Here is a 125,415-nt window from a genome sequence, read left to right as displayed (position 1 = left end):
ACCCTCCCTCTCTCAAACAGACCTGTAACACAGATTTCTTGTTGTAACTGCTGCCTCAAAAACAATCTTTAACTTGTGTTTATGACCCTCCCTCTCTCAAACAGACCTGTAACACAGATTTCTTGTTGTAACTGCTGCCTCAAAAACAATCTTTAACTTGTGTTTATGACCCTCCCTCTCTCAAACAGACCTGTAAAACAGATTTCTTGTTGTAACTGATGCCTCAAAAACAATCTTTAACTTGTGTTTATGACCCTCCCTCTCTCAAACAGACCTGTAACACAGATTTCTTGTTGTAACTGCTGCCTCAAAAACAATCTTTAACTTGTGTTTATGACCCTCCCTCTCTCAAACAGACCTGTAACACAGATTTCTTGTTGTAACTGATGCCTCAAAAACAATCTTTAACTTGTGTTGTCCTCTCTCTCAAACTGATGCCCCTCAAAAACAATTTATGACCCTCCCTCTCTCAAACAGACCTGTAACACAGATTTCTTGTTGTAACTGCTGCCTCAAAAACAATCTTTAACTTGTGTTTATGACCCTCCCTCTCTCAAACAGACCTGTAACACAGATTTCTTGTTGTAACTGCTGCCTCAAAAACAATCTTTAACTTGTGTTTATAACCCTCCCTCTCTCAAACAGACCTGTAACACAGATTTCTTGTTGTAACTGCTGCCTCAAAAACAATCTTTAACTTGTGTTTATGACCCTCCCTCTCTCAAACAGACCTGTAACACAGATTTCTTGTTGTAACTGCTGCCTCAAAAACAATCTTTAACTTGTGTTTATGACCCTCCCTCTCTCAAACAGACCTGTAACACAGATTTCTTGTTGTAATTGCTGCCTCAAAAACAATCTTTAACTTGTGTTTATGACCCTCCCTCTCTCAAACAGACCTATAACACAGATTTTTGTTGTTGTAACTGCTGCCTCAAAAACAACTTCGAACTAATGGGGGGGGGGGGGGGGGGGGGGGGCGGGGGTCTTTAAATGCAAGTGATGATACCAGGTGTTCCTGAAAGGTGAGCTTACCCCTGCGTCACCGGTGGAACCCGCCATGAGCACAATCAAGTTCCATTGTTTTCATTAAAATGTTGAGACATCATTTTAGCCAGTGATGAGTCATATTGTCAAATGGCCTTATATTGTCTACCAGTAAGTGCAAACTAACTATCGGAAAGCTATGCATTCATCATATTGATGTACTTACCTTGTCTGACACCCAATATTGGCGATCTCTATGTTTGTGCTGGAGTGTCGTTAAATATCCATTCAATCATTCAGTTTATCATACAGCTTCGTATGAAGGCCAACATCCATCTGAATCAGGTCCGTAGGAACGATATCCGAAGTGAGTGTGTGTGGGGAGGGGGGGGGGCAATCTCTGTTGGGATGAAACCAGCAAAATTGTTATCTTTTTTTATATAAGGTAGGAACCCCTTCCCCAAAACAAAAACAACAACAACAACAAACAAACAACCAAAAAAACGTACATTTTCGACATCAAGTGTGGGGTGGGATGGGGGCTGTGAATCTCTGTGTATAGATCAAGCTATGAAACATATGTTTAACTTTCTGTAGTTTCTTTTGTTTCTAACTCTATGTAAGGAAAGAAAGAAAGAAAGAAGTGTTTTATTTAACGACGCACTCAACACATTTTATTTACGGTTATATGGCGTCAGACATATGGTTAAGGACCACACAGATTTTGAGAGGAAACCCGCTGTCGCCACTACATGGGCTACTCTTCCGATTGGCAGCAAGGGATCTTTTATTTGCGCTTCCCACAGGCAGGATAGCACAAACCATGGCCTTTGTTGAACCAGTTATGGATCACTGGTCGGTGCAAGTGGTTTACACCTGCACATTGAGCCTTGCGGAGCACTCACTCAGGGTTTGGAGTCGGTATCTGGATTAAAAATCCCATGCCTCGACTGGGATCCGAACCCAGTACCTACCAGCCTGTAGACCGATGGCCTGCCACGACGCCACCGAGGCCGGTTCTATGTAAGGAAAGTCAATGAAAGGTAATCTGTGATCTGGCTGTTATTGAATAATATTGCAAGGTCTAAAAACATATGTAGGTTAAGTCCGGTGTAGGTCTGCTGTTAACTACATTCATTTCACCCCTTCGGGTCCACATAAAATAATTGTGTACGGTATAATTATACACTTTTTACCTACATATTAATTTAAAAAAAAAAAAAAAATTAATCGCAAAAAAAAAAAAAAAAAAAAAAAAGAAAGAAAGAAAGAAACTTAGTAATACATCGACTAAAATTAGAGTGTCCTTTTTCTAGGTGGGTTCCCAGAAGAAAATAATTCTGTTACATTGTTTTCCTTCCTCAGGCCAAAAATTATCGGAACATTTTCGCCCTAATTCCTTTGTTTTGATTTAGCCAGATAGTCATTCTTACAACAACAAAAAAATAGTTTTCTGTTGTGTACCTCAAAGGACGAAATAGAACTCAGTTAAACCGATTTAATGGTAATTAATTTGATAAAAAGCTGCAAAAATGTTTAATAAAATCAAATTCAACATTAATTCATAAAAAAAGGAATAACTGTAAAGTAATAAAAATAGATATATTATTTAACTATGTAAAAATTAAAATAGCGTAGTTGTTAAGCGACATTAATAACCCAAATTATGCACTTTCGGTTCAAAGCGATTCCTTTTGTCCAAATATAGTGGAAAGCATGTAGATTACATTTTTTTAAAAGGATGCAAGATTTTGTAGAGATATTAATCGGATTCTGACCTGTCAAAGGTATGTCACGTGCTATAAACTGGGTTTTTTGGAATACCTGTTTAATTGACACTGATCTCACGATTTCTTCACATATATCCATTTAATATCATTTAAAAGCATTTATGTAGTTTATAACTGTCATAACTGTTTATAACTGCCAGACAGAAATTTAGGGGTATGGCGCTACAGAATTGAGTTTTCAGATGACACCCGCAGTCAGAAACGATTTCTGTTATACGCAGGAAGGAAATGTTTTATTTAACGACGCACTCAACATAGTTTATTTACGGTTATATGGCGTCGGACATATGGTTAAGGACCACACAGATATTGAGAGAAGAAACCCATTGCCGCCACTTCGTGGGCTACTCTTTTCGATTAGCAGCAAGGGATCTTTTATATGTACCATCCCACAGACAGGGTAGTACATACCACGGCCTTAGTTACGTGTACCATTTTTGAAGCACTGGCTGGAACGAGAAATAGCCCAATGGTCCAACCGACGGAAATCGATCCTAGATCGATCGCGCATCAGGCGAGCGCTGTACCACTGATCTACGTCCCGCCCTTGTTATACGAATTCCTTGGTCCACCATCACCTCTATCACAGTCGTTAAAATATTCGGGAAAATAGTGTCCAAGCATTACAAATAAAATTAAATGTTCTAATAAAATATATCCTGTTAGTAGTCTTTCTGCATTGAATCGACACCAACATTTGGTAATTCTGACATTGTCTTAAAGTGAAAACTCGCTACATTTTTCCGTTAATAGCAAGGCAGCTTTTATATTCACCACCCCACAGACAGGATAGCACATACCACGGTCTTTGATATACCAGTCGTGTTGCACTGTCTAGAACCTGAAATAGCCCAATGGGCCCACCGACAAGGATCGATCCTAAACCGACCACGCATCAAGCGAGAGCTTTACCACTGGGCTACGTCCCGATCGTGATCCCCGGACCCCCCCCCCCCCCCCTCCTTTTTGAAAACCGTGTTCTGTGTAAAAGGAGAGACTGTCATCACATTTCGACACTACACACACACACACACACACACACACACTTCAGAAATCCTGCATCCCCGCCTGAAACGTCAGTTCGAACCTGGACATTTGGAATAGGAATCTTCAGATGCAGCTGATATTTCTGATATATGGTACATAACAATAATGTGCTTACCTTTTGGAAAAAATTACAGCAGTAAATCCAAAAACAAAACTGACATTTAATTAGTATCCCGGAGGTTCTAGAAAGATGTCCACAATATTTATGCTACTAAGTAAACGTCACGTGTACGTGTTTGTGACGTCATAATAAGGCGACCACCAAAAACGTATGGAACTGCGTATAGTGTTTCACAAGTCAAGGTTAGTATTTTATGTACAGTCTGTATATACGGGGAATTTGGTGTTTAGTATAATGGTTATTTCGACACCTGGTCGAAAGAAAAAAAATTGGAATCCGAAACCAAACTACTGACACATAGGCTAGTCTTACTTTGAAGTGCAGCAAGGGATTCAGGAACGTGTACAAGGATTTTAGTAGCACGGAGGGGGGTCTAGGTTGTGGCCAGCGAAGTTTAGGGGGTGGGAGGGCGGTTGAGTCATGCTCCCAGGGAGAAATTATATTGAAAAAAGGTATACTTGAGGGGGATGTATGAACATCTGACCAATCTCTAGTGGAGGGACTGGGGGCACAGTTTAGTGGGAGCATAAGCTCGATTTGTATCTGTATTTATATAGAATAGGAGGGTAAAACGTACATTGTCGTCCTACAGGCCTAAGCTTTCGACCTTTCGACCTTAAGTAGCGTCGGGGGGGGGGGGGGACGGGGATCATGCTCTCCCCCCCCCCCATCAAACCTATTTTCTTTTAAACTATTAAATTTTATAAAATTATACTGAGATCGAGGATGCAAAGCAAAGTATCTATGGGATTCAGGGGTATGCTCCTCTGTACACTTTTGAAAACTAGATATCCTGAAATGCAATTTCCTGCATTGTGAAAGTAAAATTCATCTCTTCTTTAAAGGGACATTCCTGAGTTGGCTGATGTTATCGACGAACAGAAATTTTTAGCGACTGTAATTACATATCAAATATATTTGTCTGCATAAAATATTAGTGACTGTATATTAAACGTGTTTCTGATCGTGCTAATATTTGTACTACGTTAAATTTCATTTTATTTCCTAAAATATTTTGTTTTCGAACGCACGAAATTATTTGAAGACAAAATCCAAATATTAAGATGACCAGAAACACATTAAATATACAGACACTGATATTCTAAACAAGGAAATATATTTGATATGTAAATTTAATTGTAAAAATGTTTTATTAGTCGGAAACATCTTACAATGCAGAAAAGTCAGGAATGCCCCTTTAAGATTTGTTCTACCAATAATATTTTTTATTCAGAATTATTTGCAACCCCCCCCCCCCCCCCACACACACACACACACACACACACACACACACTTCTCCGCCGTGCCTGGTTTAGACCAGTAGAGCTGGTTTCAGTAACATTGATCACGTTCTATACATTATATTTGTCATGACAGACCGTCATTATGCTTGATGTCATGCATTTTACATAAAAAACGTAACTTTACAAGCAGTCATGGCGAATTACTAATCGATGTCGAGCAACCAACTTTGGGCAGCAGTACACAAAAACCATCTCACCGGATCAACTTCAGATAAATCACTGAATACTGCCATGTCTGCTGCTGGCTAAGTATGTGTCAGAAAGTGTTGTCAGGCCCGTAGGGACCGGGGGAGTGGGGGTGGGGCTGTGCGTATCTTTGTTCTACTCATAGAGAATAATCATGAGTAGCCGTTAGATACCATTTATCTCACAACGAGTTGTTTTAAAAATATATCTAACGAGCGAAAGCGAGTTTGATACGTTTTTAAACAACGAGTTATGAGATAAATGGTATCTAACGGACACGAATGTATTATTCTGTTTCTTACATATCCTCAAAAATCACGTTTTAAGCCAATTTTAACATCTTTTTCGACTAAAACCGTTATTTACAGCCGTTGCACGTGTAGCTGGCTTACGCGCCACAGACACATGAATGTCAGGTTAACTGTACGCCACAGTCTAATCGATAGTTTTTCATTGGCTATATGTCATCACCTAGGAGCAGCCAGTTCGGCCCAGTTGTATGCCTTGAAATTGTTAACACACGTACATAAATATTAAAATCTGACTGTTTCCCTCAATACTAAAGGCTGTGCCCTCCACAATTATACACGCACGCACGCACGCACGCACGCACGCACACCAGACCGACCGACTTTCCGAAATTTTCCGGAAAATCTGGAATATTCATCACGTACTCGGAATTCAGGAACTGATGCTTTCTTTTTAAGAAACTAATTCTTATTACATTCTACATTCTTAGAATTAAATATTTTTATCACCCATTTCAACCTGAGCTCCGTTTTGTTTAGTTTTGTGCCATTACCAAGGCGTGTGTCCTTTGTTAACAGCCGACCAATCAAAATGTCAAGGGTATATAAAAAAATTCTTTCTTATTTTTTATACTCGAATATTTTATGTATTAATTTTAAATATATTTTAAATATAATAGACCTCTGTTCCTACGGGGCTGGCATCGGGGCAATGGCGATGCATGTAATTTTGCCACTGTGGATGAAAACATGAATATATAACAGAAGAACGCTACGGTCGTATAAAAACAAAAGAAACCGAACCCACAATTGTCTTCTTTCCACTGGCCTTCACATGTAACATTTGACTAAATAATGTTTGGCCACCACCAATCTATGACGTATCCATGACATTAATATGCCTACCGATGTTATTTTATTCAAGTAAGTTGAACAATGATGCGATTTTTTCTTTACACTGGCACCCCAAAAGTGTTACTCTAATAGTAATGTAAGCGTAATGCAGAACGGTAGCCAGTCTTAATGTCGGTAGTGGTTTCGTCCCCGAACTACTTCGCCTCAAATTAGTTCGACCCCACTACAAGCATATGATGTAATAGTGCAAATTTGGCAATGTACCTACATAAAAATAACATTGGTCCCAAGTTTGTTTGTCACTTTATTGTTAATCTGTAGGTGTGAGTCTTAAACTGTAATACAATATTTGCTAATAAAGTGGGTTTTTAAGAGGTTTTTGTGTGAACTTATTGATGATTTTTGGTGCGTGCGTGGGTGGTCAAAGGGTCTTTTTTATGAGGAAGTTCCAATTCACATATAAATAATTATATACTCATTTTGTATTGTCATTTTGCAAATATATGTCAAACATGACATTTTTCGCGCTGTTTAAAATTACTTTTATGAAAATGGCGTTTTCGCACGCTTTAAATTCTGTTTTGTAAAGGGCGTTCGCGCGCATAAAAATAAAAATATCCGAAAATTCCGGAAAAATATTTCCATTAGGTTGGTCGCCCTGCACACACACACACACACACACACACACACACACACACACACACACCATATAATTCTACGAGCGTGGTTGTTTCGGCTGGCCTGTAAATTTGCGTAATTTGAACTACATGACATCTGTCAGTGTGGCAGGTACTAGGGATGAGCATTGTGATAATTTTTGTATCGTGACGGGGGTGGGGGGTGGGGGTGGAGGGTGGATTCGGACGAACCAACACGCTAATACTAAAAACAATTTGTACAGTGTAGTATCAGGCTATTCAGGGGTCCACTAGATTCACATTCCACCCCACCCACCCCCATGTCCAGATCACGCTACGACCAAGCGTTATAATATCGCGATATGGGTTCCCTGTACCACGATATATCGTATATAATATATTTACAGTAGCGTCAACTTGTAAGAATTTTTTTAAAACCTACTTAATACAAGAAGACGTTTGTTATTTAAAACATGAAATATATGGATCACTTCAGTGTGTTTAAGCGTATTTAATAATATCTGATACAAGTTGAAGTGGGTTTTTTTATTGAAAACATGAAATATATATGGATCACTTTAATAATATCTGATACAAGTTGAAGTTTGTTATTTAAAACATGAAATATATTAATCACTTCAGTCTATTTAACCTTGTTTAATAATAGCTGACACAAGTTTGTTATTTAACACATCTCTATTTAATAATACCTGATACAAGTTGAGGTTTGTTATTTAAAACATGAGATATATGGATCACTTCAGTCTATTTAAACTTGTTTAATAATATCTGATGCAAGTTGAAGTTTGTTATTTAACACATCTATATTTAATAATAGCTGATACAAATTGAGGTTTGTTATTTAAAACATGAGATATATTGATCACTTCAGTCTATTTAAACTTGTTTAATAATAGCCGATACAAGTTGAGGTTTGTTATTTAAAACATGAAATATATTGATCACTTCAGTCTATTTAACCTTGTTTAATAATAGCCGATACAAGTTGAGGTTTGTTATTTAAAACATGAAATATATTGATCACTTCAGTCTATTTAACCTTGTTTAATAATAGCCGATACAAGTTGAGGTTTGTTATTTAAAACATGAGATATATTGATCACTTCAGTCTATTTAACCTTGTTTAATAATAGCTGATACAAGTTGAGGTTTGTTATTTAAAACATGAAATATATTAATCACTTCAGTGTATTTAACCTTATTTAATAATATCAGGCCCTTCCGTGTTTGTCTACATCTACAAACACGGATAAGAAAACCTGTCGAATCTATTAGATCGGAGTTTCCAACTGACAACGAAATTGAAATATGAAAATTACCGAGTATATGTAGGGTGTATTGTAATATTTATTGTTAGTCACCTACCGATCCAACAGGATGACACTATAGGTGTTATCTCCGCCCTTCTGTCTGTCTGTCTGTCCGTCCGTCTGTCCCACATATAGTTTTCGGGATGAGTTTAATGTTGTTGGGTTGTTTTGTTGTTGGGTTTTTTTACAATGCCTCAAGATATTGGACTGAAATTCTGTATATAGCTTTATCGTATATTGTTGCAGATCTATCAAGTTTGACTTTCATGACAATATATCAATTTTTCACAGAGTTATGGCGCTTGAATGTAGGAGATACGAAAATGTGTTGGGCCCTGTAAGGGACATATATTGCTTTAGCAGTACTCCCAGAATGCTTCTTTACCATTTGAATTATAATACATCTGTAAAAAAATAAAATAATAATAATACAACTGTATGTCGATAATACAACACCTCCCTATTACGTATTAAAGGGACATTCCTGAGTTTGCTGCATTGTAAGATGTTTCCGACTAATAAAATATTTCTACAATTAAACTTACATATTACATATATTTTCTTGTTTAGAATATCAGTGTCTGTATATTCAGTGTGTTTCTGGTCGTCTTAATATTTTTAAGAAGCCCAAACTGGATTTTGTCTTCAAATAATTCCGTACGTACGAAAATAATATATTTTAGGAAATAAAATGAAATTTAACCTAGTACAAATATTAGAACGATCAGAAACAGGTTTATTATGTGGCCACTAATATTTTATACAAAAAAAAAATATTTGATATATAATTACAGTCGTTAAAAAGTCTCTGTTAGTCGATAACATCTTTAAAATTGCAGCAAACTCAGGAATGTCCCTTTAATAATGTGTGGGGCTTCCCTAAAATTAGAATGACAATAATAATATGAGGAAACTAGCATGGTAAAAGATAATTACTGTTATATATCTAAACATTTTACTTTAAGGGTGTTGGATTGTAGAAGCACTAACATATATTGTGTTATGTTGATAGAAAATTGCATGTAACAGCTTTTGTAACATAATTATGTTGCTTTTGTCGTCTATTGTGTTTGATTTGTGGTATTCATCCAACCTACTCAAAAGAATTTAAGGGTCAGACGATATTTTCGACATTATTTTCTGAATGTCAATTATATTAGCTAGACCATAATGTCACGCATGGTATTGTTCCATTTTGACGAAAGTGAGTCTAAGCAACCCATAAATGAATTAAAATCCACTGTTATTGACACTGTCGACTAGTTATAATGGCGAAAACATGCTTACATTTGCACGTAAATTAGGGCGAAAGCGAAAGGTCTGCTAAGTGCCCATAACTTGCTTTTTCACAAAGCGCTTCATTTGCACGCTTTGCATGTGTATTCCATGTTCCCAATGCTGAATTTCCGTATAATTGGAGCTTGCGTTCGTGTACGGTGCACACTCCAAACTCGACAATGGTACGATGTTAACTGACTATCGAAGATCGAGGAAGGGCTATTGCTTGGCTTCGGGATGGTAATACGCAAAGAAATGTTGGTCTGAGACTTGGTGTCAGTCAGAGTGTCGTTGGCCGACTGTGGCAACGGTACCAAGCAACGAATTCTGTTCGAAATCGTCCACGTTCGGGAAGACCCCGAAGCACTACAAATAGAGAGGACCGCTACATCACCAATATGGCTCTACGTCAACGCACAACCACTGCACGCCGATTACGTGACAATCTGCGGACTGCGACTGGAACTCGAGTGTCTGATCAAACCATACGCAATCGTCTGAGAGCCAATAATCTACGCTGTCGTCGCCAGGCTGTTCAACCACCACTCCTACCACGTCACAGAACGGCCAGACGTCACTGGTGCACGCTTCATCTGCGGTGGCAACGTGTTCAGTGGGGTCGAGTGATGTTCACTGATGAGTCCAGGTTTAGTCTCCAGTTCAACGACGGTCGGGTTCGTGTCTACAGTCATCCTGAGGAGCGCTTCGCTGACGTTAACGTTAGACAACGTCACCGGTTCGGTGGTGGCAGCGTCATGGTGTGGGGCGGCATCTCTATCCACCACAGGACCCCCCTCTATGTGGTGGATGGCAATCTGAATGGAATCCACTATCTGAATGAGATTATCCGGCCGTTGGTTCTCCCAGGCCTTCAGCAGATTGGCGGCGGGGCAGTTCTGCAGGATGACAATGCCAGATCCCACCGCGCCAGGGTGGTAACGGACTTTCTCAGACAACAAGGTATCGCCAGGATGGATTGGCCAGCATATTCGCCTGACTTGGCCCCAATAGAGCACGCCTGGGACGAATTAGGCAGGAGAGTTCGGGATAACCATGCCCCTCCGGTCAACCTTCATGATCTGGGTCAACTTCTTATGGCAGAGTGGCAGGCCATTCCCCAAGAGTTGTTCAGACGTCTGATCAACAGCATGAGGCAACGATGTGTCGAGTGTATTCGCGCCAGGGGTGGATTCACACACTATTAAACGAATGTTCTAATGTGTAAAATCCATGTTTGACAACCTTCAACTTTGACAGCATGTCATGTGACTTTATTGTATACAGTGACGTTTATTTGTGGTTTTTTGTAAATATGGAACAATAAATTAAATTTTTGGTGTAGTTTACATCATCAATCTAATACACTCTGAAACTTTTTTGGTTATAAATTTTTGACCCTTAAATTCTTTTGAGTAGTATATAGTATTGATGTGGTATTTGGTTTTGTATATACAGTAGTAAAATAAGTTATTGTGTGTGGGCATGAGAAATAATTGTAATGGTATGAGAAACCGTGTGCTGATACTAACCAGGTGAATGAAGGATCTTGGCCTTGATAAAAACGTGTTCAGTATGCAAATGAATCATTCAGATTACGGTCATATTGTACTTTGTTTGAGCTAACAGTGTTTTGTTTACTTACCAGGTCCTAAACCACTGTATCCGGCCCTTAATGTAATTATACATGTATATTGAGCGAAGTAACGCTTGCAGGATCTATACAAGGTAAGCACTGATCTTTAGCCAGCATTTGTTTTATACATGTACAAGGTTGTTAGGTTGGAGGGGGGGGGGGGGGGGGGGGGGTGTTGTTGTTGGGGGGGGTATGCTTTTTATTTTTATTTTTGTTGTTGTTTGTTTGTTTTTTGGTGGGTTTTTTGCTGTCGTATGCACCCGCTATCACATTTTTGGGCGTTTGTTAACAACTAGTCTTAGTAACGCGTCTTTAAAGTGCCTTTCTTCAAGTCCAAGCTGCTTACTTGTATTAGTTTTACAGCTTCTCGGCATCAAACAAAATACCTCAATATGGAAAACATAGTAAATGCATATTTTATATAATGTTTGATACTGGCAAATAACGACCCGTACGTCCATATTACAACGATTAGGGACCTGTTCCTCACTGAGTATTTTGTATTTGTAGATGCCCTAAAGTTCCATTCTGGAATATTTTAAATTGCGTTTGTTGTTTTTTATTTGTTTGTTTTGTTGTAGTTCTTTTTAATTTGTTGAGTGCAGTACAGTGGAGATCCCCCATTCTCTCTTGACCTCTTGCCCACCCAAACCGCTAACACCAACAGAGATCCCCCATTCTCTCTTGACCTCTTGCCCACCCAAACCGATAACACCAACAGAGATCCGCCATTCTCTCTTGACCTCTTGCCCACCCAAACCGCTAACACCAACAGAGATCCCCCATTCTCTCTTGACCTCTTGCCCACCCAAACCGCTAACACCAACAGAGATGCCTCGTCCTATCTTGACTGCTTGCCCACCCAAACCGCTAACATCAACAGAATCGCGCGTTCGGCTACTGGAACATAAATAGTGCAAATCTGTAAAAATTAATACACGAAATGTTTTACTTTTTCAATAGTTTTAGCGTCAATCCAATTAAGTTTAAAACACGCTGTCCTGGTCACACGCTGCAGCAATTTGTCTGTACAGGGCCCCGTTGTAGTTAAGGCGATCTTAGTGCTAAGATGGCTTCGTAAAATTGGGCCTAGGACAGTTGTTAATTGTTAATTGTTAATTGTTAGTGATTCGTGAAGGGGAGTCGACGTACTGGTCGTACACCTCCGCATTGAGTAGTTAAAACTCCTCTTGATTGACAGATGGTACCGCAATGCGAACCCAGTACCTACCAGCTTAGCAACTACACCATCCAGACTGGCTATGCAGCTGCAATGTAATTTCATTGCAGATAAAATACCAGATCTCAATTATCTGTTCACTTTGAACATTAGGGTTAGGATTAGCTTTAGACTTGTAGCCAGTAATTTCATGTGAAGGCCTAGTGTTGGGGAGCTCGTTATTTTCGGGTGGAAAAACACTTGTCACGCCTTGGCAGAAGTGCAGACATTTTTGTTTATTTGTTTCAACTGGGTTTTAAAATGTTTTGGACTGCTGGTTCTTCTACTATTTTGAACCTACTTTCGTTTGGATTGTGTTTATTTGTAGTTTGCGGTTTTGGATAAATATTATTGTTTTGTTTAAGACTAAAGTGTTTATTCAATTTATGCAGAAATTAGACTTTATAATAAGCATTTTGAAATATCACACATTCTTACATACATTAACATGCGGCGGTACATATTACCAAGTCGATTCATTATACTATAAGAGTTACACACGAAATGGAGGTGCGTGCGAGTTTTGCCAAGTGGACGAGCATTCTCCTGAAATCCACAGATGGTTTACAGGTTTCTCTAAACAATGCCAAAAGTAACAACTGAACACTCTCGGAAGTGGTCAGACCAAGCCCAACAACTAAAGCTGATGGGGAAAGGGTAGGTGTGTGGCACTTATAGCCACCTAAGACATGCACCTGTCACGGTTGGAGAGACAAGGACTAGATGTGGTGGTGAACAGCGAAAGAAGTTGAAAGATTAGAGGAGCTGAAGAAATAAGATGGAATGCACAGGAGAGAATGGGAAGGTGTGTGTGGGGGGGGGGGGGGGATTCTGCTGAAATCGTAGTGTATCAGATCGCCCATAACTGTCTCTGACCACCGATATATGGATATGATGACACTGACGAGTATTCAGTGTCGCGTGTTTCGGAAATTAGCCGCAAACTAACGGCGATGTCGCGCAATATCTCAGTATAACTGTCCCGTGAACCGTTTCCCATTAACCGGCATACCCCGAGATCGTTTGAGAGAAAATGAACTTCCTCTGCGCGGCTACCTTGGTTAGTGTTGGCGCAGTAATATTGACATTTGCTATGCATCAACAGGGAGAAATGTTCATCAGAAGTGTTGAGGAAATTGGACGACATCTTCATCATGGCCTTAACGGCCGGTCTTTCCTACTCTCAAAATGAGAACCGTGATAGAAAATAAAAATACGGAATTAATTTCGGAGCGAACCGCGCGAACGCGGACGGAGTAAAAATGTTTAGCTCATTTATCATTTTTTCCAAAGTCTATCTCGTAAAAAGAAGAAGAAAAAAACGTCTTCTGCTTAACAATTACGTATTGACAAAGACGAAGTCTTTATAAGATAAATTGCGAGGAATGAAATCAGAAGCAAAAAAAAATAATCATTTATTTTCACAAAGTGGTAATACCATAAAATCACAATATTAATATGCGTAGCATTTCGGACCTAATATCTTTCACGTCTTCAAGATTAAAGTCACACCACTCAGTTTGAACAGTCGAGACATTGATATATTAAGACGCATGTTTAATCCGCTGGAACAAAATCTAAAAATATAGCAGTAATGCGTCCAGGATTTCGTGGAGTCCTATAATGATTTCAAACCTAGATTTGAATATAAAATAGCGAGCGTGTATGAACTCATCTAACATAATAATAATAATAATAATAATTATTATTATTATTATTATTATTATTATTATTATTATTAACTATGTAAGAATGATATTAAATAACGTGATTTTTAAAACATTCATAAAATTATGTTCATGAAAATATATTACATTGGTAAATACTGTGAAATGTGTCTTTAATATGTCAATATTTTGTTCAAATACTAGTCAAATTTAGCACCACCGTGACTACTATTACATAATTATGCACAGGAGAACGCAGTCAGTTTAAGAAATTCTATTGTTATTTTGTATTGTTAGAAATAAACAAGTCTAGGGATCTGGGGCCAGAATATAGCTCAATCGGTAAAGCGCTCGCCTCAGGTGTTTGGATTGAAGGATCGAATCCCGTCGGTGGACTGATTCTCTGATTGGGCTGTTACTCATCCTAATAATTGTAGAAAAGGCCGTGGTACGGGCTGTCACGTGCGTGTAACTGTACATAAAAGATCCTTTGCTGCTAATGGAAAAAAAATGTGCGTTTCCTCTGACTACGCGTGACAATGACTAAATGTTTGACATGAATGTGCTTTAGTGATGCCATTAAACAAAACAAACTTTGTATGAGGATCGAGTGACAATTAATGTTAACATACGACAATTCAACAAACACTAGGGATAGGTTCGCCAGCTATTTGTCGCTAACGTTTGCTAGGCTGGTTTTTACGCTACACAGTAATCCTAATCAGTCAAAATAATTTGCTGTTGTTTAGCGAAAAACGGCTGACTGAAAATACTATAGTCTAAAGACTGTCTATAGGAAAGGAAAACTACACGTTAAAGGGGTTGTTTGGGGTTGTTATTGTTTTTTGTTGTTGTTGTTGTTGTTGTTGTTTGGGTTTGTTGGGGGGTCGGGGATGTTTATCCACACTACTAATCATCGGCCATTGGATGTCAAACATGTGATTCATAGTCTTTAGAGAAAGAAAGAAGTGTTTTATTTAACGACGCACTCAACACATTTTATTTACGGTTATATGGCGTCAGACATATGGTTAAGGACCACACATACTTTGAGAGGAAACCCGCTGTCGCCACTACATGGGCTACTCTTCCGATTGGCAGCAAGGGATCTTTTATTTGCGCTTCCCACAGGCAGGATAGCACAAACCATGGCCTTTGTTGAACCAGTTATGGATCACTGGTCGGTGCAAGTGGTTTACACCTACCCACTGAGCCTTGCGGAGCACTCACTCAGGGTTTGGAGTCGGTATCTGGATTAAAAATCCCATGCCTCGACTGGGATCCGAACCCAGTACCTACCAGCCTGTAGACCGATGGCCTGCCACGACGCCACCGATGCCGGTATACCACACTACTAATCATCGGCCATTGGATGTCAAACATGTGATTCATAGTTACATGTTTCGATTAGCAGCAAGTGATCCTTTATATGTATTTTTCCCATAACCAGGACAGCATATATAACGACCTTTAATTTATCAGTCGTCGTAAGCTACTGGTGGGACCAGAAAACCCTAATGGGTCTGCCGAGGGGTTCTGATCTGATTTAGCTATCTGGGCTGTCTGTCCAGGACAGTGGGTTAATTGTTAGTGGTTAGTGCGAGACAAGAGGGTGTAGTGGTCTTACACCTACACACTGAGTCGTTAAAACTAGCTCTGGGTGGGAGCCGGTTACGCGCTGCGAACCCTGTACCTACCAGCCTTATGTCCGATGGCTTAACCACGACACCGAGGCCGGTTTTAGTTCTACAAACAGTTTGACTGCCCCTCGTACATGCATACGTACTAACATGCCCACAAAGATCAGCAAGAGCTACAATGTGTGTTATGTTTATTTTAGCCATCTTAAATAAAATGGATCGGATGTTTCTCTATTTAAAGCCCAACTGCAACTGCAGATCGTAATTGTGAAATGTTATTAGTCTCGGCTGAATACCGGTTAGGCTGTCTAGTCAAGCGAAACCAGATCTCACCATTAACTAATATCTCCCAATCCGTCAACCAGCGAACCGGTAGACAAAGAATTGTTTTTAATATAAACTAGTCATAAATCTGTATTGCATTAGTGCCGCCCTTCCGTGTCTGAAAATCTGTCAAACATGTCAGCGTGTTTCTTATCTAATGTATAGCAGTTGTTTACGTTGCAGGTAATAATATCGAACCCGCGCCCGTGCAGAACAGTTTCGCTGTCATAAACAACCGGTAACCGTCGATCATTAAAGATCAATGTCCATGCACCACGTCTAGCGCAGCATGGTTTGATACGCAGTGTGTGTCGGCGATCGCTGCTCATAAACAGGCCACCAGGCTCGTTGGTGTCGTGGTTAAGCCATCGGACATAAGGCTGGTAGGTACTGGGTTCGCAGCTGACATACCGACTCCCACCGAGAGCGAGTTTTAACGACTCAGTGGGAAAGTGTAAGACCACTGCACCCTATTCTCTCTCTCTCTCTCTCTCTCTCTCTCTCTCTCTCTCTCTCTCTCTCTCTCTCTCTCTCTCACTAACAAATAACAACTAAATTACTAACCCATTGTCTTACACAGACAGCCCAGATAGCTGAGATGTGTGCCCAGGACAGTGTGTTTGAACCTTAATTAGATATAAGCACAAAAATAAGTCGAAGTGATATAAACAGACCTGTCGCTAGTTGAACTGGATTTCCCGTACTGAGGGAGGGGGGGGGGGGGGGGTCCCCCCCATTCTGCCTACAACCCACTTTGCGCACACCCATTTTGCCTACAACCAAGGTTGCCTACTCTCAGTTTGCCTATATTATAAAAAGGTGACATCTTGAATTAAAAGTGGAACACTCCATATATGGTCCCTAAGTATAAAAATTAACATGACAAAATAATATGACTAACATATATTTTATTATTAAAAGTTCTATTAAATGACCTGACAAAAAGTTCACAGATCAAAGTCATAATTTTACAAGTGCAATTTTAGCAAGCTTAAGTGGCTGGCAGTGTCTAAAACCTCTAAAGGTGTTTTACGGCCTTGCTGAAGCTGACCCTTCACCCTCACAAGGCGTGTATGCACTATTTAAACACTAAGTGCGGAATGTAAATGGATGAATTCCCCAGGTAGATGAAAAAGAAGAGAAAACGTTGCAGTGTGTTGATATTGAGTGTTCTCGTTTCAGGCACCGCATCACGGCTGGTATATCAAAGGCCTGTCTGTGGGATGGTGCATATAAAATATCCCTTGCTACACATGGGAAACTGTAGCGTGTTTTTTTTATCTAAGTCTATATGTCATAATTGCCAAATGTTTGACATCCAATAGGCGATGATTAATAAATGAATGTGCTCTAGTAGTGTCATTAAACAAAACAAATGTTTAACTCTTTTTATATATATACTGAGTGCAGAATGTGTATATGAGTTGAAGTTGAATGGGGGTCGAAATATCCCTGCACAATGCAACCTTTTCTTTTTTATATGTATTTTCCGGGGAAGCTCGACCCGACTCCCATAAAAAATGTTCTCGCCACTGTCTAGTATAGTATAGTTTATTAGTTTTAAGCCTTCCGGCTCATAGGCATACATTTTATATACCAATTAATAACATTTGACAAGTGGTGCATAATTGGAGGATGGACAATTAAAGGGACATTCCCGAGTTTGCTGCATTGTAAGATGTTTCCGAAAAATAAAATATTTCTACGATTAAACTTACATATTAAATATATTTTCTTGTTTAGAATATCAGTGTCTGTATATTCAATGCGTTTCTGGTCGTCTTAATATTTATAAGAAGCCCAAACTGGATTTTAGGAAATAAAATGAAATTTAACCTAGTACAAATATTAGAACGATCAGAAACACGTTTAATATGCAGCCACTAATATTTTATGCATAAAAATATATTTGATATGTAATTACAATCGTTAAAAAGTCTCTGTTAGTCGATAGCATCTTAACAATTGCAGCAAACTCAGGAATGTCCATTTAAATATGTTGAGAACGTAAATATAATGCATTTTTAAGATATTTACCAATATTACATAATTCTTTTCTGTTTTGAACAGACAATAATTGCACAAGTTTAAACACAGATGGTTTGCGCCAGTAGTATTTCTTAATATATGTATATTGAACGTAGTTGCATGTGCAATGGACATTTCAAAATAAAGTGATATTCATCCTCTATATCATTCTGATTATACATCTGACATTTTCGTTGCGACCTTTCAATACCATAATATCTACCGTGTTCAATAAACAACTGGTGAGAACAAACACGGAATTTTGTAATAAGACCTAGACCCCCTCCCCTTACACAATTTCCTGCACACGCGCATGAATTAGGTTTCCCTATTAGGAAGGAAGGAACCACTCATGTTTTATTCAGGAGCGGATCCAAAGACGCCACTGTGTAGCAAATTAAATGCATCTTTTATGGAGCGGGACCTTTAAGCCCAGTGGTAAAACGCTCGCTTGATGCGCGGTCGGTCTAGGATCGATCCCCGTCTGTGAACCGATTGGGCTATTTCTCGTTCCATCACCACGACTGGTATATCAAAGGCCGTGATATATGGTAACTTGTCTGTGGGATGGTGTATATAAAAGATCCCTTGCTACTAATTGAAAAGCGTTCACTACAACAGCTTGCTCTGGATGTGCATGTTAAACACTCTGACCTGACCTAATTGAAAAATGCAGCGGGTTTTCTCTCTATAGGACATGTCAAAATTACCAAATGTTTGGCCTTCAGTAGCCGATTATTAATAATCAACGTGCTCTAGAGGTGGCGTTAAACAAAACAAACTTTAACTTTGTAATTTTTATATGCACCATCCCACAGACAGGATAGTACACACCACGGTCTTTGTTATACCAATTGAGGAGCATCGGTTGGAACAAATATGTAAGACGCTGGGCAGCATATATATTATAGCATATAAAAAGGGATGGAATAGCATATCTGTGTCTTCCCTGAGATTAATTCAAATTAAGAGAATACATACATTGTTTTAGCTCCGCTTAGCTTATAAAATGGCAATACTTTAAATGGCATCCTATAATATACGTTAGGGGAGCAATTAATCGCGTCCCTATTTATTTATTTCTTCATGTCGATGTTGGGGATTCCACACGCAGTGACATTATATACTTGTATGTCTGTTCTCAAACACCCACTCCACATTTACGCCTGGGTAGGGTGCTAAAATGCCTTAAACTACACAAACCACTATTAAGCATGACAGCCCAATCATATATATTAGATGTGTGGTGTTTTGTAATGTAATTAGTTTCAATCTAAACACACTATCGGCTTGTGTGTATTAATACTTATTATGGGCAATCAGCGATATCGAAATGAACTCTTGGTATTTGTCTGAATCGGTGTTAAATGTACGCGTTGACGTGGAAATGATCGTTTTAAAATGCGTTGGGTATTAAAACGATAATTTTGTCCGACAACGCGCTCAGTCAAGTAAAGGCATGTCTATTTAACGACACCCCAGCGTTTGGTTTAATCAGAGATTAGTGGACGTCTGTAATAACAGATACCGGCCTCGGTGGCGTCGTGGTAGGCCATCGGTCTACAGGCTGGTAGGTACTGGGTTCGGATCCCAGTCGAGGCATGGGAGTTTTAATCCAAATACCGACTCCAAACCCTGAGTGAGTGCTCCGCAAGGCTCAATGTGTAGGTGTAAACCACTTGCACCGACCAGTGATCCATAACTGGTTCAACAAAGGCCATAGTTTGTACTATCCTGCCTGTGGGAAGCGCAAATAAAAGATCCCTTGCTGCTAATCGGAAGAGTAGCCCATGTAGTGGCGACAGCGGGTTTCCTCTCAAAATCTGTGTGGTCCTTAACCATATGTCTGACGCCATATAACCGTAAATAAAATGTGTCGAGTGCGTCGTTAAATAAAACATTTCTTTCTTTGTGTAATAACAGTGTGATAAATGCTCAGTGGCCGTGCTTTAAACCGCACGGGATGGAGCGGGACGTACCCAGTGATAAAGCGCTCGCTTAATGCGCTGTCGGTCAGGGATCGATCCCCGTCGGTGGGCCCATTGGGCTATTTCTCCTTCCAGCCAGTGCATCACGATTGGTATATCAAACGCCGTGGTATGTGTTATCCTGTCTGTGGGATGGTGCATATAAAAGATACCTTTCTACTAATGGAAAAATGTAGCGGATTTCCTCTCCAAGACTCTATGTCAGGTGTTTAACATCAAATAGCCGATGATTAATAAATCAATGTGCTCTAGTGGTGTCGTTAAACATAACAAACTTCTTAAACCGCATGGAGGGTGTTGTTAAAAATTTTATTTTCCTCTCATATTAGGCGTCTAAATATAGTACGGCAAAAAAATATGCAAACTGTTTCCTATTACATATGCATAAATACAATATTTGTTTAGAGTTTCTTATTTCAGCCCGTTGGCGTTTTGTTTCTTGGGAGCTGTGTTTTTGGGGAGCTGTGTTTTTGGGGGGATGTGTTTTTTTGGGGGGTTGTGTTTTTGGGGAGCTGTGTTTTGGGGGAGCTGTGTTTTTGGGGGGATGTGTTTTTGGGGGGCTGTGTTTTTGGGGGGCTGTGTTTTTGGGGAGCTGTGTTTTTGGGGGGATATGTTTTTGGGGAGCTGTGTTTTTGGGGAGATGTGTTTTTGGGGAGCTGTGTTTTTGGGGGATGTGTTTTTGTTTGTTTGTTCTTGGGTGGGGGCGGGACGTAGCCCAGTGGTACAGCGCTCGCTCGGTGCGCGGTCGGTCTGGGATCGATCCTCGTCGGTGGGCCCTTTGGGCTATTTCTCGTTTCAGCCAGTGCACCATGACTGGTATATCAAAGCTCGTGGTATGTACTACCCTGTCTGTGGGATGGTGCATATAAAACATCCCTTGCTGCTAATCGAAAAGAATAGCCCATGAAGTGGCGACAACTGGTTTCCTCTCTCATTATCTGTGTGGTCCTTAACCATATGTTTCACGCCATATAACTGTGAATAAAATGTGTTGTGTGCGTCGTTAAATAAAACATTTCTTTCTTTCTGTTCTTGGGTTTTGTTTTTCTTGGAGAGTTGGGGGGGGGGGGGTACTTCTGTCCTTTTGCTATATGTGAACATAAACGTGTTGAGGTTGTGCTTATTGGGGGATGGTGTTTTGGGTTGTGTGTGTGTGGTGTGTGTGTGTGTGTGTGTGTGTGTGTGTGTGTGTGTGTGTGTGTGTGTGTTCATAGGCCAGTTCCAACAGAATTTGATTTATGACCAAAAATGAATCTACCCTACCCCGTGATCACTTCTGGAACAGCCCTAAAACGAAATACGTAGATCATAAATACTTTATTTCAGGTGTGACACTGTCCGTCACCGCCCAATTCCACACCCCTGTCCTTGTATTTTAACCAACTGGAACATATTATTTATATAAAAAAAGACATCCGTTAATCAGGGATTGGGTATTGATGAATTGTTTCTAAAATAAACCCACTCTAGCGTGTATGTCTCTTTTCTGAAAATCGATATTACAAATTGATCCTATTTAATGCACCAAAGAACACGTTCTGTGATTTAGTATTTTGGACGATCAGTTTGCTGAATGTGGAATGACATGGACACTAGTACGGGCGGGATATAGCTTAGTCGGTACCTCAAGCGCTTATCTGAGGTTCGATGGGTCGCAAGATCTATCGCCCAGTATGGACTCGTGGTTTTCCTCTTCCAACGACTGGTACACAGAAGGCCGTAGTGTGTACTGTCCTCTCTATGGGGAAAGTCCATAAGAAATATAGGAGATCCCTGATGCTGTATGTGTATGGAAGTAGTCTATTTGATGGCAGTGCGTGCCGAAACAACCGTATGTTAGACACCAAATAGCCGTAGTTTAAAATGTGCTGCAGTGTTGTTAAACAACCATCTCGCTTTTGTTCCTTCTACTTCGATCTGGAAGCTACCAAGGAATGGAAGTCACAAATACCATTGAGGAAAAAATGAATTACAATGTCCTACTTCTCATTTATTAGTGTTCGAAGATGTGTACAAGCACTTATAATTATAACAAAAAAATAATAATGTTACATCAAATACTAAAAGTTTGTTTTGTTTTAACAACACCACTGGAGCACATTGATTAATTAATCATCAGCTATTGGATGTTAAACTTTTGGTAATTCTGACACGTAGTCATCAGAGGTAATCGGCTACATTTTTTTTTCTAATGCACCAAGGGATCTTTTATATCAACTTTCCCACAGACAGGAAAGCAAATACCACGGCCTTTGACCAGTTGAGGTGCACTGGTTGGAACGAGAAAACATCAAATGCTAGTACATGTACATATCGTTAACAAACATCTAACTTAGTAGGTAACGCGCTCGGAAGAGGTGCCTTGGTTCGTAGGATCGAACCCCCTCGGTGGATCCGTTCTGTTTTACCCGTAACTACCAGTGCGCCGCGATTGGTATTTGAAAGACCATGGTATGGGTTGTCCTGTCTGTGGAAAAGTGCACGTAAGAAAGTACAGAACTGCACCAAATGACTTAGTAAGCTGTGAGAAACTTCATATCAAATTGTAAATCGAAAATGGTGCTATAACTTGTAGAATCGATCCCGTTAGTGGAATACTTTGGATTACTTCCCTTTAAATCAATGCTACGGGACGAATATATCAAAGATCTTTGTGTGTTGTGTTCAGTCTCTGAGGAAAGTGCATATGACATATCCCTTGCATCTAATTCGCATTAGTAGCCTATGTGGCGGTAAATTAAGGTGTCGCTAACTCATGAACCGTAGTTGGATATGCGTGCGAAAACAAATTATCGCCATCATTACTGCGCACGCAATCATTCTCTACAAGAAGAAATATCCAAATGAAATCATGAAAATACACTGCAGCTGGTAAGATATTCTTCGCTTTTTGTTTCAATATATAAGTCAAAGATATAATAATACCAGTACTAATTTATGAAAACAAAACTGTTCTAGAAGGCTCAATCACCACACCATAACACACTATGGTAATGTGTAGCATTTTCCTAGGGAATCGACATTGAAATGTTCAATCATCCTGATGTTGATATTATTATAAGCATTATGTGTAGCACAAAATTAAAAAAAAAAACCACCTCAAACTTTCGAGAAAGCATTAGTAGTATGCGCTTAACCCAACTAGATTAATAAAATAGAAGTATATGTACAGCAAAACATCCAGGGCCAAATTTACAAAAACTGGGTTTTTTACTTTCACACGTGTAACTACATGTGTTAACAATACGTAAAGGGGCTGTCGTTGTTTTATGTCATTTTAAGACGTTTTTGATTAATACAATTCTGTAACGACTAAAATTAGTAACTAAATACAAGTTTTTGTTCAGAATATCAATGTCTTTATATTCAATGTGTTTCTGGTCATCCTTATTTTCTTTCTTCTTCTATTTTCGTGCTTATATCCAATTAAGGTTTAAGCACGCTGTCCTGGGCACACATTTCAGCTATCTGGGGGCTATCTGTCCAGGACGGTGGTTAGTGGTTAGTGAGAGAGAGAGAGAGAGAGAGAGAGAGAGAGAGAGAGAGAGAGAGAGAGAGAGAGAGAGAGAGAGAGAGAGGGGTGTAATGGTCTTAAACCTGCCCAGTGAGTCGTTAAAACTGACTCTGGGTGGGAGCCGGTACCGGGCTGCGAACACAGTACCTACCAGCCTTCTGTCCGATGGCATAACCATGACACCACTGAGGCCGGTCTGGTCATTCTAATATTTTTAAGTAGCCCAAATTAGATTTTGATTGTCACTAATTCCGTACATGCGGAACAAATAATACATTAGGAAATAAACGAAGTTTGACCTAGTATAGACACTAACATTTAATTGCTATGTTATGTTAATATTTAATATATTATAATAGCAGTCGTTAAAAAGAGCAAACTCACGACAGTCCTTTTTAAACACCTGCGTTTAACAAAAACAGTCTTCCCGAGTTCGGCGTGGCGGAACGTTGCCCAGTAGCAAAGCGTTCGCCTTTTACGCGGACGGTCTAGTATCGATCCCCTTCGAAGGGTATTGAGTTATTTTTCCTCTCAGCTAATGCGCCACGACTGATATATCAAAGGCCGTGGTATGTGCTATCCTGTGTGTGGGATGGTGCATATAAAAGATCCATTGTTACTAAAGGAAAAAAAAAATTGCGGGTTTCCTCTCTAAGACTATAATTATAAGTCAGAATTACCAACTGTTTGACATACGTTTCCTTGAAATAAAGTACAGTTGCATACATTGTAATCCAGGCCCCGTTCCACGAAGCGATCTTAGGCCTAACATTACCTTAAGCGCATAGCTACCCTATGCATTTAAGTTCATCCTAGGGCTACGATCGCTTCGTGGAACGGGGCCCTGGGCGCTACCGCCCACTCAGCTCCAAACACTTCGTATATACATACATAATTTACTAGTATTAATGTAAGGTTCAGTGAAAAATGCGGATAATTAGTACCTAAATATTGGCAGTGCATGTAGCTTTGATGATTCATAAATTAGTAAATCAATCAACGCCAGAGGACAATCACCGTTCGTAATAAAAAGATGTGGTGTAAGTTCAGTCAACCGCTAACGTCCGCTAGACTGGTTTATGCGCTTCACGTTAAACCAAATGGCCACGTCGGGAACCAATCAAGTAGTTTACGAATGTTAGCGTTCAATGTTCCCTGGCTGAAATTGGGGCTGGTTCGCCTGGTGCAGCGAACTGGTCCTAGAAACGTTGAAAAAAAAAATCATAATCATCTCGATACAAAGGCACTGTAGAAATGACTGGTCTTTATGTTACGAGTTGCGTGCATTGTTATTGTAATACACTTCATCACAAGTGTTGTAGTCCAGTCAAACGTGAACTATTCGCTTACGGTCTGGCTTTCAGTTTGACGACCGTTGATACCGCTACCTGATAGCTGGGTGTGCCAATCAAAGCGATTTTACACCTGGGTTAATACATTTCAAACATAAAACAATATCCAGATGCGATTTATTTTGAAACAAAATATATTTGCTATTGAGTGGAATTGTATGATCATAGTTCTTTAGGGAATTATATTGTTTAATATGACTCAGAAAAAAATATTAATGTGTTTCTAATACCACAAAATGTGTCTTTCGTGTAAAATATTGATATTTTTTTATTGTCTGTATGTTCATAAAAACAAACGTTAATAAAATAAAAATAAAAAAATAAAAATAAAAATAAAAAATCCTGATTGATCCTAAATATCTTTATATCATTGAAAATTTAATCCATATTTGTGTCTACTACATACGAAATAATTGCTTTTAATATATTATTAATGTACACACAATCAACTTCAATAAAAAAATTATGATGATTATAATGACGTTCATTTTGGGTATTATCGAATACAGACATTAAATTGCTTTCCTATAAGAGAAAAAAAAAATATATTTATGTTTGGGATCCAACCCTGGGGTACGAACTCGGCATCTATCATGCTGAAACCTGGTTGATATCGATTGTACACGTGTCATCGAATCTCTGGGATTTTTCATTTCAATTATAATGTCGTGCTTGTATCCACTTCAAATTCAAGCACGACATCTTGGGCACACACCTAAGCTGAGGCAGCTGTGTTCAGGTCAAGCGCTATAGATTAGATTTTACTGATACTGTGAGAGAGAGGTCAGTGTAGTGGTCTTACCTCCCGAGCCGTTAAAACACGTTGTAGGTCGGAGCTGATAGTGGAACGAGAACCCAGCATAATAATATAAGCCTTGAAGCTGATGACCCTAACTTCAGATGTACGTACCTCTTCAGATCCGTTTGAAATGCATTTTGGGCTACTATAAAGTTAACATCAGGGCGAACAGAAACACACTGGATCTGCGAAAAATAATAAATTAAGAAAGAGGATGTATTAAATAATGCGCAAGTTAACGATAAACAAAAATCTATAATAATTACAAAACCAAAAAACATTAACACTGTTTAAGCAATGGAGTTAGACCAGGGCGAACCCAGGAAATAATTTAGGGAGAGGACCAAGAGCAAAATGACGCATGGGTCAACACTGCACAGGGACCTTCTATGTAACTTGTAATCAAATTGTTCGAAAGAAGGGGCACCTTTGTAGTGGAGGACAGGTCCTCCTTTTCCCCTCCTATGGACCCGCCCTTGTTAGTGGCTTTAACGCTGATGGCTTAACCACTATACCGCCAAGGTCGTTCACCCCTGAGAGACAGCTCGGGCATACATACACATCTATTAATGACGTGACAGTCGTTTACACGGAACCGACGATTGAGTACAGGAGATGTTTCTCTGAGTTACTCGCTTGGGAAGATTGCTTACCGTCCATGACAACGATAAACTGTCGCCTGTTGATTACACGTTTCCCAGACGGCTTGGTAATGGCGACAGCCCTCGGTGTCGTTCGTATAACCCGTAATTAAACGACGGAGAATCGTGTGTATCGCTCGGTAGATTGACGACCCAATCAAATGAAACACAGTCCGTCGTTATATTTCGGCCATAATCGTAACAGGCGGTGTTTAGATCCACGTTTAGGAGATCTTGTCAGTGTTGTGTTAATTTAATCTATCTGTGAGGAATAATAGAATCGTATGAGTTCTCTAGGAAGAATAGGTTTGGTCCCCACTAAATATCTGCTGTATAGTAGAAATCTAAATTACTGTTTTCTATCTGGTGGGTCTGCTAGATTGTTTCATTATTTTATTTCATTTCATTTATTGATTGATTGATTTATTTATTTATTTTTTTATTTTATTTTTTACACATCACAACGACCCTTAATCGGTGATTACAAATTAAACATGTAATATTTAAGTATGTACAGTAGTTTGTTCAGCTTTATTTTTAGCTACTTCCCTTCAGTTCTCATTTTCATATATTTTATTATATAATTATGTTGTTCGGCGTAGTAAAGTGTTGACTACCGAGTGTCGTTCGCATTTTCAATAGTTTAGTTGTATAATGTATTAAACAATGGTGACGGGACGTTTGTCTGTTATCAAAGAGGTTCACGGTGAACACTGAATGCGAAAACACAACAGTTTATTAAAATCTGTGGCTAGGTTTGGTTTTACCTTCAACAGCATCGATGGTTTTATAAAATGGTCAGCCGGTCCTGCAACCTTAAAAGTCCAAGAATATCTACAGGAACCACCTGTCGTCGACAGAACTCTCTGGCAAAGTCATAGGTTGTGCCCACGACAGGCGAGCTTGAACAGTTCTCTGATGGAAGCATGCTAAAACTTACCCACACCCACACATGCAGGAACCATGTTACATTGAAATTATCTCTTGTGTTCAAACAGGCACATTCTGAATACGGATTCCCATGTTTGGACATATTATCTATTAGCTGTTTTGTCATAATAACCATGAATGTTTAGTCAGTCCCTGAAGTGAAATGTATACAGGGCTAGCGTAAGCTACTCCTACTTAATACGGATTCAGTGCGTATATGTTATTTTTCCAGACAGACGGCCTCCAGGGAGATTCGCGTTTTTCTCTTTGTGTAGACTTATTTAAAAAAAAAAAAATTAAAAACTAATTATCATTACCATAATCGTCGCCATTATCGTCATCATCATCATCATTGTTGCTCTTCGGGTTTGATATTCTAGACGTGTCTTCAGGTGCTAGCAGAGGAGAGAAGGATAGTATAACTATGTGTCACGGGGATTCTATAATACCCGTAACTGAATGAAACACGATTGTCCAAATATCTCTCCTAACTGTATATCTATTAGATCTCTCTGTAACGGGCGGTTTAAAACCCTAGTGTGGCTCGTCTAGGTATGATCAGAGATAAGATCTTATATAAAGTATATATTATTATAGCACGTTTAGTTCACTAGAAAACACAACAAAACACAATACACTTTGGAATCTGTATTAACCTACGCTGACAAATGTACTGCCGCAGTAGTTAATTAATAACAACAATAATAACAACCCAGAACTGATCACTTAATTAGTTAATCTCTAGGTGTCTAGTTTACACAATATGCTAATCACTTCACAAACACACCCGCACGTGTGATAATTGAGAAACGCTAACACACACAAGTGTAATAATGGAGAATCGCTTCCAGGGGAACTTAATTAATAAAGGAATTACAGCTCTATTCCTAACTGGTTAATTTTTAATTAACCCTAACTACTCATTCAGTAACCTTGTAACACAGAATTAATACTGGTACCTATCACAATAAAGACAATAACCTACAGTTTACCTAGGTCCTCTAGGATGACTGGCTAAGCTTTATATATATATATATATATATATATATATATATATATATATATATATATATATATATATATATATCAGAACGGTGAGCCTACAGAATACTGCGTCAGATGACCGGCAGCACCGTCTAAATAATATTGGTATAATACAGTATTAAAATATTTAAAGTCACATCAATCATATCAAGGTTATACACAGAGCAGAAAATATATATTTACCAAAGTCCCGTCTGAACTAATATAGATCGTTCAGTGGACGACGTCCGTGATCCCCTGGAGCCTTCCTAGTTCTCCCAGATATCTCTAAACCCTAGCTATTTATTCAAAACTCTCAGAGACAGCGAATATCGCCTGGGGGTACAACGCGGTACCTCACCTATCATCTGATATTCCACCTTTCCCAGAGTCGGTATATTTTTCTCTGATCGTCAGACTGGCTGTCGCGAATCACGGTTGTAAAAACCGTACTCGCGGAGGTATTACGTAACTACTGGCCACCTGGGCTCCGCACCTGGGCTGGGTGTGTATTAGGCGACCGTCGCGCAAGGTATCACGTAACAAGGTGTCCACCTGGGCTTAAGTGCTTATTGGACTGCACACGGCCCTCTAATACAATTAATATCGCCACAGGCCAAAACAAAATTACGAGGATGTTCCGTCACACACCCCCACCTCAAAAAGGATATTTCCTCTACTCTAGGAATAGGGAAATATACTACATTAAAACAAAAGGGTGCGTTAACCGACGCATACGGGCATTTATAACACATGTAATAATAAGGTGACTACCAGTAATCACAATGAGTCTCTGAGTCCCTGGTATACAAATAAAATATATAAAAACAAAACAGAAATCAAGAATGTCAACACATTATCATAACGTTCAACTTCGGGACAGGGCATCAGCGATTACATTGGATGTGCCCTTGATATGTTCAATGGTAATTGGGTATTCTTGCAGAAGAACACTCCATCTCAAAACTCTCTGGTTGGAGGCTTTCATTAGGATGGTCCAGTCCGTCTTCGTCTTCTTGGAACAGCACAGCTCCAGCACCCACGTCACTGGCACCCACAGCTAGCCTGAACGGCATTCAGTAGTCTGGTGCTGCCATCACGGGAGACGAGTAGCGCATCTGCTTGAGACGGTTGAATGACTTCTCGCATTCACCTGACCACTGGAACTTCGTTTCTTTCTTTTTCAGTGTCGCACGTTTTCCAGGTTTTTTCGATAGGCATGCTGTCGAATCGGTGTAGCGTTCGGTTCCAAGCGCACATCTTGGCTTAAGGTGCTGGTAACCGTTGGCAGGTCCTGACAAATGGAAACATTGTCTTGTTTCAACGTAGTCAACTTTGCTCGCTGGGGGTTCAAGTCTGCTAGCATCTGGCTGTTGGTTAATTTGATCTTTGCAGTTTTGACGTCATCACGGGAAATTGAGTGACTCTCAATTTGGACCGGTAACACTGGAACTATCGGCAGTCTGTCAAAATAACCTTTTAGCAAATTGATGTAACAATACCTACTTTTCCTAACCCTATCAGGAGTGTTTATCACATACCCGGTCTCATTAACCCGTTTGTGCACAACATAGGGCCCGAAATACCTGTTCTGCAATGAACCCCGTTTAATGGGAAGGTACAGCAGCACCTTATCCCCTGGTTTAAATTCCCGACTCCTAGTCTTCCTATCAAACACTGATTTTATTTTGCTCTGAGCATGGCTCAGTTGCTTCCTAGCCTTCCTAGCTCTAACTCTCTTATTCATTAATACTCCCTTGTCCATATCATAACCTGACATCTGATCCTCCATCTCACCCTCTGTTAACAATGTAGTGCGAGCTGCCAACAATTTTGGATCAGCCCCCTGCTCTAGGATTAACTCTTGTCTATTACAAGGTAAGCCCCCTCTATCAAACACAACTGGTTCAATTCCCCTCTGCGGGAGATCAACAGGTTCCACCACATTTAATTCCTCAGTTGACTTATGTACCATTATACTGATAACCTCATCCACCTCAATTTCATGGCTCACACACGTATCAGACAAATCACAAATATCCTCTGCGTCTTGTGTTACCTTTCTGGCCATAGCCCTAGTCATTACATACGCAGGATATCTAATATCATCAACCTCACTCTCTCCTACTAGTAAAGGGATGTCTTTAATTAACAATTGGTCACATTTCGGCTGACAACACTGACTAGTCAAATCATTACCCAACAAAACTCCTATGTTTTCAACAGGCAAGTCCTTCACGACTGGTCCCGTCACAAACTTCGAACACAAGAAAACGTTATGTAACCGGACAACCATTTTTTCTCCAGTAACTGAGGTTAAAGCCAAACTACGTCCTGTATCTGAATTTTCAATACCAGCTAAACACTTTGACGTTATCAGCGACAGATTACACCCGGTATCTCGATAGATTGATATTGCCTTAGGACTCAATTCTTGTTTCACATCACAAACCATACCAGTGGATACATACGGGTTTACTTTCTCTGCCATAGGACTAACCATTAACTCTCTCGCTAACGGAGCTGACCTCACTAAACCGACCAATTGCGCATTATCGCGTTTCCTTTTAAAACAGTCCCCGACAAGATGGTTATCCTTTTTACAGTAACTGCAATGTGGACGAAAGGTTCGTGCATTGGCTGATAATGCAGGTTTATCCTTACTTTGCCCACCAGGTGCATTCCTTGCCTGACTAGCTGACCAACTAGGAGACTCTCCCCGATAGTTACTTTCCCGGGAAAAACGTGGCTGAAATTTCTTCTTATCACCCTGTTGTAAAGAGCTACCCTGTACTGCCTGAGCTTTGTGTATTAACACGTAATCATCTGCCACTATGCCTGCCTCCTCTATCTTTTTGACATCACGATCCTCTAAATGAATACGTAAGTTAACTGGTAATCCATTTTTAATGTCCTGTAAGATCAACAACTCCCGTAACTCGGTATATGACTCTACCTGATGAGAAATCACCCATTTATCAAACATCCCTGCCTTCTTAGCCACAAACTCACTATAAGACTGACCCTGCGTTTTTCTCAACTCGCTATACCGTAAACGATAATCCTCAGGTCGTAATTCATAAGCCCTCAACACTGCAGCCGTAACTAGGTCGTACTGACTTGCTCGCTCATCACTCATTGAATTATAAGCTACACTAGCCTTCCCCTTAAACTTAGACACGGCTAACAATGTCCACTTAGACTGCGGCCAATTTAGCTGCTTAGCGGCCCGTTCAAAAAGTTGAAAGAACATATCTACCTCCTGGTCATCAAATACAGGCACTGATCTATATACTTCCGACATGTTAAACCCATTTCCTGCCTCTCGTCTAACTTCTTCAGTATTCAACTTTAACTCATGTTCCACTTTTAATTTTTCTAACTGGAATTCTCTATCCCTCTCTTCTCTCTTTCTATCCCTCTCTTCTCTCTCTCTCTCTCTCTCTCTCTCTCTCTCTCTCTCTCTCTCTCTCTCTCTCTCTCTCTCTCTCTCTCTCTCTCTATCTTCCCTATCTCTATCACTATCTTCTCTATCTCTAGCTCTATCTTCTCTATCCCTATCTTCTCTCTCTCTCTCTCTCTCTCTCTCTCTCTCTCTCTCTCTCTCTCTCTCTCTCTCTCTCTCTCTCTCTCTCTCTCTCTCTCTAATGCACGTTCTTCTCTTTCGTACTCAAGCTTTTTAAAAGCTAATTGTTGTTCCACACTTAACTCATTTATCTCTATCTCTGGAACAATCTCACTGTCTTCCATAACAGGACTATCACCAAAAACTTCCTGGATAATAATTGTCCTTATATCTCCTAAGGTTTTAGCTGATGTTAAATCAATTTCTCGCTCACCCGCGATTTCAACTAACTCGGCCTTACGTGCTCGCTTAATCTCCACTACACTGAGCGTAGGCCTATCCAGCAAATTCTTATCCATGTTTAGATATGACGCACTTATTATTAATTAATTTTCTAGTGAACAACGTTGCTACTTCTAGTAATTTGTAAAAATAATTTATAAAGCCCCCATTTACAAACAATACTTTTTTAAATATGCGTGTCCCGTTTCAGATCCCGGACGAGCGCCCAATTTTCTACTCCTGTCACGGGGATTCTATAATACCCGTAACTGAATGAAACACGATTGTCCAAATATCTCTCCTAACTGTATATCTATTAGATCTCTCTGTAACGGGCAGTTTAAAACCCTAGTGTGGCTCGTCTAGGTATGATCAGAAATAAGATCTTATATAAAGTATATATTATTATAGCACGTTTAGTTCACTAGAAAACACAACAAAACACAATACACTTTGGAATCTGTATTAACCTACGCTGACAAATGTACTGCCGCAGTAGTTAATTAATAACAACAATAATAACAACCCAGAACTGATCACTTAATTAGTTAATCTCTAGGTGTCTAGTTTACACAATATGCTAATCACTTCACAACAACACCCGCACGTGTGATAATTGAGAAACGCTAACACACACACGTGTAATAATGGAGAATCGCTTCCAGGGGAACTTAATTAATAAAGGAATTACAGCTCTATTCCTAACTGGTTAATTTTCAATTAACCCTAACTACTCATTCAGTAACCATGTAACACAGAATTAATATTGGTACCTATCACAATAAAGACAATAACCTACAGTTTACCTAGGTCTTCTAGGATGACTGGCTAAGCTTTATATTACAAAATACTCGTATAATGTTAGAACAAAAAGTCTACGATTTACTTCGTCAGATGACCGAAGACACTGTCTAAAGAATATTGGTATAATACAGTATCAAAATATTTAAAGTCACATCAATCACATCAAGGTTATACAACAGAGCAGAAATAATATATTTACCAAAGTCCGGACGGACAACGTTCCCCCGGGATACCTTCCTATCGTTCTCCTCGATATCTCTAAACCCTAGCTATTTATTCAAAACTCTCAGAGACAGCGAATATCGTCTGGGGGTACAACGCGATACCTCACCTATCATCTGATATTCCACCTCTCCCAGAGTCGGTATATTTTTCTCTGATCGTCAGACTGGCTGTCGCCAATCACGGTTGTAAAAACCGTACTCGCGGAGGTATTACGTAACTACTGGCCACCTGGGCTCCGCACCTGGGCTGGGTGTGTATTAGGCGACCGTCGCGCAAGGTATCACGTAACAAGGTGTCCACCTGGGCTTAAGTGCTTATTGGACTGCACACGGCCCTTTAACACAATTAATATCGCCACAGGCGAAAACAAAATTACGAGCATGTTCCGTCACACTATGAGTGGTTAATAACGACAAATAACAACTGATGACCATAACGAAGCTATATTATAGTAGGACTTAGCCCAGTAGTAAAACACTTGCCTGATGCGCGGTCGGTCTAAGATCGATCCCCATTGGTGGGTCCATTTGGGATATTTCTCGTTCCAGCCAGTGCACCACGACTGGTATAGCGAAGACCGTTGTGTGTGCTATCCTGTCTATGGGATGGTGCATATAAAAGACGCTTTGCTACTAATGGAAAAATATAGAGGATTTTCTATCTGATTAAATTATCTAATGTTTGACATCCAGTATCCGATGATTAATAAATCAATGTGTTCTAATGGTGTCATTAAACAAAACAAACTTAAACTATATTATATAGTAATATAAGTATACGAACATAACTATATATCTCTTAATTACGGTAATATAAGTAGAAAACGAAACAAAATTAATCTACTACATTTCTTGTTTTTCAATCTGTACAAACAAACCTGTTTAAACTGCCACCTCCATGAAGTAGCCAAACCGCCTGTCTTAATGATTTTTAAAAATTACATTTTAACATTAATAAGGTCAGGTCACATGACTGTGCATTATCTTTCCTCGTACAAATCTGATTCTCTTAGCCGACCGTGTTTTAACACTGCACTAATACTGCAAAACAATTGCTGTAAATTTCCTGATACCAAAACTATTGCAATTTTGTTGCAACAAGATACGTGGCACTGTCTTACGGTACATTACTGTAACTGCATAGTATTCTGTGATTCAATTTTTTTTTTGGTAAGAAACATAAAGCTTTAACTGATATTTGAATTTTAAACCTTTAAACAGTGTACAGGGCCGTAGCTAGCCTATTCCTCTCTTCTTTTTTATTCTTTTTTTTTACTGATTATTGATATTGACGTTTTAAGTATGTAATCTCCCTGAAATAATGCAAAATGGTATTTCAGAGCTCCGGACCCCCAAGTGTCTTGCGACTTCCATGCTCGTTCGTTCCAAGAATTCATCTGCCCTCTTACCACAAAAACTCATAGCTACGGCCCTGATGTAGTGTTATTCACAGTACAGAAGAAAAAAAAACAGAAAAAAATGTATGGCGGAGTAATGGAGTGTTTCCAATTACAGCAGCAGAACATCCCAGCAAAAATTGCAGTAAGTAACTGTATTGTTGGCATACAAAGTGTTAAATAACAGTAAATTAGTGGCATCGCCGCTACCAGTAATTTACTGTAATTTTGACAGTGTACTTTTGGTGTCTGCTTAACACGGGTTAGACTGTAACCCCACATTACAATAATTAATACGTCATATTTTGGACGATCTGGAAACAAATTTGTGACGTTTTCTGCGACGAAGTGTGAAGTGACCATAAGATATATTCTCAATGACGAATTATCGAGGTTGGGTTAATGCATCGCTTCTATTAAAATATCTCGACGAAATGAATGGCAATGCAAAGATCATCCTCGCTTCCCTTAAACTACTTGAGCAGTGTAGGATCATCAGGCAAATGGAAGGTTGGTGCCTCCGCACGATCGAGCAAACAGGCAAGACCACAGATGTATCTCGAGTCACGAAAATCAATCTCTTGGCGGAAGAGTTCCATAATGAAAGGGACATCATTGAACCATTACGGTTCGCCAAGAAGCTTCTTTTTAAACTAGAAAATAGTAATGTCTCGGTGTCTTGTATAGGGTTCTTCCATAAAATGGAGGAGGTGAGATGGGGGGGATCGAATTTTTTTAATAGTTTTTCCTTTCGTAATACTAGCAGAAAATCGATGCTTAGAAAGAGGCCGTAAATTGCCTGCCGAATTATTTCGCGATCGTTTTTACTCTAAGTTGTTATTACTTTACTTTTTAGTTTAAAGCTGCTATTACCGCACGTGAGGAGTAAAACTCACTAATTCTGTTAGTTTTAAGGCACTGTATTTGGAATATATATAATATTTAAGCATATGGAGTAGATCGTGTGTATTTTCCACGCCCTTCCACGGCGAATAACTAATTAGATAAAAATAATCATAGAATGGCAATGTTTTTTGTTGAGGGCTTTTTGTTTGTTTGTGGGGTGTGTGTATGTTTGTGTTTTATGGATGTCTTTTTTTGTGGGGTTTTTGTGGGGTAGGGTAGTTTTTTTTCTCGGTTTCTTTTTTGTTGTTGTTGGTGGTGGTGGTGGTTTTTTGGGGGTGGGGTTTTAGTTTGGTCAACTAACCAGTAACCCACTATCCTGGAAAACAGTCCAGATAGCTAAGGTTTGTTACCAGGACTTCTATATTAATTATATAACCACGAAATAGTTTAAAGTGGCATGCACTGTGTCGCATAAATCTATACTGGATTAACAGTAGAGTTCATCAAGAAGTTTCATAAACATATTGGCTTGGTCTATAATGACTCAAGAGTCAGGTGTCACGTGATGCAAAGAAGCTGCACGAAAATTTGTAAACCTATTAGCTACGTCTATAATGACACAGGAGTCGGGTGTCACGTGACGCAAGGAAGCTGCGCCAAATTTCATAAACCTATTAGCTAGGTCTATAATGGCACAAGAGTCGGGTGTCACGTGACGCAAGGAAGCTGCACCAAATTTCATAAACCTATTAGCTACGTCTATAATGACACAAGAGTCCGGTATCACGTGACGCAAGGAAGCTGCACCAAATTTCATAAACCTATTAGCTACGTCTATAATGGCACAAGAGGCGGGTGTCACGTGACGCAAGGAAGCTGCACGAAATTTCATAAACCTATTAGCTAGGTCTATAATGGCACAAGAGTCGGGTGTCACGTGACGCAAGGAAGCTGCACGAAATTTCATAAACCTATTAGCTACGTCTATAATGGCAAAAGAGTCGGGTGTCACGTCGGCTGCATCTGGAGACGTCGGGGCCGGTGGCGTCGTCATCCTCTTCTGCGGGGTCGTGGGGGTTGGCGTCGCAGAAGGAACCGCACATGGCGGTTGGGCCGTCAGCCTCCCCCCCCCCCTCCGTGCCGCCCCTGGTTGGCCGTGACCCGGTGTACGCAACTCGGTACTCCACCAACATTCCATACTGGCTATGTCCCCCCCCAGGTGTGTGGGGGGGGGGGCTGCTAAAGCGAGAGCACATGACGAGACGTCTTGCTTCATCGTAAGCGCAAACTGGAATGAACGCGGCTGCATGAATGAATGAATGAATGAATGTTTAACGACACCCCAGTACGAAAAATACATCAGCTATTGGGTGTCAAACTATGGTAATGCAAACAAATACGGTGATGATCAACATCAATATAAAAAATAAAAACAGTGTAAAGAACTGCAAAAATACAAATATCACAGACAGATATTGACTTTTATTCAAAATTTCAATTTGTGCTGTATTGGCTATTCTCAAAGAGAATGTTTCACCCCTGAACCACGGTGAGGTTACAGCACGCCTGCGGCTGCATGGAGTTTCATAAACCTATTAGCTAGGTCTATAATGACTCAAGACGCAGGTGTTCAGTGACGTAAGGCGGCTGCAAGAAGATCCATAAACATATTAGCTAGGTCTATAATGACTCAAGACGCAGGTGTTCAGTGACACTAGAAGGTTGCAAGAAGTTTCATAACTCTGTTAGCTAGATCTATAATGACTCAAGAGTCGGGTGTTCATATTAGATATGTCTATAATGACTAAACACTCAGATGTTCAGTGTCACTAGGACGCTGAAACAAGTTTCATAAATCTATTAGCTAGGTCATACTAACACACGACTCAGGTGTCCAGTGACGGTAGGAGGTTGCAAAACGTTTCATAAACCTATTAGCTATGACTATAATGAATCAAGACGCAGGTGTTCAGTGACGTAAGGCGGCTGCAAGAAGATCCATAAACATATTAGCTAGGTCTATAATGACTCAAGACTCAGATGTTCAGTGACACTAGAAGGTTGCAAGAAGTTTCATAACTCTGTTAGCTAGATCTATAATGACTCAAGGCGCAGATGTTCAGTGGCGTAAGACGGCTGCAAGTAGGTTCATAAACATATTAGATATGTCTATAATGACTAAACACTCAGGTGTTCAGTGACACTAGGACGCTGAAACAAGTTTCATAAACCTATTAGCTAGGGCATACTAACACACGACTCAGGTGTCCAGTGACGGTAGGAGGTTGCAAAACATTTCATAAACCTATTAGCTAGGTCATACTAACACACGACTCAGGTGTCCAGTGACACTAGAAGGTTGCAAGAAGTTTAATGACTCAAGAGTCGGGTGTTCAGTGGCGTTAGGAGGCTGCACGAAAGAAGGAAGGAAATGTTTTATTTAACGACGCACTCAGCACATTTTATTTACGGTTATATAGCGTCAGACATATGGTTAAGGACCACACAGATTTTGAGAGGAAACCCGCTGTCGCCACTAAATGGGCTACTCTTTCCGATTAGCAGCAAGGGATCTTTTATGCGTGCTTCCCACAGGCAGGATAGCACAAACCATGGCCTTTGTTGAACCAGTTATGGATCACTGGTCGGTGCAAGTGGTTTACACCTACCCATTGAGCCTTGCGGAGCACTCACTCAGGGTTTGGAGTCGGTATCTGGATTAAAAATCCCATGACTCGAACCCAGTACCTACCAGCCTGTAGACCGATTACCTAACCAAGACGCCATCGAGGCCGGTGAGGCCTCACAAAGTTTTATAAACCTATTAGATGTGTCTTTAATGACTTGATACTTCACGTTCTTTATTTGGCTTAAGTTAAAAAAAAAAAAACGTATTAGCATAAATACATACATATATAATCACAATATATATACAAATATACAAAGACAGGTGGAGAGTGATTTAGGAATTAATGGTAAAATTAAGATAGTAAACTAGTAATAGTGGTGGGATGTACATATATATGTGCATTATAAACATTATCGTGGTATAGTAATATTGATGTATACCAGATGAAATATGATTAATATACTAGCTAATGAAACGGCAGGTTAGTGGATATCATATTTTAAGTAAGCTGCAGTAAATCGTCTCTAACTTTATTTGCCAAGACAAGACTTTATTTACTCTCTGGCCGTTGCACAACGGCGTAGGAGGAATATATACATAATATTTCTATAAACACGTGACAAGATAAAAGAGAAATACAAAAGTTAAATTACAATGATTGTGAATTAATTCCTATGAACATTTGCATACAACATAAAGCTGTGAATATTCATAAAAATACAAATATATAAACTGTTTAGCCGGTAGAACTAGTTAAAATTGTTATTGGTAAATTAATGTTCAATATATATGTAAAATGTACTTCTGGGGGTTGGGGATGTAAAATATCAAGGATGTTTAAATGCATTCAAAATTACTTTTATAAACTTTGCTAAATTCTTTAGTGTACTGATTCGTTTGTTTTGCATTAGTTCTTTGAATTTATAAGTACTTGGTCTAGTATAGTAATAAGGATGTAAAAATTTAGTCCTAGAATTACTAAAGTGGCAAATGAAAAGATAGTGAAACTCATCACCAATTTCACTTTCATTGCACAGGGTACAAATTCTATCTTCTAATGAAATATTATTCCAGCGTCCTGTTTCTACCGGTAAATAATGGTTTGATGTTCCGAATTTTAAGAGTGGTTTCCACAGTTTTTCTGGAAGTATATTAATGTATTTTTCTAAAATCAGTTGTTCCTTTTATAATTGGTAGGTTTTGCCTCTCGAAGATAATGATATGTTACTTCTCCATGTTTGTGAATATTGATCAGTTTGTCTTTGTTTAATTTGTTGCGAGAGACAATTAACTTATCTGAAAGTATGAGCTACCCAGACATTACCCATTCCCAAGTTTTCCAAAATGTTTTTAATAGTAATGACCCATTTATATTCTGTTCCGTTAAAATATAGTCATTTAGCATTACTTTATACAATAACGTCGAAAATTTTGACTGCTTTCCTGATAAAAGCCTTGCCCAGTAACATACCATTCTTCTATAAATTATTAATTCAATAGGAAGTCTCCCTAGCTCTCCAAAGAGCATAAAAAATGGTGTTGCTTTCTTAATAGGTAAAATATGTCTTTAAAAATGTATTTGTACGGAATTAAATATATCCATTTTCTCATGTCCCCAGACTTCACATCCGTATAACAAGATTGGAAGGACTATTGAATTAAACATTTTAAATTTACATTCGGTTGATAAATGATTATCTTTGGCTTTTGATAATACAAAATACATGGCCTTAGTAGCCTGCTGGCTGAGCTTAGTTTTAGTAATACGGAAGTTATTTAATTTAGTAAAGATAATTCCAAGATATTTATATTCTTTTACATTCTCTAGAACAGTGTTTCCGATCTTGAAAGTATGTTTATAATCTCTAGTGGTTCCCTTAAAAAGTAATATTTTCGTTTTGCTACAGTTTATTTTAAATTTCCATTTTAAAGAATATTGATAAAATATATTTAAAGGAGAGGACAATTAAGGCATTTGACCTGGTATGCATATTCAACGATATATAATGCACATTATTGCTTAATATCAACACGTATAATCGTATAGTTAATTAATAAAACGGTTAAATGTGACGACTATTATATATAACGGGCGCAGCCATTTTGTACCATCTCAGTGAGTACGCCCTCTGGCGAGCTGGTGGTTACGTAATACTTAACGCGTCACATCAGGAATGAGCCTTAGAACTAGAGAAACACAATCTTCCTGGTTTTTGCGGGATGATAAATAGTCATACATTGCAATATTCTGTAATAATACGCATCCCAGTAAGCCAACAGTAAGTATATCCAGCATTATATATATTATTTTTCAATACAAAATAAAATACCATTGTCAAAGTGGCTACACAACAAGTCGAAACAATTAACAATGTTTTGCCCATGCATTAACCTACGTACTGAAATGATACACGGAGTGTTTTCTTAGTTAATTGGTCTATGCTGTTAGTTGCTTCTACCTTTGATTCCTGATTGGCAGGTGTGTATTTGATTGGTAACCAGACGAGCCGATTAATTGACGCTGTCTAGACACAAAAATACATACCGGTATTGTGGAATATTACCTGTCACCCCTAAAATTGTAATGGACATGGTTTATTACTGTAAATAGTTCTGTAAAACTATTGATTAAGTAGATTTTTTCCATCTGAAAACAGAGAACTGACCAATTACGTAGTCCCAAAGAAAAGAAAATTATCACTTGGGTATCGTGGGTTGTCGTTTTTGCTCCAACGTAGCATATCAATAGGCGTAATAGTGTAAATTTTTCCTTTGGATTATTAAACAGAGAAAAAACACTATAACCCCATTTTTTTCCCGTTAATGCAACTTGAAATATATTTAGTTAAATAGTTTATTATATTATTACGTCATTTATGCTGTTTTACAAGTCAGGTTGATCAAAGAGAAGCGCCTTGTCGAAAATTACTGCTTTTGTTTACACTGTACATACAGGAGATGGTCAGGAGCTGACGTCACTTCGCCCCAAGCTATCCCACCGGACGTCACAAAAACGAAACAAAATGGCTGCCCCCAGTTAGCAAGAATAATCATGGTTTTTCATTAACTCTAAAATTACGCGTTTTTCATTTGCTAAAGTGTCAGTATGTGTTGGTGGTCCGGGTATGCATCTTTCCAACACATAAGGCTCTTGTTGGAGTTGACCCTACCTTTAAGGTGTGTTGTAAGTCATTTGCGGAGGTTGATAAAAGTGCGGTATCGTCTGCATATAACAAACAAAACATATGTAGTACAATATCTAATGGTGAATTTTTATTATCGGACATAGCGCCAACTCCTTGACATCCATGGTTAGTTAAGTAATCTTCTATATCGTTTAAATGCAGGGAAAATAAAATTGGGGATAAATTTTCACCTTGACGGATGCCGATATTGCATGGGAATAAAGCCGATTGTTTATTATTTATAAGAATAAGTGATTTTAGGCCTTGGTACATTTCGTAGATAATTCGAAAGAATTTACCGTTGATATTATTTTGCAGAAGTTTATGCCAAAGTAGCGTTCTGGGTACCATATCAAATGCCTTCTCAAAATCAACAAAAGCGCAATATAGCTTTTTCTTTCGTTTTTTAAGGATATCTATTAAGTGACGTAATGTAAAAATATAATCCGTAGTTGAATAGCCTTTCCGAAATGCGGTTTGGGCCTCACTAATTATATTGTTTTCTTCGATAAATTTATTTAAACGGTTATTTAGTAATGTTGTGAATAGTTTAGAGCAGCAGCAAAGTAATGTAATTGGTCGGTAATTTTCGGAATGTAGTCGAATTCCTTTATTTTTGAATATTGGTATAATAATACCAGTGTGCCATTCTTCAGGTAAAACTCCATTATCAAAGATTGTATTAAAAAGCTTAACGTAAACTGGCAGGAGCAAGGTGGCTGTTGATTTAGTGTATTCATTAATTATTTTCTCTACACCTGCCGCCTTGTTTAATTTTAATTGTGATATAGCTTGCATTATTTCATGTTCAGTAATTTTTTCGTTTATAATATCATTGTCGGTTACTACGTTTAGTACTTCGTCCATATTAAAATCAAATACATCACCGTTATTGGGCTCTCCTTTATTTAAATGGCTGAACTAATTTAAAAATTCATCTGTCGAAGGAATGTTAGAATTAGGCAGTTCCTTATTCTTAAGTATTTTGTAAAAATCTTTAGGATTGTCTGATCTTAGCTGTCGCATTTCATTTTCTTTTTTAAATTTGTACTGAGAAAAGGCTTTAAAAATCCATTTCTTGTAAGACTTACTGGCATTAATTAATTGCATTTTATTATCTATACTTTTATTTTTTGCATATAATGTTTTAGCTTCATGATACTTCCGTCGTAATTTTTTACACAATGTCCCAAACCAAGGTTGCGTGTTGCGCGCTGACCTTTTATTTATGTTATTGTGTGCACGCACGTGACCGAATGTCGAGCCGCAGTGTCTAAAAATAGATTTTTTAACATGTCGGCTGCGTTAGTCACACGTGTTTTCGAATTAATATTTTCGTCGTCAAGAACTAAGGATATTTGTTGGACTGTGTTCGTGCCAATGTTTTTTATAAATTCTTCACGTTTATTAGGAACCCACTTGCGAACGGTTTCTCTATTTAAATCATTATTATTATCAACAGGGTTAAATGGGTCATGGTTGTATTTACATGAATAGGTAAGTGTTACTGCACAAAACTAAATATTTTCCCAGGTTATTGATATTATTGTATTCAGTTGTTAATAGTTCAGTGAGCCTAAATACGCTTGGACGTCTGTGGTAACATTGTTTAATATACTTATTCCTCAAATCATTCATAGCTGGGCAAATAAGGATAAAATGATATTCGTCTTCTATATCATTAGAGTTACAAATAGTGCATTTTCTTTCGGCCCTGTCAATTTTCTTATACCTTCCAGTTTATATATATGTCTAAACACTCAGGTGTTCGGTGACAGTAGGAGGTTGGAAAACGTTTCAAAAACCAATTAGCTAGGTCTATAATGATACACTACTCAGGTGTCAGTAACCCACGTGTGGGTAATCACCCTGTGGACCTTTCGTCGTACGAGGTTAGTGTTCTTAAGTGGAAATGTCAACAATAATTACATCAGTTGATATATTCGTTTTCTGTTAACTAATATGTCTGGTATTAAAAACATCATTAAAGAAATTCTAATTTGTCTGTCTATCATTTCAAGATATATGCTTATTATTTAAAACAAAGTTGACGTTTTTCATTATTGCACAAGTTAATTGCACCTGTTCGCAGATGGTATCAAACATTTTTTTTTTAAATGAAATATTGTTGCATCTTTCAATTTCTTTGCTAATACGAATCTTTGGTATGGAGTCCGTACTAAAATTAATAGGTTTTATCGTTAAAACAATAGCCCCTTTGGGACAAAAAACATTTTTCATTGTAAGCTTCTTTGACGGCTTCTGAAGAGAAACGGTCGTCAGGAGAATACTTTCATAAATTCTGCTCTCCACTCACTCCGGTCCAGTTTTTTTCATTGCCATAACTTCATTGAGACTTTGTTTTATGTTGATTTGTCGACACTCCGTAATGGGCAAACGATTGATGATTGATGCATAAAGGTAATTTTATTTACAGAATGTTTCCCCGTGGGACAGGTTCTGTTTGTTCAGGCAATAGTGTGCTATCTCGGAACACAGCATTGATAAAATTCTCAACCTTTTAGGAGAATATTCTATCTCGCAAATTGAATAAAGAGGGACACATTTGTTAGAGACACGGTGGTGGAGATTTGATGAGCTCTGCCAGTGTTTAAAGAAGTGTGTTAATGCGAGACACTGTTCGTGTCTGTGGCCTTGATGATATATTGAGTTTCGTGACGGATTTAGCAATGTCTTCCTTTCTGCGAACATTTTGTTTTCCTTTCTTACAAAAATAAATAAATTAGTCTTCCTTTTTTCTTAGAACCTTGTGTCGCTTTGTCTCAACATACGGATATATGGGATTGCGTGGTGTCTCTGTGTATACATACACACACGCACACACACATGTGTGTGTGTGTGTGTCTGTGTGTGTGTGTGTGTGTGTGTGTGTGTGTGTATTAATGTATGTATTAAAGTATGTATTGATGTATGTATTGATGTCTCGTATATATTTTGTGCATGTCGGGATTGACTATTGCATACACAGATATTAACGCACTGGCGCAGGGGATAATTAAATAATTTCTGGCCTGACGAATTATCTCATGCCGCTGCTCGGATCCGAACCTGTGGCACCGAAGCATCCGCACCTTGGAGACTTGTCACGACACGTTCTCGTTCCCGCTTACGTTCATGAAACAGTGGGCATACCTGGCAAGTTATATATATGATTTATCTCTTTCAGCTCAATTGTATCAACAGGAAATAGATTTAGCTATACAGAACTAAGATTTGAACTAAGATTCATACTCAGAAATTGACGAGACTATTTTTCATTTATAATACACTATATGCTACTATTATTAGCACATGTATATTTAAGATTTATTATCACCTAGGGCCTGGTGTATCAAAGACCGCGGTGTGTGCTGTCCTGTCTGTTGGAAGGTACATATAAAAGATCCCCTTTCTGTTTATGGACAAGGTGACAAACACTACGATATGTACATGTGCTCTAATGGTGTCGTTAAACAAACCTAACTAAATTAAACAGTTCGATTTTTCTAAACAATTTTTTTTTTTAACCATATGTCATATTAATTTGAAAAAAAAATTTAGAATCAGACATTTTGCTGACGATAAACTGTTTAGGATTTTTTAAAGGCGCGGACCCTAGTTTCAGCCTGTGAAAATGGACACTAAGTTTAGTTAGTCTACAAACATTCAACATATCTGTACGAGGTTATAACATAGAGAAGCTAAACTCAATGATGTTTAAATTGGGAAATACCGTTTAATAGTAACTAGAGTCTTGTTTGGATAACCATTATTTCTCAGACGAACGTGCGTTATAAGAATTATGAAAAGAAAATGCTTTTCGGGTTATTATAAAAACCTGGATGAAAATGATGTACGAAAATGAATATTCTAAATAATAAAATGTAAGTACTTTAAATTATCAAAAACGGCTTTAGAACGGAAAAATCAGTCGTAGTGTTTAAAAACTAAGGAATGCCACTTTAATATATACTACACTACATGCTGTATTATTATTAACCCATAATTAAGATTTATTATCACCTAGCAGTTATGTACAACCTCTTTCCCAGTTAACCGTGCCGACTCCAGTGTGATTACTTTGAAGACGGAGTATCTGAGAGATGTAAACAGCTTACAAAGTTTACAAAATGAAGTCGATCTAGACCCAATTAGAGAGTACATAAAATCAATAACGCGACCAGTTATTATCGTCGTCCTGATTTACGAACCGGTTGAAATGTTCTCTGCGCCACAGTTGGACCGGTGGCGCCAATTACGACCATTTTACAGCGGTTTATGGACGTAGTGGCAGCAACAGTATACCCAGCCAGACTTGAAACAAAGTCTGGGTCTAGAAGGACTCGATAATGTTGTAATAAAAAGTATCTATTTTTCTCGTATGGCCAGTAATACTATGACAGTTCATCGCGAAGATATGTGTATTTGCACTACAAAGACTCGCTAGTTCTTATTGATGAAACTGAAAGTTCAACAGTGATTGTCATGTGGAAGTAAATCTGAGTTCAGAAAAAAAGACATTTTTAGGGACGTATGCCGAGTTTGTTTAAAGGGTTGGGCGTTAAAGGTGCATTTCTGGAATATGTGTACAGGTAGTATACCAGGGCTTGTAGAATTTTTATTAAATCCATTAGCCATGGGATCGGTGATTTAAAACAAATTAGTAGCCACCATTACAAATTCACTAGCCCTAATTTATTGTAAGTTAATACAATTTTACTAATAGTAATAATGAGATATGTCACCTAAAGAGGGATATAGAGCTTAAAAACACTAAGATTGGGAAGTCGGGGTGGAAGCTGGATATATATATATAAAGTAAATTTACAAAATAGACTTAAATGCAGCATTTGACCACTTTTTTTTAGCCGTCGGGCATGGCAATGGTAGTTATTTACTAGCCCAAAATTGAATATCACTAGCCATGGGAATGGGGCTACCATAATCTAGAACGCTGACTACTAAATAATATGAAAAACCTTGTTAATAGGGTGTTGTTTGTCGCCAAAGAGGAATGGACTGATCGAATGAATGAATGAATGAATGAATGAAATGACTGCATGGAAGAATGAAGGAAGGAGGGAATGTTTAACGGAAACCCATTACATCGGCTATTGGGTGATGGACAAAGAAAGTTTGGGTCGCTGCCGACACTACATCCCACCCCACCCTGAAGCCACCTCTGATATTTGATTATCAATTTGACGTTTATATTCACTGTCGATATTTATTTATTTATTAATTTATTTATCTATCTATTTATTTACTCAATTTTCATTCTCATCCACGTTTTAGTAACGAATATGATTTTGCCTACACATGCATGACATACGAAGTTACAGAAAGTTACCACTCGCGCTGTCCACCGCCGTAACAACCTGGGACCAATCCCCTTAATCAGGGGATTGGTTCCTTTTTGCCACAGCCTGCGGGGTGTATTTGAAAGTAGGGAGGGGGGGGGGGGGGGGGGCATTCTCAGTGCAACTGCACGGGTGATGGAAATTTGAGAGTACAAAGGGCTTAACCTTGCCTGTTACGGGAGATTCGTGAACATGCTCCTCCCCCCCCCCCCCCCCCCGAGAAAATTTGAATTTCAGGTGTTCAAATACGGCAGTTTCAGCCTTCTGAGCATAACAACAGGAAGTGGAGAGCATGCCCCACCCACACCCAATCCCAAAGGCCCGTGTGTGTTTCATACTGTTTTTTATATTGATATACCCAAGCCATTTGAACACCTTTGCCCGAAGTACTTAACGTTAGAGTCTTTTACGAGACACCCCAATAAAAGAAATCATCTGGTTCAACACTTTTGTTTTCCAGTAATAATCCCTCTGATTTTGTATAATGTTCCGGTTCGTAGATATAATTATCGAAATAATGAGAGACGAAAATATGAATCCGGTGAATTTTACGTTTGTGTATTCTGGGCATAAAATATTTATCGTGTCAGTTCAAGGTATCTGAACAAGCACTCGAACATCCTTCCATCAAACAGAACCATTCTTTCATGTAAAAGACTTACATCTATAATAAATAAATTACTGGTCGGGCGTTAAGTACCATCGGATTTTAATTGAGACGCATTTACAGTAAACTATATTTTTCCCCGGATGTTGAATATACACTTCTTTTTCTTCATCTTCTTCTTCTTCTTCTTTTTGTAACCGAGTTGGCTATAAGATATGACGAAACTTAGGTATTTTTCTTTTGGGTATACACTTAATTAAAGTTATTAAATTTGTATTTTCGACTACATGTAAAGTGTTAGACGGAAATAAATTTGGTAAATAGAAGGTTGAAATGGAATTTGTTGCTGCTTTAGAAGAGGTTGTCAGAAGAAAAACATTTATTAAAATATTGGTATTTGGAAGAGTCTAAGCATCAAAATTACACGTAACTATGGTAATTAAAAGTTAAAGTTTGATTTGTTTAACGACACCACTAGAGCACATTGATGTTTTAACCATCGGCTATTGAATGTCAAAGATTTGGTATTTCTGACATAGTCATAGAGAGGAAATTTGCTGCATTTTTCACATTTATAGCAAGGTATCTTTTATAAACACCACCCCACAGACATGACAGCACGTACCACGGCCTTTGATATGCTAGTCGTGGTGTAATTTCTGGAATGACAAATAGCCCAATGAGCTCACTCACGGTGATCGATCCTAGACCGACCGCAAATCAGGCGAGAGTTTTACCACTGGACAACATCCTACTCACCTATGGCAATTACTCGTTAAAACGAAGCGTTTGGTTTTGGATGCCAGACCCGCAAACTGGGTTAAAATATAAATTTTATATATCTTTAAATGCATGCATAAAACACGCAGACAATAGAACTTCGTTTAAAAAAACACACCAAAAAACAACAACCTACAAGCACATACATGTACAGGGCCGTAGCTAGCGGAAAATCCGGAATTTGTTTTTATAGTAACTTAAAGAAATTATCTTCTTAACCGTTTAAGGAGTTTTATACTATTAACTACTCAGTCCCCCCACCCCCACCCCCCAATCAAAAAATCCTAGCTACGACCCTGATTTATCTTTTTGTATTATAATATTACATTATATCTGGTATGCTCGAAACGTAAAAAAAATACCTATTTTATTACCACACTGATACTCAAAGTCTTCTGTAGCCACAGTGATGATATATCTTCAGATTTCCCCTGCGCCTTATTGTATGATTCGCTATTTTCAATTTTCAAATACAGCTATTTTCTGTCTGGGGATACGTCCAATATCTGGGAGGAAAATACTAAGCAACAAAAGAACGCCACGGCGTGTGTAAACGTCTATAATCATTACGTCAGCTTCTTTCCCTTCTAGGCATGTGCGGAGATCCCAGGTGAATTAGAGAGAGCTAGTGGAAATCAGCGAAATAATCCGATGTTTTTTCTCTTGCATCTGTACTGCATAACACGGCAAACAGCACTTGATTGAGTGCCTGACTAACAAGTCGGGGTATGAATTTTGACGCGAACGCAGGGCCGTACCCTGACCAAAATCCATGGGGGGCACTAAATTTTATAAATAATTTTTAACATACTATAAAGATTAAACATTTCTATGCTATTACTGGAGATATATAAAAAAAAGAAAAAACGACAAGATTCTCAGGGGGGGCAGCTGCCCCCCCCCCTGCCCCCCCCCCCCGGAGGGTACGGCCCTGGAACGGTCGTTCAGCTCGCGTTGCGGATGCGTAGTTTTCATATCACGCGAACGACAAATTCGTTATCATGTGCAGCGATAAATTCTGAAAAAAAACCTGTCACATTCACAACAGTAACGACCGTTTGTTTATTTGGGTATAAGAAAGCTCGTTATTTTTACATATATTTGTGATATATAACTATAGATTATTCGATCCCACATAAGGGACGGGACGTAGTCCAGTGGTAAAGCGCTCGCTCGGTTTGCGCAGTCGGTGTCGGATCTATACCCGTCGGTGGACCCATTGGGCTATTTCTCGTTCCAACCAGTGCGACTGGTATATCAAAGGCTGTGGTATGTGCTATCCTGTCTGTGGGATGGCGCATATAAAAGATCCCTTGCTGCTAATGGAAAAATGTAGCGGGTTTCATCTCTAAGACTATATGTCAAAATTACTAAGTGTTTGACATCCAATAGCCGATGATTAATAAATCAATGTGCTCTACATAATAGTCTGTATATAATTAACTCCAGAATATCAAAATTGTAATGAGTTGCCACTCAGGATAAACAGTGGTTTCCTCGAAAAAAAAATCTCCATCACGACTTTGCCTAACATCCTTTCGACTCTGCCTTGTGCATAGATACGATTTTGATCAGGGAATACGGTTTTGTCGGTCAGATCCATTAAAATAGCAGCATTCAAATTCAAAATGTGACGTCATCCATGAACCCGCTGGTCACCCTTATTGGATTTTTGCAATAAAATAAATCCACAACTAGTGGTAAATCAATTTACTTTGGTGTAATTGTTGTCGGCATGCAATTCAAGGCATAATCTTTACATTTTACAAGAAAAAAATATTTTGATCATTTTGCAACTTTGAGACTACCTCTTTAAAAACGAATGCACCCGTGTGTCGCTGATATACCAATGGGAGTGGGTGGACTGTGGCTTATGTGCGGAAGTACATATAAAATCATCATGTTACTGCAGAGGTTTTCTTCTTTCACGCTGCCACTGCTGCTAGTTAAAGTAAGGAAGGCTGAACCTACATGGGGGGTGGCGGGGGGGGGGGGGCAACCCGGGCAGGAAAGTGTTTCTTGTCACTATCCGAAAATACGAAAAGATGCATGTTTTAGTTTAATGTGTCACCTTTTAGCTGGAGAAAACCTTATATGGCTGTGGTTGTGTGCTTAGACAAAGTAAAATCTGGGGGTGAAGGGTACAGACAGGTTCTTGCTAACTTCTGTCAAGACATAAGGGAGTGCCGAGGTCCGTTCAGCCAGCCAAACGTTTAGTGAAGCTCGGGCCTACTGGCTGGACGTAGACCTGGGCAGATCAATGCTCGACAGAGGAATGGTGACGTCAACATTAGCAATATTTTAACTTGGGTACTTCATAGCCACTAACCGAATGGTGTTTTAAACGAGTATTTATTTAGTTTATGAATCTGTCATATGCTATTCATCATCGAAAAGCAGGAATAGTTCAGTAGACGAATCATCCGCAACCAGTACACGGATGCCAATTAGGGATCTGTACATCAGTTGACAAACTTTTGGTGGACGAATCGTCCATGTACCAAATGTATAGTGGACAAATCGTCTGAAACTCGTACTCAAATACCAACTGGGGTCACCCAACTATTAAAGCCAATCAGTGTTGAAAGGGAATTTTAGTGTACGAAATGTCCAAAAATAATGTTCGATTGTCGAAGATTTATCTGGATTTCATCATCAGTGGAAGACGTTTTGGTCGAGGAATCGTCCGTGTATAGTGAATGAATCATGCGCAACACGTATAAGAAAGCCATTTATATTCACGAAAATATATTAATATGAAATCTGCGTTAAATCTCGCCTGGGTATAAAGGAGAGGAATATTTTACCGTCCACTGCATTTTTAAAGCTGCAGTGTCTGGAATATTTTTATTATTTAAGCATTTAGGGTGTATACTACCAAATCAAATCCCATAGACGACAATAGTAACATGTGTGGCTAAAACTCCTACCTGCAACGTATCAATCGACATAGACGCCACGGATATAAATACTACCACCCCTCACCCTTAAAGTGAATCACAAAAAAGTGGGTGTCAAGCTGCTCATTTCTGAGATAACGGGTAGCGTCTATGACTACCCTAGTTCCGCACAAAATTTGAGTACTTTTTTTTTACAGGTACCCCTTACATGTTCCAAGCACAAGGCTACTTGACACAGTGGTACTAGATGAAATAAAATTGCATACATTTTTAACCCAGATGAAACTAATTTTTTTTACAACCAACACACTCACATTTATAACCAATCACAGGACTTGTGGTGTTCACTTCTCTATTAAAAGTTGGGTGCACCTCGAACTTTGACCCAGCCGGAAGTTATTTGGTTTAGTACTACCTATACTGATAACATACATTTTTCAAAAAGTGTCCAGCTATGTGTTTTTATGACAACCAGGATCTGGTGTATTTTTACATAAAGTGACAGCCTCACTGAAACTGTTGTTTCTACAGTGCAACCTAATATAATGTACATCTCATAAGGCATATATATTGTATACAGTTTTGTACAAATGCAATATGTCATATTAAACAACAAAATGTTTTAAAATAAAACTCCTGAAGATATTTACTGTCAGTTGGGTGTGTGTACTCAGGTATATATGTAGAGACAACAAAGATAGTCAGAGTACCTCTACTCCTTTAAAGTATTCCATTAAAACACATGCACTTGACTGACCCCTAGATTAGGAGACCTGAACAGGTACATCAAAGAAATATCAGTATTAAAAAAATACACTGTCTGAGGAAAGAAACACAAACATGACTGTACCTGTATGAAGTAATAACTTAATGTCCTGGACATTAGTGTTGGGAGGAAATCCTGTATTCAGGGTGTGGCCGTCTTCAAGTTATGAACCATCAAAACCATTGGGAGCCACCCATATTCCTGACTATATTTTATTTGTAGCCTACTGTAGTTGGAGCTTTTAATATTTGTGATATCTGGAATTATCATCCAGCTTTCACACATTTATTTTTTATTAATTACTTGAAAAAACTATTTTTAAATGACATAATTACCCGAACATCTATTTTATTGCATTATTTTCTAATCCAGATCAATACAATATGTATATTGGATGTATTCCTATAATCAGTAATCCAGCATTTTATTTAGCTAGTAACATTTGGTAATACAGCTTTAACAATAAAATAAATTATCAACTTACTCCAAGGCAGATAATCAAATCTAAAAAAAATTGGTTCTGAATCCAGTATAAACCTAAAATGGTCTTCATGAGAGCAAACTAAGTGATTATTAAGAAAAATATTTGATCTGGAGATCTAAAGGTATGTTTAACAAGCTTATTGTTATGTATAACTAAGAACAGAAGGCATAATAGTGACAACAAATTTAATTATGTCTTTGGTGAAGTTTTTCTTTAAATTTATTTTAAATTTTGCATAAAACTACAAATTTGTCTAAAACATAACTTAGCACCCTATAAATATGTAAAAATGACAATAAAAATCAAGTTCTTTACAAATTTGAGTTTTTAGAATTTCATACATGAAAAATTAACTATGTTAATGGAAACTAAAGACATTAACCCACTATTGACACATGCTATTTTTAATATAAAAATAAATTGGTATTAAACTCTTAATTCAGGTTGCCTATATATAACACCATATTTAAGAGCAGTTGTATATGGCAAGTCAAATACCATGTAAAAAGAAATTATTGAAATATTTACAGTATGAATTATAGGCCAAAACCAACTTTTTCTCAGTGCTAACTTTGATTCAAACTCCATTCAGAGCCATGTACAGTGATTAGTGTCAAGGTCAAGGTCATTGTGAACTTGTGTGGTCCAGTGACGGCTAATTAATCAACCAGTATAGTTTAATTAAATAAAATCACAAAATCATAATATTTTTTATTATGCACTGAATATGTGCTATAGGGTGTATACTACCAAATCAAATCCCATAGACGACAATAGTAACATATGTGGCTAAAACTCCTACCTGCAACGTATCAACCGACATAAACGCCACGGATATAAATACTACCACCCCTTACACTTAAAGTGAATCAGAAAAACATGGGGGTCAAGCTGCTCGTTTCTGAGATAACGGGTAGCGTCTATGACTACCCTAGTTCCGCACAAAATTCGAGTACTCTTTTTTTACAGGTACCCCATACATGTTTCAACCACAAGGCTACTTGACACATTGGTACTAGATGAAATAAAATTGCACATTTTGTTTACCCAGATGAAATTATTATTTTGTACAACCAACACACTCACATTTATAACCAATCACAGGACTTGTGGTGTTCACTTCTCTATCAAAAGTTGGGTGCACCTCGAACTTTGACCCAGCCGGAAGTTATTTGGTTTAGTACTACCTATAGAATAGATGATCCAGTTCTGTTTGGTACATAAAAGGCCCGCCACATCGCTACAGTTTCGCAATGCTCGCTAATCTACATTGTCTAGGTCAACTGCAAACTCAATGGCTAGCTTATTTTTCTTCAATTAGCGGGACGCCAGTAGAACTGGAAATTTACGCAATTTGCTGAGCTTCTCACGTGATTTTGAGGGGTCGTGTCATACCTCCAAAATATATTTATATCCATAGAGGTATGGTACAATACCTTTCCAGGGTCGGTGGGGGATTTGCCTTGGAATTTTGACAGTGACCAGCGGTTGGCATACGCGTTACATGTAAGGGGGTGTTAATAATTACGTAACGCTCTAGGGGTAGAGGAAGAGAGCGGTATGTTCGATATACGTAACATTTATGAAGACTATATGTTATTTCTATTCATTACTTAGACATAAAAATGTGGTGGCGCTTGTGCAGGGTTGGGGGTTATAGACTGCGTTGAGCGAAATTTATGTGTCCATGTTCCCCCATAAAATATATTTCAATTGTTTTTTATCTTGGTCAGGGAAGGGTTTCGACCCCCAATACCCTCCCTCCTGCACATGCGCCCGTTTCCTCTCTTAGATTATATGTCAAAATTACCAAACGTTTGACATCCAAAACCAGATGATTATTAAATCAATATGCTCTAACACTGATGTCGTTAAACAAAACAAAACAAACTAACTTTACCCTTTCCAAACGAAATAATATTTATTTGAATTTGTCGGTTTTACCACACGTAAAATTAAAAAGTGAAAACGGTCATTTTCTACTTTAGTATATTTTACTAAAAATATATACATGATCAATGTGTTATACAAACTAAACTTTGAAAGTTCAACTAACACTTCATAAAATATTAATTCTTAAATAGGAAGGTACGATTGTCGATAGTACGTTATCAAGATCAAAACTGGTTTTAACGAAAGAATAGTACGTATCCTCAACCGAACGTTCTTTGTACAGCGCAAGAATTCTCATTTCATTTTTTGAGACGAACCCTACAATTTCAAATCCGCAAACGCACGTGTCAACTGAAAATGACAACAGGCTGTCGTTTGTGGTTTGCCGAGCAATGGCGGCACAGGCGACGAATCGAGCGTATACTTTTGACGTTCTCCGTTCATAAGCGAACACACACGGATTTTTTAAAAAGTGCAGTTGAACTTGTATTTCATATTTGTGCATGATATTATTATATGGTAACCAGACACTGTAACTTTAATCTTATGGCTATTTAGTAATCTGGCATATTCTGGTTATTTCCAAATTCCGTCAAGATAATGAAAGATGAAATTAGAACTGAGTAAGGCCAGACCGAGCAGAAAAACATTCGCTAGACTGGTGTGTGCATTTCACCGTGACCCAAATGACTACATTGGGGACCAGTCAAATATCGCTGAACTCTGGGCTGGTGCCGTAGCAATATAGACCAATTCTAATGAAAAAGCCATTTGGATTCCCCACAGACAGAATACCACGGCCTTTGAAGTGTCAGTCATGGGACTCCTGTTGGGACAGGTAAAATAAATCAAGAAAAACACCCGTCCATCGTGGATAATCGTTACTCGTACGATCTATCCAAAGGTGTAGATGTATTGATATCGACTAAACACATATTTAACTAAATAAACATATGTTTCAGTCTAGATAATGAAATATCGGGTAGCCTGCGATACTAAATTAATATCAGGGCTGCGTTCAGCCAGACCGAGTGGAAAAAAACGTCCGCTGGACTGGTTTATGCGCGTCACGGTAAACCAAATGGCCACGTCGGGAACCAATCAAATAGTTCGCGAACGTTAGCAAAACGTTTGCTGCCTGAACTTGGGGCTCGTAATATCGTCGGAAGCTGTGATCCTTTTGTACTCTCCCCCTACGTTCACCGGCGCACCATCATTAAAAGTTTGTTGATCCTTGATTTCCATTCAGCAGCAGGTTGCACTTAAATGAAAATAAAAATGGCTCGTGTATCTCCCGCATAATATTAATGTACTCGTGGCTTGGCTCTGCTTTATTAACTGTCCTCGCGGGCGTGGTGCGAAAAAGCCACGTCGACGAGCTCGCATCTGTATCGACGGTACAGATTCCTCGCCATAAATCAATGTTTGCCATGATAATTCCATCAACGAGACGGGGTGCTGATGGGATATCATCGGACGTTGTCATAACATTGCGGCACGCAGTCGTAAACACCGGGAATACACAGCCGGCTCAATAACGAAATCATTGCTAATATCTTTACGTAATCAGTGGGATGTTCTCGCAGGGCCGTAAACGGGTTATTCGAAAGAAATAAAAGTCCGAGACAAATTTGATACGGTTTTGTTGCCACGGCTGATGAATTATCGAGTTTAATCGGAGAGGTGTTCGTGCGTTATGTGATTATGATAGGCGATCAATTTAAAGTATCAGAGAAAATGTGATTTTTTATAATATATAAATCACGGTATAGTTATTACTGTTATGACAAGTAGAATATTGATCATGTTTACTCGTTCCGTTAATGTCGCTGATCACTATAATATCTATATCATCAGCAGGGGAATACTAAGGAGAACAAAGAAGACAACGTACACAATGAAAACAACGACGACAATAACAACATACAGTATATAAGCATTCACGCACGCAATACATACACACGCAGACACCACACGCACGTACGTACACACGCACATACACACATACATACATACACATTGGATGTCTGGATAGCTCAGAGCGTATCGTGGTAAGAGAGAAAGTTGCGGGCGATTCAGTGCCACAGGTTCGAGTCCCAGCAACGGCCTAAGACAATTTGTGAGGCCAGACAGGATGTAATTATCCCCTGCGACAGTGCGTTAATGTATATGTATGTAATAGTCAAATACGACATACATACATACGACTGTTTTACGTCGCCGTTCAAACTAGTGTCGTTGTATGTGTTTTTCTAACTGTGGAAAATTGTTATTCTTAAAACGTATGGACTGACAACACTATTCTGTAGACTAAGTATTTGATATTTAAATAATTACCGCTATACTTGAAACCTAACAATAGTTATTAAAAATTATGATTATCAATGTTCTAGAATCTTCCTTTCCATTGTCTTTCTGTTTCTGATGATGATGCTGATGAGGAAGAGGAGGAATGATGATGATGGTTCTGGTGATGATGGTGATTATGATCATTATTATGTTGACAGAGACGACGATGGCAACTTTATTATCAACTTGCGACAAACAAAATGATGTGCACAATCACACAAAAACAGGGTAGCACATGCCAAGACCTTAATTTGATATGTCAATTGTGGACACGGGTTGAAACAAGAAACAGAGTCCACTTATGTCGATAGATCCTACGACCTTTCGCTCCACGCTGTACTACACTATAGATTTATTCCTTTTGCTCCATATACTTCAGTACTAAGACTGGCGCGCCAACACTACGACCATAAAGTGTGATCAAAGGGGAGGGCCTAACCCCCATGGCCAAGTAATCATGCTACCTTATTTAGTTCCAAAGTTAAATAATATCAAAGTACACGTTTTTAGATTATTTTTTTATCACACTTATTAGTTCGGTAATAATTGTTACTGGAGATTCTTCATTCTTCACACTGTGGTAAAAAAAAAACAATAATAAAAGCCACAAAAAATATCGAAATATTTGAAAATCAAAACCTAAGTGGAAGGATTAATTTGAAGTTACATTTGCTACCTAAACATACCTCGCGACATTGCCTCTTAGGAATCGATCGTTTGAAAGGAAATGCCCTTCTGCAATAATATCAACACACTTTTGCTGATTCTTCATTTTCATCATCTTCGTCATGTCGTTGGAGATTCTGTTTTTTTCCGAATCGTCATATCAATTTTAATCCCTTCTCGTTTTCTGCACTTCAATATCGACAGACCTGGCGGCAGGAAATGTGCATGTATCATGTGTCCGTCATTTAGAATGAGAGAGAAAAAAAAGAAGATTTTTTTTAACATGCACGACAACCGTACATCAGACCTGCAGCATTTCTGCGCAATAGTCGAGTACAACCAAACTTGGTTAATAAAGACAATCGACGGAAACGGACGCAAATAGAGTATTTAAAACATGTGGTCTTTTATGAGAGGGCTGTAAAATATCACCTTAATGACAGGTGTTCTTTATCATATAGGTCGAGTAAACCATTATATAAGACATGGACCGGCCTCGGTGGCGCGGAGGTTAAGCCATCGGACTACAGGTTGGTAGGTACAGGGTTCGCAGCCCGGTACCGGCTCCAACCCAGAGCGAGCTCTTAAGGGCTCAGTGGGTAGGTATAAGGCTACTACGCCCTCTTCTCTCTCACTAACCACTAACCAACTAACAACTAACCCACTGTCCTGGACAGACAGCCCAGATAGCTGAGGTGTGTGCCCAGGGCAGCGTGCTTGAACCTTAATTGGATATAAGCACGAAAATAAGTTGAAATGAATATATAAGACATGCCCTTCGAGAGTGCGCAGCTTAAAGAGGCTACCCTGAATTTTCGACGATTGTTAAGATAATGTCGGCCAACAGAGACTTTTTAATGGATGTAATTACATATTAAATATATTTTTCTAAATAAAATATTAGTGGTTATATATTAAACGTGTTTCTGATCGTCATAGTGACTGCACTAGGTCAAATTTAAATTTATTTCATAATATACATTTTTTTCGTACGTATGAAATTCTCAAATCCCTTTTGGTCTACTTACAAATATTAGGATTATCAGAAACACCTTAAATATACAGACACTGATATTCTAAACGAAACAGAAATGTAATTTAGAATGTAATAATAATTTTATTAGTCGAAAACATCTTACAATGCTGCAAACTTAGAACTGCCCCTTTAATATACAGTGTTTAGTTCACTTGAGTGGCATACGTCGTAGGATAGTTTACACTTCGTGCAAATACATGTAATGCCATTTGTTGTTTTTTTGTTTTTTTAAATTATGATCATTTTATGAGGTTGGGTTACGGGGTAAAAACCGTTTCACCCTACCATCTCATCTGTCAGCTGGTAACACGTTCTGGAATGGCTACAGTTGAGCGACATTTTGTATTTTAGACTAGAATTAAGGAATGGATTAAAGTGACAGGTCCATAATGGAATGATAGATTTGTCACTGCTCCTCTTAAAACTTGATTATGTAGGTCACTGCGCATTCTGTCCTAAAGATACTGCTTTGTAAATGTATACAGATTTCAGTCTAATGAGCGGGGAAAAGACGCAGACATGGCGCATGCGGGTAAATCATTAGAAAGTGCCGGGTTTTTTGCTTATTCTGCAGATTCATTTTATTATCGTGTTAATAAATCACAAGAACATGTCTTTTTATAGTTATATTTATCACTTATATTGTGTGTTTTGTTTAACGACACCACTAGAAGACATTGATTTATTAATCATCAGCTACTGGATGTCAAAGATTTGGTCATTCTGACACAGTCTTAGAGAGTAAACCCGTTACATTATTCCGTTAGTAACAAGGGATCTTCTAAATGCACTATTCTTAGATCGATCGCGCATAGGCGAACACTTACCACTGGGCTACAGCCTGCCCCTTTACGAGGAAGTTATTGTTGTCGGTGGTGGTGGTGGTGGTGGTGGTGGTGGTGTTTGTTTGTTTGTTTGGGTTTTGGGGTGGTTGGGGGTGTTTGGGTTTGGGGGATCGTTTAAACTGAGTTTTATGGTTTATTGTTTTAGATGGCGCGTGTATGTGTGCCTCAGAGTGTGTCTGCATGTCTTTACATTTAATCTTGATTAACTGTAAAATATGTCGTAGTTTTGTTTGCGTTACATATGTCCCCGTTATGGGATCTATCGTCTTTCCCAGCCTCCATGAACAATGTTTTTGTAAATAATTTCAGTTTGATTTGACGTAAGAAGAAAAGTAAAAGTGGTTTGGAAATAACAAAAAAAAACCCTACTATTTTTGTTTGCAGTTTAGAAAACAATCGGCTCACAATTAAATAACTTGTAAATACCATAGTAAGAAACAGCGTTCCCTGTGAAAAGGATTATAGATGCGTTCTATTATGCAACTGTGTGTGCGTGCGTGTGCGTGCGTGCGTTCCTGACTGCGTGCATATACTTTTGTGGTTCTCGGAGCGTAGCATTACCTTGGATTAATTATTCAACATCGCGTGGATTGCCTTGTATTACATGTATTCCCGGAACACGTATTAATTACACAACTGGTACAGCGAAGCCGACATTTCACTTAAAATAATCGCTATCGATACGTATCGGCAGACAGTTACGAAATATACACAATAGCTAATGTATTTGGACTAATAGATGAATCCGTTTTGAAAAGGAAAGGAAAAAAACAAAGGTTTTGCTGACGATATCTAGGCACACTGCTTAACCAGCAGATATTAAGTGTGACACATAACATGGCAATTGTGACACGTTCTGCTTTGTTAGAAAATAATTTCGCCATCACGTAGGCTACACTTTCTGATAAGCAGCGAGGGCTCTCTTCCATGTACTTTAGGCAACACAACACCATTTGTCTTGCCGTTACTGGCTTTAGCAGCTATTATAGTTTGGTTTAGGAAATAGTTCTCTTTAAAAAAAATACTACAAAATTCTGAATAATTGTTTTTGAAATCTTTCTTTGATGGTTACACGTAGGTTGACCTCTGTAGTACTTAAATAACCCATTGGTTTGAAGTAACTTGTTATATGTAGTACTAACTGATAACTGTACAGGTGGTATGGTCCCACTTGTATAACAGCAACACGAGGCGGTGGCCGGGCATAGCGGCCATTAATTGAACATTTTCGTGATCGACCTATGTTGATTTTTTACACGGTACATTTCAGTTGAGAGTACTCCCTAAAATTAGTAGTCACATGAAGTTCTCGATAGTGTTGTATTTTTCACAATATATATTCTGACATAGAAATTGTATTGAACTGCATGGAGTAATTAATAGTGGTGTGTAACCATTACTATTTGATAACTAGTGGCTGTACCTAGCAGAGGTAGTTACCGTCACCCCTCACAGCGACCCCCCCCCCCCACACACACACACAAACAACACACACAAACCCAAAGAAACAAACAAAAACAACAACAAACTAACTAACTAAAAGAAAACAACCAAGCACAAAACAAACAAAAACTATTAGAATATTTGCTATTCATTTTGTTGTTCATTGTAGTATAGCCACAGATCACAATTATCTTCCCGATCGCATGCGGCTGTTTGACTGTGATACCGGCCTCGGTGGTGTCGTGGTTAAACCACCGGACATAAGGCTGGTAGGTACTGGGCTCGCAGCCCGGTACAGACTCCCACCCAGAGCGAGTGTTAACGACTCGGTGGGTAGGTGTAAGACCACTACACCCTCTTCTCCCCCATTAACCAGTAACCACTAACAACTAACCGACTGTTCTGGACAGACAGCACAGATAGCTGAGGTGTGTGCCCAGGACAGCGTGCTTGAACTTTAATTGGATATAAGCACGAAAATAAAGTTGAAATGACTGATTAATTCATGACAGACGTTTTTGAAGTGGCAACTGTTAGACTGAAGGTGACAGGGGAAAGTTTCACCACTAGAACACATTGATTAATTAATCATCGCCTAGTGGATGTCTAACATTTGGTAAGTTTTATTTAACTACGCCACTAGAACACATTGATTAATTAATCATCGCCTAGTGGATGTCTAACATTTGGTAATTTTGAAATATAAAAAAAGTAAAGTTTGTTTTATTTAACGACGCCACTAGAGCATATTGATTTTTTATCGGCTATTGGACGTCAAACATATGGTCATTCTAACACTGTTTTCTAGATGAAACCCGCTACTCTTTTACGACAGGCAGCAAGGGATCTTTTATTTGCGCTTCCCACAGGCAGGATAGCACAAACCATGGCCTTTGTTGAACCAGTTATGGATCACTGGTCGGTGCAAATGGTTTACACCTACCCATTGAGCCTTGCGGAGCACTCACTCAGGGCTTGGAGTCGGTATCTGGATTAAAAATCCCATGCCTCGACTGGGATCCGAACCCAGTACCTACCAGCCTGTAGACCGATGGCCTAACCACGACGCCACCGAGGCCGGTATTTTAACATATAGTCGTCAAAGAAAACCCGCTGCATTTTTCCATTAGCAGCAAGGGCTCTTTTATATGCACTTTTCCACAGAAAGGAAAACACTTGCCACGGCCTTTGACAAGTTGTGGTGCCCTGGTTGGAACAAGAAGAACTGACAGGGCACTTTCCCACAGACAGGAAAACACTTGCTACGGCCTTTGACAAGTTGTGGTGCCCTGGTTGGAACGAGAAAAACTGACAGGGGAGAGTATTTAGTTTACAAAAATATGTAATGTGTTAATGTTGAAGATTGTTTGGTAGTAATTCCAGCCATGGAAATGCACTACGTTTTGTGTAAAATGTATGTACTCCGGCCAGTTTTAGTGGGTGTGTTCGTTTAAACCAATATCTTGAGAGAAAGAGCTGAACAATGAGGGTTGTCTTTTTTTTTATTAAGAGAAAGGGATTTCTATGTGCATCATCCCACAGATAGGATTGCACATACCACGGCCTTTGATATACCAGTCGTGGTGCACAAGCTGGAACGAGAAATAACCCGATGGACTCACCGACGAGGATCGATCCCAGACTGACCGTGCATCAAGCGAGCGCTTTACCACTAGGGTACATCTCGCCCCCAAGAAAGCAATCAAGACACATTTCAGATGGTTAAGGACAACAGAGATTATATAATTACATAGGCCACTCTTTTCGATTAGCAGCAATGAATCTTTTATATGCATTATCCCACAGACAGGATAATGCATACCGCACCTTTGTTACATCATTTGTGGTGTACTAGCTGTAACGAGAAACAGCGCAGTGGGGCTACCGACGGGGATCGATCCTAAATACCCTCCGTTGACAGCGAGAGTACAAGTTTATTTTAACTGTACTTGAGTTTTGTATTAGTAAACAATACAATAGGATTGGGAGGCGAGAATACTGTTTTAAATGGCTTTAAGCGTCATTTCAAAACATTTTGTGAAACTGTTACTAAAGCTTACCGTTTCATCATTTATGCAAGAATATAAAAGCAAAATGTTTGCATTAGAAAAAAAAGCTTAATGTTTAAAAACTGAAGACAAATCTAATAATGTTTTAGGGAATTTTTTGTTTCTTTCGCCTTCTTTGCTTTGGTATTTTTTGTTTTCTTTCCTGTATAAAAACTAGCTCATTCTGCCCGAAGTGAAAAACAACATTCATAATGAATGAAGTAAAGGTATCGAATGTGTCATGTTGATTACTGAGCCGCCGCAGTAACATAATTACAAATACATTAGCTAACAATTGGCTTAAAAATTACAGACGCACAACAGGTGTGTAATGTAGTTTACAACAGCATAAGTCGATTTGGAACATTTTCGCTCACGAATTCCCAAATGATAAAAAGAAAAGTGAAACAATAGCTGTAGTTAGGTCCGCAAAAAAAAATCAATGGCAACTTCATCAGAAAAGGATTACAAACTTATTTTGAATAAATTAGCATGTCGTTTTTCGTAGACATTGATTTCAAACAACAAATTAGCTTTGTAAATATTTTTTGTGAGGTCTTAATTAGCTTCTTTTTTTGTAATTTGCAAGCTAAAAACTGATTCTATGTCATCAAATATCTATCTGTGTGTCAACTTTGTCGCACTCTCCAGACGAAGATCTTAATTTAAACAATTTTAAAATGTCACTGTGTCACGGGTATCCTATAATACCCGTAACTGAATGAAACACGATTGTCCAAATATCTCTCCTAACTGTATATCTATTCGATCTCTCTTTAACAGGCAGTTATACCCGCTGGCTCGTCTAGGTATGATCGGAGATAAGATCTTATATAAAGTATATATTATTATAGCACGTTTAGTTCACTAGAAAACACAACAAAAACACAATACACTTTGGAATGACAAATTGTACTGCCGCAGTAGTTAATTAACAACAACAAATAATAACAACCCAGAACTGATCACTTAATTAGTTAATCTCTAGGTGTCTAGTTTACACAATATGCTAATCACTTCACCGTGACACAACACCCACACGTGTGATAATTGAGAAACGCTTCCAGGAGAACTTAATTAATAAAGGAATTACAACTCCATTCCTAACTGGTTAATTTTTAATTAACCCTTACTACTCGTTCAATAACGTGTGATAATTGAGAAACGCTTCCAGGAGAACTTAATTAATAAAGGAATTACAACTCCATTCCTAACTGGTTAATTTTTAATTAACCCTTACTACTCGTTCAATAACGTGTGATAATTGAGAAACGCTTCCAGGAGAACTTAATTAATAAAGGAATTACAACTCTATTCCTAACTGGTTAATTTTTAATTAACCCTTAACTACTCATTCAGTAACCTTGTAACACAGAATTAATACTGGTACCTATCACAATAAAGACAATAACCTACAGTTTACCTAGGTCCTCTAGGATGACTGGTTAAACTTTTTATAATTATTTAGGAAAGTGAGCCTACAGATTACTGCGTCAGATGACCGGCAGCACCGTCTAAATAATATTGGTATAATACAGTATTAAAATATTTAAAGTCACATCAATCAATTCAAGGTTATACACAGAGCAGAAAATATATATTTACCAAAGTCCCGTCTGAACTAATATAGATCGTTCAGTGGACGGACAGCGATCCCCTGGAGCCTTCCTATGTTTCTCCTCGATATCTCTAAAACACTAGCTATTTATTCAAAACTCTCAGAGACAGCGAATATCGCCTGGGGGTACATCGCGGCACCTCACGTATCATCTGATATTTCTACCTCTCCCACAGTCGGTATATTTTTCTCTGATCGTCAGACTGGCTGTCGCCATTCCGCGAGCAATCCCCTGGTCATAAACAGCACTAGCGGAGTTATTACGTAACTACTGGCCACCTGGGCTCCCCAACTGGGCTGGGTGTGTATTAGACGACCGTCGCGCAAAGGTATCACGTAACAAGTTGCCCATCTGGGCTTAAGTGCAATTTGGAACTGCACACGGCCCTCTAAAACAATTAATATCGCCACATGCGAAAACAAATTAAGAGCATGTTCCGTCACACACTGTGTTGCGTTTTGACACTGACATAGGTTAATCCTCACATTGTGTTCGTCTCAGAACTGGAGCACTGCCCGTTGTTACATCTTGTTGATTGTAAAGCTCTATCCTAAAGCTGTATCCTAACCGGCCGCGAGCGACGCGGGCGATTATTTTAGAAATCACTGATTTCAATTGCTGCATCCTAACTGCACGCGCGCGACGCGACAGATTTATAAGCTTAAAGCTGTATCCTAACCGGACGCGTACGACGCGAGCGACGCGAACGATTGTTTTAGAAACCATTGACTTCAATTGCTGCATCCTAACTGCACGCGCGCGACGCGACAGATTTATAAACTTAAAGCTGTATCCTAACCGGACGCGTACGACGCGAGCGACGCGAACGGTTGTTTTAGAAACCATTGACTTCAATTGCTGCATCCTAACCGCAAGCGTACGGTGCGACAGACTGATGTAGTCGAGCGCGCGACACAATACCTATAGGAATTGTTTCTCATTTTTGTCGCGTGACAAGAGTGACAAACATATATTAACTAATCAAACAACTTTTACTTGGCGGTTTCGACTATTGATAACAATTTTAAACAGAAGACTGTCGTTATGGTCGTGTCTGGTTAAGCTTTATTCTAACCGGCCGCGAGCGACGCGAACGATGCGAGCGATTATTTTAGAAATTATTGATTTCCATTACCGCATCCTAACTGCACGCGCGCGACGCGACAGGTTTATATGTCGCGTTGCACGCGTGCGGTTAGGATGCAGCAATTGAAATCAATGATTTCTAAAATAATCGCTCGCATCGCTCACGTCGCTCGCGGCCGGTTAGGATAGAGCTCTAGGATATTAATATTATCGCGTAGCACGCATCCGATTAGGACACAGCTTTAGAGTTGAAATTTTGTTAAGACTGCGAGGTGGGGGGAGTAATTTTATTGTGTGTGGTTTTGGCAGAAATTTCATTTCAAGAGGGTAAGGCCTGGGTTGAACGTTTTACCATACTCGGTGGTGTCGTGGTTAAGCCATCGGACATAAGGCTGGTAGGTACAGGGTTCGCAGCCCGGTACCGGCTCCCACCCAGAGCGAGTTTTAACGACTCAATAGGTAGGTGTAAGACCACTGCACCCTCTTCTCTCTCATTACCAACCAACCGACAACTAACCCACTGTCCTGGACAGACAGCCCAGATAGCTGAGATGTGTGCCCAGGACAGCATGTTTGAACCTTAATAGGATATAAGCACGAAAATAAGTAAAAGAAAGAAAGGAACGATTCATCCAACCCCTGCAAGCGGCCTTGGTTTAAAGGCGCAGGCCCTAGTTTCAACCCGTGAAAATTGACACATTTGGACACGGTTATAACAGAGATAAGCTAACGTCTGTTGTATTAATAAGGGAAAATACCGTCAAAAATAATTAGAGCTTGTCTCCATAACCATTACTTCTCAGACGAACGTGCGTTTTTAGAATTATGAAAAAAAGAAGCAAAAAATTATCTAAAAAAAGTTGATGACCAGAACCACTTCAGATGTACGAAAATTAATACTCTAAATAATGAAATGTAAGTACTTCTAATTAAAGATGAAAAACGGCTTTAATAGTGAAAAATACGTCGTAGTGTTTTAAAATTAGGATCTGTCACTTTAAAGTTTTAACTGGAAAGTTTTGTTTCTGTCATGAAACAACACCACTGGAACACATTGATTTATTAATGTCTAGTAAATGTTAACCAAAAATGGCCTGTGGAATTACCCCTGATGTCGCATATAAAAAAAACTTACAAAGTGTACATTACCATTATCATCTGAAGGATAGAAGGAAGGAAATGTTTTATTTAACGACGCACTCAACACATTTTATGTACGGTTATATGGCGTCGGACATATGGTTAAGGACCATTATCATCAGTTATTGGATGTAAACTATTAGAGACGTTTTGTGATAACTGGAATCAGATATTAATTACATTTTATTTGTTAGTTTATCCATTTCCGTACATCTGAAGTGTTTTTGGTCATCCCGGTGTTTTTAATATGCGCGTACCTCTGAGAAGTAACGGTTATGGAGACGAGCTCTAGTCTATTTTTAAGGGTGTTCCTCCGGTGCAGCGTCACGCACTAACTCTTATTTCACTTTAAAGCCCAATAGCCGATGTTTATTTTTGCTGGGGTGTCGTTAATTCATTGATTCATTGATTCTTGTTTTACTATATTGTAACTTTATCGAAATGAGTTGCAGGTTTTGTATAGTAACCACAATTAGTGTCCATTTCCACGGGTTGATACTAGAGTCCGCGACTTTTCTCCCACTAACTATTGACTGCTTAACCATTAACACAGTTCTGAACAGACAGCTCAGATAGCTGAGATGTGTGTGTGCGCCCAGGAAAGCATGATTGAACCTTAAGTTGCTATAAGCACGAAAATAACCTGAAAATTAAAACCAAAAAGTATAAACGGACATATCACGTAACGACGTCACAGGTGTCTATAAGCCTACAGCAATTTGGCTCTCGATATGTGCAGAGCCAAGAAAAAAATCGTCTCTTCATTTAACTCTATAGATTATTAGAAGCTTCGTAACCTTTTGAGATGATATTTGCTATTTGTCTCCAATTTCAAATAAAGACCGCTAATGATGACAGGGGCATCTTTTTAACTGGCGTGCCAGTTCGCTTGTTGCCGCAGATGTGCAGGAAATTATCTCAGTCAAAATGGCACAGACGTTTGTATTAATGGAAATGGACCCACGCACGACAGACGTCAAATGATCAAACTCATTCCATGTGCGTATTTTAGCACGCTCGTGGCAAATTAAACCCGCTAGTCGATATTCGATAAATGGGGTCATGGCGTTGGGGCAGATACCCGAATTATTGTTTTAAGGATATTTCCAAAAAATAAATATTATCATTAATTCAATTCAATTCAATTCAGTTCAATTCAATTCAATTTAATTTAATTTAATTCAGTTCAATTCAATTCAATTCAATTCAATTTAATTCAATTCGGTTTAAAGAGATCGCCCTGAGTTTGCAGCTATTGTAACACGTTTTCAACTAACAAGGCATTTTTAACAATCAAAATTACATATTAAATACATGTTCTTGTTTGAAGCGCCAGTGTCTGTGAATGTGTTTCTGGTTAGCCTAATGGTTATCCAATGTTCACAAAAAGAGTAGCCCATGAAGTGGCGACAGCAGGTTTCCTCTCTCAATATTTGTATGGTCCTTAATCATATGTCTGGCGCCATATAACTGTAAATAAAAATGTGTTGAGTGCGTCGTTAAATAAAACATTTCCTTGTCTAAACTGTATTTTGTCTCCAACTAATTTCGTACGTACAAAACATTTTATATTTAAGAATTAAAATCTAACTTGAGCTACTACAATGATTAGGACGTCCAGAAACACATTCGACGTACTCATATTATAAACAACAAAATATATTCAAGGCAGGGGCGTCAGAAGCCGTGGCCGTACCACTTTTGGGGCCAGGAACGTTTTTTTGTTTTTCTCTTCCTATGGCGCTCGCACAGTATAGATCTCATCATATACATTGCTTTCTTGGCCGTACCAACTTTTAATTGCTTCCGAGGCTCCTGTCAAGATGTAGCTTTAGTTGTTAAAAAGGATTTACTATTTGGAAATATGTTACAATGATTGCAAACTCAGGATAGTCCCTCTTATTCAGATGGGGAGGGGGTTAACGGCTAAGTTGGGAGGCATATAAGTCAACTATAAAGCGACTTGTCTCTTACTAGTGAGAAAGTGCGTACATTTGAGAGATCCCTTGCTACTGATGAAAAGGGTTTCCTCTAAGACTATATGTCAGCATTGCCAAACGTGAGGCATCCAGTAGCCTATGATTAATAAATCAATGTACTCTAGTGGTGTCGTTAAGCAAAACAAACTTTAACTTTTAAGTCCCTAACCTAATACCTAACTACGAGAACTGGACAGACACAGTAGATAGTTCAGCTGTGTGCTAATAAGGACAGATTTTAATGAGAAAAACAAATGTAATAATAAAGTTAACTAGGTGTGTACTACCTTAATTAGATTTACGAACGAAATTAAATGTTACATTATTACAAAATCTTGGATTAAATAATGCAGGAAAAGCTAACGTGTTGTGGATTATATTTTTTCAGTTGATTTAATTACATGTCTTATACACTGTCGTAAAAATCACATAAATAACACATTCAATCTGTGTTAAATACATCATTGGCAAGCCTATGTTAAGATTCTACATTTCATTTCATTTCAATTTATTTTCGTGCTTATAGCCAATTAAGGTTCAATCACGCTGTCCTGGGCACACCTCAGCTATCTAGGCTGTATGTCCAGGACAGTGGGTTAGTTGTTAGTTGGTTAGTGGTTACTAAGAGAGAGGAGGGTGTAGTGGCCTTACACCTGCCCACTGAGCCCTTAAGAACTCGCTCTGAGTTGGAGCCTGTACTGGGCTGCGAACCCTGTACCTACCAGCCTGTAGTCCGATGGCTTAACCACGACGCCACCGAGGCCGGTGCAATTCTACAGTGCAATTCTCAATTTGCCATACAGCCATAACTACTAAACGAGCCGACCCCGTATAACGTAGATGATTTGCCACTTAACTGGTCGTGTGTTGTTCAGATGTATCTATAAAGTATTCATAAACAATTATGTTCCTTCCCTAATTGCAATTGTTCATTCGTGTTGAATGAATGGGATAACGTGACGGTCAAACGCGCAATCATCGGACCGACGTACACTTAAAGTAACACAATACAACGTGTGTAGTAATGGTGAGTTCTCATTAAGCCTGCAATTCATTTTGAATGCTCCCAGTTTGTCAACAAACAATAACAAAAGTTGATAGCCCTAACTAAAATGTATTTTATTCATTTTTATTTTCATTATTTAAAAACAAATTTTTTATTTTAAGTCTAAGTCCTAAGTATTTTTACATGTTTATATACCGCTAGAGTTTCGAGCATGTCTGTCCCGGGTCCGGTCTCTGGATAGCTAATACTCTGGCGTTATGTACGCGCCCTGCCCAACCAATGTTTATATCCCTGAATATGTATTTGTGGTCACACATACACACCCTGCTGGATGAGCGAGTACCACCTTTTCCATGGGAGTCTTGCAGTTCAATGATGTGAATGTGGCATCCATCAATCGCCCCAGCACAGTTAGGAAAATGCCATCTCTTTTGAAATCCACTTATGACTTCCTTGAGTTCGTCATCTTTAGGAAAACACAGATACTCATCCATAAGGACATTTATTATGGCTTCAGTGACATCATAGCTACATTCTGATACTGTAGAGTTCCCCACTCCACTACAGTTCGATACTCCGCGGTCGATGCCATCCTGTAGATAGCTATACCCACTCGTTTTCGTAAGTCGAGTGGCATACAAACCCAGTTTTCCGTATCACAAATATTCCTGTCCATTCAGAAATTGTCATACCACTCTTGTTGGACCTCTCCACTGTTTAGATTATCCCACCACGTGGATTGCTAATATTTTGCCCAGATATGTTTTTCTTGTGTCAATCCTACAGTGAGTGCAACACATACTTTGTATGGAAAATATCTTCTGACTTTCTTGTGATACGATAACAACCTTTCCATCTCGGACTTGGTAGGAACTAAAGCACATTCAAATCTATCTGCATTTTATATGACTGCACTATTCACCATTGTTAATGTCATGCGAACGCTTCGCATTTTTGCTTTTACTTACATGTGTAAATTTACTCGAGCAAATTTACTCATATGAGTAAATTTTGTGAATTTGTTTGGGGTATTAGTTTCATTTGAAGTTCGAGTACGCTGCCATGGATACGTCTCTCATCTGTATCATGTGTCTGTCTGTCTGTGTGTGTATGTGTGTGCGTATGTGTGTGCGTGTGTGTATGCGCGTATGTGTATGTGTGTGTGTCTGTGTGTGTATGTGTCTTTGTTTGTGTGTGTGCATGCGTGCGTGCGTGCGTGCGTGTGTGTGTCCAGGACAGGGTTACTGAATAGTTGTTCCAGTCATACAATTAAGGGAATTTTTCACGGTAAAGTAAAAATGCATGCCATTGAAAAAAAACATTTTAGTGCAAAGCAAAATAGTGTCGTGGATAATAAAAATAAAATATACCGCGGCAATCTCTACAGGATTGCTGAGTGTGGTGGTAAATTGCAGGGGTTCGTTGCTAGTGGTCATTGGCAGAGACGTCGGTGTAGTAGCCTAATGACTACCAACTATCACGACGGAGTTGGTCAACTGCCAAATATCTCGACTTCTGCGACTGTTCAGTTGCTATAGTCCGTTCCACAGGGAACGCCTTTTTTCATGCTATGTAATGTACTACAAGTTATTTATTTTTAAGCAGATTGTTTTCTAAATAGGACACAAAAATAGTATTTTGTTGTTATTTCCAAAACACTTTTACTTTTTGTCTTACGTCAAACACAACTGAAATTAATTACAAAATACATTTTTATAGAATGATGGGACGGACTGTTATCTGTGCTCTCTTAAAACTCGATTCTCATACTCATACGACCGTTTCGTTGTTAATCTGAGCGTAGCAGTCGAAAGTTTGGAGTGGTGGAAATTAATTACAACGCAACTGTCGAGTTGTCCAACCCTGCATCGACAGTTGATAGTCTGAACCTAGCATAAGGCACCCTGAGTCGTTAAAATTCCCATTGGTTAGAGCCGGTACTTGGAGACGTATTCAGCATCTACCAGCGTCAAGGCTGACTTCTCTTTAACTTTATACATGTTGTTAATTAATTGAATGAGCTGGCTTCTACATAAGCCTTTGAAAGTTAAATGATATGAATACTCTTACGGAAATTACTCTCTTTTTTTCGTTATGGATCCCACTTGCGTTAATGTATATTAAACTAATGTTTTTTAATATTATTATGTTCTGCTATAGAGTGAAATGATGAAATGGCACTACATATACTACGTATAGATTATTAAATGGTAGGCACTCCTCACTCCGTATTGCTATGCAGTGTAGCATGTTATCAACTATTACGTATCATTGGTAAATAATGATGCCATCGTTTGATATCGGGGGCAAGTATTCTGTTGGGGATTCATTTGTATGTAGTATTAATTGTAAGTAAACTGGATTGTAGTCATAATAAACGTTTTTTTACTGCAGTAATTCTACTATTTTATTCTACTCTCTCTCTCTCTCTCTCTCTCTCTCTCTCTCTCTCTCTCTCTCTTCTTGTCCTTCTCTCTCACTCTCGCTGTCTCTGTCTCTGTGTGTGTGTGTGTGTGTTGTCTCTCTCTCTCTCTCTCTCTCTCTCTCTCTCTCTCTCTCTCTCTCCTCGGTATGTGTCTATCTCCCCTCTCTCTCTCTCTCTCTCTCTCTCTCTCTCTCTCTCTCTCTCTCTCTCTCTCTCTCTCTCTCTCTCTCGGTTTCGGTGTGTCTATCTCCCCCTCCTCTCCTCTCTCTCTCTCTCTCTCTCTCTCTCTCTCTCTCTCTCTCTCTCTCTCTCTCTCTCTCTCTCTCTCTCTCTCTCTCTCTCTCTCTCTCTCTCTCTCTCTCTCTCTTTATATGAATTATATAAAAAAACAAATTGGTCTAATTGCTAGCCCCTAATTAACTAAAGACCGCATAATTGGAAGGTGACACAATAACCATTAATTGAATCATATATGCACGCTAAATATATAAATTACATTTGAATATAATTGTAATTGTTACACTGTGACAGTATCAACAGTAATCATGGTTTTGAAACTCAATGTTGCAGGGAAGCTGTACCGACTATGCTAAATGATGCCCCCTTACTTGCCCTAACGTCGATGGTTTCCCAGACTGTGGTGACAGTTGTGTCATGTTGATAGATATTCCAGCTCCAGTGAGCCCTTTAATAGGCTTGTGTCAACATGTCAGCCATCAGAGAGGCAGTGAGCAGTCCCCCGACATGCTCGTCATCTGGATTCCATTACGATACATCACTTGTCTGAAAACCACTGAATCAGATACGTCAAATTCCATTTGGTGCGTTTTACCGGTCTCGGTGGCGCAGTGGTTAAGCCATCGGACTACAGGATGATAGGTACAGGGTTCGCAGCCCGGTACTGACTCCAACTCAGAGTGAGTTCTTAAGGGCTCAGTGGGTAGGCGTAAGGTCACTGCACACTATTCTTTCTCACTTACCACAAACCAACTAACAACTAACCCAATGTCCTGGATAGACAGCCCAGATAGCTGAGGTGTGTGCCCAGGACAGCGTGCTTGAACCTTAAATGGTTATAAGCACCAAAATAAGTTGAAATGAAACGGTGGGGTTTTTTTTATTTTTCACTTGATCATTGTTGTTATTTGTTTGGATTTGTTTTGTTTGTTTTGTTTTTTGTGGGGGTTTTTTGGGGTGTATGTGAGTGGTTGGGAGTTACCGGTATTGAATTACTTGTTGGTGTTTGGTGTTTGGTTTAGGGTTTTGGGTGGTTGTTTTTTCTGTTGCTGTTTTTTTTTTGTAGGGGGTTGGGTTTGGGGGTTTTGTGGGGAAGGGGTAACAGCACCACTAGAGCACATTAATTTATTAATCATTGGTTATTGGATGTCAAATATTTGGTAAATTTTACGTATATTCTTAGAGAGAAAACCCACCGCATGTTTTGTAGCAAAGCACCATATCACAGACAGGACAGCACATACCACGGTCTTTGGTATGCCAGTCGTGATACACTGGCTGGAAAGAAAAATAGCCCATTGGGCCCACAGACGGGAATGAATCCAGTGGCATCATACAAGCGCTTTGCCGCTGGGCTACGTCCCGCCCTCTTGATCTCTGATGTATGACACAGTGTATATGGCATACGAGCGTATATGCCAGCAATGAGGGGTGGGGTAATTTTTATATTAATTCGCCTTTGCATCGCTCCCTCTTTCGTCCTACCACCCCGCCACCCCACACCAACCACTCCAGCTTGCGAATCTAACAATGACCACAATTGTAGTAAAAGTCTAAATGCATTATAGACAATATTACGTCTTGTTAGATGTAAAACAAACAAGAAATACATCCAGGGTAGGTCGGGTCATGGTCCTCGGAAAATGCATTTAAAAAAAAAATTGCTTGGAGCAGGGGAGGTTTGAACTCCACACACACATACATGCTGGCGTGCCAGCACATTGGTGAGTAAAACATAACAGTAATTAGGAAATTTTACATTTGTCGTAAACGATTATGGGCTTTTCTTGCCCTCATCCAACCGTCATTCACACACACTTTATATAATCATATCTCACGACATATTATTTTTAATCGGTCTTTTCCTTTCGTGTGTCTTTACAGAACGATCTAAATAAATCAAAAAAATATAAAGATCTGCTCCGACGTTTTCAAATGCCAGCTTATGAATAATGTCTCGTCAGTGATTATAATTACGTGCCTCAGTGGTTTTGTTATGTTCATTAAAGTTCTAAGCTTTCAATCCGGTTTACTTCCATAAAATAAAAATCGAAGAATATATTAATATGGTACATTTAATTTATACCAAATGCAATGCAGTGCTCCGATGAAGTGTTGCAGAATTTTAACCCATGGCCCGTGCTGATTAAAACTTCAAAAATTCCGGGGTCACCGTCTATTATATAGCTGAATCACAAATATCTTCAAAGCTCAAATCGGACCACCAATGCAAGTCTTTTCGCATTGCTCGATGGTGTAGTCGTTAGGCCGTCGGACTTGTAGGTACTGGGTTCGCATCCTGGTACCGACTCCCACTCAGAGCATATCAGACCGAGGAAGATGCTAGGGTAGGGTAATCATTGTGAGTTACCAACATGTTCTATTTTAAATGCAAATATAATCATTTTGTACAACGGACGACGAATAATGGCTGCGGTGGTGTAGTGGTTAAGTAATCGGCTTAAGGCATCTAGGTACTGGGTTCGCATCCCAGTACCGGCTCCCACCCATTTCGACACATTGGTTAGGTGTAAGATCACTGCACCGACTTGTCTCACTAACAACTGACCACTAACACAGCATGTTTTATGTGAACCGTAATTGAATATAAGCAGGAAAATAAGTATAAACGAAACTGATTTCCGCTATATTCCTAATGATTGCATTTTACAAAACCAGAAATGGTGGTGGTAGTAGTAGTAGTAGTATTAGTAGTAGTAGTAGTAGTAGTAGTAGTAGTAGTAGTAGTAGTAGTAGTAGTAGTAGTTTAAGTGGCAGTCGACTGGTGGTGGTGGTAGTAGTAGTAGTAGTAGTAGTAGTAGTAGTAGTAGTAGTAGTTTAAGTGGCAGTCGACTGGTGGTGGTGGTAGTAGTAGTAGTAGTAGTAGTAGTAGTAGTAGTAGTAGTAGTAGTAGTAATAATAGTAGTAGTAGTAGTAGTAGTAGTTTAAGTGGCAGTCGACTGGTGGTGGTGGTAGTAGTAGTAGTAGTAGTAGTAGTAGTAGTAGTAGTAGTAGTAGTAGTAGTAATAGTAGTAGTAGTAGTAGTAGTAGTAGTTTAAGTGGCAGTCGACTGGTGGTGGTGGTGGAGCATTGTAAAATATGTACAGAGTAAAATCAGCCGCGGCTTCGATTGGTAGTAATATGTGACACTAATTATTTGTGCAAATACTATTTAACTATTGTCAATAAATTAAAAAAAAATTTTGTTTTGTGCAGTTCTTATATTGTATACACTAACGGGTGAAACCAGACAGGTTCTCCTCAGCTAAAAAAAAATGAAAATGAGGGTTGGTAATAAAAACAATTATTAAATGACTCCCCCACCCCCCCCCCCCCCCCCCACCCATTTTTTTGCAGATATATTAGATATTAGATTGATCGGCCTTGGTGGTGGCGTGGTTAAGCCATCGGATATAATGCTGGTAAGTACAGAGTTCGCAGCCCGGTACCGGCTCCCACCCAGAGCGAGTTTTAACGACTCAGTGGGTAGGTGTAAGACCACTACACCCTCTTCTCTCTCTCTCTCTCTCAATCTCTCTCTCTCTCTCTCTCTCTCTCTCTCTCTCTCTCTCTCTCTCTCTCTCTCTCTCTCTCTCTCTCTCTCTCTCTCTCTCTCTCTCTAACCACTAACAACTAACCCACTGTCCTGGACAGACAGCCCAGATAGCTGAGATGTGTGTTCTCAGGACAGCGTGATTGAACTTTAATTGGATATAAGCACGAAAATAAGTCGAAATGAAATGAAATGAAGATGTTAGGTGCCGTATTTTGTATTGGTGTATTGTCTGGGTGTTTTGATACGCTGTTTATTTTATATCAGTTCCATTAAAAAAAAGTATTGAATTAGTCCAATAGAACGTAATGCACTTCCTTAACCCTTCGTTTCTGGGACCCGATCTCTTACAAAGCAAGCCATAACCATTATCCACAGAATACACCACATGTAACACTGATCTCGCCGGTGTAATCAAGGCAACATAGCGATAACCTTAGAACTGTAAAATACCTATTAATTATAGTCTCCCCTGGGGTAGATGTCGCTTTGATGGATGACCGCCATTCAGTTATGTTTATTTCCCATGGGCTACATAAATTAGCCGAAAACCCGCATCAGGAGGTATTGTGTACTTGTTGCAGCGCCATATGTCCCGGAATTCAATTTCAACAGCTTCATCTAACTTTACATGCGATACTGTCGGCCACAATTTAGTTCTGTAGCGGTTGTCTCCGGTGATTTATACGATGATACGAAATATGTTGCATGTTTTATCTCTTATAGTGATGACAGCAATGATATCAAGAGATTGCTGGAAAATGTTTTTACTTTACTTTGTTTGACGGAGTATGGGCGTTTTCCTTCAAATACAGGCGCATATGCAGAGGGGAGGTTGGTGGTCGGACCCTCCCCCACCCCACCCCACCCCACCCCCTTTTTTAATATATTTTTCGATGGAGCATGACACGAGTCCCTAAAAATTTGCTCGTCACAGTTTAGCCACACACGCACACACACAAACACACACACACACACAAACACACAAACACACACACACACACACACACGCACGCACGCACACACACACCGTATAATTTTCTGCATACGCGCCTGAACTGTTATTGAAAAGTCAATAAAGGCGATACCACAAGATACCACAAGATACGAGAATAGCCGCTTGCACAGTAACCGACGAAATCGTATCGGTGTCTTGTTACAATCGGCTATACTCGTGGCTATTCTCGTACGGGGCACTCGCATCGTGTCGCGTCGCCTTTAGTCATATAAAATACATTAGCCAAACACATTGTTTTGCACTTTAGGGTGTATACTACCAAATTAAATCCCATAGACGACAATAGTAACATATGTGGCTAAAACTGCAATATATCAATCGACATAAACACCACAGATATAAATACTACTACCCCTCACCCTTAAAGTGAATCAGAAAAAAATGGGGATCAAGCCGCTCATTTCTGAGATAACGGGTAGCATCTATGACTACCCTAGTTCCGCACAAAATCTGAGTACTTTTTTTACAGGTACCCCATACATGTTCCAAGCACAAGGCTACTTGACACAGTGGTACTAGATGAAATAAAATTGCATACATTTTTAGCCAAGATGAAACTAATTTTTTTACTACCAACACTATTACATTTATAACCAATCACAGGACTTGTGGTGTTCACTTCTCTATCAAACGTTTGCACCTCGAACTTTGACCCAGCTGGAAGTTGTTTGGTTTAGTACTACCTTTAACATTATATGGTAAATATCAGTTGGATTTGCCTAGTACTCATTGTTACTCAGGTCAAGTTTTATACCACTAAGCCGAACGATTGTGACTTTATGAGCGTATACAGATCTTTGCTGCCTTTTCGGCACACACACAAAAAAACCTCAAAACGATCGCTAGAGCACATTGATTTATTAATCGTCGGCTATTGGTGATTCTGACATATAGTCTGAAAGAGGAAACCCGCTACATTTTTTTTTTCATTAGAAGCAAGGGATCTTTTATTTTCACTATCCCCCAGACAGGATAGCACATATTGCGGCCTTTGATATGCCTTTCGTGGTGCACTGGATGGAACGAGAAATAGCCTAATGGGCCACCGGCAGGAATCGATTCTACAGGTATATCGACCGCGCATCAGGTGAGCGCTTTAACCATTGGTCTACGCCCCGCCCCATTGCTCACTCCAGTGATCCAGTTTCACAAAACACAAAACACAAAAAAAAGCTTCAGTGTGCGTCTCGCTTTGATAGCTATGTGTTTCACCTTGAAAAGAGATCTAATCAATGAAGTTTTCATTGATTACACATATATTGATCTGTTTGGTAACTATATACATTGAACAAAGGTGAACAAATTGTGTTTTTATGTAAGGATTACAAAGAACAAAAACCAGTTACCAGCTGCCGTAATACATGCCACTCTTTCCGCAAGTAGAAATGGATATTTGAATATACATGTGTTGATGGACAGCAAACACAGAGAGAGAGAGAGAGAGAGAGAGAGAGAGAGAGAGAGAGAGAGAGAGAGAGAGAGAGAGAGAGAGAGAGAGAGAGAGAGAGAGAGAGAGAGAGAGAGAGACACACACACACACAAAACACACACACACGTTATGCAAGCCTGTAGGAACCAAGAGAATGGAAGGGCTGTGCCACTCCCTCCCCCACCCACCCCCAAAGAAAAGAAAATAAATAAAAATAAATGTACGGTTTTTTTCTTATTCTATGTAAATAAACATAAATATACGGCTTATGCCCCCCCCCCCACACCCCATTTGACTGAACTCCCTCCATTGTAGGCTGTGCCCCCCTCAACACACACACACACACGCAAACGCACACACACACGCATACACACACACACACATTCATACACACACACACCACCACCACCACCACCATCACCATTCCTACGGACCTGTCATGCCATCTCGGCCACTGTAAGCAGCGGGTTATGCTATTTTCAGAGGTCAAGTTGGAAGGCCTGTATCGCAACTTCACATGTGAATGAATGAACTGATTGATTGATCGATTGATTGATTGATTGATTGATTAATGTTTAACGGCACCCCAGCACAAAAATACACATCGGCTATTGGGTGTCACAAATGGTATGGACGTGTGTAGTGCTTTCTCTCTGATAGTCCATTGGGTATAATTATAAATGTAAGAAAAGTTATTTCCAATATAATAAGAGTTATTTTATCATATCGTATTCACAGTGAAGTTGTTTAAGACACAAAACAGAAAACACAGGATGCAAAGTGAAAAAGAAATAAAATATATAGTCCATTTTAGAATGCAATGTGATGTGTGTTTTAAATGCTTAAGCAAATATGATACGGGCACATTATCAGTCATCGAATCTTATGCCGCTTGTGTTTTAAATGTTCAAGCACGTTTGTCGTGTGCACATGCTATCATTTACCGAGATATTTTGTCCGAGGCATATTAACTGGAATTGTTCAATTGTCTAAATAGCATCTATTGGTCTCTAAAATTGGTTGTTATTAGTTTGATGTGGCTTTTTCTCTTCTTTTTCAATTGCATCTCTCTCTCTCTCTCTCTCTCTCTCTCTCTCTCTCTCTCTCTCTCTCTCTCTCTCTCTCTCTCTCTCTCTCTCTCTCTCTCCCTCCCCTCCCTCTCTATCTCTCTCTATCTCCCTAACTCCCTTCCTCCCCCTCCTCTATCTCCCTAACTCCCTTCCTCCCCCTCTCTCTCTCCCTAACTCCCTCCCTCCCCTCCCTCTCTCTCTCTCTCTCTCTCTCTCTCTCTCTCTCTCTCTCTCTCTCTCTCTCTCTTCTCTCTCTCTCTCTCTCTCTCTCTCTCTCTCTCTCTCATTCGTACTTACCTTTTATAATGAACTTCATGTTAATTTCATATTAATTTGATAGTAAATCTCCAACTCCCTCAAGTGCAATAATTAGACACACACCCAACGTTGCTACTGAAATGTCACGTGTAAAGGTTTATGACGTCACAATGTAGTAAATATACATCATTATCCGAGCTTGTGTGTCGTACTGATTTTACGAAACGAGTGTCAGGATTTCTGTATTGCCCGAGCGAGAGCGAGAGTAATACATAAATCCTGACACGAGTTTCGTAAAATAAGTACAACAAACACGCGAGTGTAATAATTTCTTTATTATCCATATTATTATTGTAATTTTATTTATCAATAGCAATGCCCAAGGACCGTCTCAAAATGTTTCAACCACAACTAGGAGACGACGAAATTATTTGATATATCACATGCACAATCTGAGCTAGGACTGGGGAAGCAACGTCATGTTATGGCATCGCTTCACAAAATTTCGTCATTACACTTGTTATTACACGTGTGCATCGTATGATTATTATTAACCCGGTTATGTTGAACCATGTGGATAATAAAGACAGATACAAGTCACGGTTTCCCATCATTTTTCTTTCTTTTTTAAATTATTATTATTATTTCAAATATATATTTTAATTAAGGAATGTTACAGAAACGATCGCATACGGGGTCGAGGAAGAGGCTAAAGTAGGTAGTGATTGTGAGTTGTCGACATGCAAGTTGAATACAAAGAGAATCATATTTATTTGATAATGAGTCGGACATTGATATAATAAAAATCAAAATATAAATTTGAACTGTCCTACTTAAAATCAGTTACGTGTCAAACAAAATTATAGGAGATGTATGTGTATAACTATTTTAAAATAAATATCATGTTACAGTAATCCTAAGTATTTATTTAGAATGTTAAACTAATTTTCTGATTATCTTCTAAGAAAGAGAAACAGTACTATAAAAATGTATCTTTTATCGTATTCAAAACACCCGCTGTAGTGATCTTAAAACAGTAAAATAAAAAGACTGTAATCACGTGCTATAGCTACTTTTTATAATTTATTTATTAAATTCCAGACAAAGTGTGAAACCCATTAAATACAGCTCCAAAGTTGGCAACTCACGATTGTGTTTGACTCGAGATCAGTACCGTCATACCGATATTCATACCATGATGGGGCAGAGGCCTTCTTTGCATTAACGCCTGTAGTTTTCATCAGACATAAGAACAGGTGAAAGTGAAGTGTTTATGACGTTGACAAATATTCAGGGCTCGAAATAGTGGCCTCCGAAAAGCAAGAAGCAGTCCATTTTGTAGACCTAGCAGGTGTAATAGAAATTCACCTGTTAAAACCTGTTTGGATCGCGCTTTTTGTTATATTTTAACAGGCGCGGATCCAGGATTTTTCAATAGGGGGTGCGCGAGGGGGCATGCTCCCCCGCGAAATTTTGAAATTTAAGTGGCCTGAAACGCGATTTCCTCGCATCTGAGTAACAAAATAGCTATATTAACGTATGTTTTTGGTATTGTCATACTGTTTTTGTTATCTTCTAAATTTCATAAACTCTGGTCTCTTCTTTTTTTTAAAGTTAAAGTGGTCATCTCTCCTTCCCATATTAGGCTGGTTTTCCGTTGACTGCGGCTGCCGGTAAATGGGAAGAAATATCGAAACAGTTGTTTCAGTAATATACATTGCTTTGAACAACTGGGCCAATGTGTATCAACAGCCATGGTATGTAATATCTTGCTGCTAATCTGAAAGAGTAGCCCCTGGAGTCGCGGCAGCGAGTTTCCTTTCTCATTGTTTTGTGGTCCTTAATCATATTTCTGACGCTATATAAACGTAAATAAAATGTGTCGAGTATATTGTTAAACAAAACATTTCTTTCTTTCTGCAACTGGTGTACTAGTATATTTCAGGTCATGTAAAATCGTCGATGATATTAGTAAGTCATTCCTCTGTCTAAATCAACGAAAACTTGTAGGACCATGAATGTCATTTGTATTATTTATAATCCATTATTAGACCAAAATGAATATTCTAATCCGTGGCTCTTTGCCTTATAAATAAAGGCCCCAATTGAAACGTACATTTAATGGGCGGATGACCACTTGACTACTACCCAAGCGGTAAAAAAGGAGGAAAACTAGACTTATAACTTATTTAAGTACTTTGTCACGGGGATCCTACAATACCCGTAACTAAATGAAACACGATTATCCAAATATCTCTCCTAACTGTATATCTATTAGATCTCTCTGTAACGGGCAGTTATACCCGCGTGGCTCGTCTAGGTATGAACAGAGATAAGATCTTATATAAAGTATATATAATATAGCACGTTTAGTTCACTAGAAAACACAATACACTTTGGAATCTGTATTAATCTACGCTGACAAATGTACTGCCGCAGTAGTTAATTAACAACAACAAATAGTAACAACCCAGAACTGATCACTTAATTAGTTAATCACTAGGTGTCTAGTTTACACAATATTCTAATCACTTCATCGTGACACAACACCCACACGTGTGATAACTGACAAACGCTTCCAGGGGAACTTAATTAATAAAGGAATTACAACTCTATTCCTAACTGGTTAATTTTTCATTAACCCTTAACTACTCATTCAGTAACCTTGTAATACGGAATTAATACTGGTACCTATCACAATAAAGACAATAACCTACGGTTTACCTAGGTCCTCTAGGATGACTGGTTAAGCTTTATATATATTAGAACAGTGAGCCCACAGTCTACTGCGTCAGATTACCGGCAACACCGTCTAATTAATATTGGTATAATACAGTATTAAAATATTTAAAGTCACATCAATCACATCAAGGTTATACAACAGAGCAGAAATAATATTTACCAAGTCCAAACGGACAACGTTCCCCCTGGAAGCCTTCCTATGTTTCTCCCTGATATCTCTAAAACCCTAGCTATTTATTATAAAATCCCAGTATCGCCTGGGGGTACATCGCGGCACCGAACACCTACAAATGATATTTCCACAGCGACCAAGACGACAATTTTCCTTAGTCGCCAAAATCACGGTCGTCAAAACCGCACTCGCAGAGGTATTACGTAACTACTGGCCACATGGCCTCCGCACCTGGGCTGGGTGTGTATTAGGCACAGCTCGACCACGGTCGCGCGGAGGTATTACGTAACAAAGTGACCACCTGGGCTTAAGTGCCTATTGGAACTGCACACGGCCCTCTAAAACAATTAATATCGCCACAGGCGAAAAGAAATAAGAGCATGTTCCGTCACATACTTCCAAAATACAAAAACAGCTTCAATTTTGTTAATCTTGGTTACTGGTGACTTCTTGTTACTTCACATTTCTATTTGTTGGATCATAAAATGCAAATTTCAAATTCAGCCTTTAGTTTTACTTTGCATAAAGTTAACAGAAACTTTGAAGATTCCATACACAAGACCACAAATACCAAATGAGATATGCGGTACAAATTCAGAATTGATTTACAATTCAAGGATAGGACGATGAGGACACCCCCCCCCCCCCCCCCCAAAAAAACCCCAACAAAAAAACAAAAAAAAAAAAAAAATAAAAAAAAAAAAAAAAAACAATAACAAACAAACACGTACTATCTTCTCTATTCGTTTCTATGGATATAAGCCCAACCATCTTTTATAAAGATGAAATGGGAATCTAGGATATGTTGAATGCAACTCGAGAAACAACAAAACACGTCTGTATTGTCTTTAACTAAGTGGGTGTAGCAGCAACATTCGTCTCGGGTGTTTTCCTGCAAATTTGTCAATAACGGCGCCAACGTCGACACGAATGTCCCTATGTATATGAAGCAGGATGAGAGCATTAAATCGTTCCTCGGTCATTGTTGAGCGCAGTGGGGTTTTGATTAACTTCAGGGATGAGTTACTTCTCTCAACGGCTGCACTTGTCACGGGTATGATATGCAGAATACGCAACAGCATAGCAATATTAGGAAACAGTTTTTCATTCATTGCTTCTAGTGTTTCCTGTATTGAAGATGGAGGGTCATCAACTCCAACCCATTTTCGTTTCCACAGTTCGATCTCATGTTCAAAGGAGTACACGCAAGGAAGGTCATCTTTATAGTGAGATTTTAGTGCTGCTACACTGTCATCAGAAAGAAGTTGAAGGTTAGCTGGGCAGAGACCCAAACCGCGCACAACTGTGGAACTAAGCTGGCAGAAGCGTATCCTCATTTGTGAGATGATTCCATCTAGATATGGTATGAAGACAGCTCGTCTCCAGTATGTCTTTGGTGTGTCACCATGAACGTTTGCTCGCAATGTTTGTTGACCACACCGACGTGGTACGGAAATCTCAATATTTGCTACTCTTCCCATTTTGAGTATATCGGGGAATATACAGTTCTTGAACTTTTCCTCTGCTTTATTACGCATATCCTTAAAGGTGTCAATAATTAACTGGATTTCCTGGTATGCCTTGATGACATCCATCGTAGTACCCTGTAGCATTACGGCTAGAGCGGATGTATAACCAAAGAGGTATTTAGCACACTTGAATGCTACAATGAACGACGAAGTTGTAATCTGACACAAAAGACCATTTGCGTCAGTGACGTTTTTGGCATCCCACTTCATGCCAGAATTATTTTTTGATCTGATTTCCTCGAAGCATTCCATGTATCTTGTTCAACCCAACGAGTTTCACACAACAATTTCACTTTCTTAATTGTTATTTTTGTATCATTCTCCTGTACATTGTACTGTTCGATGCATCCCTCTATAAACCTCTGTCGTTTGGGGGAATATTTGAAGAAGATTCCAACTTTGGTAATTGTAGATAACATACAATGTATTTCATTCAAAGAGGAAGATTTTGACAAGGCAAGGTTTAGGTCATGACTGCTACAATGGAAGTAAGGAGCATGCAGTGCAACTTTCGAAAAATTAGCTGAACCGCCATTTTTGACCCCCGACATATTACCAGCACCATCATAGGTTTGAGCCCTGCAGTTTTCTGGTTTAAGACCCAATTTCCTTAGCACTTTTAGTATCTCGGCACATACCGCTTCCCCTGTCGTGCGTTCACATGCTACATATTCAACTAGTCGTTCAGTCACAGTACAGTCTTTCGTGTAACGGAGAACAATACCTAGTTGTTCCCAGTTCGAACGGTCTGTAACTTCGTCAGCTTCAATCGCATATAGAGGTCCGATGCTCTGACTGTTTATTTCTTTTATTATTTCCACCTGTAAATAATCTTTAAGGCAAAGTAAAAGCTCATTTTGTGCAGTGTTTGAAACATAACGAGCATTGCATGCACATGTGTCAAGATGCTCTTTTAAAACAGTATCCCCAGCATCTACTCTAAAATTTATAAGTGATAACAAGTTTCCACGGTTCAAAACATTTTGAGATGATATCTCATCATCTCTGTGACCCCGGAGAGCAATACCATGTCTCCCACAAAACTCAATACATTTAATTATAGACGCTAGAATTTTTCTGTTTCGTTGAATCAATTCCACCCCCTTTGCAGACAAATTACAGTCAATTCTCTTGGATGGATTTAAATGTGTTCCAACAAAGGCTTGCATACGCGCTTCGGACGATTTGTGATAGTCCAAGACTGAATGGTCATGCAAGTCTTTTTTAGCATCATTCCAGTTTTGGAAACTCTTCGTGATCAACAGTTTAGCTCTTTGTCCATGCAGAGGCATTGTTGGAAACAACACACAAGGCAAACAAAACAGTCCGTCCAGCTTCGATGAATAGGACACGAAAGTATATATATTGAACCATTCTCGTTGACAGTATCGTTTCTTGATACCACCAACGGCACTTTTATCACTGTAGGTCTTGACAGGAAATTTAAAGTTTAAATTTGGACTTCTCTCGTCAATTAATCGTATTTTGATTTGGTCGTCGATATCTGCATTACTTGTGAAATTACATATATCCAGTTCCACTGGTGCAGTTGTAATGGTATCTGATGGTAAGGGTGACTGGGCCTGGACATTTGGGCGTTGTTTCTCCCTACAATAATATTTTGAATACCAATATTAAATGAACAACAATGACACTTTTATCGATTTTGGGATTTTCTATTTCACACTTACTCTAGCTAGGGTCTCTGGCAGAAAACAGGTAAGGTGAGGATATATCGCAAGCAAAGTAGCAAACGAAGCACAAAACAGGGAGCTGTATGAATCACTTTCTAGAAGACTATCTTGAGCTTTTATTTCTTTAATTTGCTTGTATATGTAATTAGGAACTTAATACTATCGATCCTTCGACTCAAGCATGTCAGGTTAGCGTTACGAAGCCAAAATGATGGTCCTTCGATTGTCTGTCGTTGTCGTTTCTGAGACCATAGGTTGGGCATCGCACACAATTAATATTATTAAAAATATAAACTTAATTGTTCTAGTACGTTGCATTTGACTGGTTGTACACATTTTTAATTCGATCTTTTAACCGTGCATATATTTTCCCTGTTTGTGAAAAATCTAAACATACGGATATGAAACGTTTTCTGAACAAAATTAAATTATCGATTCGTTTCATGGGGGGTGAAGGATACTGTAAATGCATGATATAATCTAAAAAGGCACATCACATACTTCACGTATTAACAGTGTTTTTAGAATTTCATAAAATACGACTCTCAAATGTTCTAACACTCAATGCACTAGTTCAAATAAAATCAAATATCAGAATGAGTCATTGACGTCATTTTACATGATTCCTACAAAAATAATAAACCGCCATTAGAAGGATGGACAATTTTCACTGCAAAATTACCACAGAACATTTTCTGTTTCATGATTATAAATGCATCAGACCATGTTTAACCGAAATGAAGAATAAAAACAAATGTGCCATTTATGAAAACTGGATTTTTGTTACTTACGATGTGGCCGTACAGTCACTAGACGTAAAAAAATCGGTGATTCTTCGTTTCATCGCGTTCAGCGCGTAGAAATAATAATTAAGACAAACCCAACGTCATAGGAAGTGATGTCAGACATGACATTTAAAGGGACATTCCTGCGTTTGCTGCATAGTAAGATGTTTCCAACTAATAAAATATTTCTACGATTAAACTTACATATTAAATATATTTTCTTGTTTAGAATATCAGTGTCTGTATATTCAATGTGTTTTTGCCGTCTTAATATTTGTAAGAAGCCCAAACTGGATATTGGCTTCAACTAATTTCGTACGTACGAAAAAATAGTTTTCAGAAAATAAAATGAAAGTTATCCTAGTACAAATATTAAAGCAGTCAGAAACATGTTTAATATACAGTCAGTAACATTTTATGCAGAAACATATATTTGTTATGTAATTACAATCATTAAAAAGTCTCTGTTGGTCGATACCATCTTAAAAATTGCAGCAAACTCAGGAATGTCCCTTTAAGACGATTTTCATGAACAAAATATAATTTAAAGACTCTTGGGAAATAAGTGCATTTTTGTGTAATTCCACTCTAGTGTATGCTATAGTTAAAAAAAAAATAACTTGACCCCAAAAATAGGGGGGGGGGGGGGGCGGGCCCCTTGGGCCTCCCACTAAATCCGCGCCTGTTTAATTACTTGATGCTGTAAAATACATCACAGAGGTCCTAATTTTTCACGCACTGTCCCAAATCCTCCACTCACCCCGTGCTGTCATTTCCAGTAGGCCATATGTTTTTAGCAGACCATTTTTCTTTTGAACTGCTGAAAAAAAAACCCAGGCAGGCCTATTTCACTTCTTAATTTGAGCCCTGAATATTGTATATACAAATGTTTTGAGCCCTGAATATTGTATATACAAATGTTTTTAAACCGAGTAAAGGGGTAAGTTGGGTGCCCCTCTTTGTTGGCTATTTATATTACCCTACTCCCCTCCTCTCCCCCCCCCCCCCCAAAAAAAAAGAAAGAAAGAAAGAGGAAAAGAAAGGCATGATTATGCCTTTACAAACCGTGTATTTATTGTTTTTATTTTATATACGTTCACCCCTACAGGTCAAAATAAAATGTTATATATGTACTCTTTTCACCTACATATTAAAAAATATATACATTAAAAAAAATTGTAATAATAATAATAAAATCTAGGTAAACGTATCATTTTTCTTTTTATACCTTATACACCTGTGTGTTTAAGATTCGACTTACTACGTCAGTTTGAAGTGACCCGGCCTCAGGTTACATTCAAGATTGTTGTCGGTGAAGATATCCTGTTTATGATTACATTTTGAAAGTATTAACTGCTGATCAATGTAAGGTCATATCCTAGCATTAAATCATCACCCCATATTAGATATATCACGGGCGGCACAGTGTAAAAACAAATAGCGGTACAGCTCGAGGTTGCGAGACGCTCCTTTCAAATTCAACTGTGAAGGATATTTTCACAGATACAACAGATATAACCCACAAAAAAAAAAAAAAAAAAAAAGTGGTACGGTCATGTAGCATTTTGTGTACGTACTATATGGGCGACCCCTTAGGAGGGCTGACTGAGATCGAAGGTGCAAAGCAAAAAGTTTTAAGGAGTTCATGGGTATGCCTCCCCTTAAAATTCGTCTCTGCCTTAAGATTTACTACCAGTAATATTTTTTATTTAGAATTATTCCAGCCCCCCCCCCCCCCCCCCCCCCCCCCCACACACACTCCGCCGTGCCTGGCCGGTTTTACCGTCTGCGTCGCCCCTGTGTATACTACTACTGAGTATAGGTGTACAATTTATGTCCGGAATAGAATTTTATAAGGGCGGGTCCAGGAAATATTTAGGATGCAAGGGCAAAGAGGCACATGGACCAATTTATGAAACAGGCAACTCAATGAAAATAAAATTAAAATGCTCAAGAAAAAAATTAGGCCCTTGAATATATTTAGAGGGGACAGGTCCCCTGGACCATCCTTGAATTCGCTTCTAGGAAAGGAAAGAACATTTTCAAAATATCAACGTTTGGTGTCAAACATAATATGGTTATTTGTATTGATAGTGAAAGAAGAAACCCGCTGCTGATACATACGCTACCATTACCGAAGAACATACATCACCTAACACCACCACCACACCCGCGTCTCGCGTGCCTTTATTTGGAAATGCACCTCGTGTAGATAAGTGCATTATGACGTCATAATTGTTGTTACGTAATCTTCACTTGGCAACATTTAACTTTAAGTGTGTCGCTCGATGTTGACCATCAAGGTAAGGATTTAAGTTTTTAAAAGTTAATAATTATACACAGCAGAAATATTCTAAACATACGTTGGTTCCGTTGTTCTCTGTAGTGTTTCCCTGTTTAGACCAGTATATGATTTTCATCAATTGTCAGTTCAATCATTAATTTCCTTATATGAATTATACAGACATGAACAATAGTATCAACATCAAGAAAAGAAAGAAACAATACATGTTATAATGGTTACAATATCCTAGCACAATTATAATTTATATACTAGTAACAATATTTAACAAGTGACAATGCCATTAGGTAGAAGGTCTAGCAACTGAAAGTAGAAGACGTCTTTGTTCAAAATCTCATAGCAATACTGTCCTTTGATTGGAGCAATATGTGCTGGGCAGAGAAGTAGAAAGAATAGTTTCTCAGTGTCTGTTAATGGAATGAATGTTGGGTTTAGTTTTCTATATAGTATGTTTCTGCGTTTTGTAAGGCCTCAACATTTTATTAAAAAGTGTAATTCATCTTCAACACTCGAGTTGCAAATTTTGCATATCCTTTTGTGTTGTTCAACATTTTTGTACCAACCAATTTCGATTTCAAGTCATGGGGCACATATTCTTGTTTTTTGTTATGGCTTGCCGGAAGTTTGCATTTTTGTCAAGATATGTTGCGCATGTTTAGGGATGGTCGATATGTTTATAGTAAAGTAGGGTTTTTTTATGTAGATATTTTGTGATTATAGTACTGTTGGTGAGTGTTTTGTAACTGTGTTGAGATATATTATTTTTAAAATGTATGCCGTTTGCGACAATGGGCTTTAGCAGAGAAGTATCAATCCCATTTTTGTCACACATCATGTTAAAATAGTTGTGCCAACTTGTTTTGTTGGCATCTGTCCCTTTGCTGCATTGTACAGCATCGATAAGAATCATTCTGGATTCACTTAGATTTTCCAAATGTGCCCGGTACTTAATCATAGTGTTGTAAATATCCACGATTAAAGGGTACCTATTAAGTTCGCTTTTGCAAGCGATATTTATTTAAGTTATTTATTTATTTATTTATTTTCCCACTTAGAGTGTAAATTTGCACAAATTATTATGAAATTTTTGAAAGGGTTCGTTTTCCATTGTATCGAAGAATTTGGTGTAATCATGTTTCTTTAGCATTCCAATGGAATTGGTTCCATTGGCTTTACAAGGGTATCAAATAATTTGTTGTAGATTATTGGAGGTGGTGAGATACCCAGAAAACTGTTATTGATTTTGAAGAGTTTTTAAAGCTTTATTGAAAAAGTTTGTTTTAGTACTAGTAAACTGTCCTCGAGAGTTTATGGTGCATCCCAGATACGTATGTTCTTGTGTTTGATTTAGTTTGTTATCCCCACAATAAAATTTGCTATCAAGTTTTGTTTTAGCGGGTTTGTTTTGAGGGTTTTTTTGTTATGGTCATAACGTTTGATCCCTCAATGTTTATAGTAAGATACCATGTTGAGCAAAACTATTTTAGAGTGTTTAAACAATTTTGAAGGCCGTCTTCTGACTGTGAGAGAAGCAAAAGGTCGTCAGCCCATAGCAAGTGAGAAAGATTTTCGTTATGTGAATGAACGGGGTCGCATGTTTTTGATGAAAAATTAGAGATCATTAAGAACAATGTTAAAAAGGGATGGGCAGAGATTATCTCTTGTCTTAATTCCTTTGTTAGAAGATAATGTGGATGTTAATCCGTTACTGTATTTTAGTGCAGTTTGATATGGACTGTACATGTTCTTAATCATGTTATAGAATTTACTACGAAACCCCTGTCGGTGTAGTTTGAGTAAAATACTTCTCTCCACACATTATCAAAGGCTTTGCTGAAGTCAATAAAGCATAGGTGATATATCTAGATATTGCACTTCTTAATAGGGTTAATCTATGCCGTAACTACATTTTATTCTTTATTTTCAAAGAAGGTTCTCATGAATAAATTGATTGTCTTGTACTTTGTACTTAAAGAACCGAATGATAACCAAAAGCAAGAAGCTGACAAAGACTCATAATAAACATTGCAGCTTTACAGATACCAGTACTCTTTGTATTACTCAATGAACTTCCTCTGTACATCACACAGCTGATTAACAATAGTTGTCAGCTCATCCTGAAGATGATGTTGATCTTCCAACCACTTCAAAATGTTTGTAATAAATATCTGTACAAGGGCTTCATATAGCATAGTAAGACCTCTTATGGCGCAGTGAAACTAGCACACTAGAGCACATTGATTAATTAATCATCGGCTATTGGATTTCAAACATTTGGTAATTCTGACTCGTAGTCATCAGAGGAAACCTGCTACATTTTTCCTAATGCAACAAGGGATCTTTTATATGCACTTTCCCACATACAGGATAGCACATACCACGGCCTTTGATATACCAGTCTTGGTTCACTGGCTGGAACGAGAAATAGCCTAATAGGTCCATCGACGGGGATCGACCCCAGACCGATCGCGCATCAAGCGGGCGTTTTACCACTGGGCTAAATCTCGCCCCACTGGAAACGGTATCAAGGGTATATGTTGACGAAATTAATACTAGTATATGTCTAATAATTAAAGAAATATAAAGAAAAGGTTTTTAAAAGAGTTTTTGTTTATTTAGTAGCTATAATCAGACAAGCTGCTACGGCTTATATTTAATAAATCTGACTTTATCATCGCTAGAAAATAGCATTATTGACCCGGAGACATCCATATTGGAAGCGCTCTTTAATATCTAAACTTTCATAAATACCCAAAAATCAATAAATGTCTGTTTTTAAACTGTGTTATAACATTTTCAACCTTTCTAAAGGCTTACAATGTCAAAGAACTGAAGAGAATAAAGACTATATCGCAACTAGATTCAAACATATCAAAAGTGAGGGCGGCCATATTGATGACGCCATTTGACCATGTTACTCCACAGGTATTCTGATAATTTTTACCCTGGAGATTGTCTGGATCCACACTTTGAAAAAAAAAGGTAGCTGGTAGTACGATAGTTGCCACTTCGGCCATTTTTCGAGCAGTTTGCATTTGTTCCCTTGGATCATCCACATGCATATCAAATACACAAAACAGTATCGCACGACTAGAACGCATATTGTAAGGGAAAAGTTCATACAAAAAGACTCCTTGTTGTAACTAGATAGGAGTAGCCAGTATGGCTGTAGCAGGTTTCCTCTCATACTAACTCATTAACATCTATATTGTACAAGAAGCCTAAGAAGTGTGAACAAAATAAGAAGCCTGAAACTTGGGTCTCACTAACGGGTGCCATGATAGTTCCTAATTGTGACACCTGCTGTGGTTCGCATATCCATTTCTGTTTTAATACACCTGCACTGTTAAACCATTTCAAATCTGCACCGGCCTCGGTGGTGTGGTGGTTAAGCCATCGGACATAAAGCTGGTAGGGACTGGATTCGCAGCCCAGTACCGGCGTCCACCCAGAGCGAGTTTTTAACGGTTCAATGGTTAGGTGTAAAACCACTACACCCTCTTGTCTCTCACTAATCACCAACAACCCACTGTCCTGGACAGACAACCCAGATAGCTGAGGTGTGTGCCTAGGATAGCGTGTGTGGACCTTAATAAGTGATAGATCCTAGTTTTTAAACATTACGGTGTACTTTTCATTATCAAACCTGTTGGGGGTTTTTTGGTTGGGTTTTTTTTTTTTGGGGGGGGGGGGGTTGACAAGTGAAATCAGACATTATTTACATTTTATTGTCTAGATTATCCATTTCCGAGCATCCGAAGTGTTTATGGACATCCTGATGTTTATACTACCACGAAATTTTTAAATATACTCTTTAAAACAAGTAGGGGAACATGAAATATTAAAACATACGTTTTGAGCACAGACATCCTAGTAAAGAACGTTCAGGTCTGTTTATCAACACACCGAAACACATTCCATAGTTTGCACATGCATCACGCAGTTGCCCCGTACACGTGCGTGGGATGTCATTCTTGATTTTGACAATTTCCAGGAAGGTCCATTAATCACTGTAGAACATTATTTGTGTCAATCCTTTTCATTCTGTTGATCATACAGTTGTTACTGTTTTGTTATAGTAATTTTTATTGTTTGAATTTGCGATTTACTGATAAAAAAAACCGTCAACTTTCAATTTCACTTCTGACCCTAATCGTCCTTAAAGATCTTTGGTGGTCATAAAACCTACTGTAATACTGAACTACCGATTGTAATGTTTGCCCAATTATCTCACTATTATCATATAACCATTCCCTACAGCTAATATACCTTACAATTTTGGCAATTGTAAATTCTTATTCGAGTCCCCTAATTGTTTTGAAGAGTATGTATAAACCTCAAGTACTTCTGAGAAAGAAAGAAATGTTTTATTTAACGACGCACTCAACACATTTTATGTACGGTTATATGGCGTCAGACATATGGATAAGGACCACACAGATTTTGAGAGGAAACCCGCTGTCGCCACTACATGGGCTACTCTTCCGATTAGCAGCAAGGGATCTTTTATTTGCGCTTCCCACAGGCAGGATAGTACAAACCATGGCCTTTGTTGAACCAGTTATGGATCACTGGTCGAAGCAAGTGGTTTACACCTACCCATTGAGCCTTGCGGAGCACTCACTCAGGGTTTGGAGTCGGTATCCCATGCCTCGACTGGGATCCGAACCCAGTACCTACCAGCCTGTAGACCGATGGCCTACCACGACGCCACCGAGGCCGGTCGTACTTCTGAGAAGTAAATGTCTATTTTAGAGGGTTTTCCCCTGGTTTAACGTCACAGACTCTTGTTTCACTTTATAGTAACTTTATACGGATGTGTTACAGGTTTATAGATTAATCAAACATGGTGGTCCATTTTCACGGGCGGAAATTAGGGTCTGTGACTAAAATTATTATGACAATGTTTGTGCGGAACTGGAGTTGTCAAGGACACAGTTCACTTTCGAATAAGAGTTAATTCATTAAGGGGACCCTGCAACAATCAAGTAACGCAAAATTTGGCATTATTATACACACATTACCCGATGTAATGAACATTTTGTAAAGCTAAGGCCGCCTCAACGCTATTCAGTACCACACACACACACACACACAAACACACACACGGACACACACACACACAGAGACACACACACAGAGACACAGACACACACAGACACACAGACACACACACAGACACACACACACATACACACACACACACACACATACATGTACACACACACAGACACACACACTCACACAGACACACACACACACACACACACACCCTCTTTCCCTGTCATGACGTAATGTAACCAATATTATTAGATATTCTTTTTTATTTGTTTGTTTGGTTTGGTAATAAATACTGGAGATAAAATTAGCCTATCTTCTTCTTTATATTGGGTAAGCATTAAAATGATTTTTAAATGATGGGTTCTCTGACTTGATTTTGCCTGTGATATTTTATATGAGTGTACAGTGGAGCATGTGGCCGGTGTAAATCTTAATTTGATGATAGGATGATTTATGTTTCTTTAATGAAGAAACCTAATCGAAAATATTGTCAAATTAACTACGTACACGAGAGTAATGTCCCGTTATTTCGTATTCGATATATCAACGGTAATATCATCACTGCAAAATGTTTCACATGACTGGGTCCATGTGTTAGTGTTTTTTGTCAATACAAATATACATGTATATCAATCTAATTAAAATTAGCTCCACTATTGCAGAATCCTGCCAGTGATTTAAAAATAATTTGAAAACATTCCGAATTATCCTGAGGGTATACGACATGTTTCGTGTGAATTACGAATGCCTTAAAACATGTTTTATTTTATAAAATAAATAATTTGTAATGTAAAACTGAAGACTGATTTAGTTTTTTTTAATTTTATAAATAAATAAATAATTTTTAATGTAAAATTGAAGACTGATAACCCACCCCGTACGTATTGGTATGGTTCGCTGTACTGCGGCCACTAAAATAGACTCGCCCGATATTTTTAGAATTTGTATGCTCCCAAATAACATTATAAAAGGCGAAGTGTGATTGGTCAATATTTAAATTATTATTTACAGACGAAATGTTACCTGGACATTGGGGACTACGCAGTGTTGTTAGTTTTAAATCACTGGCAGGATTCTGCAAGTAAGGTTTTGATTGGTGGACATGAGCTCCAACTGGCTCTTTAGATCCACATGTAATAGTGGAGCTAATTTTAATTAGATTGCATGTATATGATTAATATTTATGTCACACAAATGCATTCAGTACTTTTTTACTCGGCAACTTATGGCGTATGTGAAGATGTTGGTATAATGTCAGGACTGGCAGCCAGAATGGAATATGAACATTCTTTGCAAAAATTAGAGTTGACTATTTTTTCTCTCTCTCTCTCTCTCTCTCTCTCTCTCTCTCTCTCTCTCTCTCTCTCTCTCTCTCTCTCTCTCTCTCTCTCAAAAAACATCAGATGAAATACGTAGGTGACTGCAATCCAAGACAAAATATCACATGAATCATGTATGTGATAATCTCCACGTCAGAAGAAAGAATTATAGGAGACACACGTTTAAACAAATTAATTAATATTAATTACAAATAAAAAGACAGTGACTTTTGAAAAGCTAATATATTATAAAAACATTTGCAACAACTTTTATTTTTACAAAAGTGTCAATATTATCATATTCACTATAAATCTGTAAATTAATTTAACTCATAAATATGACAATAAAGTCTAATATTAAATATGCTGTATTAACAAGTGAACTTTGACATTCCATTCATAATAATTTAATAATCTAAACATGTTTTCAAATTCTAACTACAATATATTGATACATTAAGAGCGGTCGCCTGTTATGTGATAGGTTATAGGATCGATAACTCTTGGGGGATTTGTCAGGGGGAGTTGGGGGGGGGGGGGGGGATCTATTCCAACCAGTGCCTCCAACTGGTGTATCGAAGGGCGTAACGTGTCTGTGGTGTGTTCCAGTCTTTTACAAAGCGCGTATAAAAAAAGAGTCCTTACTGTTGTTTGGAAACAGTCTAAATGACAACAGCCTAGCGAGTTTTTCTCGATCCAGACCAAGTGTCCACACAACAATAATGTCGTTAGGCATCAAATAGCCATAGTTTAAAACAATTTCTTTCGATTCCACTCCAAAAAAACTCCAAAATTTATGTTAGAGGCAGAGGTATGCCTTGTCGTGTCTGTGGGGCGGGGGAGTGGGGCAGTTACTAGTATATATTAATTCACCTTCTGGGAGAGGATGTGTACTATTTAGAGTTGGGGTCAGTACCCCCTTCACCTCGCTGTGTGTGTGTGTGTGTGTGTGTGTGTGTGAGAGAGAGAGAGAGAGAGAGAGAGAGAGAGAGAGAGAGAGAGAGAGAGAGAGAGAGAGAGAGAGTGAGTGAGTGAGTGAGTGAGTGTGTGTATATATATATATATATATATTCGATTTATTCAATAATAAATGTAGGCAGCATACTCTTCTCGTTTACTATTGCATTAACAGCAGATTTCTAGATCTGGCTAAAAATCAACAGGCTGAAATCCTTACCTTAATTGACCAATTAAATATAACATTGGTTTCAAATTTCTGTAAGCCGACTCGCCATTTTAGTTGTGGATTAGTGGATAGTAGAGCTGCTACGATTCACTCATGTACTCGGTGCACCGAATACAGGCTATCCGCGATACGTACGAGTATTCGTTATTTAGTTCCCAAAGAATCGAATATATTCGTGTTTTTTGTTGTTGTTGTTTGTTTATCTTCATTATTATTATTATTATTATTATTATTATTATATAAATTTAGAAAGACAACAGTTTGCAAGCTGTATGTACACACAGAAGTATTTTAAGATGTCTACTATACGCTATCCAACGTTCTTATGCGATGGCCAAATTACGTCAGTCACGCGAATTTTTCGATAACAAAAACCGGTACATCCTCTGTATAATGTAGTTAATTATTATTAACAACGTGAGAAATAAAGTGACATACGATAGTATACACAGCAGATATTAATAATAATATACTAAAAGGAAAAAGTTATTGTGACACACAAAAGACAAATAATTGATGATAAGTCTTTACTGCCGTGTATGAAACGTTATAACATGGAAAGAGAAATGTCCGAAGGTACGGAAACGAGCAGTAATCCATGAAAAGGGCGCACCTGCCATATGCAAATGAGCCACATCACTAGAGGGGGTCCAGAGCGAAGTTCACACAGTCAGTAGCGAGTGTGTCCACCTTGAGCATCGATACAGGCCCGGCACCGTCGTCTCATTGTGGCCACTAAACGCTGCAGAAAGGGATGGTACGGGCTGTGAGGGTTACTAGCTAGAACCTGTTTCGCAGATGCGTGGTTTGGATCCATGTGTCTTGGCGAGGGATTGTCACGGGTGGTCGGCCGTGGTTGTTTTGTTAATATCGTTGCCATAAGTGCCATATGGTGTTTCTGTGGACGTTGAATTGACGTGCGACATCACGCTGCGAGGTCCCAGATTCAAGCTTCTCTATGACTCGCCATCTGTCATTTTCACTGAGGCGTGGCATGACGAAATTGCATCAAACAGTCCACTAATGGTGTTTTTCTGACTTCTGGACTTCTGAAGCCTGCACAGAGTAGCAGTGATTTGCGACTGCATGTATGGCCTTTTATGGTGAACACTGGACAGCATTTCTCCCGAATATTTCATGTGTCTTGCACAAAGCATGCAATCGCTGCAACAACTGCTTGGTTGCATTTCTTTGAGCTGTTTCATGCACATTTTCTCTGGTTTACATCCACAAATTTATTACTCCAAACAATCTATGTCCCAATAACTTTTGCCTTTGAGTATAATGTGTTAAATCGTTCGTCATTGCTGTGTCTTAAACGATGGCAGTATGGGTTTATGAAAACACTTTGACTAACTATTTGTGAAGAACGAATACCCCCCCCCCCCCCCTCCTCTTGCATGAACAGCACGTGTATGTCGGCAAACTGCTGTTAAACCTATACACGGAATAAAGTTAGTTTGCAATGATCACGAAATAAAATAACACTTTTCACAAAGAACAAAATCACAGCTGTAAAGACAAAACTAACTGGCAATATCTATTTTTTACAGAATTGATTACAATTTTTAACTTTAAAATACCTTATACTAGCAACGTATAAGCCATTTTGGTTGTGTACATCGCTAAATAAAAAAAGAGTTGGATTATAAATACACACATGTACATGAACTGTAAAATTTCCTATGATTCGACTGACATTTTAAAGTGACTATCCTGAGTTTGTAGTCATTTTAAAAGGTTTTCGGCAAATAAAATATGTTTACATTATTTATATTTATAGGACATTAAACGAGCTTCCATTTCGTATCATGTTTATGTCCCGAATGAAATACTATTCATTTGCCACGAGCTTTACCGAGTAACAATGAAAAATATTTCACGAGGGATATAAACATGATACGAAATGGTACCATGGTATCAACTCAGGATAGTCTCTTTAATAATTTAATAAGCATGTCACGGGGTTTTGTGGGTGTGGTATAGTATCAGTTTGCATTGTTTTAAACTGTATACATGCGCCATCATGAATTGATATAAAAATAATGAAGAATCATATTATCTGAGAACGTCAAAGATAAAATCCTCGTAATCCTGGAATTCTTGTCCAATTCGTGACTCCGATCTTTGTACTGCTCCATCCCTCGTGTATTTCCGCGATTCATGGCCACAGGTCTTGTCTATGACGTAATGGCCGTCTGCGACCTTCACCTTACTTGCTCTGTGTTCGCCGGGTAACACAGTTACAACATGTCCGTAACCAACATAGATGGCGTCAGTAGAGTACAGCCAAGAAAGAGTGCTGTCACGTAGTCTTCTGTCATCAATAACAACTCGATCCCCGAGTTTAATGCGAACACCGCACGTATCAACCATACCAGACCGTGTCCTGACGTTGAAATTCCCATTGACCTCAAAAGACTGAGTCATTGTTTTCACCGATTCCTTTTTAATCACATTCGACCGAGTTTTGACGTGGTTTTCAACTATCTCAAAAGACTGTGTTACCGTATTCACCGATTCTGTTTTAACCTGAACAGACCGAGTGCTTGTGGTGTGGTTTTCACTAGAAACCTCAACAGACTGAGTCATCGTATTCGCCGATTCCGTCTTAAAGTGCATTTCATCAGCCTCGTCTGTTGTACTTTCTTCGTCAGAGTCAATAGTTTCTACCATGTCGGCATGTGCATCAGAGTTTGTGTTATGCTGACCTCGTGTGTAAATAACTCTGTTATTTCCACCTTTAATTACAAGGTTATTCGCATTTGCGTATATAATATTGTTTGAACCGGGTATTACCATCTTTTTTATATAATGATTAATTGTTATTCTGTTATTTGCACCAACCTGCAAATTTTCACAGCTGGTAATATCCATCGCATTTGCCGTTGATGTCATCTCAAATTTGTTTTCACAAATATACACAGTGGAAATAACGGTAATTACGTGCATCCACTTTTTACTTAATTCGAATACATGTCTGTCTTCCCACTTCGCAGAACGGTCAAAATGGCTGTGTTGGAATTCCCGATATCTAGTTTGTATCTATTTTTAGTAATAACAGGGCTAAAAATAACTGGCGCGTTTATCGTGGTGAGCGTGGGGCAAAACATTTTGAAATAATACCCCCCCCCCCCCTTTTCCCCCACCCTTTTCGTGAAAGTTTTTTGTGTGGTATGACGAGTTAACCACGCCCACCGTGACACGTGATGCAAGGTTAGACAAACTTTCAATAATGGCTGCCAATTCGCATAGGTCGATAGCAAAATCAGCCGATCTGCCGATTACGTTTTTGCCTTAATTTATTTACAAATATCGTTGTTTAAATAAAAAGCCGACAAGAGGAGACATTCAAGTATTTTACTACATTTACGATTTACGATGACAACGTGATTTAAATCGACAAAACCATTTTTACTTAAGTAAATTTTATCGAAGCACAAGAACCCGGAAGTGAACGTCGAATGGAACCAAAAGAACATTTAAAACATCCTTTGCTCGTTTTTCTTGTCAGAACTGATAAATTAAAATGTCGTTTGTTTCTTCTTTTCTTTCTTCTTTTTCATCTTAATTTTTGTTATTGTTGTTGTTCGACTTTTATATTAATGGAATCCCGATATGCCGAGAAACAAGAGAATAGAATGCACGGCTACGACCCGGCCTCGACCCGTTTAAAACCGTCTTTATTTTTGGTGGGGTTGCATTAAATGTTTTGTTTAAAAAAACAAAAGGGAGGGACGTGAGCAGTAACATTAAAATACAAGGCGTGTGGGAATGCTATCAGTGTACCATAAGTTTATGCACGAAAGGTTACAAAACTATAGCAGGATACAGTCCATGGGCGGATCCAGGAAATATTTTTAGGGGGGGACCAAAAAAGAAGGGCACATTGACTCATCAAAAGGGCACCTTACTACAAGTTTTGATATTTACAATTAATATGAATTCCTACAGTTCTACGTCATAATATACTAGCAATAATGAAGTAAATTGGCGTCACTCGCGTTAGAACCTCAATGGGGCCCCATTGAGACTCAATAACACAGACACATATCTGCAAGCTTGCGCATGTACACGAAAATCTTGATTTCATTTATCTACAATATAATTATTGTTTACTTAAAAAAAAAAAAATTCTACAAACAAAAAGGGCACTCGGACATTTTGAGGGCACTTGAACAATTTTTTGGGGGGACGCGTCCCCCTGGTCCCCCCCCTTGGATCCGCCCATGCAGTCGCCTGTGCCAAAATTATGCAGGCAGTGGTTTAGATTGTTGGATTGAGAGGTTTATGGGGGTGTATTCTTACATAGCTGCACTGCTTGAATCAACCGATATACGGCACGTGCCCTATTTATGAAACCAAAGCCATACACGAAATTAAAATTTTTTAAAAAATAAATAAATAAATTAAAATCACAACTGGCGTAACCAGAGGGTGGGTTGGTGGGGACCACATCTTTGGCCCTCCAGTTATGTATACTGACATATTGGCCCGTCTCCGTTCTGACAAGACATATTAGGGCTGTATACGTTTGGGTGCCCCATCCCTTCTTTATAAAATCAGGCTGTTCAGCACACCCTTTTGAAAAAGTTGGACACAATTAGGAATGAAAATATAGAAAATGTAGGACAAAAGTAGGAAAACGTAGAACAAAAGTAGGAATGAAACAGTACGTAGTGACATTATTCATGCTCAAAGCACCTTTTTATGTGGTGCTTAGTTTGTACATGTATTTTGTGTTCTATCAAAAATAATGTGAATCTTATGTAACGGTCACGTTATACAGTTATTTCAAATTACTGTACACTATATTAATCAGTAGGCCTATACATATTTACATGCATAGGAATGCTGATGCACAGTAAAACAGAGTTAACATGATTAATTTAAGTTTTCCATAATGTATTATAGATTCTTAAGTCATATCATACACATTGTACATCATTGGAAAATATGTTGGCTTTGAGGGTGTAATTTTAATATGTTGAAGTTATATGGTGCCACAAATTGGGAGATGGATACATCTTGCTGCCAAGAAACATTAAAATAATTCCCATAACTGATGACTTTTATAATAACACAAGGAATATGCACACTTTAACAACACAACCCGCCCATTAGTTATCCTACTGTCACACAAAATGTACTCACAAAGCTTTATCTGTTCTAGAGGCATAGGCAGATAAAAAATTGTAATAAATATAAGACAACATTTAAAAACATTAATAATAAAAAATTAAAAAAATTTAATTTAAATAATGTATATATATATATATATATATATAAAAAAAAGAGGCAAAATTATACATAAAACTAAACCACAGATTGCAGTTCGCACAATTTGTTTAATATTTATTATGAGAATACTTCCTAACATTTTCTTTTTTCTCAAAGAGAGGGTCTTTACATATTAATCCCCATGCAATCTGGTACAGGTAAATATATTTATTCAAAAATGTATCTTTCTGTGACATCCATCTCCAAATCATTATCCTCGAAACTTGTACAGTCAACTGAGCAATTAAGGATTACCATTTGATGGGTGGTGTCAAACTGAATCCCAAGTCTTGGAAGTCTGAATTACTCCTTAGCAGCAATATGTCAAACAAAAAACAAAAAAAACAAAAAATATTGTATTAAATGAAATTGTTAAAAGTCTTTCATTTTCAGCAGCAATTTCACCCCATGCCCCTGCCCCAGTTTTTCTTTGAATTCTTTCACATATCAGTTGAAAATGTTCTATTATTTCTATCATTCTGTTCTCAATATCAAGATGCAATGTAATTTGTTTCATAGTTTGTCTTCAGAATCTCATTTTCGACATCTAATCAATGACTCCACATCCATTGGTCCAGTTGCTGAAATATATAAAAACAAACATGTTAAGTATTTCACATCCATTTGGAGAAGTACATTAGTCTGTAACTTAATTACATGTCATTGTATTAATTTAAAGTTTAATTTAATTTTAGGAATTTTTTTTTTTAACAGGAAACAAAGTATAAAATTAAAAAGTATAGCAGTAAATTAAGAAAAGTAGAGAACAATGTATTTAACTTTGATGATGTTATTTGATTTCTATTAGAAAGTTGCACAAAGCTGACGTGTGGAAGAAGAAAAATGCCTATGCTTTGCTAAAATTTGGGGTATAAAATAATGATGAAAAACAAAACTACTGTCTCCAAAAGAAAATCATATTTAGGGTAGATAATAAAAACAAAACAGATGTAAGTGCCTTATCTAGGTGGTTATGGGTTTGAAATGTTTTGAAATTAGGGTTAGGACATTACATTTCAAGCACATGACCATTTATAAACATCAGTTCTTTTAATATCATTTATCTGAACATTAAAAAATATATCTATTAATTTCCAAGATTTTAGGGTACATAAGTTTAACCTCAGTAGCCTCTGGCAGAAACCATTAAGTTGAAAATTCGAAGAATAACAATAAAGGAATAATAAAATGTCATACCAGTATTTATTATAAATTACCCAAGATTGGTAAATGATCTTCTGTTAATTGAAGAATTGTTTTAATATATATTATGGTAAAATTGGGCTGTTTTAATTGAGGGGTAGGGTGGAGGGGGACTAATGGATAAGTTAAAGTTTGTTTTGTTTAAAGACACCACTAGAGCACATTGAATTATTAATCATAAGCTATTGGATATCAAACATTTTGTACTTTTGACATGTATAGTTTAGAGTGCAAACCTGCTACATTAGTAGCCAGGTATCTTTTATATATATATATATATATACACCACCCATCAGACAGAATAGCACATACCACAGCCTTTGATATACTAGTCATGATGCACTGGCTTAAATCGAATCAAACCGAGAAACCGTAACCGGCAGATCTGTTCTGATTGCAAAAAATCACAATTTTTTTTTTTTTTTTTTTCTTCAAAACATTTCAGGGTCCCTACATAAAATTTGACTAATTTATAACTTTCCAGACAATACTTCCTAATCCCCCTAAAGCACACAACCATATAGGTTACTCCCTAGAAAAAATGCTAAGGCTTCCATACGTTTCAGCATGCTTGTTAATGCTATTACTAACCCTAAACTTAACTTACGCCTAAATTAACTGAATGCTGGAACGATCGGAAGTCTTGCCAAAACTTTTATTTTGGCCATTCGTCTGTCTATTGTTTAACGACGGATTCTTAACGACAATATATACATCGAAGACTGATTAAATGAGTCAGTAAATTCCATTACATTGGAGGGAAAGTGATTCTTAAACTCTTACCTTCGTAGAATTTATATATCAGATGAATTTTGATGGATTTCGGCAAAACTTCACTTTCAATACCATGTGACGTGTTTCGCAGGAAAACACTGATTTTACGTCAATCGTAGGCTCCGCATAGTTGTCATCGCTGTTAACACTTGTCAGCAGAAGTATATGTTTACTATGATTATAATTCAGTTGGAGGAGACAATTATTTTAACTAATTTTAATACTAACTATACAAAAACGTTACACAGTGGGCACACTGACAGGGATCGAGCCCAAACCGACCGTGTATCAGGCTACCAGCATTTATCATGATGCATTAATTTCACTTAATACAGGAAATTACACTTCAGGACAACTACTAGTAATTTCCAAACGTATATGGGAGAGCATGTCCCCGGTCAGCGCCACCCCCACCCCACCCCATGTTCACTTGTTTCCGCCGTGCCTGCATGTTTATGGTTCTGTAACGACACCCCAGCACATTGTTTAATCGACAGGTATTAAGAGTCTAACAATTGCCATACTGGGTGGTTACTATTATTATCAGTTTACGATATCAGAAATACATGTTTGTATTTTAGTAATATATATATACTCAGCTATGACTGTTGATATACCAGTCGTGGAGGACTGCTTGGAATGGGGAAACGTTTAACACCACTAGAGCACATTCATTAATTAATCATCGTCCACAGGGTGTCAAACATTTGGTCGTTCTGACATGTACGGTCGTCTTCAAAGAAAATACGCTATTGATTTTCCATTAGCAGCAAGGGATCTTTCACATCAACTTTCCCACATACAGGACAGGGCATACCACGGCATTTGAAATACCAGTTGCAGGCACTGATTATGACGGTAGACCGGCCTCGGTGGTGTCGTGCTTAAGCCAACGGACATAAGCCTGGTAGGTACAGGGTTCGCAGTCTGGTACCGGCTCCCACACAGAGCGAGTTTTAATGACTTAATATAATGGGTAGGTGTAAGACCACTATACACTCTCTTCTCTTTTACTAATCATTAACCAACTAACAACTAACCCACTATCCTGGACAGACAGCCTAAATAGCTGAAGTGTGTGCCCATGACAGCGTGTTTGAACCTTAATTGGATATAAGTACGAAAATAAGTTGACATGTAATGAAATGACGTTTGATTGAAACGTGTTATTGCTTGTTAAAAGAAAAAATGGATTAGACACAAGTTATACAACTTACTAGGCTTTCTCTATAATGCATACATGTTACGACAGTAATATATTATTGCAATTTAAATATGAACAGAAATAAATGTTACTGAAAGAAAGAAAGAAAGAAAGAAAGAAAGAATAAAGGAAACAGAGAAAAGACTCAATAAAGTTATCTATGTGTTCGATAATTAGACAGCGGGTTTGCTAAAGTAAAACGCAAAACATAAACAAAGCATCGCAATTGTTACGTATTACAAAAAAATTAAAATAATAATTTACAAATTCATACATTATTTACTAATTATGGGAAACGTTTTATTTTATTTATATGATTATGTACGTGAACATTTTTTTTTAATTATTGTTTTCTTCACTTTGATCGTTTTTACCATTTAAAATCAGTTGTAAATCTATTGGCTGGAATCTTAGCAATACATTCCACAGAGTGCGTCTTTGCCTTTCATAAAAAATGCATTCATAGAAAAAGATTTTTAAAATTGGAGGGGGTGGGAGAGGCAATGCGTCTGTACTCTAAACAAAAGGTTGTCCCCCGACCCATGTGTACGAATATTGATGTATGTATTGATTGAGATGAAGTTTAAAGGGACATTCCTGACTTTGCTGCACTGTAAGATGTTTCCGGGTAATAAAATATTGCTACGATTAAACTTGCATATTAAATATATTTTCTTGTTTAGAATATCAGTGTCTGTACATTCAATGTGTTTCTGGTCGTCTTAATATTTGTAAGAAGCCAAAACTTGATTTTGTCTTCAAATAATTTCGTACATACAAAAACTTTTTTAGGAAGTAAAATGAAATTTAACCTAGTACAAATATTAAAACGATCATATACAGCCACATATATTTTATGCAGAAAAATATATTTGATATGTAATTACAATCGTTAAAAAGTCTCTGTTAGTCGATAACATCATAAAAATTGCAGTAAACTCAGGAATGTCGCTTTAATATGCATATGGCGTATGTTTATTTATACATATATACAAATGATTCAGCAGATGTCTTTATTTTGCTTTTCGCTATATTGGTGTCAAGAGATCTGTGTGGAACTTGAGCTGCAGTTTGCTTAATGGATTGCCTGGGAATACTTCTTCATAGGCTTTCGGTTCAGTGTAAACAATCGATCATAGTACAGTAAATGTCAATTTAACTAACTGGGAAGGGAGAATAATGGTGCTTTTGGCTTTACGTATGTTTTCCTTAGAGGTTTACAAGCATGTCGTTAATTCTAGGCGTTTTTGTGTGGGGTATTTCTTTTTATAAAAGAAATAGTCTGTTTGCCAGGGCACGTAATCTTGCATTTCGGTACCCACAATTTTTCTTTGTGGTTTTTACATCTTTGAAAGGTGCTGATTGAGGATCCGAGGGGTGCAAAGTTTGCACCCTTGAGCATTTTGAAATACTCAAGATGGTGTCCAAAATGGCTGCCAAAACATAGAACTAGCAGTATCTCGGATACTACATCACCTAGAATCTATGACTGGGGTTTAGGGATCAAGGAATTTAGTTATAATTATCACTTGGTAACCAAGGCATTACACCACCATTTAAATCCAAGATGGCCACCACCATGGCTGCCAAAACATGAAAATGGTCATTTTTCACTTGAGCTAAAACTGTGGATGTCTCTCATTGGGCTTTAGTGGTTATAACATCCGTTGATAACAACCTCTTGTTCACTAGGACATTGCACCATCATTTGAATCCAAGATGGCCACCAAAATGGCTGCCAAAAGATAACAAATGGCCAAATCGTGCCTTCTACTTTAACCAAAACAATCAAGTTTTATTTTACTTACAGATTCCTACGAAGTACCAAATGACCAATGATAATGAATGTTTCACACTTCATTCAACCTTCAAACTTTCATTGTCCTCGTCTCCACTATTCAAGGCCACTTCTTTGGTGAATCAGTTGTTGCAAATGTCTGTTCCATAACAGCTGCAGAAACCTGTGAACGATAGCTGTGCTGCAAACACTCACATTTTATAGTTAAACAGGGTGTTTCGGTGGAACATCCACAACGAATCAGCATCATAATTTCAGGAGTTTTGACTGTGGAAAGAGTTGTCGATGCTACATCTCTTGACTAACCAATGTCTGCATCGGGTGGGTCCTGATTCTCACAAAAGGCTTCTGATATCAGTGGGAGGGATTACATCTTCGGGGTCTGTGTCAGGTGGGGGTTTTCCCCATTCGTTTCCACCACATTTCGTACCTAACATGTGGCAGACTACTGTATTTATCAGTGCCATAGCAAGCAGCAACACATTCTGTGGCTTTTTTCTATAACATCATCCATATTGGAACTTAAATCCTCAGGTTTAGTAAGTTTATTTCTTTTAGAAAGACCTTTGATGACTGTTTCATTGTGGATACCCACAGTGTCACAACCTGAGATGGTATGGGCTGCTAGCAGATTTAGTGCAATTAATTCATGCTTCATTGCAGTTGCTCCAATGTCTATTATAGTTCTAGTCGTACTAGTTTCTTCCATCAGCAAATCACATGACAATTTGCTGCAAACGTAATAATACACCAGGAAAATTAAAAACAACTGTGTCATCTGAAATAACTCCAATACAGTTTGTCCCTTGTAACAGCTGCCATCATCATTTGCTGTGGAATGATCACATCGGCTTCTTCGTGAGTTGTTTTCAAGTCTTCTCTTTGTATGAAAAGTCCTATGAAAGATTCTGTTGGAACTGATTTGGATCCTGTTACAAGAAGACTTGTAGTTGTCATATTACCAGTCGCCGAAGATCATTTACTCTATGAAGTAGCTGCTGACAGATTATATCAGTTAGCTGAACCTTGTTTTCTGTACATGTAAGGACAACTTGTTGTGGTGGAAGTAGTTTATACTGCCTGCTAACTTTGATTCCTGACGGCTATTCCTGGTACCACTCTTGATGATGTATGGATGGTAACAGTCAAAGACAAGATAAACATCACTCTCATGCAGTTTATTAATGATATAATTCACGTACCCATCTACAAGGTCTTGCATATTGTCATTTGTTGGCCAATGAATAATTCAATTCACAGTATTAAACAGCCATCAGTGACGGTGACTTAAAGGGACATTCCTGAGTTTGCTGCAATTGTTAAGATGTTATCGACTAACGGAGATTTTTTAACGATTGTAATAACATATCAAATATATTTTTCTGCATAAAATATTAGTGGCTGTATATTAAACGTGTTTCTGATCGTTCCTGTGACTAAGTCCGGGCCAGGAGGGGGGAGGGGTACGTTTGAGGTGGGCGGAATTTGGAATAAAAAATTTAGTGGTCGGTCAAAGACCCTAAGTCCTAAAATCCTAACGACATTCTACACTTCTACACATGTCCGGACTAAGAATTTAAAACCAAACGTTTTTGACTGCTCGGCCTAAAAGATTTTAAGGTGATTTGAGCAATTGATCGGGCACCAAAGTAATGTGCGTTGGACTATTTATAAAAAAAATAAACATAAGAATTTTGAGCCGCGGCCGAAATTTTTTAAAGTCCAACTAAGCCCAAAAAAAGAAAAAGGAGGTTGGCGTCTACTTTGGCGAGCCTGAAGATTCCCGGAGTAGAGGCAGGAGATGTTGGCGTCGTAGCAAAGTACGCACTACAGCACCGTAGTCGGGGCCGCAGACCGCCCGGATCATCTTGTGGATGTTCTTGTTGTCCAACTTGGCCGGAAGTATGACTTGGCGGTAGGTCTTGTCCCTCTGGTGCGTCACGACTACGGTGCCATGAGTTCCAAACATCTTGTTGTGGAGTTCGTATTTGCTGCCGTCCTCCAGGGATCTCCAGTCTGTGTTGAGGTGGCTGCCTCGTAGCTGCGTCGGGTCAGTCGTGTCCCCCTGCATGTACTGGTGAAGTTGTTTATTCAGTCCGTTCACAGTGACGGTCCATTCGGACTCTTCAGGGGGAGCGACTACCGGGGCTGGTCTCTCGGCCTTGGCTGGCCGGTCGGTCGGTGATGTTGCCTTCCTTTTTTCTCCAACGGTGGTCGATCGGGCCGATGGCGAGGCGATTGGCTGTACCGGGGATACCGGAGTTTAACCATAGAAGCCGTCTGACCAGCTTGCTTCGTGTTAGCAGCTATCGTCAACACCCGTTTAACCATAGAAGCCGTCTGACCAGCTTGCTTCGTGTTAGCAGCCATCGTCAACACCCGTTTAACCATAGAAAGAAAGAAAGAAGTGTTTTATTTAACGACGCACTCAACACATTTTATTTACGGTTATATGGCGTCAGACATATGGTTAAGGACCACACATATTTTGAGAGGAAACCCGCTGTCGCCACTACATGGGCTACTCTTCCGATTGGCAGCAAGGGATCTTTTATTTGCGCTTCCCACAGGCAGGATAGCACAAACCATGGCCTTTGTTGAACCAGTTATGGATCACTGGTCGGTGCAAGTGGTTTACACCTACCCATTGAGCCTTGCGGAGCACTCACTCAGGGTTTGGAGTCGGTATCTGGATTAAAAATCCCATGCCTCGACTGAGATCCCAACCCAGTACCTACCAGCCTGTAGACCGATGGCATGCCACGACGCCACCGAGGCCGGTTTTTAACCATAGAAGCCGTCTGACAAGCTTGCTTCGTGTTAGCAGCCATCGTTAACACCCGTTTAACCACAGAAGCCGTCTGACAAGCTTGCTTCGTGTTAGCAGCCATCGTCAACACCCGTTTAACCATAGAAGCCGTCTGACCAGCTTGCTTCATATTTTTACATCTGATGTTTTCCAATGGCGACTGCGTTAAACATAGTGGCCCCGTGATAATGTTTACCAGGGTTGTGGGATGACTTTCTGTGTGTAAGGGGTCCATGCATGTGGCAAGCTTATCCTTGATCTTCTCTCTGTCCTTTCTATCAGATTCTCTGCAATATGTCATTTCCTCCTTGTGAGTTCTGACCGGTATAGATTAGTTGCTTGGATTTCTTTTATCTGCTACATCTTTGACGAGCTGGGTACATGTGTGGAGACTCGGTGCCCACCTCTTGACAGCAGATGGATTAAGTGTTATGCCAATGATTCCACCTGGCTCATGGCCATATCTCATGAATGTTGTTTTAATGAACATGTCTGACCAAATGTCATTCCATAAATAAAAAAAAAACTATGTTACGGTTGATTTATAAAGTAATATATGGATATTTTTTGTCACGGTGGCTATTTTGGTGGCCATCTTGGATTTAAATGATCATGTAATGTCCTATTTAGCACAATGTTGTTATAAATGAATATTATGACTTATAGTGTCCAATCATTGACATGATTGTTTTGGCTATTTCCAATATTTCCATGGAAGTAACTATTTCCATGTTTAACAGTCATATTGGAGGCCATCTTGGATTCAGATAATGGTGCAATGCTCTGATTAGCTAAGGGCACTTAAAACTGAATTCCTTGACTCTTAAAACCCAGTCATAGATCTCAAAAGTTTTATTCTAGGTGATGCAGTATTCGATATATTGTAATTTATATGTTTTGGTAGCCATCTTGGACGCCATCTTGAATATTTTAAAATGCTCAGGGGTGTAAAGTTTGCACCCCCGGATTCTCAATCAGTACCCATGAAAGGTGCAAAAACCACAAAGCACAATTGTGGGTACCGAACTGCAAGGTTCAGCTAAAAATTAGGGTTTGGCAAACAGACTAAAACAGTTTGTTTTTGAAGAGAGATGGATGTAGGTTGCCAAGCAGATTTCTTTCACCGATACACCATAATATACGCAACAACATTATGACGTCATAATCGTTGGCACGTATCCTTTACTTACAACGTGTGTCGCGGTTTCGATGACATGTTAAAGGTAAGGAACAATTCAACTGTTGCATATTCAAATAATTATAATTAACGGAAATATTCTAAACTTCCCTACGTCTAAAAAGAAACAAAATCGAGATATTCGTTAATTTTTTTTAAAACGCTTAACCTCGATTTTAAAGTCGTGCCGTGACACTGACAAAACGAGGGGACGATATTTCATCAAGGGGTGCTACGCATCGTGTCTAGCCGTATGATCTAAATGCATTGTACTAACAGGTAGGTAGGTACAGGCACGGTGCAACCAAGTAGACATTGGGTGGGGGCTGACTGAGATCGATAACGTAAAGCAAAGTTTTTAGGGGTTCGGGGGTACGCAGCCCCGTAAAATTGTGAAAACTAGATGTCCTGAAATGCAATTTCCTGCAGTAAACTTCATATCTGCCTTAAGATTTACTACAAGTTATGAATAATATTTTTGATTCAGCTCCACCCTGCTTCGTCGTGCCTGAGGTAGGTACTGGTTTAACGTGCTTAAATTCAATTAAGGTTAATACAAGTTCGTTGTGTGTGAAAACTCCGAGGTACCTGGATTTTGTTCCCAAAATGAGAAGGTGGAGAGAAGAGTCGTTAAAGATGGGTTATGGATAATTTATAATAACATTTAGTTGAAAAAAGCCTGGATAACAAACCAAACATGAAAAATAATGGACTGCTCGGCCGGAAATTTATATAATTTGGAACATTTTAGGATTTGAAAAAGGAGATGTAGGAATCACTACGGGTTCTAATTTGTATCCTGAATCCAACATTCAAGAGTGTTGTAAGTATTGTGCCTGATTGCATAATTGAAATATTCATGTAACATTTTTAAAATTTAACACATACGAAATTAATAGCATGATTCAATAAACAGATGGTTTACAGCACTTCATGATATTTTGGGGTCGTTGATCGCAAACGAGGGATTACTCAGAATTAGAACAGGAACGGTTTATACACAAGTTTGGTCATAACCTTTCAAATGGAAAACGCTGGCTGTAGTTGATCAATCATCGTGCATTTATATACATGTATGTCACTGCCAGTTTGCCCGCTTAATTATGTACGTTAGAACAGTCCACAGTTTCTAAATGAATTTAACTGAATGGTAACCAAATACTGATTGCAAACACCGGCGGAGTCGCTAGAGGATTGGAACAGCTCTTGATCTGAAAGCGACATTTCTAAGTAAACTGGTAATTAAACATGTTTATTGTTACGATTCCCGTGCTATGTCATAATCTAACAAGATCTAGCGATTTATGGTGACGTTCAGGGAATAGTTCCTTCAATGTGGATTGCCTCTCTTTGTGTGTAAGCCATTCCATAAAACCTAGCGGTGTACATTTATGGTCGTTTTAACTTTGTACATTCAGCAGTCAGCCCAAGAATGGCAAACTGAAAATCACAACAGGGGGCGGTTGCAGGAGGTTTGCTGGGGGGGGGGGGGGGGGGGGGGGGGGGGGGGGGGGGGGGGGGAGGGGGGGGGGGGGGGGGGGGGGGGGTTTGTTTGTTGTTGAGTTGTGTTCTTGTTCTTGTGTGTGTGTGCGTGCGTGCGTGTGTGTGTGTGTGTGGGGGGGGGGGTTGTTGTTGATGGGGGTTTTTTTAAAACGAAGGGATGCAAACATGAATTAATAAATAAAACATCTATAATATTCCTAAATACACTAACACCCAGTCGACCAATATATTATATGCACGACCACCTCACCCACACAAATAAAAAAACATCCTAGTAAATGTTACTCTATCCGTGCGTTAAACATTAATGTTTTTGAGACACTTTAGCGTTCGGTGTGGTGGTGCTCAAACCCATTACTCTTTCCTTGGATCCGCGTTTGGCCAGGGTTTCCTAATAAAAATATATGTGTCGATAAAATGTAAATATATCATTGTATTTTCAGCTGAGTAGGCCTAGTTCATTTCCAATACATGTATAATTAAAGGGACATTACTGAGTTTGCACCATTGTAAAATGTTTCTGACTAATAAAATATTTCTACGATTAAACTTATACATTAAATATATTTTCTCGTTTAGAATATCAGTGTCTGTATATTCAATGTGTTTCTGGTCGTCTTGATATTTGTAAGAAGCCCAAACTGGATTTTGTCTTAAAATAACTTGGTACGTACGAAAAAAAAATATATTTTAGGAAATAAAATGAAATTTACGCTAGTACAAATATTAGAACAATCATAAACACGTTTAATATACAGCCACTAATATGTTATGCAGGAAAATATATTTGATATGTAATTACAATCGTTAAAATCTCGATTAGTCGATAACATCTTTAAAATTGCAGCAAACTCAGGAATATCCCTTTAAAGGTTTTCTCCATATAATAACAAAGTGGAGGTTTTTTTATGTTTACGATTTAAATCTATTTTACTGTATACTGTGCATGCCCGTAGGAACCTGGGGACGGGGGCTGTGTGCCGAATTTACCACCAGAGCTGCCTTGAATTGTAATAAGATACCGACTTGAATTGTAATAACACAAAAAAGAAAAAGAACGTGTGTTTAACGGCACCGCACCGCATTTCTTCAATTTTATTACAATTCAAGGCAGGTATTACAATTCAGGTAATGTATTACAATTCCGGGCACTACAGTAGTGCTATAGCTTCGACCAGCTGGTATAATCACTGACACATCTCTAATAATATTAGCGCTACTACCAAACAGCTATATAGGGTTGCAGAGGAATCACTACGCATTATTACATGGTTTACAACTAATTTTAAGAGTAGAATGATGGAAATGCATGGTCAAAAGGTTTTCCCCCCGAATATGAGGCTTTTCTCCAGCACTAAGGTGGCTATTCCCTCCTCACCCCAACCCCCACCCCCGTACGCTTATGGCGGCCAACGTATAATTATATAGCCACTTCTGTGTTAAGTCACGTGATCACAAAATGACCGCTCTCATTGAGGCTTTCATTATGGAATTCATCTTTGTACGCAATATTTAGCATAATGTGTTTACTGTAGTCGACTGAAGATGAGCGCAAAAAAGATCTTTGCGTTATGCGGCGTCTGGTAAGTATGTACAAAGAAGGCTGTCGGCAGTGCAGATCACAAGAAGAGAAACTGTTAAGAACGCCCTGTTTATTATATTATAGATATATGTAGACGTAACCCTATGATATAGACGACTTTTGTCAAAACTATCACCTGCAAACTATTCCACACAGCTGAAACAAAAATGAAAACTTACATTACTGGAGAGCTCTTTTAAATGCTGTCAAAACGAAAGTGAAAGGGTCCACAAAATAATGTCTAAATAGTTTGTTTTTCGTCTTCTAATAACTTGTTTGAGGCAAGACATCTTCGGTGAAGAAACTATGTTTGTGCGTGGAGTGCGGGGAAGGGGCCATAATTTTTTTTATTTTTTTTATTTAAACCACGTGTATAGGACAAAAATAAAAAATACAATTATACGATGCTTCCCGCCCTGTTCATTTAGTTTTGTTTAGCAAACTTGTGTTTATTTTTCGGAACAGAGGCCCTGCAATTATTGAAGGCAAAGATATCAGATCATCGACCCCTTCCAATAGTCGACATCTTTATTCCTTTGTTTTTTCTCTTAGTTGGTGTAGGCCTTTTAGCTAAAAACAAAACAAAAACAAACCCAATTCAATGCACAATTCAGGGGCATGTGCAGGGGGGATTCGTTGGTCGGACACACCTTGCTCAAGCGAATTGTTTGTTGGTTGTTGGGGGGGGGGGGGGGTGGGGGGGTCACTTTTTCTTATTTTTGTTTCAGTGGAAGCATAACTTTTGCATATTCAGAATCGCCGGCCTTGATTACATATTGTCACAAACAAAATCATACGAGTTTCCTCAAAATTGGTTGCTGCCCATTATGCGAACATAATGGTGGTGTGTGGTAGATACACCCTTTTTAAATACAGTCCATTATATACTTATATCTGACATTTGTCGTGGAATGTGGTAGATACACCCTTTTTAAATTCAATCCATTTATATACTTATGTCTGACATTTGTCGTATGTGGCAAATACGACTCATGTGCATTCTTTGCTATCTGTTTGTGATAGAAATCACAAATACTAAATACAATAGAGCATACATTATGTCAATTTATTTTTATGTGCTTGAATCTTTAAACTTATATGACTTCTGCCGTTATGAGAGCCCCCCGTGTGTCATGGATAAAAGGTTGATACTGCATAATTGGTGAATTATCTTTACAAATATGTTCTATTCTGAAGTGTTTTATCGAAGAGAAGTTTGTAGTTTGTGTCTGTACATAACAGTTTAATTCATAATAATGTCGTACGTGGCAGATACGACCAACGTGCAAGTATCATTACACTGATCTGGGGCCTAATTCACTAAATTCTCGCAACTTTGCGATCTCGCAGTGCAATGTTAAAAGACTTGCAAAGAGGATGCTTTGTTGTCTAGCAGAGCCTAAGAGACCTTTGTGAATTAGGCCCCTGGATGTATATAATTATATGTTACGGTGACCGACTTCCAGCGGCCTTTGTTGATCTACGTGATTGCCATACATGTAGGTATTGTGGAGCTACAAGATTGTGCATACAAACGCAACTGTAATTTATTCAGGACCAATTACTGTAAGATTAAAAGGAGAATAAAGTGAGTGTGGCCTAAACGTAGAAGACAGCATATGAATATATATTCTGCAAGATCTATGAATTTTTATTAACTTCATAGTTAACGAATATTTGCAACAGAATGATGGGCAAGCAAAAACATAGCAACAGAAACAAACAGATGGAACCTAAACGTTCAAGAAAACGGGAATAGTTTTAAGATTCTGATGATATTCTACATTGTTAACCGACTCACACTACAGCACTTGATGAGAGTACACTTCTTAGAACAGGCACTGGACACGACATAGCACACACGGCATAACCTGAATATAACATAGCACTCACATCAGAAACTAAATATGACATAGCACTCACATCAGAAACTAAATATGACATAGCACTCACATCAGAACATTAGCACGATATAACATACACAAGATAATAATCATAACAAAACCTTAACATAACATAGCAAAACGAACAGAAGCTGAGCATGACAAACTAATCACCACAGAAACAACGTGACATAGTACTCGTAACAGAACCTGAACATGACGTGGCACACACAACAGAACCTGAACATGACGTGGCACATACAACAGAACCTGAACATGACGTGGCACAAACAACTGAACATGACGTGACGCAAACAACAGAACCTGAACATGACGTGGCGCATACAACAGAACCTGAACATGACGTGGCGCATACAGCAGAACCTGAACATGACGTGGCGCATACAACAGAACCTGAACATGACGTGGCACAAACAACAGAACCTGAACATTACGTGGCACATACAACAGAACTTGAACATGACGTGGCACAAACAACAGAACCTGAACATGACGTGGCACAAACAACAGAACCTGAATATGACGTGGCACATACAACAGAACCTGAACAAGACGTGGCACATACAACAGAACCCTGAACATGACGTGGCACATACAACAGAACCTGAACATGACGTGGCACATACAACAGAACCTGAACATGACGTGGCACAAACAACAGAACCTGAACATGACGTGACACAAACAACAGAACCTGAACATGACGTGGCACATACACCAGAATCTGAACATGACAAACAATCATGAACATAATCTATCACACACAAGCAAAATCCTGAGGATCACTGAAAATACAACATGACCTGGGGAGAGATCACTGAACACAATAGAACCTGGAGAGATTACTGAACACACAACAGAACCAGAAGAGTACACTGACTACACAATAGAACCTGGATGGATCACGAAACACACAACAGAAGATGGAGATATCACTGAACACTCAATAAAACCTGGAGAGAACATTGCACACACATCAGGTCTTGGACATGGTATAGTGTTCAATACTTTTGGATTTGATATTCAATTTCAATGCACGCCCTCATTAGAAATATTATATAAACCCTATATCTGTTTAATTATTTCTTTATTGTTTCCGACAATGATACTCCACTTAGTAAATATGCCAAATACTATGCACCCCATTTCTTCCTTAAAGAATGTCAGCTTCTGTTTGCTTGACTCTTCTGGTTTGTCTGATGCACTAGCTGATAAACCAGGTAGTTGTGAAACTAGTGAAGTACGCCGTAAGGTAGCAGAATTAGGGACTGTATCTGAAAAGGACTTTCGTGACGCAAAGAAGACATAGCAAGCCATACATAACCTCAGCTTTTCTGATGACTCATCATGAGTCGTCTACTTGCCACCCAAAAAAACAGGTTTTGTATGGGCAAGTTATCTGATTCTGATGCACCATCATCAAACACGAACAGGGAGCACTACTACTAGATACGGTCACCCACAATCAGGGGTTAAATTTTGTACAATATTAGTTTGTTCAACTGGTGATTTTAAATATCATATTAACAAAAGTAAAATAACTGTTTTCACAATAATATTTTATTCAAATAGTGATTTTATTTTTTTAAATGTATATTGGCAATAGTAAAATCGTTTTTGTTTACAAAATTAGTTTCTTCAACAGGTGATTTTATTGATAAGTACTGTACTTTGTTTTCCTTTTTGAATGTTTGTTTTTAGATGTTTTCTATTTACAGGCTTTCTTCTTTTTTTATTAACGTGCTTTGCAAAACTGAAATAAATATTTTTGCAAGAGATGGTTCTTTTAGAATACAGATTCAAATTTGACTTGATGTACTGTTGGTAGTAAATGCCGCATGTAAGTCTAAATAGACATGCAGGAATTAATAATTGTCGTAACTTCCACTATTTACGCAAATAATTAAAACACCCAATAGCCTATAAATATAGCAAAAATACAAAGAAAACGTAAATTTGTTCAGGTTTTATTGCCGTTAAAACACATTCCATATCTTAACTACTAATGAAGAAACAGTTTTTCTTCATTATCTCGACTTTTTATTTAAAACTACCTTAGTATGCACTTACGTCCTTGTGGATCTCTTAGTTCAAAATGTTCGTCTAGCTGTCTAATAAATAAGAAATTTATCTTCACGCGAATGCATCACAAATTAAAAAACTCAGAGTGCGCCAAATTAAATCTGCATTCGATCGAGTAGCAATGTATTCTGACAATAAATGACATTCGTTTTATTGATATGAATTTCCCTAAGGGCTGTACCAGAAATTATCACATGGGGAGGGCAATTTTGTTTTAATTACATATACCAACCATATGGGTCGTATGTGAATAGGGAAAATGCTAGATGTAGCTTCCTGGTCGAACATTCTCTTGATGTGGCATGGCATGGGTCAGGGGGCCATGTACACCACCCACCCCAATCGCACCCGGTTTGCCCACAATGTTTTATAGTCGTGCCAAATTGGGTGTCCCCACCCCCATCCCATCCCAATATAAAATACTGCGATGGTAAGATGTGGCGACATTCATGTTCCTCTCTCTCTCTCTCTCTCTCTCTCTCTCTCTCTCTCTCTCTCTCTCTCTCTCTCTCTCTCTCTCTCGTACGCTTATAATTGAAACAAAATCAATTCATAGAAGTTGAACTAATAGAACTACTTTTAAAATATGGCACGTTTCTTCTAACACTATATTTCAGAATTATCCAAACTTTGACATCCAACAGCCGATGATTAATAAATCAATCAATCTGCTCCAGTACATATAATACACACACACACACACACACACACACACACACACACACACACACAAAGATTAGGCAAAAGTTATCCAACTTAAGAGGCCCTCTCCTAATTACAAACATTAAATTGTACAATAATGGCGACTGCAATGTTTAATAAATAATTAAATCAATCAATGAATGTAAGCGTTTGTGAAATACGATTGAATAAACTAAAAGGACAGAAAACGAAAGGAAACAAAATAGAAGTAATCGTGGTGTCGTTAAAAACAAACTTGATTTTTTTATTTTATGGATTGCTAAAGAATAAGCGAATAGCCTATGTTGTGACAACAGGATTCTTCCCTCATTCTAGATCACGTGTCTCAATAGACACATGTTTGACACGAAATACTCACAGCTTAGAAACGTGAGCTCCGGTAGATTGTTCCACAAGTGTCTGACATCCATTAGCCGATGAGTCATTATTAATCAATGTGCTGTTGTCGTGTCGATAAACAAAATATGTTTCGTTAAATAAGTGTCCCGTTCCTTTCTCAGATGTGCATAAGAATCAGTTACTGTTGAGTGTATTTAAAAAAAAAAGCTACAGACAAGTCACCAAGCAGAGGATTCATTCAGTTTACGCGTGAAAGATAATTAACTTTACTCGTGAAATTTCGTAGTTTTTGGCATAATTTAATGTGAATGCTCTTCTGCGGTGCAAGGTGTTGCTGCATTCCGGAAGGTGAACAAATTACTCTTGTGTAATGCGATGGATGCCGGCATGTAATGCCCTTGGATGCCGGCATGTAATGCCCTTGGACGCCGAGGCGTGAGTAACTAATTCGGTAACACATTTGTGTTTCTTCTGCCACACCACAGAAATATTTATAATCATGTTAGGCAAGGCTGCGTTCACTTGGCTGTGTAACACAAAGGTTGATGGTTAGATAGGAGAGAGAGAGAGAGAGAGAGAGAGAGAGAGAGAGAGAGAGAGAGAGAGAGAGAGAGAGAGAGAGAGAGAGAGAGAGAGAGGCGGGATGGAGGATGAGAAACAAAGAAAGAAAGAGCTATACAGAAAGAGAGACAGATAAAGGGTTTGTTTAACGGCACCACTAGAGCACACTGATTTATTAATCATCGGCTATTGGATGTCAAACGTTTGGTAATTTTGACATACATTTTCCCGTTAATAACAGGGGATCTTTTATATGCACCATTCCACGGACAGGATACCACATACCACGGCCTTTGGTATACCAGTCGTGGTACACTAGCTGGAACGTGCAATAGCCCAATGGGACCACCGACAGGAGTCGATCTTAGACCGACCGCGCATCAGGCGAGCGCTTTACCACTGGGTTACGTCCCGGCCCAAAGACAGGGAGATAAAGAAAGAAATGTTTTATTTAACAACGCACTCAACACATGTTATTCATTACTGTTATATGGCGTCAGACATATGGTTAAGGACCATTCAGACATTGAGAGGAAACCCGCTGTCGCTACTTTATGGGCTACTCTTTTCAATTAGCAGCAAGGGATCATTTATATGCACTATCCCACAAACAGGGCAGTACATAGCACGGTTTTTGATATACCAGTCGTGGTGCACTGGCTAGAACGTGAAATAGTCCAATGGGCCCACCGACAGGGATCGATCTTAGACCGCCCGCGCATCAAGCGAGCGCTTTATCACTGGGCAAGGTTCCGCCTCAAAGAGAGGGAGATAAAGAGACAGAGAGCAAAAAACCCCAACCTAACAGACATGGAGAGTCGTAACTTCACGTTAGGGCATTTTTCTCCATGTGCACGGCTTAAAAAAAGTGCATTGTCAAGAACCCAAACCTAAAATCAATGAATGTATAAATAACGTCTTTTTACAATAATTCAGACATTTAAAGGATGACACGTGACTAAATGATTAGTTACAGAATAGCTTCTTCGTATGTATTCTTGTTACTTCAACTTGACTTTCAAGAAACGTAGTTAAGTGGTTGCTAAAACAGGCGCAGTAATCAACTTAGACCACTAATAATAGTAATCGTCTGCTAGTTCTCCAGTAGTTAAGTGGTTGCTGAAACAGGCGCAGTAATCAACTTAGACCACTAATATTAGTAATCGCCTGCTAGTTCTCCAGTAATGATTATTCATCAACTTTTGTTTTGGTTCTGGGTTTTTAAAACTAAATACAAAATAACACCATTTGACTATTTGTCTGGAAATAACACGTGATACCAAACATCAGTGAGTGATTAATCATCGGCTGTTAGATGTCAAACGTTTGGAAATTCTCACTCGTAATGTTCAGAGGAAACTCGCTACATTTTCCTATTAGCAACAAGAGATCTTGAATATGTACTTCCCCCAGACAGAACAGCACTTACCACGACTGTTGAAATATTAGTTGTGGGACACTGGTTAGGACGAAAAAAACAAAACAAAAATAGGTCCTCTGAGAAGATTCGATCCTACACCACAAGCAACTCAGGTAATCGCTCTACCGACTGAGTTAAAATCCGACACCCCACCCCAACCCCACCTCCATCCCCACCCCACGCCCAGCATTATTGAAGTCACGTGTCACTATTTACCGTAGTCATGGCCGTAAACAGAGGAGACAGTTGTCTACCCCATACTTTGAAAAATACAAAAAGTCGGGTTATTTTAGTTCGAAATGCCCTTTCTGTCGGGTGACCGTACTAAAGGGGGGGGGGGGGGGACACATTTTCAGAATTTTATAGTAGGAGGCGGGTAGGGGGAGGGACGGTGGTTTCAGACAACACGATCCCAACATTGTGCGTCCTGATTCTTTTCGTCATTATTTTAATTTAGTTGCGGCCCTGGTACTATTATCAGTTATCGAATGGTTTATACGAGATGTTTAGATCAATATTATTTAGCATTAACTAATCTGGAGAATTATATGCAAATCGCGCTATTTACATTGAATAGTAATAACAGTAATGGAACAGTCGGGTATTCCGGAAAGAACATTGGTTTTTAATTTTAAATTATTTAGAAAGAACAGCCAAAGCAGTACCTTATGAGATGCAGGGTCACACATGTGGTGGCGTCAATCTCCGCTTCTACCTATGCAAACGCAGAATGTCGTTCATCAAATAAGGATGTGTTTCTAAAAGCGTTTTTTTTTTCCCCTGATGGCACACACAAATATCGAGATTAAAATGTCAAGACATTAACATTATTATAAAAGTTATAGTAAATATAGGGAAAACATTACTTAAATTTTTACATACAAAAAAGTAGACATACGAGATGTTTAGATGTTATTAGTATTTCCGTTTCTCTGTTTTTATTCTACAACACAAATGAAAACCAGAAAGAGTTTAAAGGGACATTCCTGAGTTTGCTGCATTGTCAGATGTTTCCGACTACTAAAATACTTCTACGATTAAACTTACATATTAAACATATTTTCTTGTTTAGAATATCAGTGTCTGTATATTCAATGTGTTTTTGGTCGTCTTAATATTTTTTAGAAGCCCAAACTGGATTCTGTCCTCAAATAATTTCGTACGTACGAAAAATATATATTTTAGGAAATAAAATGAAATTTAACCTAGTACAAATATTAGAACGATCAAAAACATGTTTAGTATACAGCCACTAATATTTTATGCAGAAAAATATATTTGATATGTAATTACAGTTGTTAAAAAAGTCTCTGTTAGTCGATAACATCTTTAAAATTGCAGCAAACTCAGGAATGTCCCTTTAAAGATATAACTATATGTATGCATATTGAACTAGAATTTGAAGACTAAATATATAATTGTACGTGTGTTTGAACCTTTTGTGTTGTATTGTGTCTAGGATTTTGGACATAGAGTTGTTATTATTATTAAATAGTTAAGTTGTTTTTGACAAACAGAGGCATTTTTAATGACAAATTGCATATTTAGTCAAAATTCCAAAACAATTTGAGGGTATACCTAACAAGGTAAGCTGCAGTAAATTTCTTGCATTTAATTGTTAACTTTATCAGTGTATGTATATTCTGTGTGTTTCTGGCCGACCTAATGTTTGTAGTAATTCTAACTATAATGATTTTCAAGTTATGTAATTACGTAAACATTATATTTGATATCAATAAATTTGAAGGTGTTACAATGGCAGCAAACTCGGGACAGTCTCTTTAACTGCAACGCACGGTTACGTGTTACAATGACAGCAAACTCGGGACAGCCTCTTTAACCGCAACGCACGGTTACGTGTTACAATGGCAGCAAACTCGGGACAGTCTCTTTAACTGCAACGCACGGTTACGTGTTACAATGGCAGCAAACTCGGGACAGTCTCTTTAACTGCAACGCACGGTTACGTGTTACAATGACAGCAAACTCGGGACAGCCTCTTTAACCGCAACGCACGGTTACGTGTTACAATGGCAGCAAACTCGGGACAGCCTCTTTAACTGCAACGCACGGTTACGTGTTACAATGACAGCAAACTCGGGACAGCCTCTTTAACCGCAACGCACGGTTACGTGTTACAATGGCAGCAAACTCGGGACAGTCTCTTTAACTGCAACGCACGGTTACGTGTTACAATGGCAGCAAACTCGGGACAGTCTCTTTAACTGCAACGCACGGTTACGTGTTACAATGACAGCAAACTCGGGACAGCCTCTTTAACCGCAACGCACGGTTACGTGTTACAATGGCAGCAAACTCGGGACAGTCTCTTTAACCGCAACGCACGGTTACGTGTTACAATGGCAGCAAACTCGGGACAGTCTCTTTAACTGCAACGCACGGTTACGTGTTACAATGACAGCAAACTCGGGACAGCCTCTTTAACCGCAACGCACGGTTACGTGTTACAATGGCAGCAAACTCGGGACAGCCTCTTTAACTGCAACGCACGGTTACGTCATTCGTGTACCTCTTTCCAAACGGGACGAGATCTAGCTTAAATAGTAGAGCGCTGGCCTGGCCCCGTGCTTATAAACCTTTTAAAGTCCAGACTTTTGTCTTCAACTTAAAGGGGGAAGGCCCCTACCAGCCTGTGTGATAAAAAGTAGCTTATGATAAATTTTTATAATTTAATTTTAATTTTATTTAATTATTAATTTTAATAATGAACACTACCACTTCCGTTGTTTTTATAAGCGGTGAAACCCCAAAATTAAAATTCTATACAGATTTTCCGAATAAACAAATGACAGTAATTAAAAATCATCAGTTACGACCAACTACATCTGCAATTGAGAACAAAATATCAGACGAGAGTTAGTGGACACAAAAGATAGAATTACCGTTCTGATCACATGACAAATTTGACACCAAATAAGTGGGTTTTTTTCAGTCGTAGATTGCCGAAACGATAAAAATAGAGTGTTATTGCTCAAATAAACTACAACTAATTGTATCAAACATACAAACGAATACTGGTATGGGACACAACAGAGGCTGTTAAAATAGTGTTAAATTACATTACGGTAACTATCGTAAGCTACAGACGTTTTCCACACCGCGGCTTGTTTTCGTTGATGTCGAGTGAGCAGACTGATAGACTTTTTTTCAGTGTGAAAAAACGTGTGCAGTATGAAATAGCTGAGCTGGGTTCTGTAAAATATAGCAGGATGCGGGAAAATAAAGAGGGGTGGATAAAATAAGGGGGGCGGAAAAAAACACGAACGTGGGGCGACAAAATGCAATAGCTGGCCAGTCGCCCCGCTTAAATGGGGCAGCGAGAAAACTTGTCACAATAGAAACAAACCTACCTGTATAAAACCATTCGACCCTTTGTCTGCCCCAAGTACCAGGATACAACATGCCCCTTACCAACCGAAGAATTAAACGATATCGTTCGACAGTACGACACCAACAAAATATGAAATTACTCCATGGTGGATACAGGAATCTGAATAAAGTGGGGTGGGGTGCAATATGTAACAGGAATTTGAAACAAATTGGTGCGAAATGTAGTTCGCTAAATTTCATATCTGTCACTAATTAGTATCACATTCATGTATGGCATCTGTGTATATATATTCTTTTTTTTTAATCGTAATATATCGCTTAAAAAAAACAAAATTGGAATATATAACTCAAAATACTGGCTAAACAGAAACTTTAAAAAGTACCGATTCCAAATCAATTGATTTCATGGAAATTGGGCGGGAAGTAACCTAGAATAAGGTAATAACGTTGAAATTTAATTTTGACGTCTACTTTGATGTTAAAAAAGTGACGTCATTAATGCTGTATTTTTACAAGATATAATTAAGACAGAGCCCAAATAACTGAGATTTAGTTTTTTAAGGTTATTACCTGTTATTTACCAAAAAATCGTTTTTTGCTAAGTTGTAGGTTTCCCATGTGACGGCTCATATATATATATATATATATATATATATATATATATATATATATATATATATATATATATATATATATATTACCCAAGCGGTCACTCATAACAGGGAAAATATTTTCCATATTTTCTCAGTGAGAAATATTCTGCATTGGTTTAACGAACAATACTATTGGATAATGTGACGCTTACAAACCAATGGCCATGTCGGTACTAAATATGACGTCATCACGATTTGGCACACACAATGACGTCATGTAGTTTAAAGAGTTATATTTACAACAAAATGTAATTTTAATGCAATTCATTTTAGATTTTGTAGCAGAATAAAAAAACACTTTTGTTTTTGAAAATTATCTATTAACGTGATTAAATTACAAAGTTATAGCAATTCTCAAAACTGTGCGTAAAGTGGTTTACATCGTTTCTATACAGGTTGGCCTTCGTGCATGTGCGTCAAAAATAAAGGCTTTTAGAGAAAAAAATAGCTGAGGTAATAAATAGAATAACAAACTCAGTACCAGTTATTTTCAACTGTATGTCCCTCGTGAAATAATTTTCATTTGTCACTCGCTAAAGCGTGACTCGTTTATTATCCTCTATATGTTTACTGTACTGTACATGACTATTTTAATGGTGCCCTTTTAAAATGTTAATGTGGCCTTCCCCACCCCCTAAAATTAAATGCTGGATCCGCCCCACGAGAGTGAAAAGGAGGTAGGGATTAACATAACATTAACATATGTTGTACATAAAGTATTAAAATATTTTTTTTTTAATTTTAACATTTACTTCATAAAATGCTATCAATATGATTGTAGGGTTCTTTTTATGGAAACATGGAAAAACAT

At 38.5% G+C, this 125,415-nt stretch overlaps 1 protein-coding gene and 1 long non-coding RNA gene across 3 annotated transcripts; one reads left to right on the top strand and one right to left on the bottom strand.

Annotated features, from left to right (window-relative positions):
- The first annotated feature begins 4,055 nt into the window (after positions 1-4,055).
- On the top strand, positions 4,056-73,006 carry LOC121374040. Of its 2 annotated transcripts, none has more exons than XR_005958178.1 (4): positions 4,056-4,127; positions 11,431-11,510; positions 34,759-34,960; positions 72,478-73,006. It is a non-coding gene; the product is annotated as an uncharacterized LOC121374040 (long non-coding RNA). The 2 variants fall into 2 exon arrangements; XR_005958177.1 differs by lacking the exon at positions 72,478-73,006 and adding an exon at positions 43,913-44,191 and having other exon boundaries at positions 4,057-4,127.
- Positions 73,007-83,234: 10,228 nt separating this feature from the next.
- On the bottom strand, positions 83,235-84,167 carry LOC121374633 (52 kDa repressor of the inhibitor of the protein kinase-like). The gene has a single exon (XM_041501740.1). It carries the CDS (start codon positions 84,165-84,167, stop codon positions 83,235-83,237), a length of 933 nt encoding a protein of 310 aa, XP_041357674.1.
- Between the last annotated feature and the right edge of the window lie 41,248 nt (positions 84,168-125,415).

Source organism: Gigantopelta aegis, chromosome 6 (genome assembly GCF_016097555.1).
Source record: "Gigantopelta aegis isolate Gae_Host chromosome 6, Gae_host_genome, whole genome shotgun sequence".
In the NCBI taxonomy this organism is placed as follows: domain Eukaryota; kingdom Metazoa; phylum Mollusca; class Gastropoda; order Neomphalida; family Peltospiridae; genus Gigantopelta; species Gigantopelta aegis.
The sequence above is the reverse complement of the archived record's forward strand: the minus strand, read 5'-3'. Positions and strand labels throughout refer to the sequence as shown.

Bases quoted from the DNA above. Each gene is read 5' to 3' on its own strand.
- LOC121374633 (XM_041501740.1), bottom strand. From the start codon at position 84,167: ATGGAATGCTTCGAGGAAATCAGATCAAAAAATAATTCTGGCATGAAG.